The sequence below is a fragment of the Mustela lutreola genome, chromosome 9 (genome assembly GCF_030435805.1).
Source record: "Mustela lutreola isolate mMusLut2 chromosome 9, mMusLut2.pri, whole genome shotgun sequence".
Lineage (NCBI taxonomy): Eukaryota > Metazoa > Chordata > Mammalia > Carnivora > Mustelidae > Mustela > Mustela lutreola.
In genome coordinates, this window is record NC_081298.1 from 30987343 (window position 1) to 31130513 (window position 143171).

The 143171-nt window shown below is 44.6% G+C and overlaps 3 protein-coding genes and 1 pseudogene across 3 annotated transcripts; 2 read left to right on the forward strand and 2 right to left on the reverse strand.

Annotated features, from left to right (window-relative positions):
- Window positions 1-13353: 13353 nt before the first annotated feature.
- TMEM230 (transmembrane protein 230) lies at window positions 13354-25923 on the reverse strand. Its single transcript, XM_059133884.1, has 4 exons — window positions 25764-25923; window positions 23473-23593; window positions 22035-22157; window positions 13354-14403 (listed from the first exon to the last, which is right to left on the reverse strand). Exons 2-4 carry the CDS (start codon window positions 23569-23571, stop codon window positions 14263-14265), a joined length of 363 nt encoding a protein of 120 aa, XP_058989867.1. The 5' UTR covers window positions 23572-23593; window positions 25764-25923; the 3' UTR covers window positions 13354-14262.
- A 481-nt stretch (window positions 25924-26404) lies between these two features.
- PCNA (proliferating cell nuclear antigen) lies at window positions 26405-33452 on the reverse strand. The gene is made up of 6 exons (XM_059133883.1): window positions 33019-33452; window positions 32065-32162; window positions 31836-31903; window positions 30916-31110; window positions 27770-27893; window positions 26405-27686 (listed from the first exon to the last, which is right to left on the reverse strand). Exons 1-6 carry the CDS (start codon window positions 33237-33239, stop codon window positions 27607-27609), a joined length of 786 nt encoding a protein of 261 aa, XP_058989866.1. The 5' UTR covers window positions 33240-33452; the 3' UTR covers window positions 26405-27606.
- Window positions 33453-44965: 11513 nt separating this feature from the next.
- CDS2 (CDP-diacylglycerol synthase 2) lies at window positions 44966-113237 on the forward strand. Its single transcript, XM_059133885.1, has 13 exons — window positions 44966-45304; window positions 91068-91204; window positions 92450-92546; window positions 93302-93399; window positions 95322-95461; window positions 97242-97300; window positions 98157-98239; window positions 100150-100237; window positions 100782-100850; window positions 101753-101905; window positions 104051-104170; window positions 105133-105236; window positions 105497-113237. The coding sequence occupies exons 1-13, from the start codon at window positions 45248-45250 to the stop codon at window positions 105627-105629; spliced, it is 1338 nt and encodes a 445-aa protein (XP_058989868.1). The 5' UTR covers window positions 44966-45247; the 3' UTR covers window positions 105630-113237.
- Window positions 58089-66079, forward strand: LOC131808020 (ATP synthase F(0) complex subunit C2, mitochondrial-like; annotated as a pseudogene).
- Window positions 113238-143171: the final 29934 nt, after the last annotated feature.

Sequence of the window (143171 nt, forward strand, 5' to 3'; positions counted from 1 at the left end):
ACGTAGCTGGTCCTACACACAATACTTTACTCTTTTGGATAGCCTATGCCTTTTCTCCAACACTCCCTTTGAAAACGCAGATGCTTCCAGAAAACATGGATGGTTTGCAATTCTAATACATTGGTGTGAATTGCTTTTCCTCAGAGAGTTGTGAGTAGGAGACAGCAGCTGTACCAGTCAGGGTAGCTGTGTAACAGAAATCCCCAGATCCAGTGGCTTAAAACAGCAAAGGTTTATTTCCCTCTCACTCTAGATGTTCATCATGGGTCAGCTGGGGCCTCTGCTGTGAGTCACGCTCACTCCCGGACTGAGGCTGAGGGTGAGTGAAAATATGGGAAATTGTGTAATGGTCCTAAAAGCTTCTTCTCAGAAGTGACACCCATCTTGTGAGATGGAGCCCATTGTATCCCACTGGGCTCACGATGGGTGTGGAGCCTGCTTAAGATTCTCTCCATGTCCCTCTGCCCCTCCCCACCAAAAGAAGTGACACCTATCACTCCAACACACATCTCATTGGCCAGGGCCGATCACGTGATGGCACCCAGCCCTAAAGGAGGAACTCTAATCCAAACAGGCCCAGGAGAATTGGGCAGATTTGTTAACCAGTTGTTTTAACAACGGATTTATTAAATAATAATAATTTATTTTATTTATTTATTAAATAACCCATCCTTTCTCTCTTTTCATTGTCCACTTATCGTATACTAAATGTTTATTGATCCTCAGGCATCTTTCTGGATCATCTTTCTGCTGCACTGATTCCCCCGTCGATGCCTGGGCATAGTTACTGTTTTAATTTCCATAGCTTTGTAATGCTATTGAATATCAAAGAAGATAAGTACTTCAGGGTTCTCCTTTGACACTTTTTTCCTGGTTATTGTCATCCTTTAATTTCTAGACTGAGTTGAGAATCAACTTGAAGTCCTCTTAGCCCCTGTGTGACTTTGATTAGACAGGGATTGCACTGGAGACAAACTGACACCTCTTCACAATATATAAGTTACTACTAATACAGTCTAGATATCTCAGTAAGGTCTTCTGATGTTTTCCAAGTATATTCAGTAACTTCCTACTCATTTGACCTCCAAATATTTAGTTTCATAGTCATTGTGAATGACACCCTTGCTGTATTGTTTTCTAATAGTTATTCTAGCCCAGCAGAAACACTCTTGATCTTGACCTTCTTTGTAACTGTTTCATCAAGGAAGTTCACTACTGAACTTCCTTAATAAAACCATTCTATAGTTTGTAATCTGCTTACTTCCAAATTATCATTAATTTTCCACTTTCCTCATTAAAAACAACAACAACCCAATCTTATAACTTCTCATTTCTGCAGCAAGAGGGAAACTGGCTGTGTGGACTGATGCAATTTTCATTTCCACTATTTTCTGTGATCTCATGACCACTTCTCTCCAGCCTGGCAAGCAGCTAGGGTACTCTGTGCCCACTGGCTTTGGGAAGGGGTGACATAGCAGAATGCACAGGAAAGGGAAGTCATGTTCTTGGAGTCTTTTTAAGACTTTATTTATTTGGGGGGCGTCTGGGTGGCTCAGTGGGTTAAAGCCTCTGCCTTTGGCTCAGGTCATGATCCCAGGGTCTTGGGATCGAGCCCTGCATCGGGCTCTCTGCTCAGCAGGGAGCCTGCTTCCTCCTCTCTCTCTCTCTGCCTCTCTGCCTACTTGTGATCTCTGTCTGTCAAATAAATAAATAAAATCTTTTAAAAAAAAGACTTTATTTATTTGGGAGAGTGAGTATGTGAGTGGGGGGAGAAGCAGAGGGAGAGGGACAAGCTGACTTCACACTGAGCCCCGCGCCTGACATAGGGTTCCAGCCCACGACCCTAAGCTCACGACTTGAGCCCAATCCAAGAGTCAGACCCTGAACTAACTGAGTCACCCAGGTGCCCCACGTTCTATGAACTTTTAGTTTTGGAGGTCTTTACCAGATTTAAAAGAACAGTGGAGGAGGTGACAGCCTTCATACCAGGTTCCTCAATGTGGCCTCTGACCTCTGCTGGCCCTTGAGCTGTTTAATCGTGGCCCATGATGAAGTAAGTACAGGTATGGAGAGGAATCATTTAGAAACTTTTATAGCAATTTGCTGTCACCACAGGATCCAAATATTTGCATGATAAGCAGACTGGCCTCACTGTACGGTGTACGGACCAAAATATTGCTGCGCGACAACTGGAAGTGAAATGGAAGCTGTTTCATCACAGCTTGTTTGATCTCCAGATTCACTTCTTTAGTTGATGTGCTTTAGTGGAGTGCTTCTTTACAGTAACCAGAAGGCTCCGGATTGAGAGAAAGGAGGAGAGTTAGAAGGAAGCCAGTGGGTCTAGACCATCACCCCCACCCCCAGGAGCCCAGCCATAAATGCAGGGCGGGGGCTGGGCGAGGAGAGCTACCAGCCAGAGAACAACAGATACCCTTGACCAACTGGGAAACTGCAATCGGAGGGGGCCCATGCCCTTTTCTAAGTAGAGCCTGGAAGCAGCATGATTCTATCATTTCTTTGAGAAATGAAAGGGCTCTGGGCAGAGCTGGATGGCTGGGTTGGAGATGGCCCACACAGTTCCCACGCACCCCGGCATGCAGCGAGGAGCAGGGGAATGATTTGCTGTGTGTTCAGAAGGAACCCTGAGGCAGCAAAGAACCACTTGGGCCACCTGATGTTCTCACGGACCCAGAGGAGCTGCAGAAGGAGTTGAGCAACAGAGACCTAGGAAAATGTGCAGCTGAGAACACGGGACACCACAGCTACACAGATGGACCAACACCTAACCTCTAGACCAAAGTTTATCTCGGCAAACACTAGTGAAGAAACACAAGGGCCAGCTGCTTCCTCTCTCTGGAGGCCTTGGCACCACTGGAAGCCCCCTCCTGCAACTGAGATGGCAAACTGGGCAGTGAGGGGACATTCCCATCCTAAGTAAGTACGTTTCAGTCTCCTGGTGGCATGATGACTCGTGGTTGGAATTCAGTGGAATTATTTAAAAAGCAGAAAAGATGAACACCTTCCCTATTGCAAACTTCAATCAATGAACTGAGATTCAAGCCCACTTTTGCTTTGTTTAACCAGAATGACAGGTGTTAGTGGATACCTTTCCCCTGCTTCTGATTTTAAAGGTAATGCATCTGGGATTATACTGTATGGCATTTGATATTGATTCCTCATGTTGTTGTTGTTTTTTTAAAGATTTTATTTATTTATTTGACAGACAGAGATCACAAGTAGGCAGAGAAGCAGGCAGAGAGAGAGAGGAGGAAGCAGGCTCCCCACTGAGCAGAGGGCCCGATGCAGGGCTCGATCCCAAGACCCTGGGATCATGACCTGAGCTGAAGGCAGAGGCTTTAACCCACTGAGCCACCCAGGCGCCCCGCTTCCTCATGTTTTTATTTTTTTTTTTTATTTTTTTTTTTTTTAAAGATTTTATTTATTTATTTGACAGAGAGAAATTATAAGTACACTGAGAGGCAGGCAGAGAGAGAGAGAGAGAGGGAAGCAGGCTCCCCGCTGAGCAGAGAGCCCGACGCGGGACTCGATCCCAGGACCCTGAGATCATGACCTGAGCCGAAGGCAGCGGCTTAACCCACTGAGCCATCCAGGCGCCCCATTCCTCATGTTTTTAAAGATGCCTTCTCTGAGTGTCTACTCCTGAGTCCTGAGTTCATCTGAAAGGAGTATTCGTGGACTCCGAGTGACCACTCTGATGTCCTCTCCAATCTCGCTACAAACATGAATCTCCTCTTGGCACCCATATCCCATTACTGAAGCAACACTCTCCTCATTTGCCTGCTCCATTTTCTTTTGTGTTCTCGAATCTCTTCATGTGCCTCTTTTCATCTTTACCCAAAAGAGTCTGTTTTTATCCAGTGTCAGGAGTTTTGTGGGCTTGATCAAAGGCTGGAATTTTCTGTTCTGATCTTGTAGCCTCAGAGGAGGAAAGTTATACTTTCTGTGGGTTATTTAGCAGAAGTAGAGGATGAGCTGAGAGTGAAGAGAAGAACCGGAACCCCAGCTAGGGTGGGGGACAGGAGGCTGGCCTCTTTCCCCTGCCACAAAGGGCTCTCCAAGATCTCACCAGCCTGCCTCTTCTCTCAGGATCCTCCTGTCACAATGTACTGGCCAGAACCGAGTCAGGCTGCTCTGAGGCGACATCTGCTTTGTCGCCGCTCACCTGACTGTCTGCGTCGCCCCATCTGCCCAGGATGCCCATCTGGTGATCCCTGACTTGACAGGTGCTTCCCTGAGTTTTCACTTTCTAATTATCTAAGCCATACATGTATGTTTTGTGTGCTTTTCTGTATATGTATATTATTTGACAATGAAAAGAGCTGAAAAACAATCCGCATATGGCTTTATATACGCACTTTTTTTTTCCTGAAAGAATACAACGGCAAACTCATAATGGAGGGCGTTTAATTTTTTTTACTTGATACAGTTCTGTATTTAAATAAATTACTGATTTTCGAAGCCTGGGAAATGACCAGGTAGCAGGGAAACCCCAGATTGACCCCAGATGACCAGAGATGCTCTCCCAGGTCTGGCTTTGTCCAGACAGATTTCAACATGCAGCTGTCTCCTTCCTGGACCACAGACAACCACACCTTTGACCTGCTGCCTTTTACCCTCATTGCAGACCTTCAATTACTCACTGTGTTTTGAACTTCAGGACCTACTCTTTGCCAGGTCTCGTTCTATGGGGCTTTCTAAGGATCTCAAAGAGCAACAGGATGGTCTTTAAAAACAAAACCAATTTGTTCTAATCTGATTTCCCTTAAAAAAGGGTAGAGATTTGAAAAGGAAGAAGCCGTTCTGGGGACTGTCAGAACATGTATTTCTTGAGCAGTTTTGGTTAAACAAGTCAGTGAGTGAAGCAGTGCTTGGGTCTCCTGACTCAGCGAGGTCAGCCGAAGTGTGAGCAAAGGCTGAGCAACTGGGTCTAATAACAGAGAATGCGTAGGTGACCGGAGTCCAAGCAGCAGGCAGATGACACTGCGGATGACACCAGCTTATCTGGATGCGGGGTGGTGGGAAGAAGGCAGAATTCAGGCCTTGAGGGATTTTGGGGGAAAGAAGGAAACAGGCGTATAGCAAAGCCCCTGAGGTATGAATCCATGCATAAAAAGTAAAAAATAAAATGAGTTACACTCTATCTCTTCTCAGCTCTAAGCAAAGATCACTCCAGCATCCTGGCAGGAATCTGGAAGTCTGATCTTTGGAGAAAGTTGTGAAATCAGGCTTTTGACTGAGAAGCTGGGCAATACCAGCCGAGGTGGGAGGAGCCAACTGAGAGCAGGGGGCTAAGCAGAAATCGAGACTCCCAGCCTAGGTTGCCAGCTTGGTTCCCAGGCACTGGTGGCTAGCCCTGTCTGGGAAAGATAAGCCTCAGGGAAAGATCTAAAGTTACTGACCATGAGTACTCCCTTGTGAGTGGCCCAGGCAGACTATTGTGCAGAGGATCCATCCCATGGTCAACAAGGCATGGAGCTGTGCTGGGTTTTGTGTCCTCACTCTTTTGCATGAGCTGAAAGCCATGGATCACCTGGAAGGTCAAGACTGAAGCAAAGAAATAGAAAAAGCAACCTAGAGAAAAGACCAGTATGCAGGGAGATGGAAAGTTCACAAACCAACCATGAAAATCCTCCATAAGATTCATCCATTCACATATTCTTTCACTCAGCGAAGACTACTGGTGTCCCACGTGCCAAGCATGGTTCTAATGTGCTGGGAACACCAGTGAACAAAGCAGAGAGGTCTGCCCTTCTAAGTGGGGGTGGGGTGAGGGAGTGAAATGGAACAATGAAGAACACGCGGAGTAAGTAAGTAAAATTAGCGAGTTAGAATGTGACATTTACCATGGGAAAGAAGAGTTGAGTGGGAAAAGGAGGCCAGGCGTGGGGGTGCTCTAGGCATGGATGGGATGAGAGTGTGGCAGGTTGCAGCATTACTCATGGAGGCCATGGCCTTACTGAGAAGATGCAATCTGAGCAAAATTTTGAAGAAGTGAGGGATTCTGGGCAGAAGGAACAGTCAGTGCCAAGGTGCTAAGGTGGGAGTGGGTCTGGAGAAGTCAAGGAACACAGAGGAGGCCAGTGTGACTGCAGTCGGTGAACAGAGGTAGAAGAGCCAATGACAGGGGTCCAATGACATTGGGGCACATCAGTCCCTGCAGGGACCCGGGCTTTCCCTGTGAGTCAGATACAGACTCACTGTGGTGTGTTGAGAGGAATGACATGATGTGATATATATATATTTTTTAAGATTTTATTTATTTATTTGACAGACAGAGATCACAGGTAGGCAGAGAGAGAGAGAAAGAGGAGGAAGCAGGCTCTCCGTTGAGCAGAGAGCCCCATGTGGGGCTCGATCCCAGAATCCTGAGATCATGACCTGAGCCAAAGGCAGCGGCTTTAACCCACTGAGCCACCCAGGCGCCCCTATGTGATGTATTTTTAAAGGACCATTCTGCCTGTTATGCTGATAAATGAGTGTTTATGTCTTTTAAAAATATATTTTTTAAAGATTTTATTTATTTGACAGGGAGAGAGAGCACAAACAGAGGGAGCAGGAGAGGGAAAAGCAGGCTCCCCACTGAGCAGTGAGCCCAATGCAGGACTCGATCCCAGGACCCTGGGATCATGACATGAGCTGAAGTCAGAGGGTTAACTGACTGAGCCACCCAGACGTCCCTGTTTCTTTCCTTTTTTTTTTTTTTTAATAAGCTCTACACCCAAGGTAGTGCTTGAACTCAAGACTCAAGGTCAAGGGGCGCTTGGGTGGCGCAGTAAGTTAAGTCGCTGCCTTCGGCTCAGGTCATGATCTCAGGATCCTGGGATCAAGCCCCACATCGGGCTCTCTGCTCAGCGGGGAGCCTGCTTCCCCCTCTCTCTTTGCCTGCCTCTCTGCCTACTTGTGATCTCTATCAAATAAATAAATAAAATCTTTAAAAAAAAAAAAAGACTCAATGTCAAGAGTCACATGCTCTACCAACTGAGCGAAACAAGTGCCCTGATTAATATGTACACTGATAATATATTGACATAAGAAAAGATGTTAGGCCACAAAATAAAACTTTATTGCCATAAAAAGAACACTTTGAACATTAAAGAGATTCTTTGGACATTGAAACCACGATAGCAAAAAACCAAAAAGCCTGACAGAAGCATTGGAAGACAGAGGCAAGTAAGCCTTCCATAAAGAAGATAAAAAACACAAAATATGGAAAAATAACAAAAATACGAAAAATCGGAGAGAAAAGGTAAGGGCCAACCCCTAAAGAAACAATTCCAGAAACAGAAAACAGAGACTTCAGAGTGAAGGAAATTATCAATGAAATTCATTTCAGAAAATTCCCTAACACTAAAAGATATGAGTTACCAGAGCACCTATGCTGAAGAAAAAGGGGCCAACAACAAGATGTGTCCCTGTGAAACGTCAGAACACTGAATGCAACAGTAGCCAACCGAAGAACCTGAAATCTGAGTGGCACCAGACATCTCCACAGAAGTCACATGGGATGGTTGAGGGCTCCGCAGTCACATCCTCATCTCTGGAGGACAATAAGCAGGTAAAGAAAGGGCAACGGGCTCTAGAGGGAGTTCCTGATGACAAGGACAGAACACCAGGAGTACATATAGAAATGGCAGAGTCTGAATTAGTGACAGTACATAGAAGATCACATAAACAAATGAAACAAGATTGTCAGCTCCAGGGAAAGCTAAAAGTTGAGCCAGAAGGGAGATTTAAGTCAAAATGTATGTCACATCACATCACAGTGTTGAATATGGATTCATCTAAAATGACACAGTTACAAGGAGAAAATGGAGGGCTTGCAAGTATGTGAGGATAGGAGACAGTGAGGGAACGGAGCAAAATCTCCACTTAAAGTCAACTGGTTAGGCCTAGTACTGAAAATTTGTGAAGTGGTAATGTATCATGTAGAGAGCTCAAAGTCAATACAAGGAGATTCAGCTGGAAGAAACAAAGGTGGGTAAGGTGGGTGGTTTGTCCCTTGGGGAATGAAGGAGCAGGGATTGCTAAGAACAAATGGTTTTCATAATAAGCCTGGTTTAACTGCTTATGAAAAATAAAGTTTAAAAAGAAAACTACCATAGTTTCTCATTCTTTAGCTGGTCACAGCCTAGTCCCATGTAACCTAGGCAACCTTTATCTCCAACTCTCCCAATGCCCTGCCTGAACACGACACCCATTACCAGTGTATGTGTTATGTGGGTGTGGGGAAGGAGAACAAGTTCATCCAAGTTCCCTCCCATCTGCCCTTGGTCCAGCTCAAGTCCTGTCTCCACCAGTCCTGCTCGGAGCCTGCTGAGCCTCCTTTCCTCTCCAATCCACCTAGCAGAGCAACAATTGTCTAAATTATTAGTGGATAAATATTACTTATTACATTGGTTAGCTAGGTCAGATATGGAGCTCTCCTCCCTAAGTAAGTTGTAAACTTCTGGAGGAAGTGCAAGATTCCTTTTTGATATCTGGCAAATGTCCATAGTAGGTACCCAAAAAGCATTTCATGAATAAACTCAAAAGTAGAATTCAAGGTGAATTAACAGACAGATCTAAAACAAAGTCTGGAGATAAAACTAAGGTTAGATTAAAGCTGTGACTGTTAATGGTTAAGGCATCTAGAGGACCTAACTGTATCAAGATACAGTGGCCTTCAAAGCTCTGTAGTCTACTTTTTCAGTTAATGTTTAAGTTGAGTTGTTTTAATAAAGAGATATCTTGCCCTCAAAGTACTCTCAAGTTCCAAGTTTTGGTGACCCAGGCCTTGGAAAGTAAATAGTAAATGTACTCTACCCTGCCAGCAGCCCTGGGAGAGGAATACAGTGGAAGACAATCTTGAGTCAATGTTCAGAATGAGCAGGAGTCCTTGATCTTGGGCCCATTCATTCCAAGTTCTTCTGGTCCCACTGTGGTTTCACTTCCATTAAATGGAGAAGATACCTGGCATTTGCTGACATCATTCATTCCATGCTCTTTTGGCCCACTGTGGTTTCACTTTCATTAAATGGAGAAGATACCCGGCATTTGCTGATGTCCCCGAGAAGGGGAAACCTGGTGCTCTTGGCAAATACCCTGGCAATATGCTCTGAAGTCTTCAAATGTTCAGATCCTGGCTAACGGGACAGGAGCCTGCAGCTATATCCAGAGATCTGTCTCAGTCCCAGCCCCTGTTGGTGACAACTCTTGCTTGGTGCCTGTCATCTCCACTCCGCCAGGCCACAAACCCTCCTAGCTGTGTCGGTGATTCAGCTGCTGTCACCTTTTCAGTTGTAGGAGCATACTGGTTCTGAGGGTGGTGGTCTCAGAGCAAACTCTATGGATATTAATCCCAGAGAAAACCCTCCTGAAGGATCAACGCCTTAGCCAAGACTGGAGCATTTTCTAGTTGGCTCTTCTCCTGTTAGTAAGAGGGATGAAAGCATGGAGGTAATAAAGACCCACAGAGCTAGGGAGGAACGACAGCACCTCCAGGGTTCAGGGGAAACTCCTGAGTCACAAAGCCTCCCTCTCACATATGCAGGAAAATACATCCTCCCTCTCACTGCATCTTAAATCACACAGCTCCCTTCCCCTGGACTTCAGAGCACTCGAATGTGCTCCAGCTCCTGCCACAGACCTTCCCCACCTGTGGAACTTGTTTCGGTTTCTCAATGCTCATGCGAAGCATCTTCACAAAGCCTCCCTGTGTTGTGTCTGTGCCATTTCTGTGAAGCTTCCTCAAGACACTGGGTGTTACCGGCTGGAGAATCATGGTGGACCAAGGAGGGTGGGCTCTAAATTTTGGTCCCCCCAACTCAGCCATTGGTGCTGCCAGAGGAGGTCCAGGCCCAAAGGGAAGAAACGGATTAAGAGGCACAGGGAGCCCCAAACAGTGCTCTTCAGGCACCAACACAGTACAGGTCTCGTCGAAACGCAGGCTTGGATTTAACAGGGCTCGGGCAGGCCCAAGATTCTGCATTTGTAACAAACTCCTGGTTGCAGGCCATGCATCGAGTAGCAAGGGCCAAGACTAAGGAGGAAAAAGTGGAGAAAGAGGTGAGAACAGGGCCCACGGAAGATGAAGGGGGGAAGAACAAGCTCCAGGCAAGCTGGTCTGCTAGAGCGACCACTACACCACCTTGCGTCTCCGAGGACCTCCCCGCAGGGCCTTCTGGGGCACAGGCCTCTGTGGCCCACATGATGGCTACAACGGGGTGCTCTGGTACTCTCCCTTCCCCTTGCATTCAGGACTGGAGCACACAGTGTGCCCACCAGCTGCATGCTAATGGAGGGCCAGAGGCTGGAGACTGTCTCATTCCCTCCATTCTGTCAGGTCAGGGAGGCCTGCCTTGGCTGGGGACAGCTGCCATGCTAGCTCGGGCCCCTAACTCCAGGGCGGTCCACCATGGAACAGCAGATTCTACAGGCTGGGCCCAGGGATAGCAGATGGGCTCTCTCCCCTCCTGAGTTTCACCTGAGAAACTACTCCCCGAAGCCAAAGGAGTGACTGCCTTCACTTCCTCCAACAGCAGCTTCCATTAACCCCGCTTACCGTGCGAAAGGCTGTATGTGCAGAGCCCTCCCCCATGGTTTTATTGAGTCCTCACATTTACCCTCACAGGTAGGAACTGGCTTATCCCCACTGTATAAGGCAAGTGAAGCTCCAGATTAATTTGCCCAAAGCCTCACAGCTAATAAGACTCAACCCTCCCCACCCTGGCACTAAACCCTAACCAAACTCGTGAGGCCAGGAGCCTAAGGGATTATGTCTAAGAGAGAAACCTCAAGATAGTTTAGAGGACACAAGTCAACCAAGGCAAGTTAATCTGGTTTATAACCCTTTGAAGGTCCCTCCACCAGCTTCCACTGAACCAGTAACAGAAGGCTCTTTGGTGCCAGCTGGCAGGGACACCCCAGGACCCCAAAGGCAGGAACATGCAGGTGGCTGTGAACTGGGCTCAACGGCTGAGCAGAGTATTAGGTGGAGTGGACTCAAATCAATCTGAGGAGCTGGCCTGCTCGGCAGCCAACAGGAGGGTCATCTAGGACCATCGGAATCAAATAGCACCAGCCCAACTATCCACACCTCGAAGGAACCTAACACAGCATCCTGGGATGGAAATGAAGAACTTTGGTTCTTCATTTAAGAAACTTAAGTGCCCACAAACACTGTGCTAGACTTTGTGAGACTCTGAGACACTCTTGCCCTTAATGAAAACAACTAGTGGGTCGGGCACACAAGCAAGCAGTGGTGAGGACTGTGGTGACCTGGAGAATTCTGCTTAAAGCTGCTTTACTACCTTGTTTCAGTTGGTTGTAGCCTCTCAGGAAGGAAGAAAAATCTAGAGATTTTTCAAGAAAATCCCCAAATCAAAACGTGAACCTTTCCATTTTGAAAAACAAAATGCAGGCCAACATGTGTCCACTAGTTTGCAACCTCTGCTCCTCACTGACCATGCTCAGTTTTTCCTGTTATGTCCTTAGCACCTCACAAAACCTGGCAGGAAGGAACATACACACTGACCAGGCGAAGCTTATCCAGGGGGAACGAGTCTGAATCTCCATCACAGTAGAACAGCTGATGCAACCGGGGAGGATTTTTAGCCTTGGAAATGACAAGAGGCCCGAGAGTTGTTGCACAAGTAAGAAAATCTTTATGGGCGCCTGAGTGGCTCAGTCATTAAGCATCTGCCTTCTGCTCAGGTCATGACCCCAGCGTCCTGGAATCGATCCTGGGATGGAGGCCCACACTGGGCTCCCTACTTGGTAGGAAGTCTGCTTCTCTCTCCCCCACTCCCCCTGCTTGTGTTCTCTCTTTCTCTGTGTCTGTCAAATAAATAAGATCTTAAAAAAAAAAAAAACTCTTTATAAAGCTAGAGCATATGGTTCAGCCAACATCATGGGGGACAGGGGTAGGGAGGAGGCTGCTTTTAGGTAAAATATACATTTGACAATTGACTTGGGTCCCCACTACTGTCTTTGGCTCTCTCCACCTATACCCCTTCTTCACTTGCCTGGCCCTTAAAGGCATTCGGGCTTTCATACTTGGTAAGGGGAATTCAGGCTTTACCTTGAGTCCCAAATGTCCAACCTATTACCTATGAATACTATCCAACTTGGTGTTTTTTTCTAAGGATTAAAATTTAACAGTAAGGAATAAAAGTGCTTGTCACATTTGGCAAAGGTTCAAGAAACACTCACCATTGTTATTTACACTTAGATGTTTTCTAAAAAGGACCAAGATACACACTTACTGTCAATGCAAAGTTACAGGGAGTCTGTAAACAACACTTGAGGGGTACCCGGGTGATTGAGTTGGTTAAACATCTGACTCCTGATTTTGACTCAGGTTGTTGTCTTGGGGTCATGGGATTGAGCCCTGCTCAAGCTCCGCAAGTCTGCTTCCCCTCTCCCCCATCCTTGCTCGTTCTCTTTCAAATAAATGAAATCTTAAAAAAAAGGACCAAATAATTTGGTTTGGCCAAAACCTTCTGGTCTGATCTTTGCTTTACAAACAGTCCCCACGATGGGAGCCTGGGTGGCTCAGCTGGTTATGCCACTGCCTTTGGCTCAGGTCATGATCATGGAGTCCCAGGATCAACAAGACCCAGGATGGAGTCCAGCATCAGGCTCCCCGCTCAGCAGGGAGTCTGCTTCTCCCTCTGACCCTCCCCTCTCTTGTGCTTTCTCACTCTCTCAAATAAATAAAAAAAAATTAATCTTTAAAAACAAAAGAAAACAGTTCCCAGTATAAAGCTTTATCGATCTCTTTACAACTCCAGTGTCAAGGTCCAGGAGCTTCAATTGAGTACTGGCCTCCCCACACTCCTCTCCCGTTACCAAATGCACCTAACTTCAGAGGTTGCTTCACATCACACCCCTCTGTCCTTCATTTCCCGAGTGCTAGTTTTTTCCCCATATGCACTCACTCTGTGAGTAATGTCATCCAGCTTTTAGATATTATCCCAACAATGACTCCCTAATTTCTATCCCTGGCCTAAATTATCTCCTGAACTCCAGATCCACAGTTTGCAATTGCCTACTAAACAGTTTCATATGGATGCAGAGTATGCATCTACAATTTAACACATCCAAAAGTAAACTCACCTCCCCCAATAAACTTGCTCTACCCACAGCCCTCCAAATCTCAGTTGATGGCCCTTCCAGGCTTCTAGTTGCCCATGTCCATAAGCTCAAAATAAGAGGATGACTGAAAAGCAGTCTGACCCACAAGGCCCATTATCTAAAAAGGAAGGTGGTCCTGGGTACTGGGATCAAAGGTATCATATAATCATTAAAATGTTTTCTGAAATATACTTGAAATTAACTCACTGGAAGTCTAGGTTTAGATTTTGACATTTTAATTTCTTTTGAATATGTCACTTTGTGCAAGCTAGGAACCAGAATCAAACTAAGGCAGTCTAGTCCATTTAGGGATCCAGGCTGAGTCTTGCAATCTTCAGCAGAATGACATCATAATGCAAGATGCTAACAACAGGTTTATAATCTCTAAATAACAACCACTTATCTACATTTTTTTCCTTGGGAAACAGCCAAATTCCAGTCCTTAAAGGCATGATATACAGAACATCTTGATCTACAAAGAACAGAATAACCCATATTTTATGATGGCCAGCTTACTGGTGGCTGACCAAGGACTGGTGAACAGAGGGGTGTTTACCTTCTAGGAACTTGCTCTGAGACTTAAAAAAGTCCTGGCTGCTGTTAATAAGAAAGCAAGTAAAAAATATTACAGATGCACCTACACTGACATTTGATTTGCCAAGGTCTTCCACTAGAACACAAAGTGAGAGATGAGTGTAGGGGTAAGCTACTTAGATGTTTTCAAAATAAATTACTAGTAACATGAAATTTGACATATTAAATTCTTCCATTTGCTACCAGAACTGACAATGAGGACTATTTAAAAGAAATGCTGAACTCTAACATTCTGCACTACACAAGAACCTCCTGCTTTCCCACATCATTAACATTGCTACTCTTCCAAGATACACATTTGTGTGGAAAAACTTATCAGCTTTTGCCAGAGCCAGGAGATGAAAAATAGAGCATGTCCTAATTAGTTATTTTGTAATTGTAAGCTCCGTTGACATCTTGAGGATGGACCCATTCTTTTGTTTAACATCTGCAAACTGCAGAATGCCTTAGCCCTTTGCCAGTATCTGCTCAGTATCTTAAAGCTGGTCTTAGTCCCATCTGTGACTCTTCTCCTCAGGGTTGAGGGTGGGTTAGCTAGTCATCAAAATCTGGAATGTCATCGTAGGAGTAACCCCGGTAGCCTTTGGATGCATAGTAGGCGATGCGCAGGTGGTAAAATCCTGGCAGGAACACCAGGATGCCAATGATCAGGACAGGAACGGCCCGGTCTGCCCCCTAGTGGCAGAAGGAGGCAAACACATTAGTACCATACAAACGATCACTTAAAGCCATAGGTTCAACCCATACATCAGTATTTTACACTCTTCAGAGTATTTTCCTTTGGGTAGTATGCTACCAATGAAACAGGTATACATCTCTTTTCCTCCTTATTATAAAATTCAGAAAAACTACAAAGCACTAAGTATTATAAATAAATTGTCCATCTGCATCCACAGATAGTTCCCTTATTTCCTTCTGTTCTCCATTCTAGTTTCTAGTTGTGAACACACCATACTCTGTGCCTTGTTTTAGTCTCTTAATATAACAAGCAATTGCCAAAGTCTTATGAAAAGTTCTGCACTGGGGGTGGGAGACAGGCAAAATGGGTGAAGATAGTCAGAAGGTACAAATTTCCATTCACAAAGTAAGTTCTGGAGATGCAGTGTACAACATGGTGATTCTAGCTAAAAACACTGTATTGTGTATTATTAGCAAGTTGCTGAGAGTAGATCTTAAAAATTCTTGTCACAAGGAAAAAAACTAACTATGTGTGGTGATGGATGCTAACTAGACTTATTGTGATCATTTCCCAATATATACTATATTGAATCATGTTGTACACCTGAAACTAACACATTATGTCAACTAATGGTGTCTACCATTCCACTGTAATGAATGCACCACAATTTTACTTAACCATGCCCCACCAACTGTTGGATACTTTGGTTGTCTCTCACTTTTTGTAACTGTACAGGATAACACAATAAACTTCTTTTTCTTAGCCTTTCAGATTCTTTCTTTAGCGTATATTCCCATAATCACAATTCACAGGTCAAAGAGGAAGAAATGGTGTTTAGTGTAGGGCTTCAACTATTTGGGGAGTTCCAGGAGGGCAGGGACTTTTGTTCATTTCTAGATCACCACCTGCCCCCAACATATAAATAAATATATTAAATGAATGAATCCACTCTTATAAAATTGCTCTGCCTTATTTTTAGGTATAGTTTTAAATGTTTATACAGTTAAGCTTATCCTCCTTTTTCTCTGTGATCTTTTTCCAATTAATTTTTTTTCTTTTTCTTAAAGATTTTATTTATTTATTTGTCAGAGAGAGAGAGCGAGTGAGAACGAGCACAGGCAGACAGAGTGGAAGGCAGAGGAGCAAGGAGCCCGATGTGGGACTCGATCCCAGGACGCTGGGATCATGACCTGAGCCGAAGGCAGCTGCCTAACCAACTGAGCCACCCAGGCGTCCCTAATTTTTTTTCTTTTTATTAACATATAATGTGTTACTTGCTTCAGAGGTACAGATCTGTGAATCATCAGGCTTACACATTTCACAGCATTCACCATAGCACATACCCTCCCTCCCCAATGTCCATAATCCAGTCACACTATCCCTTCCCCTAACTACCCAGCAACCCTCAGTTTGCTTCCTGAGTTTAAGAGTCTCTTATGGTTTGTCTCCCTCCCTGGTCCCTTTTTGTTTCATTTTTTTCCCCTCCCTAACCCCCAAGAACTCCCCCACTCTCCCTTTCAAATTCCTTGTATCAGAAAGATCATATGGTAATTGTTTTTCTCTGACTGATTTCACTTAACATAATAACCTCTAGTTCCATCCACGTTGTTGCAAATGGCAGGATTTCATGATTTTTTAAAAATAATTTATTTTTTAAATTAACATATAATGTATTATTAGCCCCAGGGGGATTTTGCAGTTTTTGATCGCTGCATAGTATTCCATTGTATATCTATACCATATCTTCTTTACCCATTTATCTGTTGGTGGACATCTAGGTTCTTTCCAGTTTGGCTATTGTGGACGTTGCTGCTATAAACATTTGGGTGCATGTGCCCTTCAGATCACTACATTTGTATCTTTAGGGCAAATACCCAGTAGTGTGATTGCTGAGTCATAGGGTAGCTCTATTTTCAACTTTTTGAGGAAGCTCTATACTGTTTCCCAGAGTGGCTGCACCAGCTACCAACAGTGTAGGAGGGTTCCCCTTTTTCCACATCCTCGCCAACATATGTCATTTCCTGATTTGTGAATTTTAGCCATTCTGACTGGTGTGAGGTGGTATCTCACTGTGGTTCTGATTTGTATTTCCTTGATGCCAAGTGATGTTGACCACTTTTTCATGTCTCTGTTGGCCAGTTGGATGTCTTCTTTGCAGAAATGTCTGTTCATGCTTCTGCCCATTTCTTGACTGGAGTATCTGTTCTTTGGGTGTTGAGTTTGATAGTTCTTTATAGATTTTGGATACTAGCCCTTTATCTGATAGGTCATTTTTTCCCATTAATTTTAAGTCTTCCCTCAGCTAAGGATTTAAATCCAGTCTAAAAATCTTTAAAAAAAAAAAAAATTATTTATTTGTCAGAGAGAGCAGGCACTCGCACACAACCAGGGGGAGTGACAGGCAGAGGGAGAAGCAGGCTCCCTGGTGAGCAAGGAGCCCAATGTGGGACTCAATTACAGGACCCTGGGATCATGACCTGAGCCGAAGACAGATACTTAACTGAGCCACCCAAGTGTCTCTAAAAATCTCCTTTTAACATGGCTAGTTACACAATGTATACTGGTAGATTATCTACTCAATATAATTTTGACTGTGTCGTTCAAATAGAAATAGAAGTATTTACCTCATATAAGACAATAAAAACTCAGTGAGGTAATATGTGTAAAGCAAGCAGCCTCAGCTGACACAATGACTCAATAAATCCCAGCTTAAAACCAAGGAAATAAATAAAACAAAACAAGGAAAGAGAATTTGAAGGGGCTCTCTCAGCCTAAAGATGGGACTATGTGAACATCAGAAACAATAACAGTCTACAACTCTCACAACTGACATAGTTGGTGCTATTTCTGTTATCTTATTTTTCATTTTCTGCTTTCCTTCTTCTTTTTTTCTTTTGCAAGATATTGACTGTACATCCTTAGTGGGATTGAAGAACTGCAAAGGAAATTTATAGTGCATTTAGCCTTCCTTTACTTAGCATTAACACTCACGCTGGTATTTTTTTTTTAAAAGACGTTATTTATTTTGATTTGTCAGAAAGACAGAGAGAGACAGAGAGTGAGCACAAGGAGCAGCAGGCAAAGGGAGCTGAGCCAGGAGCCCCATGTGGGACTCAATCCCAGGACCCTGGGATCACAACCTGAGTCAAAGGGAGCTGCTTAACTGACTGAGCCATGCAGGCATCCCTGTTATCTTATTTTTTTCAAGATTTATTTATTTGAGGGGCGCCTGGGTGGCTCAGTGGGTTAAGCCGCTGCCTTCGGCTCAGGTCATGATCTCAGAGTCCTGGGATGGAGCCCCGCATCGGGCTCTCTGCTCAGCAGGGAGCCTGCTTCCTCCTCTCTCTCTGCTTGCCTCTGCCTGCTTGTGATCTCCGTCTGTCAAATAAATAAATAAAATCTTAAAAAAAAAAAAAAAAAGATTTATTTATTTGAGAGAGAGAGAGAAAAAGAGAGCGTGCATGTGCACACACATGAGCAAGCTGGGGGTGGGGTAGAGCACAGAGGGACAAGTAGACTCCACACTGAGCATGGAGCCCAACATGGGGCTCAATCTCACAACTTTGAGATCATGACCTAAGCTGAAACCAAGAGTCAGAGGCTCAATGGACTGAGCCACCCACATGCTACCCACAATATTATTTTAAAGCTACTATACGTATAACATAGAATAAGGCAAATAAGTAATGACATCATTATCATAGGATAGATATACCCATACAATATCAAAGAAATTAAGCTCTAATTAAATTAACTCTAATCTTAAATTTGCACTGAAAACTGTTTTCTAAAAAATACCTATTTCTTGGGGTGCCTCGGTGGCTCAGTGGGTTAAAGTCTCTGCTTTCGGCTCAGGGCATGATCTCAGAGTCCTGGGATTGAGCCCCACATCAGGCTCTCTGCTCAGCAGGGAGCCTGCTTCCCTTCCCCTCTCTCAGCCTGCCTCTTTGCCTACTTGTGATCTCTGTCAAATAAATAAATAAAATCTTAAAAAAAAAAAAAGATACCTATTTCTTTTTTTTTTTTTTTTTAAGATTTTATTTATTTATTTGACAGAGAGAGATCACAAGCAGGCAGAGAGGCAGGAAGAGAGATAGAGAAGGAAGCAGACTCCCTGCTGAGCAGAGAGCCCGATGCGGGGCTCGATCCCAGGACCCTGAGATCATGACCTGAGCCGAAGGCAGCGGCTTAACCCACTGAGCCACCCAGGTGCCCCAAAGATACCTATTTCTTGATTCCATTGCTGAAAAGCTCTAGAAACAATCAAAACCGAAGCATGAGCACCACTAATGCCCAGTCTGTGATCTCTACTTCCTATACAGAAACCAAGGCTCAGGCGCCTGAGTGGCTCAGCTGGTTGGGCGACTGCCTTCAGCTTGGGTTATGATCCCGGGGTCCTGGGATCGAGTCCCGCATCGGGCTCCCTGCTCCGTGAGGAGTCTGCTCCCTCTGACCTTCTCCCCTTTCATGCTTTCTCACTGTCTCTCTCTCTCAAATAAATAAATAAAATCTTAAAACAAAACAAAATAAAACGGAACACCAAGGCTCTCTGGAGAAATGGTTGTTTACAAGTTAGGAGACAGGAAATATATAGCTGGGCCTGGGATAACTTTCTGTGCCAGAAAGCAAGAAAGCTATCAAAGGCTACATAGGCCATGTTTAAAAGACAAAGAAGTAACATGAAGGAGTCCTACTGACCAAACATGGAACAGTTTAATACTAAAAAGAATATGGGGGACACTTGTGCGGCTCAGTTAGGCTAAGCATCCGACTCTTGATCTCAGGGTTTTAGGGTTTTGAGCTCAAGCCCCGCACTGGGTTCCACACTGAGTGGGGAGTCTACTCAAAAAAAAAAAAAAGAATATGGACTGTGATTGATTGAAACACAAATATGTAAAAGAAAAAATAGGAGTTTATACTGATACCATTCTCTGACTACCTTTTGCGGTTTTGAGGTTACTAGGTGTATTTTTATAAAAGTTGTGAAGCAGAAAAACATTTTTCCTACCTTCACTATACACATTATATTTTGGGGTAAACAGATGGTAGATTTGAGAAAGACCTTTACAGCAGAATTTCAGCTAATGAACGCAGAAAATGACAGAACTGCATTCACTAGTATAAATGGTAATGGGGAAATTTATAATAAATTAATTAGGCTGAAGGCACTTAAACCCAGCAATCTACCTTAATATCAACTAAAAGCAGGATAACCATTACATGCCTCCTAATGTAATACCACAATTTGGTTCTCAAATTGTGGTTTATGGACCACCAGCATTACCTGGGAACTTGTTAGAAATGCAGATTCTCACAACCCACCTACAGAACTGGAATCTCTGAGAATGGAACTAAGGAATCTGTGTGTTAACAAGTCTGCCAGATGATTCTGATGAACATTGAAGTTTCAGAACCAACCTGCCATAGCAAATACACAGCACCTCCCATGAAATATACTTTCTAAAAAAAAACTATTCTGAATCTAAGCAAGTCTCTAAAACTAACAAAAATATGAAGATCAAAGATATTAATACAGGGGCGCCTGGGTGGCTCAGTGAGTTAAGCCGCTGCCTTCGGCTCAGGTCATGATCCCAGGGTCCTGGGATCGAGCCCCGCATCGGGCTCTCTGCTCGGCGGGGAGCCTGCTTCCTCCCCTCTCTCTGCCTGCCTCTCTGCCTGCTTGTCATCTCTCTCTGTCAAATAAATAAATAAATAAATCTTTAAAAAAAAAAAAAAAGATATTAATACAGCACCTGTAAACTTATATAAAAACTATTACAGATGCATACTGAAGATGCACACTTGAGAATACCAGCAAAATAGAGGTGCCTGGGTGACTCAGTCAGTAAAGCATCAGTCTCTTGATTTCATCAGCTCAGGGCTGTGATATTGGGCTCCACGCTGGCTGTGAAGCCCGCTTAGGATTCTCATTCTCTCTCTCTCCCTCTGTCCTCCACCCCACCACCGCTCCTATGCGCCCTCTCTCTCTCTCAAAAAAGAATACCAGCAAAATATAAATCTGGTATTTGGTTTCCTACACAGGAAAAAAAAAAGTTGGGGGGAATACATGAAGCAAAATGTTTATAACTGTTGATGAATGGGAGACATGCAGGGGTTTAATACATTATTTCATTTACTTCTGTTTTTGAAGTATCTGTAATAAAAAGTGAAAAAAAAAACTCCAAACCAAACTTATTAGTGATTCTCTTAATTAACATCTTTATCCTTATTTATAAAGCAGTCTTTTATAAACCATACAAGGTAAAACGATATTTGCTGCATGTGGATCTCACCTCCACTCTCAATATTTGTAATTAACAGAGTCCTTTGGGACTGATACCTCATACTGCAATGAAAGTTAACTGAATGGGGCATCTCGGTGGCTCAGTGGGTTAAAGCCTCTGCTTTCAGCTCAGGTTGTGATCCCAGTGTCCTAGGATCGGGTCCCGCATCGGGCTCTCTGCTCATCAGGGAGCCTGCTTCCACCACCTCTCTCTGCCTGCCTCTCTGCCTACTTGTGATCTCTGTCAAATAAATAAATAAAATCTTAAAAAAAAAAAAAAAAAGAAGAAAGTAAGAAAGTTAACTGAAGGCACAGTCCTGAAGTTAGATGTTCAAACAAAGACTGCACCAAGTAAGCATCTGGTGACCACACAGTGATTTTAAGTAGTTAAGACCAATGGCAGGGCGCCTGGGTGGCTCAGTGGGTTAAGCCGCTGTCTTCGGCTCAGGTCATGATCTCAGGGTCTTGGGATCGAGTCCCGCATTGGGCTCTCTGCTCAGCGGGGAGCCTGCTTCCTCCTCTCTCTCTGCCTTCCTCTCTGCCTACTTGTGATCTCTCTCTGTCGAATAAATAAATAAAATATTTGAAAAAAAAAAAAAAAAGACCAATGGCAAATCAGATTCACTTCTTAAAAACCATATGCAGCGATTTTATTGCTACAGTGCTACTATTCTCAATTTCTATAATGTCCACAGTTTTTCAGATGTTGGCTATGTTCCCTCTGCAGGACCATATGACCATGACTTGTGATCATTATTAGTTCAGATCAACTTGGGCACTATTAGCACATGTATATAGCCCAAGAAAAAGAACCACCAAACACTCCTTTAGGTAATAAAGATAACATTCTGAAGCTCAACAAGAACTCCAACCAAACCCAATGTAGTAAGGATCAGAGTCAAGAGTCACAAGTCCTGGCATGGTCAGTGGCCCCAGACCTATACAAGCCTCACTGCTTCTCCCCACACATGGAACATCTATGGCACTGCAAAATTATAACAACACATTCTACTCTGGCTACAGCCTTTATCAATCAGAAATCCTCAATGCTAGGCTCACCTTTGCTGTTCCAAACTGTGACAGTAGGAAGACTGCTTGACATCTCAGAAGGAAAATGTCACACACACACACACACACACACACACACACACCTCATAGAAACTGGGACAAGCATGTTGTTGCTCAAAAAAAAAAACGTATGTTTTGTTACCAGAGAACAAAATCTAAAAGAAAACTCTCTTCTTCTTTCTGCTGGAAACTCCTGTACTAGATATGAATATAAAACAGAGCCCAGACTCACACTTTAAGGATTTCATGCACACCCCCACAAACTCTTCAGCTTACCCCTTTGCTGATATAGCCAGCCAGCAGGAGGGAACCTATGATTATGAGAAAGGCCCCAATCAAAAACAGAACTGTCGCAAGCGCAATGGCCTTATACGGGATCTTCGGAGGACTCTTCTTAAACTGGAAGAAAAACAAACAAAAGACATAGCATTATGAAAATACCAGGACTGAAACACTTTAAAGCAAGGAGGATAATAAGAACCAATGTGGTTAGTTTGTGCGTCTTGAAGGAAGTCCTACTACCCACTAGAGCTCTGGGAAAGAAAGGCAAGGGACAAACAGGAGGTGAAGCTCTAATTACTGCTCTAACAGCCACTCGGAGGAGTCCCAGCAGAATGTTACTCTTTCTACTTCTAATTTAATTCCATATACCACTCACCATAAGAAAATATTTTCTCACAAAAACAGAAGATACTTTATGGTCATTCACTGATTAGATATTAGATACTTATTAAGTGCCTGGCACTTGGAAGGCTGTACTAATCTCTAGGGATTCAAGATGAACATCGTGATCTGGAGAAGTAAAGAAAACAAGTGACTTCTGGCATTCAAAGTTAAGTGAGCATACAAAGGTTTTAGAAACAGCTTTTTCTCAAGCATTAGTTGCCCACCCCAGGGATCAAGTAGCCTGACTTGTTAATAAGTTCTATTCAAAGTTAAGATTCAGACACAAGCTTTCTAAGGTTTGCCTCATTTCTGTATCTGACCTAATGGACTAGAAGATTCTCAGATGTGCTTTTAAAAAACAAAACTCCTCTCCTTCAAGTATGGGTCCAAAGAGTACAAAGAGTCATTGATTTGTTTATATTTAAAGGGATGGGTTCCTGCCTCTTCCTCCTTGGCCCTGGTTCCACCTAAACCATTCCAAGGGAAAGTGGGCAGAAGGAGATATGCTACATCATTAAGTATTTTATAAATAACGAATCAGGGTAGGATACAAACTTAACAAATATTAAATATTCTGTTTTACTTACTGTTTGCCAAAAGAATACCTTTAATAAATTGGATCTCATGACATCAGGAAAGAAGGAAGATTCCCACAATCTGTTGGCTTTAGCAGTTAGTTTCTCCCTTAAAAGATGAACTGGCTTTGACTAAAGTGTAAATGAACCAATGACACAGTCCTTAAAAAAAATTCTACTTAACAAAACACAATCTGAGCATTTTCCAGAAAAACTAAATAAAATTTGTAACTACTGGGTTTTGGTGTTACAACTAAAAATTCTTAGAAATGAACAGTGTTTATATTGGTTTGAAACTGCTCTACCAAGGCCTCTCCTTCTGCAAACTACGGCTGAAAGGGTCTCAGAGATAACTGTCCTTCTTGCTGCTGCTTCTAATCCCCAGAGACAGCAAAACCTCCACCTAGAAGGTCTTCCTGCTAACTCAACAGAAACGGAGCCAGCCAGTCTCATTAATTCCCTTCCGCATTTACCTGAAGGTCAATGTAGCCATCGTCTGTGCTGGAGAGCCTTGAGTATTTCACTTTACTACTGGGGATTCCAGTAGCCAGGTTGGTACGAGACGGCATCATAACACACTGACACAGCTACAGTCTGAAGACAAAGAAAACTGTCATTATATGCCACTGACCACAGTGTGTTACATATATTAGAATTTGGGCTAAGATGTCATACTAAGCAACTGGCAATTCACGCCCCACTGCACTTAAAATCTGATATTTCCTTTGACAAAGTGAAAACATTCTCCTATGTACCTTCTCTGCCTTGTCCTGGTAGAATGAAAGTCAAGACACTGACCAAGAAACAGACCTCATGTTTATCTTCTCACCAATATTCCTGTGCCTCCTAATTTTTCCAAACCCTCCACACAGAGCAGGTGGAAGAGTGGTGACTTAAATACAAGTCTGACACCGAAGTCCACATTTTCAGTCATTCTGCTATAGTACTGCCTGGCCCCTGTCCCTGCTTCAGGAAATAGCAAGAGGAGCATAAGCTCAAATGATTCTTACCTGCCAGGGACGGAGAATGGGTGGGATATGGAATACACTCACATTAAGCATTTTGTTGATCCCCCCTAATGGGTATCATTCTTTTATTTATTTTTATTTTTAAATTTAATTTAATTTAATTTTGAAAAGATTTTATTTACTTATTTGTTAGAAGGAGAGGGCACAAGCAGGGGAAGCAGCAGGCAGAGGAAGAAGCAGGCTCCCCACTGAGCAAGGAGCCCCATATGGGATTTGATCCTAAGATCCTGAGATCACCACCAAAGCCCAGCAGAAGGCCAACACTTAACGGACTGAGGCACCCAGGCATCCGGTATCATTCTTTTAATGCAAAAAAATCTGCAGTCTCCAGTAAATTTGGCTATCAGCACTATCACTACTGGTAATCAGCACTGTACCAGTGCCAATTTGTCTGCCTCTCTGCCCCACCCCAAGCACTGAAAGTAGTGATTTCATTTTCCAGATTACTTCTATAGCCTCCTAAAAAAATTAAAAATAAAAATAAAACTTGTTTTTTGCGCAAAATATTCAAAACCAACTTCAGTAATGAAATTATGGCTATTTTGTCACTAGTTTAAGAGGTAGTAGATAAGATAAAAAAAACAATGACATTTAAGTCGGAAAACATTCGTAATTTGATACAATAGACAAATCTATTTTGACTGTGAAGCTATTTCTAAAGGTGACATGGATTTGTAAAGAGAAAATTAAGTATCTCACAATAAGGGCACCATTAAAAAAAAAAAATCCAGAAACCATAAAGACTTTGTCTTCCTCTGGTATGACACTTTGTAAACAATCTTCATTATAATAATGTTGGTTAATAATAACCCACACTTAGATACCAGGTCCTAGTCAAAGTGCTTTCTATATACTTTATCCCAATTATTAATGAGCTGTTTTAAGTGGCCAAGAGTCAACCTAATATACTATGTATAATAAAAATGCTAAAATAATTAGCAATATGATGGAATTGGTGCTAAATGTGAATGTCCCTTTATAGCAATTATATAACAGTGCAGAAATCAAGTACTGGATCCAGTATGTTAATTTATATGCTCTTCTGAAGTTAGTGCAAACTGCATCGAATACCAGGTTTTTAAGTGTTGCGATCCCGATTACATGGTAATCTAAATTAATTCTACAAAATTTAAAGGACAAACTACCGGTATGTGGGGGTTTGAGGGCATTTAATCACTTGTGATTTCTATCGTCTTTATAAAATAAAGTTTACGGACTCTGCTTTACCTATTCACACACCCGCATCAAAATAAAAAAGCGAAGGGTGTGAGGGAGAGGGGCGACGAAGGCTTACTGGTAGCAAAGAGTAAGAATTCTGCAAGAGGAAGGAAAAACGTAAACCGAGGTTTTCAGAGTACCATTTAAGTTCCCCAAAGAATTACTTTTTTTTAAAAACCGGTTCCACCGCAACTCTCAAACTCTCCGAGCCCGCCGGGGCTGCGAGGCTTTAAAAGCATCAGTAAAACACTCAGCGCAGTGCCTAGCATTATGCGCCTCCACACACACTATCTTCCTGCCCGTCTCCAGACCTAGCCAGGAAGACAAATAAAAACCGACGCGAATTTAGACGGAAACAAACAAAACCAGTTTCTGGGAAGAGGCCAGCGGTGGCCCAGGCTGGTGAACGCTCCACACCCAGGACGCGAAGCTAGATTTCGGCAGGGACCGCAGTCTCGGCCCCGCCGGGCGCCTGAGGGGGGCGCTTCTGTTCCCGCCCCGCCGAACACACGCCTTACCGGAGCGCCGCGCCAGGCCGCCCGCGTGCCGACAGCTCGCTCACGGTTGGCAGCAGAAGCGCCTGAGGCCTCATGGCCCGCCTCACCTAACTGCCACCCCTCAGCCGCCCCCTTGACGCCGGAAGTGGCCCGCTGAACGGCGGCGTACCGGAAGTGGCGTCACCGGGAGCGACCTCTATCAGTCCCCTTTCCGGAACTTGTTTTCGCCTTGCGCTAGTAGTAGCTAGTGGTAGTGTACTGCGGAAGGTATCGGCGGCGGGAGTCGCTGTGGCCTGGATATGTTGCCAGGCACCTCCACTGGGTTGTGAAGCTGTCAAGGGTGACGGCTCCCGGAGTCCCAGTCAGACTCTGGGTGAACCGGCTACTTGTTTCTTTCCCTGATCCCTCGGGCAGTGTTGGAAGCTGAGTGGTACCCACAGGAGACAGAAGCTGACAGTGAAGCTAAGGATGACTGGAGCTGGCAGGACTCCTAGTCAGTGTCCACGGCTGTAGCCCTTCTCCTGGGCACGCCACGGTCTCAGCATCAATACCCCACCACTACTTTCGCGTGGCCCCACATTCTTGTGTTTGTTTCCTGCTCCTCGACATCAGGCCTGGACCAAGTAAGAAGCCCGCCCACAAGGGACATTTTGCAGCACATGAAGCTTTGTAAATGTCAAATTTATTAAAGTATAATTTACATACAATAAAGTACAATTGGATGAGTTTGACAAGTGCATACAGTCTTGGAACCATCACGGTCTATATTAAAGTTACACCATTCCCAAAACTTCCATCAGGCCCCTTTGCCCCCAATATCCTTCCCTGCCCCCAGGCACACAGAATGTAATTATTAGTTACCTACTGGGTATAGTGGGTTATACCTCCAGTAACCAGAACTCAGTCCAGGTACTACAACAAAGGAACCAGTCGTTTAAAACACCAAGCACAGAACATACCAGGAATAAAGGACTTTAATAAAGCGATTCTCAGTATGTGCTATGCCAGTTTGGCACAATTAGTAGGAACATTTAAACAGTCTGTTTCACAACTGCTAGGATTAAGTCACAAAAAAGGCTACTTATACTAGAAAAATTATTTTTGCACCAACATATTGCTTGGCCCCTATCACAGATGTACTAAATCTTTCAAGATTCTTTTAAAAGGCTCCCTAGGCTAAAGAAACACTGCGCTATAACAGTGCTAGTCTTCTCAAGCTCACACAGCTTTGGGTACATAAAGCTGGAAAAAAAAGTGTTAGTTTTTGCTAACAAAATTAACAAAATAACAAAATATATAGGTCTACTCTCCTGTTTATTTCCTGAACTCAAGTTAGAAGAATACCAAAATAAGTTTGAAAATGAATCCCCAAAAATATTTTGTCACCTACTGTAGTTGGAATACTTTTTATTGCTGTATCAAATGTATTTTTATCAGGCTGCTCTAGACTGGAAAAATAAGCACATTTACATGAAATGGTAGCTTGAACTGAATTCCCCAGGATACTTGCAACAGTCATGGTCCAAATGAAGGCACTGTCTTGTTATGTTTGAAATTCAAAAAACTTTTATTTAAATTGAAAAAAATTCTCAAAACTGCATTTAGAATCAAAACCCTTTTGTTATGAATACACAAGTATTTTTAGGTAAGGCAGAAATATTTCTAGGTTAACAAGACCAAATTTGACTTTGGATTTTATTCTTTAAACAAATTGTAAAGAATGAAGGAAAAAATAGGTTATTTACAGAAAATATCTACATATGTACTCAAGAGGTACAAATTTGGTGACGAACTTAGTACATGCCGGCATCTCAGAAGCAGTTCTTAAAGAGCTTAGCTTTATTTTCTTGGATTTTAATAACACCTAAGATCCTTCTTCATCCTCGATCTTGGGAGCCAAATAGTACTTTAAATGTCCCATGTCGGCAATTTTATACTCTACAACTGAAAGAAGACAGGAACACAATTATTGAGAAGTACCACATAGACCATCTACAAAACAAGATTCAACAAACCAATTATCTTACCAAGGGGTACATCTGCAGACATACTGAGTGTTACTGTAGGAGAGAGTGGAGTGGCTTTTGTAAAGAAGTTCAGGTATCTCAGTGCAAAAGTTAGCTGAACTGGCTCATTCATCTCTATAGTAACCTGAGAGAAAACAGAAAGAGTAACCATATTGAAAAACATCAATAAATTGCAGTCCATTAGTTTAGAATATATTTCTAAAGATTTATTTATTATTGGGGCACCTGGGTGGCTCAGTGGGTTAAGCCTCTGCCTTCAGCTCAGGTCATGATCTCAGGGTCCCGAGATCAAGTCCCCCATCCGGCTCTCTGCTCAGCGGGGAGCCTGCTTCCCCCTCCCTCTCAGCCTGACTCTCTGCCTACTTGTGATCTCTGTCAAATAAATAAATAAAATAAAATAAAATAAAAAGGGTTTATTTATTAGAGACAGCGTGGGTGCAAGCAAGACCTTGAGTGCGGGGAGAGGCAGAGGCAGAGATTCCACGCTGAGTGCTGAGCCCAAGCAGGGCTTGTTCCATGAGATCATGATCTGAGCTGAAACCAAGAGTTGGATGTTTAACTGACTGAGCCACCACCACCCAGGCACCCCTAGAATATATCTTTAAAAACAAAACTAAAAATCCCTTATTGGTTTACTTTGGAGAGTGATATGAAACTAATTTTAAGGACTGGTAAATAAAGCAAAAGAATCAAGTATTTAGTCTGTCCCATATAAACTGTAGCTCAGGTAAACAAAATTATGTGGTAAGAGAAAACTTCTTATGGGAATGTTTCTAATAAATAAATCAGCTAATAAAAGGAGGAATGAAATGTATTAATACAACTCTAAGGACCTAATATTCTAAACAATTATTATGGCTGCTAAGAAAATGCAGACACCTCATACCTACAAGGGGTATACGTACAAGCATCTGTAAAGTATTCTTATTCTCTCACTCCCCAAACAAAGAAAACACTGAATATCAAGCCTCTAGCACTGTAGCTACCAGTTTATAGGAAATACAGGTTAGAGAAGAATATTAATTGACATAAGGGATAGAATAGGCAAAATCCAGATTTCAGGAAAACTCAATGACAAAGGACTTGCCTCAACAAACTGTAATGGAGAGGGGGGATAAAGAAATTGAATGGAAAACCAATGGACTAAAAGAATTTGAGGGCCTATCAATGAACTACAGTGTACAGAGCTTATTAAAATTTTGATTCAAACAACTTCTGAAATAACCAAGGAAATAGGAAAACACTGAAAAATTCCTTAATACCAAATAATGTCAGGGGCGCCTAGGTGGCACAGTGGGTTAAAGCCTCTGCCTTCAGCTCAGGTCATGATCCCAGGGTCCTGGGATAGAGCCCCACATCAGGCTCTCTGCTCCATGGGAGGCCTGCTTCCTCCTCTCTCTCTGCCTGCCTCTCTGCCTACTTGTGATCTGTCAAATAAATAAATATTTTTTTTTAAAAAAATACCAAATAATGTCATAAACACTCACATTTCAGATACAAAAATACTTAGAGAAAAACTAATCTGAGGGAGGCCTGGGTGGCTCCGTTGGTTGGACGACTGCCTTCGGCTCAGGTCATGATCCTGGAGTCCCGGGATCAGGTCCTGCATCGGGCTCCCAGCTCCATGGGGAGTCTGCTTCTCTCTCTGACCTTCTCCTCGTTCATGCTCTCTCTCACTGTCTCTCTCTCAAGTAAATAAATAAAATCTTTTTAAAAAAAAAAAAAAAAAAGAAAGAAAAAAGAAAAACTAATCTGAGATTTAAAAAAAAAAAAAAAATCCAGAATGGCAGGGAAGTTACCATGTAATTTAGCAGAGATAATACAGAATTAGACCCTGAACTTTTGTTAGTAATATTTTTAAGTCTTCATTTAAACTGAGGGTTGAGGGCGCCTGGGTGGCTCAGTGGGTTAAGCCTCTGCCTTCAGCTCAGTCATGATCCCGGGGTCCTGGGATGGAGCCCCACCTTGGGCTTCCCCTTCTCTCTCTACCTGCCTCTCTGCCTACTTGTGATCTCTGTCAAATAAATAAATAAAGTATTTAAAAAATAAATAAATAAAATAAACTGAGGGCTGTCTACTCATGCAAGGAACTAGAATATTGAATAATTACTATAAACATAAAATGTCACACACTAAGGTAGGCACTTTGAATGTTACCCCATTTAAGCCTAATAATCCTAAGAAGTTAGAACCTTAAATTGTCCTTCATTTACAGAATTAACTGGTGTTTTTTCAAAGGCTAGTAAGGCTATAAAAAATAAAATACAATTACAAAGTATTTGTTTATAAATACTCTTCTTAAAAAAAAAAAAAGGACGTGAGGGGTGCCTGGGTGGCTCAGTGGGCTAAGCCTCTGCCTTCGGCTCAGGTCATGATCTTAGGGTTCTGGGATAGAGCCCCGCATCAGGTCTCTGCATCAGGCTCTCTGCTCAGCGGGGAGCCTGCTTCCTCTCTCTGCCTGCCTCTCTGCCTACTTGTGATCTCTGTCTGTCAAATAAATAAATAAAATCTTTAAAAAAAAAAAAAAACAACAAAAAAAAACACACTTGATTTTCTAGGAAAACCTTAATTTAAGGTTGTTTAGTAATTAGTGTTCTTTGTCCCTAAATGGAGGTTCTCTAGGCCCCCTACTGGGCCTACTTTGTTGAAACTTAAATATAAAGATTACATAAGAGCTCCTAACAGGTTAATTTTTACCTCTAACTAGATCCTCTGTTGAGTTGCAATTACCTTGCTATGGACTGAATGTCTGTGTTCCCAAAAAGTTCATGTTAAAACCAAATCCCCAAGTGATGGTACCTAGAGGTAGGGCCTTTGGTACCTAGAGGTAGGGCCTTTGGGAGGTGCTTAGTGCTAGTACCCTTCTAAAAGAGACCTGAGAGCTCCTCTGACCCTTCTATCGGGCGAGAAGCCCACTGTCTGAACCAAGAAGCAGGTCCTCACCAGACACTGAATCTGCCAGCTTTCCAGCCTCTACAACTGTCAGAAATAAATTTCAGTTGTTTATAAGTCATTGTCTACAGTATTTTGCTATAGTAGCCTGAAGAGACTAAGGCACTATCTACTGTTAAGAAGGATTACCATTCTCAAAAGAAGAAGGGTTACCATACTCTTCACAGTATTTTGTTAGTTAAGAAACTACTTACAGCTTCCTCCTCCTTATCGACATTACTTGTTTGTGACAACTTAATATTTCCATTTCCTAGTTCTCCACTTGCAGAAAATTTCACTCCATCTTTTGCACAGGAAATTACAACAGCATCTCCAATATGACTGAGATCTCGGCATATACGTGCAAATTCACCAGAAGGCATCTTTACTACACAGCTATACTCTTGTTCCTAATAAAAGAAAATAAAAGTTCATCTGCTGGAAATTAAAAATTCTCCTTTTCTGAAAACTCTGCATCTAGACAAAAATTCAGAATTTAAGACTTCCTGATTATTTTGAAATATCTCATTGTGTAATTTCATAACATACTCTAAACCTCGAAAAGCAAATGTAGATATAAAACAAGTATGTCATAATAATTATACTTAGAAAACTAAAATAAGAGTTTAAACCTTTAATGACAAATGCACAATTCAAGGAAAAGAGCCTTCCCCAATCACCCTCCAGGGCTAAATCAAGACATTAGGGCATGGCATACAAATGATGATGTGTATGCAAACAGGCCCAACTGCTTACTAAAACAAAATAAGAAAACAAGACACTAAGGATTTAAAAAACCTTAACTCTCCTTTTATGTTGATAAACCCAACCTTAATGAATTTCTGCTAACACAGCCTTAAAGTCTAAGGCTTTTTCCTCTGGGAGGAAAAAAAAGCAAGGAGGTTAACGCTAATATATATTTGGAAGCAATCAATTCAACCAGATTCCATTTAGAGTACTGTAGTTTAATGAAAAAATTACAAATGTCAGTCTAAATACTAAATCCCTACTTTGGAACATGTACAGCAAATATACATAAGTTCCATCAGGAATTGGGCTTTAAACTGTATTAACACTCTTATGTAACTATCATGCCCTGTGTGTGTACAGTACATTCAGAAACTTTGATACTCACTGGAATTCCAAGTTGTTCAACATCTAAATCCATTAATTTCATTTCATAGTCTGAAACCTTTTCTTGATCTACCAAAAGAAAGTAGATTGAAGAAAAGCATTTAAGTTTATAACTATGATGTTAAGTTCTACAATCATCACAAACATTTTCTTAAAATTTCTCACAACTCTGAGAGACACATTGCATTTAAATTTCCCCTAGTATAACTTAGTTGAAGGGTATGACTTACTTGGAGCTTCAAATACTAGGGCCAGGGTGTCTGCATTATCTTCAGCCCTTAGTGTAATGATGTCCTCATTGCCAGCGCATTTCAGTATTTTGGACATGCTAGAATACAGAAGACACAGGATTTAAAATCCACACAATGTTCTCAAGATTGATTTCTGACTCTAAAGAAGGAGTTGCTATTTTTACCAGGGTTGTCAGAGCAACTGGGTATGTTAGGTAAACTGATATGGCCATTTTGTAATGCAATATAGCAGTATTTATATTTTAGCAAGCACACACCCTATCACGAGCAGTTTCACGTCTGGAATATCAACAAAAGAGCAGTATTTTACGACCTGCACGTCCCTTTGGTGGGTGAAGCCAATTATTCGGTTGTGACGATCACGAAAAATGATGGAGGATCCCCATTTAAACTAACACTCCATGTAGTCGGGTAAAGTATTTCTCACAAACCTTAAGATTTAAACATGTTTATGTACTAGACAAGTAGCGATCAAAACTTTGGAAGCCCCTGCCGTGGATAAATTTTAAGTCATGACCTCGGGGTGCTCACTGCAACTTTATAATAATAAAAGACCAGAATCGACCGACTCTCCGTCCCCAGGTAGGGTGACAGAACTGGTCAATCAGGCCAAAGGTCTCTCGCCCAAGGCCGCCGGCACATAATGCCCCAAGAGCTGTGCAACTCTCTTCCTGGCATTTCGAAGAAGCCCGTCATTTTCCCGCCACCACCCGCTTTGTGACTTTGGCGCGGAAAGTGCCGGTGCGCGCGGCTGCCAGCGCGGGCTTTCCGAACCGCGCGCTCCGCTAGGTCCCGCCCCTCGGCGTCGCAGGCCAATGAGATGGGGCGTGTCGCCTGTGCCGGCCAATGAGGGCCTAGCTCGCCGGCGCTCCCGCCAAGAGCCGGAGGTGGGGGTGCACCGAGAGCCCGGCTCTCCGCCACCCTGGGGCTCACCTGGTGAGGTTCACACCCATGGCCAAGTTGCGGTCGCAGCGGTACGTGTCGAAGCCCTCGGAGCGCAGGGTGAGCTGCACCAGGGAGACGTGGGAGGAATCCATGCTCTGCAGGTTGACGCCGCTCGAGCTTATGTCCCAGCAGGCCTCATTGATGAGATCCTTCAGCGCCTCCAGCACCTTCTTCAGGATGGAGCCCTGGACCAGGCGCGCCTCGAACATGGTGGCAGAGTCACAACGACGCAGCTACAGGCGGAGATAAAGAGGAAGTTGTTCCCGGCTTGGGCGTCACTGGGTAAGAGCGAGCCGGCGAAAGGAGGAGCTCACGTCGGAGAGCCCGGACGATCACGACCAGCTCGAGGAGCCTGCGACGGTTTAATAGCGCCGCGTCTGCGAGCGCGCGCTCTCCGCCTCTGCGCCGCGTGTGGATACGTCACCACGCTGCCCCGCCCATTGCCTGTCGGCGAGACTCCAGGGCCAATAGTGGCCCTGATCTGCATGTAGCCCGCCCTCTCTGAACATCCATTGGAGGGTTGGACGCAGGGGCGGGGCAGGAGCGTGGCGCCTCCGCCTTCTTTTTTACCTAGTTCTGCGAACCCCGAAGCTAAACAAGTCTAGGCATGTGAAGGCCTGACAGGGGTTCTGGGTCTTAGAGTTTTGTGCTGCCTGCTCAACCTCCCTCTTCAGGAATACCAAAAAAGTGAAAATGAAACGCAAATCCAACCTAGCAGGAGGAAGACGCCTTGCAGCTTGAGTACAGCTGTTTTAAATGTGCGTTTTACTTTTGCTGTTAACGGAAGTGATGTGCTCCTAAAAGTCAAAGGGTACAGAGGTGTGCAGTGACGATTAGAGAATTACCATGCCCCTTCCTCGTCCGCACGCACCCCAAGCTCTTGTTACTTACTGTAGACAACTTTCTAAGCATTTTTTTCTCTACAAATACACTTAAAAGAAAAACAAATTGAGTTCATACCAGAAACACTTCTACAATGTATACTTAATAAGCTTATGTTTAATTTTATGTCACATACCACCCCAATATCATCACTTCTTAAAACGATGGAATAGTATCCTATGCATGTAGCCAAACTTGTCAATTTCTTGTAATTACAAACACCTTCGGGGACTTAGTTGATTTTTGTGAGATCGACTCCTTGCAGTGGCATACCCATTAAAGTTTTGACAAATATTACTAAATTGACCGCTGAAAGATTGCAGTTTGCCTAAGCCTGTGGACATGCTCATTTCTCCATGTTTTCCTAGCTATAGATACTAGCAATTAAAAAAATTTTTTTTATTAACATAGAATGTATTATTAGTTTCAGGAGTACAGGTCTGTGATTCTTCAATCTTACACAATTCACAGTTCTCGTCATAGCATATATCCTCCCCAGTGTCCATCACCCTGGCACCCAATCCCTCCTATGCCTCTCCCCTCCAACAACCCTCAGTTTGTTATTTGCTGAGACCAAGAGTCCCTTAAGGTTTTTTTCTTGTCTGGTTTTGTCTTGTTTCATTTTTCCGTCCTTTCCCCTATGCAATCTTGTTTTAAAATCTATGCTTATTTGTGTGAAAATTCCAATTTACACATTAAAATATTGTTACAGGGGGCACCTGGGTTGTTGGTTAAACATCTGCCTTCCCCTGGGGTCCTGGAATGGAGCTCCACAGGCAGGCTTTATTTAGCTCAGCAGGGAGTCTGCTTCTATCTCTCCTCCCTCTTCGCCTCCCCCTGCTCATGATCTCTCTCTAAAATAAATAAATAAAATCTTTTAAAAAAAGGATTACAGGGGTATGAGTGGCTGCCTTCAGCTCAGGTCATGATCTCAGGGTCCTAGGATGGAGTCTAGCATCCGCTCCCAGCTCCCTCTGCGTCTCACTTGTGCTCTCTCTGTCACATAAATAAAAATTGTTACAGGTTGGATATCTTTTATATATATATATTTTTTTTTTAAAAGATTATTTATTTATTTATTCAACAGACAGAGATCACAAGTAGGCAGAGAAGCAGGCAGAGAGAGAGGAGGAAGCAGGTTCCCTGCTGAACAGAGAGCCCAATGTGGGGCTTGATCCCAGGACCCTGGGATCATGACCTGAGCTGAAGGCAGAGGCTTTAACCCACTGAGCCACCCAGGTGCCCCCTTTCATATATATATGAAATATATATATATATATATATATTTTAGATTTTAAAAATATATATATATATTTTAGATTCTTGACCATTGTATATTTTTATCTTTTCCCTTAAACTCTTTTTCCTATTGATTGCAAGGAGCACTTTATATATTAAGCATTTGTCTATTACATTTATTCCCCCACCCCATTTTGCTATTTTTCTTTTACTTTGGTTATAGCATTTCCCTTTAATTGTGTTTGCTATATTATCTTGGTCTGTAGAATTAGTTTTTCTACGGTGTATCTTCATATAGATTTAGTTTTATTTATGCTATCCAGAGAGTTTAGTTTCCCAAATCAGAAGATTTATGTATTGTATCAAGTCTAGAATATTCTCAATTATTAGTTTCAAATATTACCTTTCCCTACTCTAGTCTCTCCCTCTGGCAATTCAAATGGATGAATGTATTTAACTGAAAGTAAGATAACTTTACTGTAAGATACACCATTGTTTTATGTAGCACAAGAAAAGAAAGGTTGAACCATCACACAATGCTATATCATTTAGAATTTCTACTTTTTTTTTAAAGATTTTATTTATTTATTTGAGAGAGGTGAGAGAGAGAGAGAGCACGTGCACAAGTGGATAAAGGGCAGAGGGAGAAACAGACTCCATGTGGAGCAGGGAGCCGGATATGGGGCTTGATACTAGAACTCCAAGATCATGACCTGAGCTGAAGGCAGAGGCTTAACCAACTGAACGACCCAGATGCCCCTAGAATTTCCACTTTGTAATTATTGAAAGAACTTTTAGATTAGGGCCCCTGGGTGGCTCAGTGGGTTAAAACCTCTGCCTTCAGCTCAGGTCATGATCCCTGGGTCTGGGATCGATTCCTGCATCAGGCTCTGTGCTCGAGCCTGCTTCTTCCTCTCTCTCTGCCTGCCTCTCTGCCTACTTGTGATCTCTGTCAAATAAACAAAATCTTTTTTTTTTAACGCATTTCTTTTTCTTTTTCTTTTTTTTTTTTTAAGATTTTATTTATTTATTTGACAGAGAGAAATCACAAGTAGATGGAGAGGCAGGCAGAGAGAGAGGGAAGCAGGCTTCCCGCTGAGCAGAGAGCCCGATGCGGGACTCGATCCCAGGATCCTGAGATCATGACCTGAGCCGAAGGCAGCGGCTTAACCCACTGAGCCACCCAGGCGCCCCAAATAAACAAAATCTTAAAAAAAAAAAAAAAAGAACTTTTAGATCATTTAAAATATTTGTATCATATATTATTCTTCTGCATACAAAAGCATATAATCAAGATGAATTAAGGTATTCTTAATATTTCTCCACATTCAGTCTTTCACAGTTGCTGATACTGCTGTTTCCATATGCTAGCATACCCTTATCACAGGTGTTGATGCAGCATTCTCAAAAGTGCTACACTCTTGTCCCTGGAATCTTTTCCAAGTCTGTGCCACCCATTTGTAAATTAAAAAATATATATATTTTTTAAGTTTTTAAAGTCAATTTAAACAAAACAAGAAAGCAGTACACCTATTTCTCCCACTCCCACCCCTCACCCCTGGTAACCACCTATCTGTTCTCAAGTTTTTTTGTTTTTGTTTCATTTAGAGGTTCCACACAAAGATCTTGTGCTATTTGTCTTTGTGTGATTTACTCATTTAGGGTAATGCCCTCAAGATGCAGCCATATTGTTGCAAATGGCAAAATTCCATCCTTTTTTGTGGATAAATAATATGCTGGTGTATATATGTGTGTATTACATTTCTGTATCCATTAATTCATCAGTGGATACTTAAGGTTGTCTATACCTTGACTAGTGTAAATAAAGCTGCAGTGAATGTGCGGATATATATCTATATCTATATATAGATATAGATATATATCTTTTCAAGTTAGTGTTTTCATTTTCTTTGGATTAATATCCAGAAGTAGAACTGCTGGATTACATGGTAGTTCTATTTTTAATATTTTGAGGAACTTCCATAGTTTTACATTGTTGTTATACCCATTTACATTCCCACCAATAGCGCACAAGTGTTCCCTTTATTCATTTCCTTGCCAACACTTGTTTTTTTTCTTTTTTTGATAGTAGGTGTGAGATGATATTTCATTGTGGTTTGATTTGCATCTCCCTGATGGTTAATGATGTTGAGCATATTTTTATATGCCTGTTGGCCATCTGCGTGTCTTCTTTGGAAAAATGTCTATTCAAACTTTTTGCCCAATTTTAAAATTGAATTGTTTGATTTTGTTATTGTGTAAGATTAGCCCCTTATCCTTTACATGCTTTGTATTTATTTCCTCCCACTCAGTAGGTTGCCTTTTAATTTTGTTGATGGTTTCCCATTGGTAAATTTTGATGCGGGTACTTTCTTGCCTTATGTATGATCAACTATCCTTTGCATACATTTTAATATCAAAACATAATAGGTTTATCCATTAGTGAGTATTTTCCTTTCTTAGTTCTCTTAGAGTCTTCATTCGTTTGCAAAAATGTGGAATTTGTTCACTCCAGAGAGGAACATTTGCTTCACTAACAACAAATATACACTCGGCTACTCTGTTTCTTTACTTTTTGCTTACATAATTACATTTTGGTCTAATGCCAGATCTAAGTGTAATTACTTTTTTTTTAAAAGATTTTATTTATTTATTTGACAGAGATCATAAGTAGACAGAGAGGCAGTCAGAGAGAGAGAGAGAGAGAGAGAAGCAGGCCCCTGCTGAGCAGAGAGGCCCATGCGGGACTCGATTCCAGGATCCCGAGATCATGATCTGAGCCAAAGGCAGCGGCTTAACCCACTGAGCCACCCAGGCACCCTAAGTGTAATTACTTTGAAGGCCATTTTAAATGGCAATTAAACTCCACCAATGTGGCACCCAATCAGTTGAAATAAGGGCATATGAATGGCAATGACCTGTCAGAAAAGGCCTTCCAAGGTAGTAGAATTTTATCAGAAAAGCTAGCTGTTTGGAGAGTGGAAGAAAGCCTGAAAAGAATAGTATGTTGAAAAATGATGCCAGATGTTCCAGTAATAGTTTGTTTTACAATTCAAAGACTTTTTTTTAGCAGATGTTCCGGTAGTGGTTTGTTTTACAAGTCGAAGATTTTTTTTTTTTTTTAAGAATTTATTTACTTATTTGACAGACAGATTACAAGTAGGCAAGAGAGGCAGGCAGGGAGAGAGAGGAGGAAGCAGGCTCTCTGTCGAGCCGAGAGCCAGATGTGGGGCTCGATCCCAGGACCCTGGGATCATGACCTGAGCCGAAGGGGCTTTAACCCACTGAGCCACCCAGGCGCCCCTCGAAGATTTTTTTAATGGGTACTCTCCCCCAGTTTTATTGAGATATAATTGACTTATAATAATAGAACTCAAAGATGATATGTTTGGGACACATTGATAAAAAGGGAGACTGGTGCAAGGTGATGTTGCAAAGGAAAGCAGGAGTGACAGCTCATAGGACTTTGCAAGTGCAAGGGGAAATTATCAGAAGATCTTTGACATGATCTAATGTGTGTGTGTGTTTTAAGCTTTTATTTGACAGAGAGAGAGATCACAAGTAGGCTGGGGGTGGGTAGGGGAGGGGGAAACAGGCTCCCTGCTGAGCAGAGAGCCTGATGCAGATGCTAGGCTCAATCCCAGGACCCTGAGATCATGATCGGAGCAGAAGGCAGAGGCTTAACCCATTGAACTATCCAGGTGGCCCTCTAATTTGTGTTTTAAGAGGATCACTTTAACATTTGGTAAAGGTACTGTTCCAATCAGTGAGAGAAACAATGTATTAAGTAAACTATTAAACTTGACTAAATGTCTAGGAAATAATAAAGCTATAGACTCTTCCTAACAACTGTTCACCAAAATAAATTCCAGATAGATTAAAGAGTTAAAATTCAAATAAATAAATTCAAAATTCAAGTCAATATTGGCTCAGTCAATAGAGCATGGGACTCTTGACCTTGGGGTTGATCCCCTTTTTAAAACTAAAATCTTTAAAAAATTTTTTCAAATAAATATAAATCCAATAAGATGTGTAAAAGTCTTTTGGTAAATATGTATGAGATCTTGCTACAGGCTTCTTTTTTTTTTTTTAAGATTTTATTTATTTATTTTACAGAGATTCCAAGTAGGCAGAGAGGCAGGCAGAGAGAGAGGGGAGGAAGCAGGCTTCCTGCTGAGCAGAGAGCCTGATGTGGGGCTCCATCCCAGGACCCTGAGTACATGAAGGCAGAAGCTTAAACTCACTGAGCCACCCAGGCACCCCTTGCTACAGGCTTCTAAACATAAAAGGATAATTCCCATGAAACTAAGGAATGACTACTTAATGACTAAGTTTTAAAATTTCAGTATGGCTAAGAGCATTGTATTGGTTAGTACATTTTATGTTTCCATGACAGAGAATCAGTTCAAAGTGATCAAGAGAAAAGGAGACTTTATGCATTGAAACAAAAGCCAGAAGTAGCTAGCTTGCAGTGTCCAAGGCTCTATCTTAGTAAGTGTATGAACAAAATGGTTAGCCACATTACAAAACAAAGAAGAGTAAATTAAAGGGTGACAGAATTTTAATCTACCAAATTAGTGAAAATTATGTCAATATTAATTGTTAGGAAGAAATCAAGGAATTGGGCACTTTTATGCATTGAAGATTAGAGTATAAATTGCATAATTTCTCTGGTAATAATTTGGTAATGTGTACGAAAGTCTTCAAATTTTATTTATTCATTGACACCCAAATTCAATCTCTAGGGTTTTTTTTTCTAAAGAAATAATCAGAGGTACTTAGCAAGATGAAGCACATTTAAGAATATATCTTATAGAGGGGCATCTGGGTGACTCAGTTGGTTAAGCACCCAACTTTTAATCTTAGCTCAGGTCTTGATCTCTGGGTTGTGAGTTTAAGCCCTGTGTTGGACTCCATACCAAGCCCGGAGTCTATCACATTAAAAAAACAAAAACAAACAAAAAAAAACTTCTAGAATTATTAAAAATTCCTCTAAAATTGGACTTAACCTTGAGATCTAACAAATGTCATTTGGTAAGTTATGGTAAATCACAAAATGGAATACCAAACAGCATTTCAAATACCATATTTTAAAAATATTTTATTTATTTATTTGACAGAGATCACAACTAGGCATAAAGGCAGGCAGAGAGAGAGAGAGGGGGAAGCGGGTTCCCGGCTGAGCAGAGAGCCCAATGCAGGGCTTGATCCCAGGACCCTGAGATCATGACCTGAGCAGAAGGCAGAAGCTTAACCCACTGAGCCACCCAGGCACCCCTCAAATACCATTTTTTTTTTAAGATTTTATTTTTTTATCAGAGAGAGAGGGCGAGAGAGCAAGCACAGGCAGACAGAATGGCAGGCAGAGGCAGAGGGAGAAGCAGGCTCCCTGCTGAGCAAGGAGCCTGATGCGGGACTCCATCTTAGGACGCTGGGATCATGACCTGAGCCGAAGGCAGCAGCTTAACCAACTGAGCCACCCAGGCGTCCCTCAAATACCATTCTTTTTTTTTTTTTTTTTAAGATTTTATTTATTTATTTGACAGACAGAGATCACAAGTAGGCAGAGAGGCAGGCAGAGAAAGAGGAGGAAGCAGGCTCTCCACTGAGCAGAGAGCCCAACGCGGGGCTCGATCCCAGGGCCTGAGATCATGACCTGAGCCAAAGGCAGAGGCTCAACCCACTGAGCCACCCAGGTGCCCCCCTCAAATACCATTCTTAAAGAACATTTAATGATAAAAAGAAAAGTCAGGTTAAGAAATGGTATAAATAGGGGCGCCTGGGTGGCTCAGTGGATTAAAGGCTCTGCTTTCCGCTCGGGTCATGATCCCAGGGTCCTGGGATCTAGCCCCACATTGGGCTCTCTGCTCAGCAGGGAGCCTGCTTCCTCCTCTCTCTCTGCCTGCCTCTCTGCCTACTTGTGATTTCTGTCTGTCAAATAAATAAATAAAATCTTAAAAAAAAAAAAAAAGAAATGGTATAAATAGAGACACCTGGGTGGCTCAGTTGGTTAAGCAGCTGCTTTCAGCTCAGGTCATGATCCTAGCGTCCTGCGATCGAGTCCTGCTTCAGGCTCTTTGCTTAGCAGGAAGCCTGCTTCTCCCTCTGCCTCTGCCTGCCACTCTTGTCTGCCTGTGCTCACTCTCTCTGACAAATAAATAAATAAAATCTTAAAAAAAAAAAAAAAGAAATGGTATAAATAGTAGCATTCCAATTTTCTAAAATTGTTACATCTGGAAAATAGAATGAAAATTCAGTAATATAAATAACAACAGTAGTTCCCCATGGCTGATAGTACCACTAATGATTTTAATGTTTTCTATTATACATTTATGCATTTTCCACACTTTATCAGACATGTATTATTGATTGGAAAATGTTAATGAATGCTGGGAGAGAAAATGCTGTAAACTATTTTATATAATTTCTGGCAACTTTCTTTATAAGGTGATATCATTTATTACAGTGGGTCTCAAGTCTAGCTGCCCCTTAGAAACACTTGGAGGAGCACCCGGGGGGCTCAGTCAGCTAAGAGTCTGCATTTGGCTCAGGTCATGATCCTAAGGTCCCTTGGTTGGAGCCCGGCATCAGGCTCCCTGCTCAGCAGAGAGCCTGCTTCTCTTTCTCCCTCTGCCCCTCCCCACTGCTCGTGCTCTCTCTCAAATAAATAAAATCTTTATAAAAATAATGGGAACTAATCAAGGAATGTAATGAAAAGAAGTCTCTGTAAACAAGATATGCCATAAGACTGAAAGAAATGAGCCTAGAAGAAAGAGATAATATGAGGAAAAGAAGAGAAAAATCAGAGATAGAGGAGGAAGTATAAGGTAACGTAAGGATCTGGGGCAGCTGGGTGGTTCAGTTAGCCAAGCATCTTCCTTCAGCTCAGGCCATGATCCTGGGATGGAGCCCTCAATTCAGGCTCCCTGCTCCGTGGGGAGCCTGCTTCTCCCTCTGCTGCTCCCGCAGCTTGTCTGTTTTTTTTTTTCTTTCTCAAATAAATAAGAAAAATCTTTATTTTTTAAAAAGATTTTATTTATTTATTTATTTGTCAGAGAGAGAGAGAGTGCGAGTGCACAAGCAGGCCGAGGCAGAGGGAGAAGCAGGCTCCCTGCCAAGCAAGGAGCCCAATGTGGGACTCGGACCCAGGACCCTGGGATCACGACCTGAGCCTAACGCAGCAGCTTAACTGACTGAGCCACCCAGTTGTCCCTAAATAAGTAAAATCTTAAAAAAAAAATAGTAAAGGATCAAAATTTTTCTTTGGGTCGGAGGTAGGGGGAGATTTTTACTTTTCATTTCTTTCTACAGTTTATAAATAGAGAAACCCTAAAGCTTGCCTAAAGACCCATTAGTATGACTTTCCCGGGTCTGAATACTGCTTCCTATTATCTACAGCACTGACTTCAGAAATGTTCTTGGTTTAAGCTCAGCCTGGGAGGGCTGAGGGCAATGGCTGAGAAGTTTGTTCTGGCCAAACTGTAGGTTTATTCAACCTAGTAATCATACTGTTCATTCTGAAACTGATTTATATGTAGTGCTCTACCAGCCTCTTTTATATTAGGCTAGGTTTGAAAGGCAACAGTTGATTTCGAAGGATTGATGCATCTTTAGTTGTGAGCTTCCACAATTACATACCCTAAGGGGTGAGGATTTGGATTCATCTCTTTCTATCTCTATCTCAGAGGATGACCTTGTGGCGTTCTCTGTGTTTACATCCTTCCTACATCTTTTAGATAATAAACCTGGGGTAATTTACTCAAGAGGTGTCTGGTTTTTAGATGAAGAAGTAACCACTGACGTTGGTCAAAATGGTGGTCAGAGTCCTCCAGAGATTAAAAGAGCTTTAAGAGGGGCGCCTGGGTGGCTCAGTGGGTTAAGCCGCTGCCTTCGGCTCGGGTCATGATCTCAGAGTCCTGGGATCGAGTCCCACATTGGGCTCTCTGCTCAGCAGGGTGCCTGCTTCCTCCTCTCTCTCTGCCTGCCTCTCTGCCTACTTGTGATCTCTCTCTGTCAAATAAATAAATAAAATCTTAAAAAAAAAAAAAAGAGCTTTAAGATTACCATCACTGTGCTGTTTGCTTTTGTAAGGTCAAAACAAAAGACAAAATAAAATACAAAAGCAAAGCTTTCTATAAAAAAATTATGGACTGAAAGGAATGGTCTGTCATGTATGTGGAGTCCCACCCGTCCAAAACCCACTAAGTATTTGTGCAATGTTGTTCGTAGGGAACAAAGCACACCAGGAGTTCAGAATTCCTCCACACCTAGTTTACCATCACTGTGAAGCAGTTACAGGAACTTTGGAATATATTTACAGAAATCAAGAAAATAGAATGCTTTTCCCAGAATTCTCGCTACTGTACCCAGAAACCACAGCTAAGGTCAAAACTGGTAACATAAAATTGGAAAATTGCAACTCCTACCTGCGCAGGTTTCTCTCCTTGTTAAATTACAGTATGCTTATGGGAAGGGACCCCATTTCATACTTGTCTTACATTACTCACAAAGCAGAGAATAGGGACCGCTGAAGGCAATGTTTGACAACACAGGTATTTACAACGAAATTAGGAAGCCAGAAGTATGTGCAATGGTTATCACGGGCTTTGGTAACAAACGTATCTGTGTTCTAATTCCTAGTGGGTACTTTGTAGGTATGAGACCTTGGTTAACTAATTTTCCTTTTCCTTAGGATATATATATATATATATTTAATGATTTTATTTGAGGGAGAATGAGCAAGAGAACGTGAGAACACGAGTGGAGGGAGGGGCAGAGGGAGAGGGAGAAGTAGACTTCCCAATGAGCAGGGAGTCCGGGGGCGGGGGGGGGGGGCTCAATTCTATGGCCCTGGGATCCTTACTTGAGCTGACGGCAGACGCTTAAGCGACTAGGCCACCCAAATGCCCTTCCTTTAGGAGAACTTTTTTTTTTTTAAAGATTTTATTTATTTATCAGAGAGTGAGGGGGGGAGAGAGCGAGCACAGGCAGACAGAATGGCAGGCAGAGGCAGAGGGAGAAGCAGGCTCCCTGCTGAGCAAGGAGCCCGATGTGGGACTCGATCCCAGGACGATGGGATCATGACCTGAGCCGAAGGCAGCTGCTTAACCAACTGAGCCACCCAGGCGTCCCACCTTTAGGAGAATTTTTAAATCCATTCAACTACTAAGTATATTTCAGGTACACAGGGGATGGACTGCAAACGAAGTAGGCAGCATTCTTGTCCAAGAAAAGGTCTTTCAACAGTCCAGAAGACGGAAATTTGAAAAACCGTGGAAGATCTTATCTGTAAAATAAAAATCATATCTGCTTCCCGGCAGCTTCAATGAGATAAAGCGATTGCTTAGTTCAGTGGCTAGCATAATTAACCATAAGTACTAGAGACAGCTTGGCAAAGCAAAGCCGACTGAAGTTTGGGTTTCACTTCCTTATCACGTGGGCGTCTTCTCTTACAGTGGGGGCTCCTCGGGCTTTTCCACTTCAGGGCCTAACAAGTGTCTACCTGTATGCGTGAGGGACGAGCCCTGGCCTCGGAGAACGCGAAGCCTAGAGCAAACACTATCCTCCAGGCTGCAGCTTGAAGGATGCCGCTTCTCGACCCGGCTACTCATTTTGCCTCTGGGAATCAGAGCGCCAGCGCCCGCCTTCCGCGGTCAGGCAGGAGCTCCCATTGGCTAGTCTCCTTAGGAAACACATGCCTTTTCCCGCCTCCTCTCGCAGCTAGCCCAATGCACGCTTCTCCGTTCCACTCCTCCCCGCCCCCATAACTCCGCCTCCCTGATGCATTCGCGCCATTCGTGGATCTCTGCGGCCGTGATGGCGGCGGTGCGCGTGCGCGCTCGCTCCGGAGGCCCTCCTCCCTAGCGGAGTGAGCGGGCCGGTGCTGGAGCAGGCTGTGTTCCGCCGGGGTGAAAGGGCGGCGGCGGCGCTGGGCGGGGCAGAGTTCCACGGCCAGCGGCCGGGCTGTGGGGGGTCCTGAGAGCTTCTCAGGTGGGGCGGGGCCGGCCGAGCGGAGTCCGCGCGCGCCCGCACTGAGCTGCCCGCTCCGGCGGCTGCGCTGCTCGCCTGCCGCGACGTCGCGCCGGGGTCTCCAACCATGACCGAGCTGAGGCAGAGGGCGGCCCGCGAGCCGGACGCGGCGTCCGAGGACAAGGTAGCGGCGGCGTCGGTGTTGGCGCGGCCGGGCAGCGGCGCCCCCCGGAGGTCCGCGGGGCCGCGCGCAGAGGGGTCGTCTCGCTCTCTGACCCTTTTGTCGCGGCCGACGGCGGCCCCGGGCAGCACCGGGGTCTTTGGGTGAGGGGCTTGGCGGAGCGCGTGAAGGGGGAGGTAGGTCGGAACCCCGGCTCCGGGGACTGGTTGGGGATGGCATCTCCGGGGCGCAGGAAGGAGCGCGCGGGAGGTTGCGCGGGGCCACCTGCCTCGCAGCGTTGGTTGGGGTCCTGTTCTAGTCCCCCACCTCCGCGAGGCCTTCCTGGTGTGGAGACATCGGGACCACCGCAAAGCCTTCTTTGGTAGGAGACTCATCTGAGCCGGTCTAAGGCTTTCTGCTTCCCTTTACAATGTTATTTGGGCGAGGAGGCGGCTATCAGGACAAGGCCATGGGATTTGCCTCTTAGATTTCATTTCTTTCTTGAAAGTGAGATCTATTGGCTTTAAATTAAGCCGAGAGGTCTCTTGACTCACGTCGTCAGCAGGTCTTGGAAGGTATACTCCCTGCGTAGGTTTCCTGCTTCAAGTGTGGGCATTGATGGGGTAGAGCAGGAGGGTAAAAAAGAGACCATCTTGGCGGGGACGCAGCTGGTTGGGGGGTGAGGGATGAGGGGAGTAGACAGAGACCTTTCACAGAAGTCAAAGATTTGTGTGGGGGAGTTGAGGAAGGTGAGAGTGGTTGGTTCTGGGGACGTTGAATGACAGCGTAAGGGTTGAGACTTGGTAATAGTTTGAGCTTCAGGAGCATTGTATTTGGTGGCAGTGATGTGGGGAATGGACCGACGGAGCCTGGGTCAGAATGGAAGACCCTAATTAACTTGGGGGTTGCCAGTGGGTGTCCTGCACATGTTCTCTTTGGTTCACATGCTATTTTAAAGACCAGAAGGTTTCTCCTAACAGTGTGAATTTCAGGCCTATGTGAATAATTGGGAGATCTGCCATCATAGTCTGACCTGGTTAACATGGGGCTGGATCTGAGGAACAGCTGTTGCCACCAATCCCTGTTGTCCTACACCAGGACTACCCCAGACCTACAGCACCCACTTATGTATGTAGCTTGCAGATTTTGATAACTAGAGGAAAGGGACGTTGGGAAAAACACCAGGAAGGAAGAAAGCACAAACTTTGGGGATAGGGTGTCAACAGAGCAGTTATACTAGGATGCATGTTTGGGGTGAAAGATAATAGGGTGTTGAACAAACTTTTTGTTACTGCTGTTGACAGTAGATGATTCAAGGGGCACTCTTCATATTAATTTTTAGAATACATTTTGGAGGAAATTTAGGGTTTCAGCCCAAGTTTAGGGGTCAGTTTCAGAGAAACGGTACTTTGAAATCTCTTATCTTCCCATTAAATATTCTGGTTGGGCCTGAAAGAACTCTTCCCTATCCTGCATATATTGGTTGATGAATATTTAGATGTTTAGAGCTTGGGTAACTCTATTTAAGATTTAATGTTAATGGGACTTTGTGGCCTAAAAGCTATGAAGACAGGGAGACAAAAGAAGGTAAAATAGCCAGCGGGCTATAAAAAAGCCATTTGTAATAGACATACTTACTGGTGAAAACACTCCCCTCCATGGATTGTGAGGTGAAAGTTTTTACCTTTCCCACTCCTTGGATCCATCTCCCAGATAAAAAGTTGCAGTTGAGTCTTAATAATTTTCTCATTCCATGTTTTAGGTAGGGAGAACTTGAGGAGCTGTCCAGCTAAAGGTACCTTAAATTTTTACAACTGCCCTTGAACTGCTTGTACAATGACAGAATGCCTGGGGTTGTGAGCTCCACTAAGTGCTTGTTCCCTAAAACACAGTAGCTATGCATTCAGTTAAAAACCTGATTGATGTAGTCCATTAGCCCAGAACAAGGTACTCAGCTCCTCCCCTGCCCTGTTATTCAGTATTTCTGAACTACCAAGTATGGTATTTTTAATAATAAAGATACATTTTAAGAACTGTGAAATGCTTTATGTACCTTTGATGAATGTATAGAATCTTTAAAAATACTCTATTTCATAGTTTGAAAAACCTATTTCCATGATTCTGGCTTTGCTGATATTCTTATGTTAAAACTTAAGAAAATTAGAATAAAACAAGACTGTTTCTTTAAAGAAATGAATTGTGAAATGAGAATTTTCTTATTTCATAGTAGAAGAATTCAGAAAATAATACCAGGTCAGTTCATTAAAAGAACTGGAACAAATTTGAAAGAGTCTTTAAAATGTTCCATTTGCTTAATGGTCGTGGCAAAATTGTTTTGTAAATAAGCAGGCAACCATTAGTTTCAAAATAATGTGGAGAATGTGTTTATTAGAAGTCAGAGGTATTTTGTTATATTTAGCATCCTAGAATGGAATTCTCAAAGCCAACTGCTAATAAAGGAAATGTTTTCCTCTGAGAACCGTGCTTATAATTTTAAAGTCCCAAAGCACAGTATTGTTGCCAAATTTAAGAAACTTGGAATTTAAGCTTTGAGAATGATCCTCTTTCCGCCCAACCGTGTTTTTCCAATGGAGGTTAGGAAAGAAAAGGATGAAACATGGGCCAAAAGATTGGCATCTTAAAATTTATGTTTGGGTTCGCATTACAGGAGACTTTGTTTTAGAGGTTATAGTGAAGGCTCTGCTGTATTTAGGTGCTGGGGTGCTACTTAAATTAGAGGTTTACTTGTTTCAAGGCTTCCTTTGTAGATGGATGAAGGCAGCATGGGGAGGAAATAGTGACATCATTTAGAAAGGGGAGTTTAAAGTTTAAATGAAGACACTCGTTAGGGGCAGAGACGGTGCCACTTACCAACTGTGTAACTTTGAGCAAGGCACTTATAAAAGCCTCTTTGTCCATCCCTAAAATGGAGGTGATAAAGTAGCATGTGTTTCAGAGGATATTCCTATGGATTAAATGAATATGTGTGTTTCAGAGGTAGGGCAGGAATTGTCACATTGTGATTGTCTATTAGCTAAGGTTGTTTCTGGCTGAAATATAGTGTTATAGAAAAAAATAATATTCACCTTCCACTTTTGTTAGATGATTAAAACATCAAGTTATGAGTGTTTGGAGTAGTTTTTCGCTATTCATCACTTTTTAAGGAAGGTGTTATAGACAGGGCTTGGCCTTCTATGACCTGTGTTTTTAATTCATTTTCTTGCTAAATTTTTCAATGCTCAGAATTAGTTTAGTTATAGAAGCAGCATTGCTGTATGCAGTTATCTTCCCTTCCCTTCACTAGCTATAATGTGTTTGAGGACAATTGTGACTAATTAAAAGTGTTTTTGTGATTTTAAGAATGAATTACTGAAATAATGAAATCTTATTTTAAAAGCTGTGAAACTACAGATGTAGGAGAAATGCTCTATTTCAACTTCTTTTTTTATTGAGAAATATTTCAGGTATTGAAAAATCAGTAAACCTTGACCATGGTTCTTTTTAAAATTCTAAAAATTTTATTTATTTATTTATTTTTAAAAAGATTTTATTTATTTATTTGACAGACAAATCACAAGCAGGCAGAGAGGCAGGCAGAGAGAGAGGAAGTGAAGCAGGCTCCCTGCTGAGTAGAGAGCCCGTTATGGGACTGGATCCCAGGACCCTGGGATCATGACCTGAGCCTAAGGCAGAGGCTTTAACCCACTGAGCCACCCAGGTGCCCTAGTTTATTTATTTTTAAGAGAACACGTGCACAAGCTCCCATTGAGCAGGGTGCCTGATGCAGGACTAGATCCCAGGACATTGGGATCATGACCTGAGCCAAAGGCAGATGCTTAAGCGACTTAGCCACCCAGATGCCCTTGACTATGGTTCTTTTTTTTTTCTTTAAAGATTTTATTTATTTATTTGACACAGAGAAAGAGATCACAAGTAGGCAGAGAGGCAGGCAGAGAGAGAGGGAGCCTGCTGAACAGAGAGAGCCTGATGTGGAGCTCAATCCCAGATCATGACCTGAGCCGAAGGCAGAGGCTTAACCCACTGAGCCACCCAGGTGCCCCAATGACTGTGGTTCTTAAACAGGAAGAGAAGGTACAAGATTTGTCACATAACCCACCATTAAAATTTTTTTTTTAAAGATTTTATTTATTTATTTGACAGAGAGCGAGAGATCACAAGTAGGCAGAATCAGGCAGAGAGAGAGGGGGGAGCAGGCTCCCCGCCGAGCAGAGAACCTGACACAGGGCTCAACCCCAGGACCCTGAGATCATGACCTGAGCCGAAGGCAGCGGCTTAATCCACTGGGTCACCCAGGCGCTCCTTAAATTTCTTATTTATGTTGATCCAAGTGTGTAAGTTTAAAAACTCAATTAGCTCCCATTTTGTGACTACTTAAAATTCTTTTTTTTTTAATTAGTTTTTTTTTTTAAAGCTAATTTTGGGGTTGCCTGGCTGGCTCAGTTGGTAGAGCATGCAACTCTTGATCTCAGGATTCCAAGTTTGAACCCCACGTTGTTGTGTAGAGATTACTTAAAAATAAAATCTTTTTTAAAAAAGCTGATTTTGGGGGCGCCTGGGTGGCTCAGTGGGTTGGGCCGCTGCCTTCGGCTCAGGTCATGATCTCAGGGTCCTGGGATCGAGTCCCGCATCGGGCTCTCTGCTCAGCGGGGAGCCTGCTCCCTCCTCTCTCTCTCTCTCTCTGCCTGCCTCTCTGCCTGCTTGTGATCTCTGTCTGTCAAATAAATAAATAAAATCTTTAAAAAAAAAAAAAAAAAAAGCTGATTTTGTTTGTTTTGTGTTTGGACACATTTGTGATATTTCATTAGAAGAATTTATATCTTTTTTTTTTAAGATTTTATTTATTTATTTGACAGATCACAAGTTGGCAGAGAGGCAGGCAGAGAGAGAGAGGAGGAAGCAGGCTCCCCGCTGAGCAGAGAGCCCGAAGTGGGGCTCGATCCCAGGAGCCTGGGATCATGACCTGAGCCGAAGGCAGAGGCTTTAACCCACTGAGCCACCCAGGAGCCCCAGAAGAATTTGTATCTTATTAAAATGTTAAATTGTTCTCATTGGTTATTAGAACTAGAAAGATCTTAGAGGTTTATTTGATAGAAGAGGATACCATATCCCAGAGAGTTTACTTGCTCAAGGTCACACAGCTTGTTAGTGGCAGAAAGGGTCATATGAAGGTTTTCTTCATTCTTATGAAGCTTTTCTTATTTCTCTTTCTTTCATTATGTTGCATAATGCTGCCTGCAAGGGTATAGAATTAATTTACAGACTTTATTTTCTTTTAAAGATTTTATTTATTTATTTGACAGACAGAGATCCCAAGTAGGCAGAGAGGGGGGGAAAGCAGGCTCCCTACTGAGCAGAGAGCCCGATGCGGGGCTCGATCCCAGGACTCTGAGATCATGACCTGAGCCAAAGGCAGTGGCTTAACCCACTGAGCCACCCAGGTGCCCCTAATTTACAGACTTTAAAAGCATGCCCAAAGAGCTTCTATTTTTCTTATGTGGCTATAAAAATCAGAAAAATAGCAAAATAGCTATTATCAGTAGCAAAATGAGTCTTTCAAAGTATATGTGTGTGTATATTTTCATATATATATCAGTAATGTGGAGATCCTGAGGGGAAAAAATGGGCAGAAAAAGTTGATTAGGTCCAGTTTTCCCAGTTCCTGGTGGTTTATATATTTTGAAGTCCATCCCTGGGAGCAGCCGTTCAGATATCTTTGGAAGAAACTCCTGGTGTGGGGTGGGCTCCTCATACTGAGCTGTACATGAGGCTGCTTTCTGGATGATGACTTTTAGTATCAGAACTGTTTGTTCCAGCAATAATCAGTCACTCAGTATTACACACACCTTCTCCTCAGAACATTCACTGAATCCTGTGTCTGCTGTATTCAGTCTCTGTTAGCTCTGAGGGTGGGCTGGTGTCTGTTCATGAAGAAAATGTTCAGGATTTTTTTTTTTTTTTATACCACTTTTGGCTCCAAATCTCCAAATATTTCATTCTTTCTCCATTGATCTCAAGAAATACAACTGCACAAAAAATGAATCTTGTAACTAATTTCCCAGTTGCAAAAGGATGCAAATAATCATCCTTTAAACTGAAAGAATGTGGGCGTCCATACAGTACCCCCCCCATCTGCAGGTGATATGTTCCCAGACCCCAGAGGATGCCTGCAACTGCAGATAGTACCGAATCCTATATCTACTGTGTTTTTTCCTAGACTTAAATACCTACGATAAAGCTTAATTTGCACATTAGCACAGTGAGAGATGAACAACAATATTGAAATAGAATAATTACAACCATATACTCTAATAAAAGTTATGTGAATGTGTTCTCTCTCTCAAAATGTTGTTCTGTACTCGCCCTTCCTGTAATGATGTGAAATGATAAAATGCCCATGTGATGAGATGAAGTGTGGTCAGTGACTTAGGCATAGTAACTTAGAGGTTGGCTACTGTTGACCTCCTGACAGTACCTCAGGAGGATCACCTGCTTCCAGGCCCTGGCCGACTCCTGGTAACAGCCCTGGGAGAGCAAAACTGCAGACATGGGGGGCTACTGTGTTTCTGGTTTGCACGCTCTTCCCTCTGCTCTAGGAACCATGCAGGTGGACTGTATTGAACTCATTTGCGTTTTCACTAGGCTTGCAGAGTACCTGTCCTGCACACGGCTTCGTGTTCCCCATGCTGTGACAGCCTCCCTGACTCTCTTGACCCGTGCTGGAGGCTGCTCGGCATGAGAAAGCACAACCTTTCATGTGCTGTACTGCCTCTGGTTTGTGAAGAAGACGTAGAGACCCTGACTCTTGATTAGTATTTTTCCAGGGCCATCTTGGAAAAATACAAATTTGCTCCCGGGCTTTGGGCAGAGCTCTTGCCTTCCAAGCCTTGTGCATGGTGGTGCAGTGCCAGTGATGGTAGTCTGGATCCGTTAGGCAGCTCCCCGCCAGTCCCCGGTCTTTGTTCTCACGCCATTTGCCCCAACAGTGGGGGTGGCAATAAGGCCCACTAAGTTGAGTGACCTTTTTAAGGAAGTTAAACTTCATTGTGTCCTTTTGACTGGGCAGTGCATGGTTCCAAATTAGAGAGGTGCAAAGGGTACACTGTGAATTGCACCTTCTCTCTTCCCCAGAGTGCCGCAGAGGCAGCGTTTTGAGCCAAGTTTCATTGCTCGTGAGTGCCCACTGTTGGTGCAGGATGCAATATCTCCTTCCAAAGTCAGATGTCCTTTTGTTACTTTTTGTCAGCAAGTCCTTTGTATTAGGGTCACCGCAGGGCCAGCCTGGGGCTTCTCCATGAAGACTCTGCTGAAAGATCTGGTGAGACTTGGGATTTACTGACAATACTCTCTGCTCCTGGGTCCCTAATGTTGAGAGGATTTCTGTCATTGACCCCAGATTCCTCAGCAGGTGATTCTCAGAGCCTTCACCCCACAATCTGTTTTCTGCTGGTCCTGGTGGTTTCAGTGACATCCAGAACATTCCTTGGTGCATATCCCTCAATCAGCGACTATCTCAAATCTGACTTCCTTTTTTCTAGACATTGACCCTCTTTCTGTCTCCTCTGCAGGTAGAATCAGATTTCTAAGTTGCTGTAGGTTAAGTCCATTGGTTCCTGTGTCTTCTGCTCTCTCACCCCATCCAGGTTCTAACCAGGGGTTAACCTGGATTCCTTACCTGTTGCTCTAGTATATTACTTCTAATTCTAGTCCATCTATCCTTTCTATCCTCTGACAGCTCTGAAACCACCCTATAATTAGAGGGGAAAAAAGGAGTCCTGGCTGTCGAAGACTATAAAGTCTTCTCTCTTACCCAGTCCCTCCACTTGCTTGGTGCCCTGTGATATCAGTCTAGGCTCTTGCTGTTTCCACTTCCTGAATTGTGCTTTTTCTCTGTCACCCCTCTCCCTACCTCTACCTATTTAAATCTTATTTTCTCAAAATCTGTTTTAGCTCTTCTCTGTCTCATTACTTCATCAGCATATATTGTAGAAATCACAGAGATGTGTACATATGAGTATGAAACCCATCTGCAGTCCCATAATGCAGGGAGACAACCATTGTTCAAATGCATGTGGTTGCACACGGTCATAATAGCAGTTACCATGTCTGATCTGATAGCTTGCCTCTTTATGCTGCCAGAAGCATTTTCCCACACCGTTAAGGTTCGTTAAGTTCTTTATAAGCATTATTTCAAACTTTTTCTTACCGTGAAAGAAACGATGAAAATAAATGATATTCATTGTAGAAGCACCAAAAAAGAAAATAAGTCACCTCAAACCTGCCATTGAGAGAGAACCATTGTTGTTGACATTTTGGTGCATAGCCTTTCTTTGTATTGAATACTACTGTTTTATAACTCATTTTTTAACTTAAGAATATGCCCCGAACATTGTTCAAGTCTATAAACATTTAACCAGCATCGTTTTTAATGTCTATATGTCATTTCATTGTGTGTCTGTACTTGAACTTATTGAACCAATCAGGCTTTTAAGTTGTTTAATTTTTTTGCTATTATAAGCAAGCTGCAGGAAGTACCCTTGTTGAAATAAAACAAAACACAAAAAGCCCTTTATGCACATGCATATCCTTAGATAAGTACTATGTTTAGAACTGCTGATTTAAAAAGGGATGTACATTGTCTAAGCTTTTGATACAATTAATATATTTCCTTCCTGCAGTAAATTTGTAGCCACCCTAACTGTATGAGAGTGTCTATCTTTGTGGTCTCTCCTTCCCCACAAAGACATACTGAGTATTCGCATGTTTCCTGTTCTTAGAAGAGGCATTAGAGCCTAGTAGTTACAAGCCCAGAGTTCTTCTTGGATTGCTTGGTTTATAACCTGAGTTCCCCCCAATAATTTGCTTCCGTTTTCTCCTCTGAATAATGGGGCTTAGAATGAGGTTGTTCTGAGGCACTATCATGCTTTTCCCATAGGAACTATACCTTAGAGTAACAAAATAGTTGATTATTTTACTAGAACAAATGGAAAAAGAGTGATAGAATATTAATATATTCAACTCCCCACTGAATTGATAAACAAGACCATAACCATCAATGCTGCTACCATCAGACAACCAGATATTGGATATCTCCTGATGGAAGTACAAATCAGAGGAGGAATCTTGTCCAAAAATCATACCAGAGCCTAATCAATACTTTAGTTCTAAGGGCTAGTTTACAGGAAATTCAAGGGACAGAACACATTGAAAAACACCATTGGACAAATGACCTGGTTACTTTAGAAAATACATGGCAAGGAGATATTGTGCCTCATTTTAAGAGAAGGGGGGAGCAATAGATATGATAAGCCTATGCATTAAAATAATAAGGCATATTAATGACTTCTGGACCTTATTTGGGTCCTGATTCAACCAAATTGCTATGAAGAAGAAAAATATGTGAAAATTTTGGGTAAATTTGAATATTGGAGGTTTAATATAAATGAATTGTTAATTTTTATAGGTGTGATAATGGTATAGTGATATTTAAAAGCCCCTAATTAGAAAAAATAAACACCAATTATAAAAGAAATGGTAAATAGAGCTACATTAAAATTAAGAACTAAATGAAAAGGAAGTCTAGAGATGGAAAGGAGGTCTAGAGATGAAAAGGAAGTCTACAAATGAGAAGATAAAAAATACATTTGACATTAGACTCATATCCAGAATCTATGTAAAGAAGTCCTACAAAATGAATATATAAAAAAGACAACTCAATTAAATGGGGCTCTTCATGGGGTGCCTGGGTAGCTCTGTCGTTAAGCATATGCCTTCAGCTCAGGTCATGATCCCAGCGTCCTGGGATCGAGTCCCACATCGGGCTCCTTGCTCCACGGGGAGCCTGCTTCTCCCTCTGACTCTGCCTTCCACTCTGTCTGCCTGTGCTCGCTCTCGCTCGCTCTCTCTCTGACAAATAAATAAATAAAATCTTAAAAAAAAATATATACGAAAGTGTGACCAACATCATTAGTTGTTAGGGAAGTGCAAATTAACAACATTTTTAAAAAATATTTTAAAAGATTTTTATTTATTTATTTATTTGAGAGAGAGACAGTAAGAGAGAGCATGAGTGAGGAGAAGGTCAGAGGGAGAAGCAGACTTCCCATGGAGCTGGGAGCCCGATGTGGGACTCGATCCCAGGACTCTGGGATCATGATCTGAGCCGAAGGCAGTCGTCCAACCAACTGAGCCACCCAGGTGTCCTGGGAAGTGCAAATTAAAACAGCAATGAGATTCTACTGCACACCCATCAGCATGGCTAAGATTAAGAGGACTGAAGATACTAAGGGATGACAAGTATGTGGAGTTCATGTACTGTTTGTGGGAGTATAAATTGGTAAAACCACTCTGGAAAACTGTTTGGCAAATATTTACTGACACCTATGTATAGGGGCATCTGGGTGTCTCAGTCGGTTGGGTGTCCAACTCTTGGTTTCGGTTCAGGTCATGATTTCAGGGTTGTGAGATCGAGCCCCATGTTGGCCTGGGTTCCGTGCTAAGCTTGGAGTCTGCTTGAGATTCTTTCCCTCTCCATCTGCTCTCCCCCACCTGACTCATGTGTATGCTTTCTCTCTCAAATAAGTAAAATCTTAAAAAAAATAAAACCCATGTATACACAAATCCTATGAACATTCACAGGTGATTACTTGATAGAAATTTGTACATAATGTTCATAATGTTCACTAAAAGACAAGTTCTAGAATATTGAAAGCAGTGTTCTCTGCAGTAGCCCCAACGTGCGAACAACCCAAATTGTGAATAATGCTGCTGTGAACATGGGTGTACAAATATCTGTTGGGATCTCTGCTTTCAGTTCTTTTGGACATAGACCCCAAAATGGAATTGCTGGGTTATGTGGTAATTCTTTGTTTAATTTCTTGAGGAAATGCCACACTGTTTTTCTGTATTTTGGGAATTTCTGTTTTAATATCTAATAATGGCAGTTATTGATTGATATAAATCACATAGGCAACTACTGAGGTCCTCAATAATTATGAGTGTAGAGAGGGAGGTGCCTGAGTGGCTCAGTCAGTTAGGTGTCTGCCTTCCACTCAGGTCATGATCCCAGGGTCCTGCAGCCAGATTTCGTCCTGCAGCCAGCTCCCTGCTGGAAGAGGAGTCTGCTTCTTCTTCCTCTACTTGCTGCTCCACCTGCTTGTGCATGCACTCTCTCTGTCAAATAAATAAATAAAATCTTGAAAAAAAAGGCAAGAACTGCAGCTTTAATGAACTATATTACTCACCAAGGAAGAGAAGGGTTGAAGCAGTCTTTGCTCATGGATGTGGATGAGGTGGGTGGTACTCTCCTTTGCAGTGTCTCAGTTTGGAGGACACCTTATATGGTCGCACTAATAATGGGATCCATTATCGGGTGGATCGTCAGACTGGGTGTTGTTTGGGGTTGTAGTAGAGCTTCCTAAACTGGCAAGCTTTCATCTTCTTGTAGACCATGCTTTAGGATGAAGAAACTACAGAGTATAGCTTTATTTCACCCTGGTTGCTACACTAAAAATTTCTTTATATGGTACTATAAGACATCAGGTCATTTTCTTTCTTTTTTTTTTCTAAAAGAAAGCCTCTTATTGTTTATTCGCAAAGCATATGTTGTCAGTGTGACCACTCTCAAAATACCAGTAATCTGAAGACCATACATTCCTTTTGAATTTTGATTAATGTTTTGAAATCTATTAATTCTGACCTCCTGCTACTGTTATTTGGAATGTAACTAAAATTTCCCAATGTACTGTTTTGTTAAAAGTCTAAAATGCGAGTGCCTGTGTGGGTCAGTCAGTTAAGTGTCTCACTCTTGATTTTGGCTCAGATTGTAATCTGAGTCTGTAGTCTGCTTGAGATTCTGCCTCTCCCTCTCCCCTGCCTTCCCCCCACCCTGTGCTCTTTTTCACTTTCTTTCTCCCTAAAAATAAAGAAGTCTGTAAAAAAAAAATGTCAAATGGTAAAGATTTTACTTATTTATTTGACAGAGAGACAGCGAGAGAGGGAACACAAGCAGGGGGAGTGGGAGAGGGAGAAGCCGACTTCCCACTGAGCAGGGAGCTGTATGCAGGGCTCCATCCCAAGACCCTGGGATCATGACCTGAGCTGAAGGCAGATGCTTAATGACTGAGTCACCCAGGCACCCTTCAGATGGGTTTTTGAGACACAAATATTTGTTTCTAAATAAATGTTGACTGAAAACATCACGTTGAGGGTCATGTGCACTGTATGAAGTTTGCATATTAACAATCTCTATGTGTCTTCTCAGGAAAATACTAACTGGGGGGGGGGGCTGTTGCAGGGTGTACTGGCTTGAGTCAGTCTTTTCTTCTGGTCTGCAGGACACAACTGCTTCCTCCCAAGGCAGGCGGCACCGAGCCCATCCAGTTGCTAGTCCTTGTATGCAGCCTAGAGTCTGTATCGCAGTTTGATGTCCAGTAGTCTCATTGGGTCTGGTTACCATGCACTAAAGGTTATCTTCCATCCCTCTCCCCTTCAAGGACAGTTGTGGAAGAGGGTCTGGATGAACGGGGCAGGATAACCCAAATAAGTAAAATCTTATTTTACTTGTCCAAATTCTTTCCATTTGGATAAGGAGAGAATGAGCAGCAATGTCTGGGCTCACCTCTCTCCTGACTGGGACTTTGTCTGAGACCTCTGTGTGCTTAGATGGGGCCTGTTGCTTGATAGGCTTCATTTTAGGTTGAACGGATGGGGAGCCACACCTCCTAAATCTCATCTATCATCCCATATGTCAGATCTCAGTCCGGAACTCCTCCAGGGTAGCAGAGGGCTGCTACTTTCTCAGCCTTTTTTTTTTTTTTTTTTTTTTAAAGATTTTATTTATTTATTTATTTGACAGAAAGAGAGATTACAAGTAGACAGAGAGGCAGGCAGAGAGAGAGAGAGAGAGAGGCAAGCAGGCTCCCTGCTGAGCAGAGAGCCCGATGCGGGACTCGATCCCAGGATGCTGAGATCATGACCTGAGCCGAAGACAGTGGCTTAACCCACTGAGCCACCCAGGCGCCCTTTCTCAGCCTTTTTGAAGTATATCTTTTTCAGCCTTTCTGAAGTATATCCTCTTGGCTACGCTTTGTTTTATATCCTCCATCTTAGTTCTTCAATCTACACTATTATCCAGAAATTTCTCAATCTCATATATGTGGTTGGTCCCTGTCCCTTACTATTTCTGCCTAAAAGGACATGGTTTTATTCCTTACTATGCTTATGGACATTCATTTAAGTGGGATATTGAGGTCAAAAGGCATGCGCCCTATCTGCTTTCATCAACAAGAAGTTTTCAGTTTTGAGAGACCGAGCTCATCTTACATTAGAAGCAGTCACTTGCAACACTTTTGTTGTTCCGTGTTTGGGGTGAAGGATAAACTGGTTCCTCTTGATTGATAGCACCTGTGAATTCTGGGCTTCTGCTGTTGACATTAAGAAGGGCAAGAGCTGACAACTGATCATGGAAAGTGCCTGTGTTCCACTGGAGTTGACTGATGGAGGAGAGGATGCTGGGTAGGAGATCAGGGAAGAGTCAGAAGAGGGTGGTGTAGGTCCTGGCCGCGCTCCTACCTGAAGGACCTAACAAAGATGCCGTGGTTAGATTCTTAGTGTGATGGGGCACTTCTCTTTGGAATGAATCAGTTACTGATACATTCAGTCTTCAAAATAATAATAGTCTTCTAAATAAGAGGTTATTGGTGGAAAAATAATCAGTTGAGAAGCGGCTCAGAGGGATTGACCAGCCAGCATGCATTCTGATTCCCTTGAGCTAGTTTTTCCAGGGGCTTCCCTCTGAAGGCATAAATCATAAATCCTCTGTATTCCCCTCAACTGTCGGTGTGTAGTGTCCCACCCTACTTTTTGAGTAGGAGGGGCGTTAGTAGAAGCCCGAAGACCTCCTTCACTGGCTACTTTAAGTAGAATCTCCTACTGCAGTCTGGTCTGTTCTGTGTTAGAGGTGACGTCTATCACCCCCTATAGATTTGGGAGAACAAGGGCCACATGGGCTTTGTTTTCTCACAGGGATGCCAGCCAGACTCTCAGTTTTCTCTTGAACAGCTGCCATTTCTATCTTCTGTCTGCTCCACAGAATTCTCTGTACAGAGAATTTTTAATTTTCACATAGTGGTCTGTTGAAAACATACTACATTGAGCACTTCTGACCAAGAACCATTTCTTCCAGAGATATCAGCCTTTCCTAGAGGCTTATCAGACAAGTGATATCTTAACATTCTAGAGGGTCCTGCTTGAATCCTAGGAGCTGTGGTTAGATCCTCTTTCCTAGATTTCAGGAAGAATTATCTGCATTACGAGGTTTGGTGTTCTAACACACAATTCTTAACATTTCTCATTGGTCTTAAAATATCCAGTATACGAGCTCCCTGTCTTCTGTGCATTGGGAGCAGCTCTCCTGCCACAGCCCCTCATTCCCTGGACACGTAGGTCTGTGCGAAGTTCATCTCTGCCCCCTTCTTGGTCAGGGGCACTTCTCAGCCCTTGAACGGATTAATGTCTACAGCAGTGCTAAAAGCACCGGAAACACTGACGGATAAGAGCCTCAGCAGCTTGGCAGCCCTGTGTCCCCTGACTTCACTTATTCCCAGTCGCAGCTGAATCAGAGCCATTTCAAGGGACATTGGCACAGCTGCCAAGTGCATGGGGGCTGGGGCTGCAGTGGTAGGCGTGGCTGGCTCTGGGGCTGGAACTGGGACTGTGTTAGGGAATTTCATCATTGGTCATGTCAGGAACCTGTCTCTGAAGCAACAGCTCTTCCCCTGTGCCATTCTGGGCTTTGCCCTCTCGGAGGGCATGGGGCTCTTTGGCCTGATGGTGGCCTTTCTCATCCTCTTCACTATGTGAAGGACCTGTGCCTCCATCTTTTTCCTGTTTCTCCTCTACCCTGTATGTTCCTTTTCTTACGCCTCCCCAGGCAGCCAGAGGAAAGTGGTTAGCTCAGAGTTTGACAGAGGGAAGGCAAATAAATCCTGTATTAATAAGATAAAAGAAAATCCAAAGTATAAGAATGAGCCATTATTTGAAGTTGGAAAACCAAAGACTTTTAGTGTCCAGGGGATCAAAGGGGGGGTGGAAAACCAAGATGAGCTGAGATTTTTCAGGGCCCCTTTTTTTTTCCAGGGAAATTTTCCACGAAAAAATTTTTCCTGGAAATTTCCTGAAGATTTTCATCTTCATTCATCACAAATGTCTCTTAGCTTTGATGAGTTTAGATAGATAGTGTGGTTGGGGAAGCTGACCTCAGGGGCTGGTTGTTTTGGTTGCTTTGCAGAATCTCCTGTTGCCTCCCTCCATGTGGGACTGGAGCTTGCTCATCATTCTGACCTATTTAGCATGGCTTGGGGGCAAGGACAGAGGAAGTGCCTGTGGGGTGGTGACATCTGAGCTGAAGGAGCAGGAATGTGTCTGGAAAGATGGACCAAGAATAAGTCAGGGGTCCCAGTGGAAAGGCCTGAGGGCCAGGCCAGAAAGTTTTAGGATGAAGCCAGCACAGAGGAGTTGAGAAGCTTAGATATATCCATTTGGCACTTTTTCAAAGTATAGAAACAATACTTGTTTGGTGGAAAATGTGGGGCTGATTGGAAAATATTTAAAAATTTAAATTACCTTTAATTTTACTACTTAGAATATAACTGCTGATAACATTTTTATTGTGCCCTGCTTATCTTTTTTTCTATGGCTGCTTGGTGTTTTTCCCTATCTTTGTTAAGTAGATCATATAAGTTGCTGCTGCTGCTGCTGCTGCTTCTTCTTCTTCTTCTTTTTTTTTTGTTAAAGATTGTATTTATTTGAGAGAAAGATAGAGCGAGAACACACATGAGCAAGGGTAGAAGCAGGGGGGAGGGAGAAGCCTACTCCCCGCTGAGCAGGGAGCCCAACATGGGGTTCCATCCCAGGACCCTGGGATCAAGACCCGAGTCAAAAGCAGATGCTTAACCATCTGAGCCACACAGGCGCCCCAGTTGTTTCTTCTTATAAGGACATGATGAACATCCTCATGTAAATGAAGTATTTCTATAGATATTCACTTTGGGTATATTTCTTGCCAAGGAATGACTAGATCAGAGGAGATGTGAACCATTTAAAGGTTCTTAATACATATTTCCAAACTGCCTTTCAGAAAGGTGGTACTAATTTACATTTGTGTGAGTACTGTATGAGTTTATGGGTTTTCTCCAAGCCTGGTCCAACATGAATGTTGTTTTGATCTGTTCAGTCTGATGTAAGAAAATGGCTTCTATGGCCGTTTTATTTTTTATGACACGGATTACTAGTGAGGTTAAATAAGTGTACAGGTTATTGTATTTGGCAAATTGTCTCTTGCTGATTTTTTTTCATGTGGACGTGGGTACATCTCATTGATTTGTAAGAGTTTTGTTTTGTTTTGTTTCTCATAGTTAAGGAAGCTGAAAGATCTGATTTTTCACAGACATGTTGCAGTGATCCCTGCAGGTGTGTGAGGGCCAGGGGGCGCTGTTGAGCAGGGCTGTGATGTGATTACAATTCCCAGTCATAAGGTCATGGTCATACCATGACCAGCTGGTGACTTGTATATGCATCCAGAGGCAGGCTTCCTGGATGATCAGAAGTATTGGCTCTTGTTTTACAGGGATGAGCAAAAAGGCCTGAACTTCAAGTCAGAATTTGAACCCAGGTAGGCTGAACCTGAGTTCCATGCTCTTTGCTTTAGCCATTCTGTTTTCCTGACCTCTTGGTCTCCCTAGTCATTTCCTTCCATGGGTTGGTCAAAGAGCCTGTAACAGAGGAAGACCTGTGAGCATCTCACGGTTAGTCAACAGGGCAGCGGGGCGGTGAGGGGGCGGGGAGCACTTGCCTTACTCTGCACCTGTCTTGGAGAGAGGAGGTGGGTGGCCCTCCCACAGAGGAGGTGGCCCCAGAGTTCTTTGGGGCCTGCATGCTGGAAGCAGGGACATCTTAGCATAGGCCCTGGAGCCCTCACCAACGTGAGGCCTGTGTGGCCTGGAGCCCTTACATTCTTATGTTCGCTTCAGCCCCAGCTTCTCGTGGAACCCTCTCTGCTCCTGCACTCCATTTCTTCATCATCCTTCCTTTTCCAGTCTTCTGTGGGACTTGACTATTCAAATTCTGGTTAGGTGCTTTCTCATCAGCAAATAAAGTCTCTGGGGTTGGGCTCCTGGTCTTGGAGTTCTATATCTCCCACAAGATTCATTAAAGGATGTGTGTCGGATTGGTCATGATGATTTCTGGGAGGGAGGCAAAACCGACTGTCCCTGGGACAAGAAAGCGGGAAAGCACAACCCTCCTGCCGACTTGGTCAGAAGCTCTTGGTTACTGTCACACTTGGCTTGTCCCTAGCACATATGGTTGTCAGACGGTGGAGTAGTGCTAAGTCAGCTGTGAAGATTAGCAACTGGTTGGGCAGTGAGAACCAGGCTTCTGGTTTCAGGAGGAATTTGTTGAGTGTAGTGATTAGTGTTGGAGAGCAAAAAGAAAATATTGGCATGTCAGTATTTATTTCTAGTACTGAAGTACCACATTATGTTAGCATGATGTTTACCCCTTTCAGAATTAGCCTGACTCCTGGCACCATATTTTATTTTTTGCTAGTTGTGATCCACTGAACTGATTTTTAAGACCCAGTAGGTTTCAATCCACAGCTCAAAAAACACCAATACCCCTGAGATAGGAATTGTTTCTGTCTTACGGATGAAAAAGGCTCAGAGGTGACATGATCTCTTCTAAGATCACACAGCTAGTACTGCTTTCCCCCTTTCCCCATTCTTCTGGGGGTACTCTTCTTTTTGAGATAGACTTGCTTCTTTGGAAAGTCAGTTGCAGCCCTTTTTTTTTTTTTTTTTTTTTGGTTTGTTTTTGTCTAGTTTTGTCTAGTTCACCACTCCCTCTTACTTGTGTTTGCAAGATTGATGTTCATTATTAATGAATGTAGCGTTAGTGAATTCTAGGATTACAGTTCTTAAGTACTGAGAATGTATTTGTGACGATGAGTAGTATACATTTGCTCATTATTTTGGAAGTTGTGTGATTTGGAGCCTTTCATGGTATTCATCCTCTGCATCCCCCTAATAGAATGAAACTCTACAGGTGCATAGTTGGCATGCAGGTGTGAAGGTGAATTGGACTAGGTATAGACAGTTCCCCACTGTCACCAGCTGCAAAGCATGATGACTCACATTTCTTTCTCTGTGTGTAGATACCTGTAGATAGATTTCTTCTCACCTGATGGCTCCTCAGGCCTCAGAATACCTGCCTACGGAGGCTATGTGTCTTGTTGGTCCTGCTGATCTCAAGCCTTTCTGGTTGACAGCTTATTGCTCCAAGCCAGGACCTCTTGGAGTAAATGGCTCTGGAACATCAGGGACTGATGTTTAACTGTGCATTTCTAGAAGCCCTTGAGTGGGCACCGAGTCTGAGGACCCTCTCGGACAGTGAATTGCTCACTCGCTGTATCCATTATTAGGTCAGGCCTAGTTCTAAGAGCCTGGGCCATCTGCATTCTCCATCCTTGATAGAGTTATCTGGGAGAGAGGCAGCTTGGAAACACTCTGAAGACAGGGCTGCAGTGGCCTGAGAATGAGGGAGGATCTTCTGGAATTCACATTTGAGCACTGAAGCAACAGTCTATATTATTGGGGCAGATAGCATCTTCATTCATTAGTGCCTGAGTCCTGCCCAGGCAGAACAATTGAGATTTCAGGCACTGAAAACAAGATAGCAGGCCTGTAATGGAGTCCCTCATGCTGAGCCTTACATCACCAAACTGAGACTTAATTAGTTTCAGCTGTCCCAGAAATGGAATCTAATCAAAAGTTATCTGACAGCACTAGTTAGTAATCTGCCTGATAGACCCTTGTCATCCCCTAAAGGAAAATGACTTCAAAGTAGCCAGTCTGCTTTGGCTTAGCATGACTTCCTTATTCCTACTCACTTCTGTCTATAAAAGTCTTTCATTTTGTACAGCATCTCAGAGCTCCTTTCTGTCTGCTAAATGGGATGCTGCTGTGTTCATGCAACATTGGATACGGCCAATAAAATCTTTATTTAAGATTTATTTAAATTTATTTATTTAAATTTTACTCAGCTTAATTTTTTTTTTTTTAACAAAGAAAACCTAGGATGATGTCGTTAAATAAGTGTCCTCATTGCAGAGGTGCATAATAATCTTTTGATAGAAGATTTGCAACCCCGAACATTTATAAGAAATCTTTTTTTTTTTTTTTAATTGATGAAGCAGGTACATTTTGGTTATCTAGAAATTTCACTGTGGATTAGTGGAGTTTTTCTTAATACTAGATGACTGAGGTGTTAGAGCTTATTCTATTCATCAAACCTCAACTTCTCAGCTGAGATGGAGTTGGGTGGGGACAACAGCCAGCCTGTCCACAGTGCGATGACTAGAGGGGCCGCTACAGTTGTGCTTGATACACAGATGGTGAGTAAGTTTTTTGGTTGATGCATCTGTCTGTCTTTGCATAGAGTGACAACCAGTTTGGCAGGGGCTTAGCTTCTGGAAGTCCAAGCTGAAGGAAGCAGGTATTTCCCTTTTGCAAGATTGCTGGACAGAAAAGCAGCCAGCAGCTGCTGGAGATTATTTTCTTATTCTACTACCCACCTTCATCCTGGAGGTTTGATGTCTCATCCTTAGAATGTTCTTGGGAATTTCTCATTCTTTCCACTTACGGAATTAGCAAATCTGTGTGAATGCCGTGAGCTGGTGCTGTTTTGTGCAGAGTGGCTGGCTATGTGAGAAATTATGCTTGCCATTTTAACCTACAGACTCAGAAGGGGAAAACTCCTTAGTTGTTCCTTAACCTGCCATCTTCTCTCTCTTCCTCCTTTTGTGAAGAAACCTGCATTGGGGACCTTGTATATATCAGTCAGTGTTGTAGGCAAAGGGGGATATAGCAGTGAATAACTGAAGTCCCTTCCACGTGGACTTTGTGTTCCAGTGGGGGAGTCAAATGTGTAATAATTTCAGGTGGTAGTGATGTTATGAAGAACAAAGCAGGTTTTTTGTTTGTTTGTTTGTTTTAATATGGGGGTAGCATTTTGAATTGTTTGAAGCCCTTCCACTAATGAATCTGATTGGCTCAAAGGACAGATGTGTTCTTAATCTTTCTGGAGCATTTTTCATTACTCAAGGGAAATATGCAGAGACTTCTACCTTTTTGTAGGGCAGGACTGAACCATTTAGGGCTCTGAAAGGTTTTACTCTGCCCACTTATTCATTATTCCTGGCAACATAAGTTACTGTTTGCAGGTAGAGCTCTTGACCACTCTGGGTTTTATGGGTGCCCCGGGGGATCTCCCTCACCAGCCTCCCTGGCCCCAGTCATTTTAACCTTTGGGAAAGGCTGAAAATGCAGCCCTTTTAGTCATTAGTTGGATTTGTATAGCTGTAGCTCTAGGGGTGGTCTTCCCCACACAAATGCTGGCACACCATTATTCTAGGCTTTGTGGATAAAACATTAATGACTTTGATTAAAATTTAGTGAATTTGGGGGCACCTGGGTGGCTCAGTCAGTTAAGTGTCAGAGTCTTGATTTCAGCCCTGGTTTTGACCTCAGGGTCATGAAATTGAGCCCCATCTGGTTGGTTCTGCACTGAGTGTGGAGCCTACTTAAGATTCTCTTTCCCGGGGCGCCTGGGTGGCTCAGTGGTTTAAGCCTCTGCCTTCAGCTCAGGCCATGATCTCAGGGTCCTGGGATCGAGCCCCACATCGGGCTCTCTGCTCAGCGGGGAGCCTGCTTCCCCCTCTCTCTGCCTGCCTTCTGCCTACTTGTGATCTTTCTCTATCAAATAAATAAATAAATAAAAATCTTTAAAAAAAAAAAAAAAGGGCGCCTGGGTGGCTCAGTTAGTTGGACGACTGCCTTCAGCTCAGGTCGTGATCCTGGAGTCCCGGGATCGAGTCCCACATCGGGCTCCCGGCTCCATGGGGAGTCTGCTTCTCCCTCTTACCTCCTTGCTCATGTTCTCTCTCACTGTCTCTCTCTCAAATAAAAAAAAAAAAAAAAAAAAAAAAAAAGATTCTCTTTCCCTGCCTCTGCCCTTCCCCACTACTCCTGTGCGTGCTCGCCCTCTCTTTCTCTCTCAAAAAAACAAAAAAACAATGAGTTTTAAAAAGACAGTTATTTAGCTTTTACCAGATTCAAGGCAAGGAACATTCAAGATAAACAAAGATGAATAATGCAGTCCCTACTTTTGATGAGCTTGAAATCAAATCAGCTTACAGGAAGTTCTATCTGAATATAAATACAGATGGGCAACAAATGGTGTGAGAGAGGTATAAGTTACATCCTGTGGGAACTTTATTTGTAGGAGATAAAGCTGGTGGGAAGAATGGTCTGTTAGATTCCTGGGGCTCTTCTAACAAATTACCAGGAACTGGGTGGTTTGAAACAATAGAAATTTATTCTCTCACTTCTGGAGGCTGGAAGGCTGAAATGAAAGTGTTGGCAGGCTTGCATTCCTTTCAGAGTCTCTAGGGCAGAATCCATGCCTCGCCTCTTCCCGGTTTCTGGTGACTATTGGCATTCCTTGGCATATGGCCACATCTCTGCCTATGCTGTCCTCACATTGCCTCTCCTCTGTGTGTCCAAAATTTCTGTGCCTCACTCTTAGAAGGATACAGGTGATTGCATTTAGGGGCTAACTGGATAATCCAGGATACGCCTTCTTTCAGGACTCTTAATTCAATCACTCTGCCTTATGAGGGAATATTTACCCTTTTGCCATGTAAGGTAATTATTCACAGATTCTTGGATCAATTTATTTTCAGGGAGGCCCATTTTTTATTCCCGCCTGCTACAGATGAGAATCAGGAAGGACCTTCCTTCCTTGAGTCTTGGTGGCTTCTAAGATGGGGCTTGAAGCATGAGCAGGGAGGTGAAAAGGCAAGGATCAAAGGGGGAGAAGAAGGAAGGGTGGGATGTAATCAGGGCCAACGGGTAGTTAATTGTGCTTGGATGGAGCATGTGGTGTGTGCAGGGTGTAAAGGGCCTGGAGTGGAGGTAGTTTGTCTAAAGACATTTCACTAGGCAGAAATGAGTGGAGGAGGGGGATGCTAGAGCTGTGCTTTATGAAGATTAATCTGGGAGTATGTGCAGAATAAATTAGAAAAGGGAGGAATTGGTGGAGAACCAATTGGGAGGCCGTTGTGGTAGAGAAAGGTTGACATGCAGACGTCAGCAAGGGTACTAGCAGTGGGAATGAGAATAAGGAAAGACCCTGTCATAAGAGGATCACACAGTTTGAGAATTGATGAGGGGATCCTGTGTGTGTGTAGGGGGGTTGTTAACCACAGTTCAACTAAGTAAATTTTAAACAAGATCTAATTGGTTTTTATTAAATGATTCATGAATTGGGCAGCAAGTAGAGGGGAGCTCTGAGGAGTTGTATGGAATGGAAGGTTTTTATGGGGGCAGGGGGTGGAAGAAGTTACTAGCAAAACATTCCAGGCAAGGGGAGAGAAGCTGGAGGTCTTCTCATGTAGATAACCTTATCTTCCTTTGGGGGATAGAGAGGGCCCACGTGGCAGACCGACAGGCACTGATCAAAAATTCCTGACCAACCAGTTAAGACTACATTTCTGGGGGAGGTTGAAATTGCAGTTAGATTCAGTGTTAAGCTTCAGTTTGGGAAGTTAGTGTAAGTGATGCCATTTGGGGCCTGTGGCTTCCAACAGGGGCTTGGAGACAGTGGTGAAGATCAGTGTTTCCCATGGAGTGTGTCTCAGGTACATTAGCGTCTTGAAGGAGAACAGAAGGAAGAGCTTGTGTGGTTGGAAAGGAGGTGATGAGTTTGGACCTATCAAGTTTAAGGTGCTGGTTGGACATCAAAGTGTCTTACTGGCAGGTTGAAATTTAGAGCTTGGGAGAGAGGACATAACTAGTGTCCTGGAGGATGAGCCCACAGAAGAGACGCTGATGACAGTGGATTGCTCACTAAGGATACGGTGAACAAACTCCCTAACCTGCACTTAGGGAGTGTGGGGAAGAAGAACAGAAAAGATGTAATCGGGGGCACTTGGGTGGCTCATCATTAGGCATTTATTTGCCTTTGGCATGGGTCGTGATCCCAGGGTCCTGGGATCAAGCCCCACATCGGGCTTCCTGCTTGGCGGGAAGCCTGCTTCTCCCTCTCCCACTCTGCCTGCTTGTGTTCCCTCTCTTGCTGTGTCTTTCTCTGTCAAATAAATAAATAAAATCTTAAACAAAAAAAAAGATGTTAATTGGAAAAAGAAGAAAACTAAGACTGTTTTAGTTATAAACACAGCAAGCTGCTCAAATTTTATGAAAAAGGAATTCATTGGCTCATGTAACTTAAAGACCAAGGGAATTCCAGCTTCAGGCCTAATTTAATCTAGGGGCTCAAAAAAAAAAAAGAAAAAAAATCTAGGGGGCGCCTGGGTGGCTCAGTGGGTTAAGCCGCTGCCTTCAGCTCGGGTCATGATCTCAGGGTCCTGGGATCGAGTCCCGCATCGGGCTCTCTGCTCAGCAGGGAGCCTGCTTCCTCCTCTCTCTCTGCCTGCCTCTCTGCCTCCTTGTGATCTCTCTCTGTCAAATAAATAAATAAAATCTTTAAAAAAAAAAAAAAAAAAAAAAATCTAGGGACTCAGATGTCACCAAGCCTCGGTCACTCTCTTTCACATTGCTTTTGTTTTTAGGCTTCACATGGTTGCAAGATTTTCCAGCAGGTTAAAGCCCCATGGCCAAGGTCATGCCTTCTTCCTGGGGCCCCCACAAGAAGTACAGGGAATCGCTGTGATTAGTTTGTGTGTCCAGTGAAAACATGCCAACTGTTACCCAAACATATTTATCAATATTATCAAAACTTACTGGTTGTTGAATGCTATCATTTTGTCAATAGACTCATGGTTTAAGGTACGTACAGTTGTTAAGCAGGGATTTTAGAAGTTTTGTTAGGGCTTGATTGTAATGTCCAAACCAGTGTTCTCTTTGTATTGAACCAACGATGCTTAGATTTCCTATTGTTTTTCCCTCTCTGGGGTCAATTGTTGGGTATCTCTGGTCAGTTTTTCCAAATTATCATTTGGCAGAACATTCTTTTGAAACATGGCAGAAGTTAGGCTGTTGGTTTCCTTGAGAACAGTGTTTTTGGCAGAAATTTCAGCAAGGTGTTCAATTGGCATCCAGGGAGTTGAATCTGGGATTCCTAGGAACCTAAATAGTAGCCAGAGCAACCAACAAAAGTATGGCATCTAATAAATTTTGGACATAGGAGCTATATTTAATTTTGTCCCACTGTAGGTAGGGATACCTGGTTGTTTCCGTAACATTCCAAATCATGAGATACCCCAAAGGCATAGCCCCTATCAGTATAAATATGTACTGTTTTGCCCTGGGCTAAGCTCAAGTAACTCTTTTGGGCTGAAGTAGCTAAAGGTAAAGGTGCTGCCTCAATGACTTCAAAGGAGTCACACTAGCATACCCAGCATGATATTTACCATTTTCATCCTATAAATAAAAATAGCCAACCATGGGGGCGCCTGGGTGGCTCAGTGGGTTAAGCCGCTGCCTTCGGCTCGGGTCGTGATCCCGGGGTCCTGGGATCGAGCCCCGCATCGGGCTCTCTGCTCGGCAGGGAGCCTGCTTCCTCCTCTCTCTCTGCCTGCCTCTCTGCCTGCTTGTGATCTCTCTCTGTCAAATAAATAAATAAAATCTTAAAAAAAAAAAAAAAAAAAAAATAGCCAACCATGAAAAATTTGCTTTGGTTATAGGAGTTTCCTATAAAAGTCATTGAAATCCAGAAGGTAATCTGTCTGTATTAAGCAGTCATGAAGAGTTCTGTCTGGATGCAAAAGTAGTTCTTGTTTCCAGATCAGATGCCCTAAATATGGAACCTGAGTTTGAGCAAACTGGCGGGGGAGGGGGGAACATATATATGTAGAGAGAGAGAGGGAGGGAGAGAGGGAGACTTTATGTCCCTTTAAACCCCAAAGTGGTTGTTGTTTTTCCTTGTTTGTTTGTTTTTAAAGATTTTTAAGTAATTTCTATACCCAGTATGGGGCTTGAACTCACAACCCCAAAATCAAGAGTCATGTGCTCCATCCATTGAGCCAGCCAGGCTCCCCTAAGGCCAAAAGTTTTAGCAGATGAGTGTTGTCTCCTGTGAAGAGATTTGAGAAAGGGAGCGGAGAAGCAAATCATATACATATTATAACCAACTAGAGCCTGCAGAAAACTTTATATCCTCCAAATCAGCTTTTAAGGTTTATAAGGAGTTAAGAAGGTCTGCCTATATAACCCGGAGCATTACTGTCCAGGTTTATTACTGTTCTTCCCAGGTGAAAGCAAGAAGATACTGTCCTTATGAACTGGAACACTAAAAGTGCACTATATAGAACAATTACAGGGAAGGAGGATTTGCTTTTAGTGGGAAAGGACATCAGTGTGTGGGGGTTGAGAACAACAGGGCACCCAGGGATAATGTTATTTATTGCTCTGAGGTCCTGGACTAGCCTCCATCCTGGCCAGGGGTCTTCTCACAGGTAAAGTAGGGGCTCCCAGGGCCTAGTACAGGGGATGATAAGGCCCTGAGTCTGTGGTCTCCTACTCCGGGCTTGATTCCTTAAAGGGCTTCTTTATTTATAGGGCATTTGTTCTGGGGAGAGGTGGCGAGGGATCTGTATGAATCTTGGTGGGAGGCGTGCTGTGAATCCTGCCAGTATCAGTTGAGGAATCTGACCATAAAGAGGGTGGCAGCTGACCCGATGGGGACAAATGCGCCGTGTCCCCAGACTCCTCTATCATGCCATCAGAGATAGAGCAAACAGAAGAGGCTGAAGGCTCATTTAATCCACCTGGTTGGCAATTTTTTTTTTTTTTAAGATTTTATTTATTTATTTGTCAGAGAGAGAGCGAGCGAGAGCGAGCACAGGCAGACTGAGTGGCAGGCAGAGTCAGAGGGAGAAGCAGGCTCCCTGCGGAACAAGGAGCCTGATGTGGGACTCGATCCCATGACGCTGGGATGATGACCTGAGCTGAAGGCTGCTGCTTAACCAACTGAGCCACCCAGGCGTCCCCCTGGTTGGCAATTTTGATTCTAAACTTATTTCTTTCTTTCGGGAGAAATTCTGGCATAATACTTTCCTAAGAAATCTTGTCCCATGAATGAATGGGATGCAGAAACTAAGGAGAAAAGGGTGGGAATCTCTCCAAGTGATGAGGGAGCAGGAGGCTGGCTGAGGACAAAGCAAGAGCTGGCGCCTTGCACCCCCCCCTCCATCCGCTCCCCTCCATAGGTGTAGCATTCCTCAGGCACCCCTGACTGCCATAAAATGATAAATAGTTAACTTACTAAGATCACAATTCTACAAGACAGGAGTCTCCCTTGGTTTGCAAATATCCTTGAGATTTACAAACAAAGAAGTTACCTTATCAATAGCCCAAATTCCAAAGACACAGAACTCAGTTTCTCAAGCCTAATGTCACCCTCCCCTCCATAAAAACCGAAGGAGGCGGAGGTAGAAGGAAAAGCAAATAAAGTTAAATTTCTTCTAAACCTAAATCTCATTAACAAGGATGTTTGATGGCAGGAATGTAACATTCCACCAGGAGACTCTCAATTGTCTTTACTTAATAGTAACTAAGCCTTCAATATCCTGATAGTATTCTTTGCCCCAATAACCCTTTGTCCTCACCTACCCAACTCCTGCGTATATAACCAACCACCCCTCACAACCCGGGGCAGCAGCAGCTCTTCCTGCCCACGGGTCCTGTCCCCGTGCTTTAATAAACCACCATTTTGCACCAAAGATGTCTCAAGAATTCTTTCTTGGTCATCGGCTCCGGACCTCAGCCCACCAAACCTCACCTAGGTTCTAGAACTTCATCATATGGCGCCCAATGTGGGGCTGTGAGTCTTTACATTTGGACTCTGAGCTTCGGTGCAAAATTGGTGAGTACTTTCTTTCCATTTACTCTGATTTCAGGGGCTTTTCAAGGAGTATGGTCTTATTGGAACACTTGCATGTCAATTGCTCAGGCTGTAATCCTCTAGCCCGTGGCTACTCTATGGGGAGGAGAGCGTCTGCCTTTTGGCTGTAAGCTAGTACCCTGGCCGGAATGGCAATAAGACCCAGAAACTTGATGGCCTCACTCTATTCCTGTTCTTATAGAAAGTTGTCTCTCTTGGGCACGGGACAGCCAACTAAGTCACCAGGACGGCTGCCAATCTTAAGACTCCGGACCTCAGCCCACCAAACCTCACCTAGGTTCTAGAACTTCATCACAAGGGTCTAACCAAGAAGGTAAGGTGCAGAGACAGGAACCTTTGAGGTTTATGAGAGACCCCCCCCCCCCCACACACACTCTATTTGGGCTGTTTTCATGTTCTGATGCCTGCAGGACCTGCTCTCCAGGACTGGCGTTGCATACGGAGAATGTAGCTATGGAGTCAGTAAGACAAAGATTTATTCTCAGTCTGAAGAGTGGTTTCTTCAGGCCAATTAAGAGTGGGGACTGGGAAGAGCCCCTGTAGGTCCTTGGAGCTTCGTCGCTGGGAATTAGGAGGACGTTGGAAAGGCTGGCAAGAGGGCTGAAGGCTCCTGCAATACTTAAGTTTGTAACAGTCTTTTTTCCCATTGCCCTGGCCCTTTGCACCTATAGCAGAAACCAAGGGGTTTTGGTCTGTTTAGAGGCCGTCATAGGCCGGGGTTGAAAATCAAGAGTTTTAGTGGTCTTTCAGGTGGCCCTTGTGGGTGTGAGTGAGCTGGTTTGCCAAGCTAGCTAAATGTGGAGTAGATGCAGTTTCCCATTCCATGCTGCTCCTTCAACTAAAAAATCCTGGTTCAACCTGTTAGTAAATGAGAGCTAAATGCTACCCAGGTGGATTCTCTAAAGGAAGACTAGAATCTTCCCCAGAGACACTGTGGCGTTGGTTATAGTAGTTACGACCAGGTCACCAGGCTATTGTGTGCAAATCTGAATTCTGTTTCAGTCAACAGGCTTAGGAAAAGCTACTGTAATTGCCTGATGGAGATTTCCGGTGAGCGTTCTAGGATCTTGCCAAAGTTAGGGGTTTGTTTCTCTAAATGTTTTAGGATGTTCTCATGGGGCTAATTTCATCCAGCGTTTGGTGTGGTCCTCCCCAACGAGCGCATGGCCTGGCTGATACAAATCTTAGAAACCGGGGTGGTAAGTTGGAAAACTATGTTAAATTCTTCAGCGAACATGGATCCTGAGTCACTTTAGGAAATTTTAACTCTGGCTCACAGTCTGACTTTGGTCCAGGGAACGTAAGAGATTTGGGATTTATTTGGATCCAAAGACTTAACTTTTTAAAAAAAATTTTTAAAAAGATTTATTTATTTATTTGACAGAGATGGTGAGAGAGGGAACACAAGCAGGGGGAGTGGGAGAAGGAGAAGCAGGCTTCCCACCAAGCAGAGAGCCCGATGTGGGGCTTGATCCCAGGACCCTGGAATCATGACCCATACTGACCAGGACCCTGGAATCATGACCCATACTGAAGGCAGAATATTAACGACTGAGCCACCCACGCATCCCAAGACTTAACTTTAAAGTGGCAGGTTTTATTACATTCAGGGAAGGAGGGAGTGGGAGTAGTTCAGAGGAAAAGGGAAGTTCTGTGAAAGGGTCAGTATACAAAGGGGGGGTGATGTAGCAAAGGTAGGAACTGAATACCAGATAAATTGGAGATAGAAAACAGGAAAGGAAAAAAGAGGCTTCAGAAGCCCCCTTTTCTCCTTTGCTTGCTTCCATTAGTCTAGAAGAGGCGTTTTTAGATTCTTGGTAACGTTTGGAAGCTTCAAAATCCCCAAATCCCAAAATCATACTCAGTTTTAACAATTTTAGAGCCATGGCTGCCCAATTCAGTTTTGAGAAAGTAAGTTTGGGGAGATTGAAAGTTCTTTATAATGGCCACTAAAGTTTTAAATTACTTTTGTTTAAGTTGGTCCATTTAGTTAGAAAAAGAAGACTTAGAAGCCGTTTAGTCTTCTTTCCATGATTTGCTTGGCTCAGTTAATTTAGAAATAGTGTTTTGCACAGAGGCAATCTTTGAATCCTGAAAACGTTTGGATCCCTCAAGGTATCAATTAAAATGGGCATCCCATTCAGGTCTCTCTCTGTCTCTCATTTAAGGAGCCACAGCTTTCTAATTTAATTTGAGAAAAACAAGTTTGGGGAGATCGAAAGTTCCCCATAATAGCTATTGGTGCTCTAAAGTACTTTTCACTAAATCTGTCTATTTGGTTATAAATGTGCATGTGGAGGGGCCATAGTTTTTTTTTTTTTTTTTTTTTAATTTTAATAAATTTTTTTAGTTTTTATAAACATATATTTTTATCCCCAGGGGTACAGGTCTGTGAATCACCAGGTTTACACACTTCACAGCACTCACCAAAACACATACCCTCCCCAATGTCCATAATACCACCCCCTTCTCCCAAACCCCCTCCCCCCAACAACCCTCAGTTTGTTTTGTGAGATTAAGAGTCACTTATGGTTTGTCTCCCTCCCAATCCCATCTTCTTTCATTTATTCTTCTCGTACCCACTTAAGCCCCCATGTTGCATCACCACTTCCTCATATCAGGGAGATCATATGATAGTTGTCTTTCTCCGCCTGACTTATTTCGCTAAGCATGATACGCTCTAGTTCCATCCATGTTGTCGCAAATGGCAAGATTTCATTTCTTTTGATGGCTGCATAGTATTCCATTGTGTATATATACCACATCTTCTTGATCCATTCATCTGTTGATGGACATCTAGGTTCTTTCCATAGTTTGGCTATTGAGGACATTGCTGCTATAAACATTCGAGTACACGTGCCCCTTTGGATCACTACGTTTGTATCTTTAGGGTAAATGCCCAATAGTGCAATTGCTGGGTCATAGGGCAGTTCTATTTTCAACATTTTGAGGGACCTCCATGCTGTTTTCCAGAGAGGTTGCACCAGCTTGCATTCCCACCAACAGTGTAGGAGGGTTCCCCTTTCTCCGCATCCTCGCCAGCATCTGTCATTTCCTGACTTGTTGATTTTAGCCATTCTGACTGGTGTGAGGTGATATCGCATTGTGGTTTTGACTTGTATTTCCCTGATGCCGAGTGATATGGAGCACTTTTTCATGTGTCTGTTGGCCATCCGGATGTCTTCTTTGCAGAAATGTCTGCTCATGTCCTCTGCCCATTTCTTGATTGGATTATTTGTTCTTTGGGTGTTGAGTTTCCTAAGTTCTTTATAGATTCTGGACACTAGTCCTTTATCTGATATGTCGTTTGCAAATATCTTCTCCCATTCTGTCAGTTGTCTTTTGATTTTGTGAACTGTTTCCTTTGCTGTGCAAAAGCTTTTGATCTTGATGAAATCCCAATAGTTCATTTTTGCCCTTGCTTCCCTTGCCTTTGGCGTTGTTCCTAGGAAAATGTTGCTGCGGCTGAGGTCAAAGAGGTTGCTGCCTGTGTTCTCCTCAAGGATTTTGATGGATTTCTTTCTCACATTGAGGTCCTTCATCCATTTTGAGTCTATTTTTGTGTGTGGTGTAAGGAAATGGTCCAATTTCATTTTTCTGCATGTGGCTGTCCAATTTTCCCAGCACCATTTATTGAAGAGGCTGTCTTTTTTCCACTGGACATTCTTTCCTGCTTTGTCGAAGATTAGTTGACCATAGAGTTGAGAGTCTATTTCTGGGCTCTCTATTCTGTTCCATTGATCTATGGGTCTGTTTTTGTGCCAGTACCATACTGTTTTGATGATGACAGCTTTGTAATAGAGCTTGAGGTCCGGGATTGTGATGCCACCAACGTTGGCTTTCTTTTTCAATATCCCTTTAGCTATTCGAGGTCTTTTCTGGTTCCATATAAATTTTAGAATTATTTGTTCCATTTCTTTGAAAAAGATGGATGGTACTTTGATAGGAATTGCATTAAATGTGTAGATTGCTTTAGGTAGCATAGACATTTTCACAATATTTATTCTTCCAATCCAGGAGCATGGAACATTTTTCCATTTCTTTGTGTCTTCCTCAATTTCTTTCATGAGTACTTTATAGTTTTCTGAGTATAGATTCTGTGTCTCTTTGGTTAGGTTTATTCCTAGGTATCTTATGGTTTTGGGTGCAATTGTAAATGGGATTGACTCCTTAATTTCCCTTTCTTCTGTCTTGCTGTTGGTGTAGAGAAATGCAACTGATTTCTGTGCATTGATTTTATATCCTGACACTTTACTGAATTCCTGTATAAGTTCTAGCAGTTTTGGAGTGGAGTCTTTTGGGTTTTCCACATATAGTATCATATCATCTGCGAAGAGTGATAATTTGACTTCTTCTTTGCCGATTTGGATGCCTTTAATTTCCTTTTGTTGTCTGATTGCTGAGGCTAGGACCTCTAGTACTATGTTGAATAGCAGTGGTGATAATGGACATCCCTGCCGTGTTCCTGACCTTAGTGGAAAAGCTTTCAGTTTTTCTCCATTGAGAATGATATTTGCAGTGGGTTTTTCATAGATGGCTTTGATGATATTGAGGTATGTGCCCTCTATCCCTACACTTTGAAGAGTTTTGATCAGGAAGGGATGCTGTACTTTGTCAAATGCTTTTTCAGCATCTATTGAGAGTATCATATGGTTCTTGTTCTTACTTTTATTGATGTGTTGTATCACATTGACTGATTTGCGGATGTTGAACCAACCTTGCAGCCCTGGAATAAATCCCACTTGGTCGTGGTGAATAATCTTTTTAATGTACTGTTGAATCCTATTGGCTAGTATTTTGTTGAGTATTTTCGCATCTGTGTTCATCAAGGATATTGGTCTATAGCTCTCTTTTTTGGTGGGATCCTTGTCTGGTTTTGGGATCAAGGTGATGCTGGCCTCATAAAATGAGTTTGGAAGTTTTCCTTCCATTTCTATTTTTTGGAACAGTTTCAGGAGAATAGGAATTAGTTCTTCTTTAAATGTTTGGTAGAATTCCCCCGGGAAGCCGTCTGGCCCTGGGCTTTTGTTTGTTTGGAGATTTTTAATGACTGTTTCAATCTCCTTACTGGTTATGGGTCTGTTCAGGCTTTCTATTTCTTCCTGGTTCAGTTGTGGTAGTTTATATGTTTCTTGGAATGCATCCATTTCTTCCAGATTGTCAAATTTATTGCCGTAGAGTTGCTCATAGTATGTTCTTATAATAGTTTGTATTTCTTTGGTGTTAGTTGTGATCTCTCCTCTTTCATTCATGATTTTATTTATTTGGGTCCTTTCTCTTTTCTTTTTGATAAGTCTGGCCAGGGGTTTATCAATTTTATTAATTCTTTCAAAGAACCAGCTCCTACTTTCGTTGATTTGTTCTATTGTTTTTTTGGTTTCTATTTCATTGATTTCTGCTCTGATCTTTATGATTTCTCTTCTCCTGCTAGGCTTAGGGTTTCTTTCTTGTTTTTTCTCCAGCTCCTTTAGGTGTAGGGTTAGATTGTGTACCTGAGACCTTTCTTGTTTCTTGAGAAAGGCTTGTACCGCTATATATTTTCCTCTCAGGACTGCCTTTGTTGTGTCCCACAGGTTTTGAACCGTTGTATTTTTATTATCATTTGTTTCCATGATTTTTTTCAATTCTTCTTTAATTTCCCAGTTGACCCATTCATTCTTTAGAAGGATACTGTTTAGTCTCCATGTATTTTGGTTCTTTTCAAACTTCCTTTTGTGGTTGAGTTCTAGCTTTAGAGCATTGTGGTCTGAAAATATGCAGGGAATGATCCCAATCTTTTGATACCGGTTGAGTCCTGATTTAGGACCCAGGATGTGATCTATTCTGGAGAATGTTCCATGTGCACTAGAAAAGAATGTGTATTCTGTTGCTTTGGGATGAAATGTTCTGAATATATCTGTAATGTCCATCTGGTCCAGTGTGTCGTTTAAGGCCTTTATTTCCTTGCTGATCTTTTGCTTGGATGATCTGTCCATTTCAGTGAGGGGAGTGTTAAAGTCCCCTACTATTATTGTATTATTGTTGATGTGTTTCTTTGATTTTATTATTAATTGGTTTATATAGTTGGCTGCTCTCACGTTGGGGGCATAGATATTTAAAATTGTTAAATCTTCTTGTTGGACAGAACCTTTGAGTATGATATAGTGTCCTTCCTCATCTCTTATTATAGTCTTTGGCTTAAAATCTAATTGATCTGATATAAGGATTGCCACTCCTGCTTTCTTCTGATGTCCATTAGCATGGTAAATTCTTTTCCACCCCCTCACTTTAAATCTGGAGGTGTCTTCGGGTTTAAAATGAGTTTCTTGGAGGCAACATATGGATGGGTTTTGTTTTTTTATCCATTCTGATACCCTGTGTCTTTTGACAGGGGCATTTAGCCCATTAACATTCAGGGTAACTATTGAGAGATATGAATTTAGTGCCATTGTTTTGCCTGTAAGGTGACTGTTACTGTATATAGTCTCTGTTCCTTTCTGATCTACCACTTGTAGGCTCTCTCTTTGCTTAGAGGACCCCTTTCAATATTTCCTGTGAGGGGCCATAGTTTTTAAACATAAAACCAGTGAGGGTCCCAGAAAGGGGGGCACTTTCAAAGCATTCTGATGACTGGGATCCCATACCTTAGAGGTTTTTCTCTAAAGCAAGGAGAAAATGCCTGAAAGCACAATTTAAACAGGAAGAGCCTGGTTCGAGAAGGAATCAGGCCGAAGGCCAGGACAGTTCCAATAGGAAGTCTGTCTCTGAAACGGAGTCAGACTGAAGGGCAAAAGAGTACTCTCATAAGAAACAAGACCTTAAGATAGATTTCAAATAAAGAGCTTGGACACAAAGTAGAGCTTAAAATCCAGGAAAAAACTTAACCTTCACACTCCAGGGTCGTCGAGAAAGCAGTGAACCCATTTGGCTCTATGGGTACTGGCACCTGTTTGCTCACCAGCCTTGGAGTTTTGAGGGATCTTTCCTGGGTCCCACTTCCTACCACAACTAATGTTAACATTAAAGATAAAAGTCATGTTACCAGCAAAAGTGGGTTTGCTGGGAAATGACAGAGACTTGTAATCTGAAACAAGAAAACTGCTTCCAAAACCATGGGCAAGTTAACAGAACAAAGAAGAATGGTCTACCATGGAGGAGAATGGGGGAAGGTGGCAAGGCTATTTCAAACAAAAAGTCCAAGGGAGTAAACTGGAATGGTAGCTTTTCATTGGCTGGGTTGGGACTGTCTCTCATTGGCTGGGCTGTTACCAGGGAAGAAAAAGAACCTTTCTTCCTCCTGCTGAGATAGTAAAGTAGTAGTGACTTGACCTACTGACTTGAAAGATAGTGTCTTCCTGTTGGGTCTGCACTTGACTAGGAGAGGTAGGGCATGAGAGCTTCCCCTGCTGGCCTCCTGACTTCATTGTGAACAAGGCGTCCTTTCTTTAATTTTCACAAAGTGATACGAGTTTTAGAAAGACTACTGGCTCTGAGGAGAAGGGAGGCTGGGAGGGAGCAATTAGGAATCCATTGTAGATGAGACATGATGGGGGCTGGGATGAGCCTAGTCACTGCTGAGATAAAAAAGGATAGATTTGATATATTTTGGCTGTGGATTCAACAGGACTTGCGTTTACAAATAATTTGCAAATCTAGTTGCAAATAAGCATGAAATTGATTGGCTTAAACCATTCTCTGTCCTTGCCTTTCAGGTGTTGGTCATCCTTAGGCTGTTGTGGAGGTGCATGCCAGTGCTAGTAGCACCTGATTTCCTTTTTCCTCATGCTAGTGAGGGAGAGCTCAAGTGTCTCCCCCATGGCCTTTTTATCAGATTCTAGAGCTATATTTTGATTGTACCATCTTAGGCTAAGTGCCTACTCTAAAACAATCATGGCTTCGGCTGGGGATAAAAATGCCTCTTCAGGAAACTGTTGCTGTGAAAAAGGAGATGGAATTAAAATAATTAGTTTGCACAGACTACTGTGTGCCCTCTAGGAAGAGTGAAATGGATTTTTGGAGGGAGACACCTATAGTGTCTGGTACCTGGGGGAAGATGAGGGGAGAGGAATTAAGCATCACTCCCAAGTTTCTGGCTTATACAGGATACAGATTGTGGTGTCAATTACTTTTGACACTTTTGTTAAATTACAATTACAATTACAATTACATGTGGGCATGGTGAGCCCTCAGGATTACCAGTTTTGTGGGCAACATCTGTAGTTTTGTTTAGATAGTTAGGTTTGAGATGCCTATGAGACCTTTCTGGTGGAGGTGTCGTTAAGTATTTGGAAACAGTAGTTGTGTCTGCCACTGGAGGAGGGATTGAGGTTGGTGGAACTGGTAATTAAAACCGAAGGGCTGGATGATGATAATTAGGGAGAGAGTGTAGGGGGTTTAGAATCTGACCAGAACAGTCCAGCATTTAGAGGTCTTGGAGAGGGAAAATAGTACAGATACTGAGACAGAGCAGTCAGATAAGATGAGAACCTGGAAAGTGTGTATCATGGAAGCTGAGAGAGGAATGTTTCAAGGAGGAAGCCGTAAACCAGATCTAACATTGCCAAGAGGTACAAGATGAAGACTGGAAAGTCCATCCAGTTTGGCAGCACTGAGGCTGTTTTATTTCTAAACGTGTTAGAAATTTCATGTTTGTTTTAGTTCTGAGAGCCTGGGACATCACACTGAGGCCATGTTGGTTTTTCTCTGTTGAGGAATCTCATAATCACTTGCCCTTCAGCAGACCAGGCAGCTCCTGCCCCTGCACCTTTTTTCCCTTCTAAACTTTTTTATTAAAGGAGCTTTTCAAACACAAAAGAGAATAGTTTAATCAATTTCCTCATACCCATTATGTGGTAAGGGCACGCTAAGGACTCTTTCCTTTTAATTATTGATTTTCAAAAGATGATCTAGTGTCCCAGCAGCCTTCAAAGGTAGCCAGTGTGGCTTCTTACAGTTATCATTATGAACTCACAGATTTTCATATACTTGTGTTTAAGTCACATTTAGTCTTTTAACACTCAAATTATCCCATCTTTGGGGATCAGGAGTCTTTTATTTCTTAAATGGCTTTCTTGTTTTCCCGTGCATCCTTAATGATTTATCAAAAAAGCCATTTCACTTTGTTGCTTTCATAATTTCATCTACAGTCAATACGACAATTCTGAGATTGAGAACACTGTTAAATTTTTTTTCCCCCAATGGAGAGGAAATCTATTTGATTAGCATGTATTTCCATGACTGTTGGTTATGAATCAGGAGTACCAAAAAAGTGACAATATTCCAATGCTATAAAACAGCTTAGGGCGCTTGCCCACTTACAGGGGCAGGGGAGGTTGGGGCACAAACCATGGGGACATCAGCTCTCATGTCCACTTACCTTGTCACCTTTGTAGTAAGCACTGTTGGAGATGAGGGAAACTGAGGCAGGTACCAGATGGCAATTTATGATTTAGGGGCTTGTCAGATATAGACCTCAGCAGCTGGTCTTGGTTTCACTTTCTGGCAGAGGTCTAAGGAGCACACTTGAGCCCATTTTTGGGATTGCAAATATATCTTTCTTTTTCATTTTACTATATTTTTGGGTAGTATTTTTTTTTAAAGATTTTATTTATTTATTTGACAGAGATCACAAGTAAGCAGAGCAGCAGGCAGAGAGAAGGGGCAGGCTCCCCGCTGAGCAGAGAGCTCAATGTGGGGCTGGCTCCCAGGACCCTGGGATCATGACCTTAGCCAAAGGCAGAGGCTTTAACCCACTGAGCCACCCAGGGGCCCCTTTTGAATAGTATTTGATATATTCTCTTTGAAAGAGTCTTTCTCTAATAAAGAGGAAACTTTTTTTTTTTTTAAGTTGCTTTCTCCCTCAGCAAGGCTGAACACTCGTTTTTCCTTAAATGTTCAATAAAGATCCATGACTAGGGAACAGAAAGTAAGAGGACCTATTGGATTCCAGCAGGGCTTCTAGTATTTTGTGCTCTGACTCTGTAAGACAGTGGAAAAACAAGTGATCTCCTCAGGACAGAACCTTGGGCAGAGCCTCCTGGGAGACAGAGGCCATTTTTCCACCTTTGGTCATCTCTGACCTGAATGAAATAATGTCTTGCGATGATGGATACCAGTTAAGAGTTGTATGATTCTTCTGTTAGTAATGGATGCATTTACTCCAGAGGGAGGTTGAGTGGGAAAGGTGGGAGAGGGTGTTGGGAGAAAGGAGAATTCCTGTTCATTCTCTGTCATCCACACTCTTGGTTTTATGTATGAGACTGGCATTTTTGAGGAGGTTGGGACCCAGTCCTGTGTGTGAATTTGAAAGCCTTACATTCAGACAGCTTCTTCTTCTGTTATTGAACTGTTCTCAGAAATACCTCTATTGCAAATCCTGGGCTTTTTTCATCCCCGATAGCATTTAGGATGTGTTTGGCCACAAATGACTGAAACCCCAGAATAGAAGTGCTCTTCTCTCTCATGTAATAAGCAGCGCAGGCCCTTTTACTGTGTTTGCCCTATTAAACAGTCATCCTCCATAGCTGTTCTTTCCTCGTTGTCAGCTCATTCCATCTTAGTCATTCATAAGAGGTGGATTTCACCTCCTCATTTGTTGCTGGAGCCCCAGCGAGGCAGTCTGCATTCTAGTCAGCATGAAAGAAGAAGGGTAGGATTGTACACAGCATCTGTGCTAATAACTCACTGGCCAGAGTTGGAAAACGTAGTCTTGGTTCTAAGCCCAGCTAAAAATCAGGGCTTTTATGACAAAGAAAGAAGATAGATAGTGAGACCATGGGCTTCAGCCCTGTGATGCTTCATGTAGTACTTGTTTTGTTTTAAAGATTTATTTAGGGGTACCGAATGGCTAGTTACTTAAGCATCTCCTTTGGCTCAGGTCTTGAAGAAGCCATGGTCCTGTAATCGACCCTTGCATGGATTTTTTCCCTCTGTCCCTCCTCTCACTGGAGCTCTTTCTCTCACTCACTCTCTTTCTTAAGTAAGTAAATAAAGTCTTAAAAAAAATATTTACCTGAGAGAGAGTGAGCAGGTACACAGTTGGCCACATGCACACAACTTGGGGGAGGGACAAAGGGAGAGAATCTTCAAGTAGACTCTCCACTGAGCATGGAGCCCTACATGGGCTTGGATCCCCCGACCCTGTGATCATGACCCCAGCCAAAATCAAGAGTCAGACGCTCAACCGACTAAGCCACCCAGCCGCCCCCCTCAAGTACAATAGTACTTGTTAAGAGCACAGAAAATGAGTTGCTAAGTCACTCAGCTCTCCGCCAATTCAGGACACCCTGGATCCTCTTAGAGTGATTGGCTGAGTCCCCTTAAGCATATGTGGTAAGACCTGCTTAACTGTCTTCTCTGTTGTGGGCCCCATGCCAGATGCTGGATGTACTGTGAGGCAGTCAATAGCAGGAGTCCGTGCAGTGTGGTGTGTCCTCTTAAGAAATGTTAGGGGGCCACTGGGGCACACAGGGAGTTGGGAAAGCTTTGGAGAGAAAGGGATCTTTTAGCCAAGATTCAAAGGGTAAATTAAAATTGGCCAGAAAGAAGAGAGATGGGTGTCCGTAGAAGTGATGTGCAAAGACTGTTCTAGGTAGGAACAGAATGAACAAAAGCCCTGAAGGTGACAAAGTACGGCCTGTTCTAGGAACTGACTGTACTTCAGAATGGCTGTGAGGAATGAAGCTGGGAAGGTAAACAAGACCCTTATCTCAGAGTGCCTGGAACATCATTGAAACAAGTGTGGACCTATCCTGTAGCTATCTATCCTTCAGATCACTAGAGGCAAATTGCCTCCATTTAGACTGGGCTGCTCCAGAGGGAGTTCAGGACAGGGAGTGACAGGATCAGATTTTTCTTTCTGAGTCAGGTTTTTAAAAGCTGAGTCTCGCACACCTGCATCTTTCATGTCCTTTCTCTGGAACCCTTTGGTGTGGAGTGCAGTCACCTGTGGACATAGGTGAAGCAGTCCATCTGAAGTAGCTGAGCACATTTTCTGTGGGTCATATTGATGGGAGGCTTTCAGAGGACAGGGGCATGGCCATATTGCAGATGACTGTGAACTTTCAGAGTAGGACTCCTCTTCCTTGATCTTTTGTCTAAAGAAGTGAACTTGGCAAATGGGATTAACATTAGAAAAAGCTAGAAATATTTGCTATTCCTAACACTACATACACACACACCCCACCCATACTTGACTTTCTTAGTAGGAGGGACACTTAGGTCTCTGATGCTCTTATTAAAGATAAGCCTGTTTCTGGCGATTTCTCTCCTGGGGATGTGTCTATAAGTGGGGGAGTGGATTGCCCTGGCAGCTCCCACAGGGTTTAAGAAGATGGCAAGCCCAATATTTAGCAGAAGGGTTAGGCTCAGCCTGATGACTTTCTTCCAGGATAAGGTTTGTGATTTGCATCTAAAGCGGCGCAAAACATAGTTTGTATGAATTCCATAATTCACCGAGTAAATGAAACTTATGAATTTGAATGCACTGCCAGTGGAAAGGGCCGAGTTGTTGGAAGCAGAACCAGCCAGTGCCCTGAGCATACCTCTTAATGAAATTTCCCTGAAAGTGAAAAAGAGAGGGAAGAGCCTAGTGGTTGCTATCACTTATTTTTTTCCCCTAGTTTTTTGCCCCTTTTGGGCAAACAGGAACAGAATATTAATATGTTTTCTTTAGGAAGGTAGAAAACTGAGTTGGCATCTGGTAAGGAAATGGGGTATGGGATAGGGTGAGTACCTTCTGCCCAGAGTCTGGTAGATACAATGCCAAGGGCTCCTGTGTAGCCTGGCCACAGCCACACTTTTTTTTGCTCAAGTTCTGACCGTCAACCACTTGGGGGTGTCACTGTGGAGTCTTGAGAAACAATAAGGTCAGAGGGTGTACCCTGACACCAATGATGACCAGAAGGGAGCCCCAAAAGGATGCTGCCTTGTAAGCTTTCATAAGCTCAAGGCAGTCCTTCAGGAAGCACTGGGAATTAGGAAGGAGTGGGAAGAGGGTAGGGTTTTCTACCCAGAAAATAACAGTGAAAATGAGCTCTGTGAGTGCAGGTCCATCCCCAGGCCAGGAAAAGCCAGGCCTCAATTGCAGGGAGCTTCCCTTCCCACCTGCTGTGTTCTCTGGCCCTCTCTCATTGCCTTCTCTTGCTTCCACTGAAGGAAAGTTTCTGTGCTGTGCTGTTCTGACCCTCGGTCAGGGCTAGGGTTGCCTTCTGGGCAGGGGCCCTGGAAGGCTGGTAGGGGAAGCCTTTCCTAGAAAGAGTTCCTCCAAAAATGTCAGCAGGCCTCAGGCCTCTTGTGAGCCTTGGTACCCATGATATTCCCTCTGTCCCTTATCAGTCAGACTTTCTGCTTTCCCTTCAGGGTCTAAGTGGACAAGGAAGGCCCAGAAGGGAGCTTTTTTCTTTATTTTGAAATTTCTTTTGTTTCCTGTTTACACCAGCTCCAGGCCCCTTGGGGAATGACTAAGGGACTGTGGAGGATGGTTGTTGATGGAGATAGAATTTCAGAGCCTCTGATCTGGGCCTTTGGGTTGAAAGGGAGGGGCTGCCTGGAAGCTGGGCTGAGACAGTTTAAAGCAGCAAAGCAGTTTTTCCTTGCTACCCTCCCGACAGGGAGGGGGATGGAGTGGGACTGGACTAGTCTGGTCCCGCTGTGAGGGCCACTGGGGAGGCAGGGGCATGGGTGGTGGCATGTGAGCTAGAGATCACAGTGGGTTCTGTCACTCTCTCCATGCAGTCTGATGCTTTGGTCTGTGGTAGGTCAAGTAGAATTCTCATTAACTCATTAGGTCACCAAGTCCTTGGGTGCCTGCTCTGTTCCAGGCACTGCTCAGCACACTGGGAAGCAGGGAGCCCATGGCCACTGAGATACTGCCGAGTCTGACGTGTATGTGATGCTTTAGCCCTGTGCCCAGCTTGCACAGACTTACGGAGTTATGTACGTGTACTGGTAGGCCCATTATAAAGCATGCACAGGAAAGAAAATACAAAGGAGAAAAATAGAAGTTAGTTGTAACATTTCTTCCCACACTTCAGTGGATTGTGTTGCACACATCCCACTCCAGAGAGCACTAGTATGGGCCGCTGCCTTTATGTGTCAGTAGCTTTGGGAAGTGGGTTACTTTTGAGTTGGGGGGCTGCGTACTGGATGAATGGAAGCCATGGAAGAGGAAGCGGGACAGGGCGATGCTGAGCTCACGTAACTGGTGAGCACATGGGCCCCAGCAGGTCCTGCCGGCCACCATTCTTCCCATGCCACCCTCCTTGGGAAGGGTGCCCAGGTTGCCTGGTGGCAGGGGGTGGGGGGATTAAGGCTCTATGTTGCTGTCCTATGTGCCCTGGTCAGGATACTGAGGGCTGTGGGTGGCGGTGTTGCTCTTCCGCCTCCCTCTTTATCGGTTTCACAGACTTCCATTGCTGTGGCATTTGATCATTCCAGATAAGATAAGGGATCCTTTCTTCCCTGGGAACACCAAGAGATCTGAGGCCTCCGGGGAGTATAGTGAGCATCAGAGCTGGGGCCTGGGCCCTGCTCTCCCAGACTGGCCACTGCTTCCTCCTGCTGGAGGTCATCCTCTGCATCTGCCGATCTTGTCATCCCCTGGAGGAGCGCACCAGTGTACCTCTAGCACCTCCGACTCTTGGTCTGGCATGTGCCACCTTGCTGCTGGGCAAGAACTTGGGCCAGGTCCCTGGCCCCTCGGCATCCCTGCCTATGATGGAAGTTGCCGCTTGGACTTGGCTGCTTTCACTCAGGCATAAGCAGCCAAAGAGGAAGTCCCTGAGGTCTGAGCGAAAGGCCTTTTCCCACGGGGTGGAAAGGAGCCCCGAACACCGTAAGCCTCCAAGTTCTCTTCGCTTTTTATTCCCTTGGCCTGTTCTCTTGTGACATCTACACCAAGGGGTTGAGGTGGTGAACTGGGGGTCAGGAGCCCAGAGAGCTGGCTGTCTTGCCTGCTCCCCATCCATGTTTTTTGGGCTATGCCCTTGCCCCTTGCACAGGGATTTGCCCTTCCTCCTTGCTGGGTCCTATTGTAGCTTGTGAGGGAGTGGTTGTCTGGGTGGGTGCTGGTCTCCTGCTCAGAGGGTGCCTCCAGTAAGGGTTCTGGAGATGCTGATTCAGTGACCTGCATCACGCATGGGTCCTGGGGTTACTTGCTTATGAGGCAGGTAAAACTTAGAAAGTTACCCTCTTTCAGGCTTGTTCCTTTAGGGTGTTAACTTCATTTCTTAGCTTTATTTCTTAACTTCATTTCTTAGCCCCTGCATCAGGCAAGGCTGGATCCCAGGACTTTGAGATCATGACCTGAGCCAAAATCAAGAGTCGGCTGCTTATCTGACTGCGCCCCCCAAGCACCCCTTATAGCATCTAGAACTATAGATAGAGCACTAGCTCTTGTACTGCTTTCTGCCCCGGATACCCCACTACCCCTCACCCCTTCTCGCAAGGAAGGACAGGAGTCAGGGTGATCTTGCAGGACACAGTGCTGGGCGAATGCTCATCAAAGGATGTGGAAGGACCAGAGAGGCTCAGCACTGAGCTGGAGCTCACTGCCCCTCCCCTGTGGGCACTCTGCCTGGGCTCCTTCCTGCCCTTCCTCGCCTAGGGAAACCAGCAGCCTTTGTGAATCTCCTTGACGACGGATGGATAAGTTAAAAATAACCTTGTGCTGGGGCATGCATGCGTGCGTGTGTGTGTGTGTGTGTGCACGCGCACATGCGCTTGTGGCTGGATACAGGCTCTCTCCTGTGCTGGACTCCAGCTAAGCCCCTGTGGCTTCCTGATGCTCCTGGTGAACAAATGTGGGAGGCCTTGGTGGGGCCCAGGAGGTCACATGCTGAAGCTCCTCGGGTTAGGGGTCAGATCTAGATAATCTGCAGCATCATTCCTGTGCTGATGGTTGCCACTGGGGTGTGGGTGTTTATGTTAATATAAGGAAGGGAAAGCTTTTCTGAATGCCTCAGTCTTCGTTCACTCTAACTGGAGAGGGATGATTCCAGAGGCATTGCTGTGGTTCAGAACCTTCAGTGCCGGATTAGGACAGAGCCATGCGGTGGGGGTGGGGGGAGGGGCGGTGGGAGTTTGGCGGTATCTCTTTAGGAAGGAAGATCTTTCTGGGCCTGTTTGATAAGGTGAGGACACTGCAATATGGAGGCACTTGCGTGGACTTGTCCAGAGCCCCCTCGCTGTGCTGTGGCAGCCTAAGGAACAGTGACCATGTCATTAGAAGCTAAGGCTCTTGCCTCACATCCTGCTGATGAGGTCATCTGGATAGGTCCCTCACCAAAGCCAGCTGCCTCTTATTAGCAGTCTTACACTAGTTAAAGCCCTCGGTTTTAGTGTAGTTTAGAAGGAGCTATTTCCCTGAGGGCAGGGGCTGGGTAGCTCTTTACCATACCTGGAATTAATTCCTGGCTTCCTCTCTCCATTATTTTCCCATCCATTTGTAAGCATTTTGCTCTGTACCAGGCATGGGTACGTGAAGAGGAAAAGGTGGTCCTTGTCTTGAGGGAACAACAGACAAGTACAAAAATATCCCCATCAGTCTGCATTGTGGCCAGCACCCAGAATGAGAAGGTTAAGAGAAGGAGTGATTGGGTTAGAGAAGGCTGGGAGAACACAGTGACATAGGGTACATGGTACAGTAACCATGAAACGGTGCTCGATTTCATGTACTTCTTGGGGAAATTCAAATTATTCAACTTAAGAAAAAGTGACTGTTTTCTTTTTTCACAAACATATATAACAAAATCTTTGAAGATGTGGTGAAATACCCGTTTGCCATTTCTAGTTTACTTCATAGTGAACTTCTTGCCGAAAAGTAAAATGGGGTCCCCAGCCTGACCTCCACAATCCCATCTTCGCGGCTGTCGGCCCCACACCTCCATACTCAGGGTGCGCTGGCCCCTGGCGAGCCCGGAAGCCTGGGTGCCCTGCGGCTCCCTGTGGGCTAAGGTCTGCTCATCTGGAACGTGCCATTCCTCCGAGGCAGTGGTCCACACCCTACCCGGGTGAACACACTGTAGCAGCTTCTTGTACTAGCTGTCTAGCCGTCAGGAGGATATCAGGAATGAAGACATCCTGAATTCCCTCAAGGACCTCTGACCCAGTGGCGGGTTCGAGCCCACCCTCATCCTTTTTTGAGAAGTGCGAGGTGAAGTGTGTGCAGGTGCACCTCCTCTTCACCTTCCTGCTCTGCCTGGCCCCAATGACTACACCACTGCCTTCATGACTGACCCCCACTTCATCACACGGTCTCTAGTCTGCCGCAACGATGTCGCCTGGAACTTCCTGGTGGGCCCAGATGGCATGTCTGTGTGCAGTCTAGCCATCGACGTCCAGCCTGATTTCGAAGACCTGCTGTCCCAGGGGCCCAGCTGTGCTAGGGTGCCCCTCCCCTCTCTGCTGCCTGGCAGTCACAGTGCTGTCCTCTGGGGAATTCATTCACGATGGTATTTCCTCAAACTCTGTGTAGAGGAATGCCTGTGGTCCAGGAAAATCCCCTGAGATGGGCACTTCTTGTCCATCCCAGCCCCACCCCCTCACGAAACCAAGTTTCCTTACTAATAAAGTGTCAGGTGTCAAAAAAAAACAGTAGATTCCAAGATGCTTAAATAAAAGGAAATGTAGTGGGATGAACATGGAGAAGTCAGAAGACATGGGTTAATAGGAGATTTGGGGCCCACCATTGAACTTGCTCAGATAAGGATCTTCCTGTCTCCTTTCCCTTCCTTCCAGAATGACTCTGTGGCTCCCAACAGGTATGGGAAACAATCTTACAGCTATTGAGAACTCTGCAAATCGAAGCAATATTGTTCGACTCTAATTTGAAATGATTTGACTTCTTTTCCATCTCTTCCCAACAGCAGTGGTTCTAAATTCTTCTAAGAGATAAATGCTCCGAGTAGTAAGGTCCCTAGGATTCAGAGCAGCCTGCCCTTGGTACTTTGGATAGAGAACCAATTGCTGGCATGACTCTGCTCCCCTCGTGGGGGGGTTGACAAGCAGGGTGAGTTTCTGACATGGCCGGAGCCCAGATGGCAACTCTGTGGGTGACATGGCAGGGTCCTCTGGTGCCTGGGGCTGTGTGGCTGGAAAGGACAGCAGCACCCCAGTCTTGGTGAAGCCAAGACTCTAGTAAGCAGTATGGTGTGTTTTCCACACTGCCTAGGGCTGGCCTCCTCATGGGGTGCTCCTGTGGAGTCTGGAAGTAACACAGCAGACTTTGGGGCATTTAGTTGGGAGGACAACAGCCTGCATACCCGGCTCTTCTCTGAGAGCCTGGCCAGAGCCACTGGCCACTCTGGGGGTACTAAGGTTCCACAGCATGTTGTGGGAGAGCAGGGACTTTGCTGCATGATTTAGGTGTTGGTGGAGAGGTTTTAGAGGTGGATTTGTCTTTCTGGGTCCCCGCGGCCAAACCCTCCTTGGCAGTAAGCCTGGCAGCAAGGGCAGGGTCAGGAATGAGGTCCTGCTGAAATTCAGGCCTACCTCCCCTTTTGGATACAAAAGAGTCCCTTTCCCCCTCCTCCAGACTGTTCCCTCCCCTGCCTCTGGGAGGGCAGGGGGGATTGAGCAGATAGTGGCTGTTCCTCAGTCCCCCATGGCAGATGTGTGCTTCCCTTCCAGCAGAGTCGGCCCCCTCGGCACATGTCAGAAGAGTGTCAGGATCGCTGTGAGTCCCATCTGCTCTGTCACCTGGCTGTGCTAGGTCCTCGAGCCTTGTTGGGGGGTCTTTTCCCACAGATCTCTTATGACGGGCATGTACTTCTCATTTTTGACCTTCTCCTCATCCTGTTTTTCTGCTGTGTAGGAATTGGAGTCAGAAGTGAAGATAGATGGAGAGACTGCGTCAGACAGTGAGAGCCGAGCGGAGACTGCTCCTTTATCAACGTCTGTAGATGATACCCCAGAGGTCCTCAACAGGGCCCTTTCCAATTTGTCTTCAAGGTATAACCTGGCTTCATGATGCAGATGCTTGCAGGGGCCTCACCTCAGGTCCGAGTGCTATGGAAAACCCAGGGTCCTCAGGCAGCCTGTGGTCATGGGACGTGAGCCCATGGCTATCAAAGTGTACAGGCTTGGCCTGCCCAGAGGCAGTGGCCACAGTCTCCCTGCTTCTGCTCAGGCCTTCTCTGAATGAAACCTTGTGCTTGATGGCAGCTATGAGCACAGCCTAGAAGGATCTGGCCTTTGAAGGGTGCTTCGGTGGGGCCGGGAGGGACAGTAGTCTGAGGAGGAGGAAAGTGTGGACAAAGGGGTGGTGGCAGGCAAGGTTGCTGACAACTTGTGAAGGGTTTGTGACTAATCAACAGGCTGCTTTTCACAGAGGAGCCCAAGTTTCTAGGTCAAAGTTTAGTTTTCCCTCTCCCACACACATCCATTGTGGACATTCCTTAAATTCACCCAGAAGAATTGAGAAATCTCAACTTGGGTGAATCCAGAGCTAAAATATTAGTCCCTTGAGACTCTGGTCCTCCAACACTGGCTATGTGGGCAGATTAAAAAACGCAAACTTTAAGACCTCAAAACATTATCTGAAGGTGTTGCTATGTGTGTCTTGCACACATATGTCTCTTTGAAAGGTAGTGTCGTGCAATGGTCAAGGGCTTGGGTTCTGGAGCCAGACTTTTAGGATTCAAATCTCGGTTGGACCACGTCACAGCTATATGATTTGTGTATATCCATTTCCTATCTGGAAGGGTTAGTAGTGTTGAGGCTTAAATGCATTAATATATGCTGAGTCCTTATAAAAGTGCCAGATGCATCTTTGTGATTGTTATTACTGTTGTTGAATGTTGTTCTTACTATAAAGATACAGGAGCAGAGTGATTCAGGATTTTGCTGCTGGAAAAATGTGCAGTGTTTTTCTTTGGATAGAGAGCCCTAGAAGCCATCCAAGTAAATACAGAAGTGGGCACCACATTTCCCTTGGGACTTTTGCCAGATTCGTTTGTTAAAATAGTAAGCTGGGAGTATTTTTCTGTACACCTTGGAGCACCTGCTGAGTTTGGTGTGGGTGAGGTGATGGCTGTTGGCCCTGCTTTTGCCCGCATGTGGCTAGTACCTCTGTCAACGGGAAGGAGGTACGCTGCAGGAAGGGATTGATCTCTCCTTCTGGAAAGAGCAATCCCCCTTGACTTTGTGCTTTGCTTCTTTCCCGGCTCCTAACATGTTTTCTCCTTCTCCTCTTAGATGGAAGAACTGGTGGGTGAGAGGCATCCTGACTTTGGCCATGATTGCATTTTTCTTCATCATCATTTACCTGGGACCAATGGTTTTAATGATCATTGTAAGTGCCACTTTGCATGCTTTTTGGTTTTGCCTTCAGTTTTTCCTACGGCTCCATCATCTTAAGTGTAGGGTATTGGGTTGGTTCTGGGAATCAGTGGGAGTCCTGGGTCCTCAGACCACATCTGCCTTAGAACTGTCACTGCTCCCCTTCCAGGAGCCAACCGGAGGGCTGTTGGCATCAGCCAGTTGTGTGTAGTTAAAGATATCTCTTCATTTTAAAAGTTGATACTATTATTTCAGCCGTTTGATTAGCCAGTGACCCTGGCTGTGACTCTATGTGACTCTCCGTTTTGTTTCTTGTTTCCCTGGGGCCTCACTGTGGGGCTTAGGACTTTGATTTAAAAAATCCCAGTCCACAGCACTGCTCTCTTAGTCTTCCTGCTGGCACGGACAGGGTCAGATGACTAGTGGCTGACTGCTGAGCAAAGCAGTTGGGGATTTTCAGGTATTTCCATTCAAAGTCAAAAGGGGGAAGAGATTGATGGAGTCCAGGGAAGTACAAAAGTAAAAGGTTAATTGAAGCTTCAGAGGGGCCTATTTCTTGGATCTAGTCTGTGTGACACAAAGGACTGCACTGCCAAGGGGGTGCGGAGTAAGTGGGAAAGGAGGAGGAGAGCAGAGTCACTGTAGGACTGACATCCTTAAATATGATCGTTTTTCTTCAAGGCCCATGACCTCTGTGTGGGTTTCTGTTTCCAAAAATGGTAAGAACTGGGGAATTAGCAAATACTCTGATTATTTTCTATCTTGTAGGTGATGTGTGTTCAGATTAAGTGTTTCCATGAGATTATCACTATTGGCTACAACGTCTACCACTCCTATGACCTGCCCTGGTTCAGAACCCTCAGCTGGTAAGCCCTCTAGCCCCACAGGGGCCCTGAACGGATTTGGATGACGAGCGTTTTGTTATAGGTATTTACAGTCATGGTGGATAGAGGGGAGTGATGGCCTCCCACTCAGATAGCCCCTTTAAGACCCAAGTATTTTATGTGGCTGGCCTGTGGGGAGTGTTTTGTAGTTGCCTGGGGTCTGGAGTCTTCTACATGACTGCGTCTGTGAGCACGTTTGCATTGGTATTTGGATTTATCAGATGTTGCACAGCAGCCCCCACCTCTAGACCAGCATATTTTTTATGCTCTGATGTCCCGGCATCCCATGAGAGTCCTCTGTAGGTTGTCTGTGCTGGTGTTGCTGTCTCTGGAACTTGGTTTCCTTGTCCTTGAGACAGATGGTTGAGACTGAGTCCGTTGGCTTTGGAACCCTCATTCCTTGGACAGAGGTACCTTAGGGGCCAGGTGGGCAGGAGTGACCGTGAATACAGAGGATCTGGGCTCCTCAGAGAAGCTCTGGTCCCTCTCTCATAGGAAAGGGCTCAGCTGCCTTCAAGCAGAAACAGAATCAAAACCTATAGCCCAGGTGATGTCTGAGGTCCCTTTCTGATCTGAAACTCTGCTGTATTGGCCACACTGTCCTTGTGAGACACGTGAGCAGAGCTCTGCGTGGTGCCGAGAGGACTTGGGGCAAATATGGACCCTTCTCACCTTCTGTGCTGGGATGCAAGGGTTGGTTCCATGACTTAGCAGCCTGAAAGGAATGTTTCATGCCTCAGCAACGTGGTCATGACCAAGGGAGCTGACGTGCACAGACTTGGGCTGGACACATCCTTCCTAGAGATGCTTCCCCACCAGCCAGCCATGCAGGCTGCCTCATGGTCTCCACACAGGCCTATGCCTGCCACCCAGGTTCAAGTGTAGGTCTCTTCATGGCTCTTCTAGAGCTGGCAAGTGGTATTTTAAATTTTGATCACACACTCAGGGTGTCTGACTTTCGATTGTGGTCACTGACCAAAGGGAGTGTTTTTCATGTAACAGAAGACAAATCCAATATGAGAGTTCTTGAACTTTTACAATTAAAAAAAAAAAGAAAAAGAAAAAGAAAGAAAGAACATGGCAGAGAGAAGTCCTCCACTCTCTTTCCTACCTCAGGAACCTGGCTGAGTATTTGGAGTAGGCCTGCTTGCTCCCATACTCTGAAGAACCGCCGAGGCTCTAAAGGTATATGAGCCATGGCTGCCCCCTGCCCAGAGCTCCAGTAGAGGAAGCAGGTTATACACACATGAAGAGTTAATGCTGGTGAAAGGCTGATGTGTCAGAGATAGGCTTCAGGGAGGCAGATACTTTGAGACCGAGAATAATTAATTGCTTAGTGAAATGACCAAATACTACATACTATAGAAATAAACATGGGGGAGCCAGAGACCATGTTAGGTTGTACAGGCTTTTATGAAGAGAATGGTATTTGAGCAACGAGTGACAAAACGGGGTGAGTGAAGTGGATGTCCCAGGCTGTGGGAGACAGGAGGGAAGCGAATGGTGGCAAAGCCAGAGTAAACCACTGTGATAGGTGTGCGGGGGTCCTAGAAGAGAGGAAATAGGATGGGGAAGCAGGATGAGCCACGCTCTGGAAGGTCCTCCTGTGGTGGGAGTGTTCTTAGATTAGGCATGGTAACTTTGCAAAAGGGGCAAAAGCTGAGTCCCAAGTTTGTGACAAATGGAGAGTGAGTGAAAGCTGCCACAGATTTCCAGATGGACTTCCCAGCCACAGGGTTCCCAGTGAACAGGGAACCATGGTTGGCTTGTTCTCAGCAAGCTGCCGTGGGTGGTGCAGGGTGTGGGGGTCGCGCGGGCTGCTGCTCTGAGTTTTTGCTGGCAGCCTCACCGGAAAGGAGAGGCCACAGGTGCTCCCCACAGCAGTTACCTGTCTTCTTTTACAGGTACTTTCTACTGTGTGTAAATTACTTCTTCTATGGTGAGACAGTGACGGATTACTTTTTCACTCTGGTCCAGAGAGAGGAGCCTTTGCGGATTCTCAGTAAATACCACCGGTTCATTTCCTTTACTCTCTACCTAATAGGTAGGCATTCAGCAGTTCACCAGTTCTTGGGTTTGTCTTGTTTGTGTTTGCTGAGTAGAGGTTGGGGCACTTCTTGGTGCCTGCACAGTCTTGATGATGTTAAGCTTGACGGTGCAAGGCTGCAGAGCTGAGGACCCTGCCTTAAATCTGAGTCATAGCAGCTCTTGACTAAGAAGTGGGACTGAGGGCCTTGTGTGGCTGTGGGGACTGCAGTCATTGCCTTCTGTCCTTGTGTCCCAACCTCTGTGGGAGGGCAGCATAGCACGGTCCAGTCTTGACTCCCCTGTTGGCAGAGATTCTGCGGTGAGATCAAAACAAAAACCACCCAGGAATTTGGGTATAAAACCCAGCAGCTGTCTTTAGGGGAGTCACCTGAGAAGCTGCGTGAGGGACACTGCAGTGTGGTGGAGATTTTACCCAACTGGGTTTAAAAAGACTTTGTGACTTCGGAGGAGCTGGGGCTTAGTCTTTGGGTCTCTTGTTCTCTGGAGCTAAAACAGCAGACGCACTGTGAGGATTTGATCAGATGCATTAAAAGTTCACAAACAGAAGGGTGCTGTGTCAATCTAAACTCAGTACTACTTGAGAGTTAAGTGTTAATGCTCGTGTTTCTCATAGTTGCCCTCAAAGCCAGTTTGAGGCACAGGAGAAATTTGTTCTGACCTAAATTTCAGTCTGACCTATTTTTGATGAGCTTGATAGCAATACTTGGCTCCATGAATGGCCCCTGGCCATTAAAATAGAAAATCCACCGCCAAGGGGGTCTGTTGCTGATGAGCATAGTCTGAGAGTGTGCCTCAGGCCCTGAGAGTAGCCCCCCATAGCGGAAGGCCAGGGGTCTGGAATAGCCATGTGTCGTCTTCTGGGCAGGGCTGTGTTTAAGGTGCCCAGCCACTCTTCTGGGTAAGCGTTTCTCTCTTTCCTGAAGGAGTGTAGGGGCCTTAAGGTCTATATTTATTTTTATTTTTATTTTGCCACCATGTGGGTCAGTGTAGAGATGCAAGGCTCTGACTCCATGCTAGGGAGATCTGCCCCCCTTAGCCAAACCTATAATTTAGGACAGGGGTCAGCCACCTTTTTCTTTAAAAAAAAAATATATTTTTAAAGATTTTTATTTATTATTTATTTGATAGAGAGAGAGATCACAAATAGGCAGAGATGCAGATGGGGGTGGGGAAACAGGCTCCCTGCTGAGCATAGAGCCCAATGCGGGGCTCGATCCTAGGACCCTGAGATCATGACCCGAGTTGAAGGAAGAGCCACCCAGCAAACCCCACTGAGCCACCCAGGTGCCCCCAGCAAACTTTTTCTTAAAGGTCTAGATAATATTTTAGGCTTTGGGGCCCAGAGGCTCTTTGTTGCAACTCTTCTGTTCTGCCCTGGAGCATGAAAGGAGAACCCCAGATAATATGTAAACAGGTATGGCTGTGTTTCAGTAAAATTTTATTTGTGAAAACTGGTGTCTGGTCTAACCTTTGTTGTTTGACCCCTGCTCCAGGATCAAAATGTTCCTCTCTGGTGAACAGTCTTTTAAATTGAGTGTAGTCTGCAAGATTTAAAAAAAATATTGCCTTCCTTTGATTGTCTTGAAGGAGTCTGTTTTTGCTTCTGACACTTACTGGAATAGCTAGGTTTATTCCCCCTGGGCTTTGGAATTGTGCATTGCTTAACTGCTGCAAAGAAATTGGCCAGAAGACCGTTTAACACATCTAAAGGAAATGATTAGGACAAACATAATGCAGAGTGTGATTCATTTTGCCCTTTCTCCTTCTCAAACTAGGGTTCTGCATGTTTGTACTGAGTCTGGTCAAGAAGCATTATCGACTGCAGTTCTACATGGTAAGCGAGATGTGTGTGTGTGTGCATGTGTGTGTGTGAATTCTTGGCTTAAGTGAAGTTCTACAGAAACTCACAAGGCCTCTATGCTTTCTGTGACAGATCAAAACTCTGGAACACAGTCTGTTTTGTGTGCATAGAACCTAGAGCATGAAGGGATATCTCCCATTTAAGTTACCCTGCTCTACATCCACCTAGACCCAATCACTGTTAACTTACACCCCCAGCAGCCTCTCCACTAGGACCTGTAGGTGGCGTCCAAGTGTGGCTCAAGGTGAAGCTTTAGGCAATGCCCACAGATACTCTACCTGCTACATCACTCCCCCAACTTGGAAGCAGCCCCTCACTGAGGGGCCTAAGCAAGGGTCCTAAGTAACATTTTCTTAAGATTTTATTTGTTTACTTGAGAGAGCGAAAGAGAGGCAGCAGAGGGAGAAGGACAAGTAGAGTCCCCACCCACTGAGCAGGGAGCCCGACCTGGGGCTCCATCCCAGGACCCTGAAATCATGACCTGAGCCAAAGGCAGGTACTTAACTGACTTAGCCACCCAGGCATCCCAGCACTCAACATATATGGAGAAAATGAGACGTACCCAGGCTTTCAGAGCATAGAAGGACTTGTTCACTGGCGGGCCCTGTGGTCCCTACTTTTGGTAGTAATTGTAGCTGGGGGCAACGTTAATCCCAAATGCCTGTTCTGTACCTTTTTACTTCCAATAAGACAGGTAGAGAAGCAGACATATTTTCTACCTGTTCTGTTGTTGTTGTAGTTTAGCAATTTCTATTTGTTATTGACTGTTATTTGAAGTTCCTTTCAAGGTAACAGGTAGGTCAAATGTATTCTTGATTTTCTTTTGCAGTTTGGCTGGACCCATGTAACATTACTGATTGTTGTAACTCAGTCACATCTTGTTATCCACAACCTATTCGAAGGAATGATCTGGTGAGTGATGTCAGGGAGGGAGATTTCCCTTTTATTTTGTGAATTTTTCTCATGTCCAGGTAGACTGAGAATCCCTGCTTACCTTCTAAGCCAGGGGTTCTCACCTTGAGCTACGTCAAAATCCCATTCAGGGGCTGGTTATAACAGATCCCTGGGCCTCACTCCTGAGGCCTCAGCAGATTCAGTAATGAGAATTTGAATCACTAGTACATTCCCAGGTGATGCTGCTGGTCAGGACCTATGCTTTAAGAACTGATATTCTAGACTAACAAGTACATGGATAATTAAAGAATCAAAGACAATGCAACCCTATAACAACAGATTTAAAAAACTAAAGGAAAATGTCGTGATCTGGTAAAATGTAAACTACCAACAGTCATGAAGAAGAAAACTTGAAAGATCACTAACTGTTAAAGATCTTTGAAAATTATCTAAGAATCCATACCTGGGAAGAAAACAACCAATGATAATAGCAGAGTTTTATCTACCCCTTCATACTAAAGCTGATAAGCTTGGGGAGGCAGAAAGAAGAATGTTAAACTGATTTCTCTAATGATTACAGATAAACCATTGTACATATTGGTAAATAGAATCCGGCAATGTGTCAAAAGCACCATGTACTCATTACTTAGTAGATTTTATTCCAGAAATGCAATGGTTTCAGTAGGAAATCTGTCAACATTTATGGAAATCAGCAGGCTGAGAAAGCCGGATGATTTTGGTGAAAGGCAAAGGCATATCCTCGTTTATATAAGAGGTACTGAAGTGTTGTGCTTAAGACCCCAAACTGTGCTCTGTTTCCAGATCTCAGAATGAGGGTATAGTAATATTCACCTCCTGAGGAATAAATTAGTAAATATATGTAAAGTGCTTGGAACAGAGACTAGCTCATATAAATGCTGGTCTTACCATGTTTAAAACAATGGTAATAATGATCTGGGGAGGCTCGCGATTTTCCCCTTTCAGTTTTTGTTAGGTAATTCTAAAGAATGGCTTCTGATAAGTCCTTATCTTTAGGGCCAAACATGCCATTTGTTTCTACAGTGAATCATATTAAAATCTCTGGTTATTGGTTTTCAGCTTTACCTACAGGATTTAACTGTAGGTATAGAAAATATGAAGAGCAGAGGATATGTGCAAGAAGCCTGGACGAAGTAAATACTGGGCGGAGTTGTGAGGATACAGATGCTCCCTTAACAAACAGAAGATATTGCCTCTAGTTGATGGGCTAGGAAGTCAGAGATTTACGTATATTATGTTAAATACAGAACTTTAAATAGAGGACATTTGAAAAACATGATGGTCAGGGAGTGGAGAGGGGGGGAGAGCAGAAGGATACAAATGTGGAAATGGCCTCCTTTGTCATAGTGGGGATCAGCAGGTGAGGAGGGGGGCGCGGGAGCTCGAAAAGATAGCTAGATCTGTGAGTTGTGGTTCTGTGCTCAGCGTAGCCCTAGGGAGAGGGAGTGCTCCTGAGAGCTAGTCATAAACCGTTCACCTAGATAAATTATGAAATAGACACGAAGTAGTCAGGAATGAGTAAAAGTAGTTATTTGGGGGGAATGGAGATAGGGATGGGGAAACAAGGAAAACTTTCTCTTCTTTACAGTTCAAATTTGTATTACCACGTGCATATATTACTTCATAACAAAAAAGGAACACATGACATTTTATAGAATCCCACCTCCATTTACTCGGGAGCCATTTGGTAAAGATTGGAATGTCTGCTGTGTGCCAGGTACTAGGTATAGCTTGTCTGGTATTTTCTTTCTTTCTAGCTTATTCCTTCATGGATGACAAGTACTTAACGGGTTATTTTTTTCCTGGAGTTGATGAATGGCATTGTTTTGTAGACCTCTGAGGTACTGTCATCTGGGGAGAGTTGGTTTTCACTTTGGTTTATTCTCTAGGTTCATTGTCCCCATCTCTTGTGTGATCTGTAATGACATTATGGCCTATATGTTTGGCTTCTTCTTCGGTCGGACCCCACTCATCAAGGTAAATGGGTCACCCTAACATGAAATACCACTGTGAGGGAAGGGTGGTCCTTTTTGTAGAGTAGATCAGCTTGGGGCAGAAGAAGTCTAGCTTGTATGAATGTCTTCATGTCGTCCTGGAGAAAGGCTGGCAAAAACTTAGTTTCAGGAGAAAAGCCAAAGGAAGATGACTATTCATAGAGAAAAAAAGAGCTAACAGAGAAAATATCTTCTAGATTATATAGACACATTTTTGGGACTTTGATCGGAATTTGCGTGTTGTCATTTAATTATATTTATATATAATATAAAATATATTTTAAAAATATATTAAAAAATATATATATATATAAACTGGGACAGACAGAAACTGAGGGGTATCAGGCCAGGAACAAGGAGAGCAGGCAGGGGTTGTTTTAGAAGGGAAGGAGGTTAACAGAATGAGGTGGGGTTTTTGTTTTGTTTTGTTTTGTTTCTTATAGTAGGAAGGTTTTAAATAAGTAATCATTGTTCTCAAAGCCAGTTATCAAAATGCCCTTTGTTAAGAGTTTGCTTTCTGTCTGTAGCTGTCCCCGAAGAAGACCTGGGAAGGCTTCATTGGGGGCTTCTTTGCTACTGTGGTGTTTGGCCTTCTGGTAGGTGGTGGTCTGCTGCTGGGTGGGGGAGTGGACAGAGACCTCCCACCCTCCCTCAGAGCTTGTCCAGGGCTAGAGAGCTTGTTTCCTGAGGCCCAGGACTCTGTCCTGCTGCACGGTAACCTTGCCCCTGAGGGGCGTGAGTATGGCACTCTCTGTAACTAGCCCCATGCCAGTTCTCAAACAGGGTCTTGGTAGCTGAGGGGCGGGGCCATGTGTGCCTGCACTCCCCTCGGGCCGAGGCATGCGATGCCCAGCAGGTAGTGTTCTTGTCCACCCTTTTGATATTTCAAGGTTGAGTGACTGGCAGCTGAGAGTAAGGGAGGAGGCGGGCTCTGCCGCTTTGGCCGAGGTTCTCTCCCATGTGCATCCTGTGGGAGGAGGATGATCTTCCCGCCCTAACCCTGCTTCTGACCATCAGCCCAGCCTCTCTCCTTTTTCAGGGGTGTCTAGCTGTCCTCCAGTACTGATTCCCTTTCTTCATTGCTCCTCCACCTTCTTCCTCCAGGCTGGCTGTTTCTCACTGTACCACTCCCTGACATCCTGCCTCCAGTTCAAATGAAATTAAGGGATCCTGAGGAAAAGGGACCATAGCTCCCCTAACTGGGGAGAATCTTCTTGTAGTTCTTTGCCCAAATTCCTTCAGGTCTTTCATGGATTTTGACCTAGGTGTTCAGGCAATTCTGTGTAAAGCCTCAGCAGGCCATGTACCTGTTTTCAAATCCTTTTCCAAATTCAGGCAGAATACACCTGTGGGGAAGCATGAACCTCTGATTTAGTACCCAGCTCACAGTTAGCAGGGTCCTAGGCACTGTGAGGGGGACAGCCAAGCCCCATGTGTGGGGCCTAGGTGGGCTGGCTGGGCCTCGTCTCTTCTGCCCGACTCTGCTTTTCATCCTCAGCTGTCCTATGTGATGTCCGGGTACAGATGCTTTGTCTGCCCCGTGGAATACAACAATGACACCAACAGCTTCACTGTGGACTGTGAGCCCTCTGACCTCTTCCGTCTGCAGGAGTACAGCATTCCTGAGGTGATCCAGTCGGTCATTGGCTTGGTATGTGCCACTCACATCGGGCAAGCTATCCTTGGTTAGGTAGTGACTACAGAGAGAGAGAGCCCTCTCTCCACCACTGCCACTCCCTCAGAAAAAGCTTAGCTTCCTCCCTCCACAATGCCAGGGCCCAGGATAGAGGAGACTCGTTCAAGTCAGGTAAGGGCGAGAGCAGAAGGAGACCTTTAGTCTCACCTCAGTTCATGTAGACCAGTGGTTCTCAAACTGTGCTCTGTGGATCCCTAAGGAACCCTGAGATCCTTTCAGGGGGCCTGTGAGGTCAGTTATTTTCATAATAATAATATGACATTGGGGCGCCTGGGTGGCTCAGTGGGTTAAGCCGCTGCCTTCGGCTCAGGTCATGATCTCGGGGTCCTGGGATCAAGTCCCGCATCGGGCTCTCTGCTCAGCGGGGAGCCTGCTTCCCTCTCTCTCTCTCTGCCTGCCTCTCCAACTACTTGTGATTTCTCTCTGTCAAATAAATAAATAAAATCTTAAAAAAAAAAAAAAAGATTATAAAAAATAATATGACATTATTTGCCTGTTTTTACTTTGTTGACATTTGCTGTGAATGGTGCAAAAGCAGTGGTGGGTAAGCTCACTAATGCTCTAGCACAAGTGAAGGCAGTGGCAGGAAACTGGACTAAGTCATGGGATTCTTCATGCCACACACTCGCAGTTAGAATAAGCCAGCTCTTCTCAAGAATGTCTTTGATGAAAACGTAATGTGGTTCATTTTATTATATTCTGACCCTTGAATACATACCTGTCTATACTCTTGTGTACCCAAATGGAAACTATGCCTAGAACATTTCTGCTAAATATGGCAGTCCGGTGCTTACCTAAAGGAAAGTGCGCATGTACCTGTTTGAGCTGAGCTAGCTGCTTTTTTTTAATAGGGACATACTTTTTACTTGAAAAGAACTGACAAACTCTAGTGTTTCAGCCTTGTGTATTTGATAACATTTTTCTTGAAAATGAATCAAGTGAGCCTGTCACTTCAAGGAAAACCCCTGACAGTGATTGTTACTGATGATAGAATTTGGATTCCAAGTGAAAATTAATATTTTGGAAAGCATGTACCTGTCCTCGGAGTTTGACAGCTTCCTGATACTTCAAAGCTTTGTGGATGAGAGCTGCAGTGATTTTTGGGTGTGTGTGATTTTTATAGTGATTTTAACATAACGATGTTTTGACATTGCATATAGCAAACTGTCTACACTTGGAAGACTTACATAATTCGGTGAACTTTCGTTTTCTTTTTTTTTTTTCTTTTTTTTTTTTTAAAGATTTTATTTATTTATTTGACAGAGAGAAATCACAAGTAGATGGAGAGGCAGGCAGAGAGAGAGAGAGGGAAGCAGGCTCCCTGCTGAGCAGAGAGCCCGATGCGGGCCTCGATCCCAGGACCCTGAGATCATGACCTGAGCCGAAGGCAGCGGCCCAACCCACTGAGCCACCCAGGCGCCCGAACTTTCGTTTTCTAAATGGCCAGTGCGTGGTGTTAGAACTGTCAGGTGTGGGTCAAAGATCCATTCAAAGTGCAAAACAGGTTAATGGATTTTAATGTTAAGAGCACAGAAAGTTCATTTGTAGGATTTCAAATTCCACACTGCACCAAATTCTTAAGAAACTACCACTTGTCAAGTTCTGGTGTAGTGTCAGAGAAGAATACCCATAATTATCTAAAATACTCTTCCTTGGGGCGCCTCGGTGGCTCAGTGAGCTAAAGCCTCTGCCTTGGGCTCAGGTCACGATCCCAGGGTCCTGGGATCGAGCCCCGAATCGGGCTCTCTGCTCAGCAGGGAGCCTGCTTCCTCCTCTCTCTCTGCCTGCTTCTCTGCCAAGTTGTGATCTCTGTCAAATAAATAAATAAAATCTTTAAAAAAAATAAAGTACTCTTCCTTTTTTCAGCCACTTAATTTGTATGAGGCTGAATTTTCTTCACATAGTTCAATTAAAACATCATACTGCAACAGACTGAATGCATGATACTGAATGTCCTCTATTAGGCTGAGCACTAGAGAGTTACAGACAAAATCCAGTTTTCTTACTAATTTTTGTATTTGGAGGGAAAATAGAGTTCATTTCATAAAGACTCACTTGTGTTAACAAGGCATCTTGACTGATTTCATTTATCCTTCTTAGACAACAGTCTGGATGTACCCCTTCCAGATCCACAGCATTGCCCTCTCCACGTTCGCCTCGCTCATTGGCCCCTTCGGAGGGTTCTTTGCAAGTGGATTCAAACGAGCCTTTAAAATCAAAGTAGGAAAACCCTCTTTTTTGTTTCTCTCATTGTCTCCCAGCCTGGTCTCCTCCTGTCCCACCCCATCCACTACCCTCTCCTTCAAAATTCTGAGCTGTAAATACCAAGCTATAAACCAGACTGTTAATGTGTGCTCCTCTTCACCCATGGGTGGGATTTAGGCTGGTAAATTTAAAGTACATTGTTTCCGGGGCACCTGGGTGACTCATTTGGTTAAGTGTCTAACTCTTGATTTCAGCTCAGGTCATGATCTCAAGGTCCTGAGATCAAGCCCCACATCAGTCTTGGCACTGGGCATGGAGTCCTTTTAAGATTCTTTCTCTGCTCTTTGGCCACCCCCTCCCCACATGCGCTCTCTCTCTCTCTCTCTCTCCAAAAAACAATAATAACAACATTGTTTCCAAGAAAATTCATCATAGTTGGCCCTTGAACAACACAGGGGTTAGAGGCACTGATCCCTCCCTCTTGTCCCCATCCTCCCACGCAGCAGAAAATTCACATATAACTGCTGACCAGAAGAATTACTGATAACAGTTGATTAACACTTATTTTGTATATCATACATATTATAGACTGTATTCTTACAATAAAGTAAGCTAGAGGGAAAAAAATGTGATTAAGAAAATTTGAAAGAAGAGAAAATGCATTCACATCAATGTACTGTATTTACTGAAAAAAATTCATGTATAGGTGGACCCGTGTAGTTCAAACCCCTGTTGTTCAAGGGTCAGCTGTAGTTTGATTTTCAGTGTATTTGTTCATATATCTTGTATCTTTCTTCATAAGAAACATTATATCATAAGACTCTGTCCTATTATACCCTCAGCATTTGAACCAATACTTCTTACTTTCTGTTGCCCTTAGCTACTCAGGACAGTAGCTGGGCTCAGAGGTGGGACAGTAGGCCAGGGTTTGGGGTTGGCCTCCCCAGGTTCACCAGTCTTGCCCCTTCCTTTAACAGGACTTCGCCAACACCATTCCTGGCCACGGAGGCATCATGGATCGCTTTGACTGCCAGTACCTGATGGCCACCTTTGTTAATGTGTACATTGCCAGTTTTATCAGGTACAGTGCCTTTCCATCTGGACCAAGTTGGTGGGATTCTGAATGTGGTGAAATTCTAGAAGTGTAGCTACAAATCAGTGGGAGGGAAATGCATCCCAAACATGAATGCGGTTTTCAGTTGCTACTCTCTCTGGGTTCTCTGAGGGTCCCCCTGCCCTCCACAAATAGGGAATCCAGCGGGAATAGCAGCTGTTTGAATAATCAGGCCCCAGAAACTGCTGGACCTCCGCTCAGCGCTGTTTCCTCACATTCTCTTCCAGGGGCCCCAACCCAAGCAAGCTGATTCAGCAGTTCCTGACCCTGCGTCCGGACCAGCAGCTACATATCTTCAACACCCTCAGATCTCACCTGGCCGACAAGGGGGTGCTGACAGCTGCCGTGGAGGATGAGTAGCAGCCCCAGGCCCAAGACGGCAGGAGCAAGTGAGCGAGGGGCTAGGGGAAGGCAAAGCCTCCCTGGTGTGACTCAGTCGATGACAAGGCTTCAACTCACTGTCTTTTTTTTTTTTTGTAGAGCATTTTTTATTTGTGGGTTTTCAGAACAATCTGTATATACAGTCTATGTGCTTATGATTTGGGTCGTGGGTAAACTACAGCTCTGAGTTGGAAAGAAATCACCGGGGTCAGACCTTTCAGGCTTTTTAAACAGAAGTTTTAACCTGGAAGACAGTGTTGCCCACCTGGGCTGCATCTGCTTGGTGCTTCTTGCTCCCAAGCTAGAGTTTCTGTTGCCGGGCTCCTTCAGGGAGGGAGCGGATGTTTATCTGTGGCTGACCAGTTCAGGGCCCCTCCCCTGCCCCCGGCCTGCCCTTGTAGCTGCCCCCCAGCTGCAAAGAGGCGCACGGCTTGGATGTCTTTGGGGATGTCTTTGCTGCGGAGAGCTTTCACCTGGGCCTCTCGAGAATCCCTGCCCTGAAGCGACGGGACAATTGCCTTCTGTCTGGAGGGACAAAGACTGTTTAATTAGATAAACATTCTACCCGCAAGATCCTGTAGGGCGTGAGCTCTGCTTTATGACCTGGGTTAACCTTACTTCATCGCAGACTGAAAGAAGGCTTCAATATTTTTTTTCAGGAAGCACGAGAAATTATTTATAATAGTCCGAAAAAGTACACTGTAATATTTTGAGTGTATGGGGTAGAACGTGCGGTCACGAGCCCTTCCCAGGTGGTCGGCTCACGTGGCTCCTCTTGGGCATTTCGGCTAACTGTGTCTTTTCAGGGCCGATGCCTTTCATCTTTGTGCTGTAGACTTGTTGCTGCTGAATCCCTCCTGGGGGCTCTCCTGTTAGGCAGGGAGCAGGGGGTTTCTCGTTCACGTGCCCTTTGCCTGACAGACCACCCTTGTAGCTGCTGTGTTGTGTATATACTACTCTAAAGGCAAGTGTGTACCTGTGTGTGTGTTTAAAAAAATCACTTACTTCTTACAGTGATTTCAGTTGTACCATGACTTCTTCACTGCAACCACAAAATCCTGCTTACAACTCTGGAAACCTAACCTGATTAGAGGTATAGAGGTGTGACTGTTCTGAAGATTACATGCACACTTTATATATATATATATATAAATATATATATATATATATATATGAAATGTGACCAGTTTAAATGTGGTTCGTATTTTATTGAGGGACCTTTTTTTCTTTTAAACTGTGATTCCCCCCCACCCCACCCCCGCCTTCTGATAGGAGTGATGTTGACTTTAGGGAGACAAGTTCTTTGTTAGGTCAACAAGCAGGGGAGGATAGGAAAGAGAACTGGTGCCCATCTGTGTTCAGTTATTCCGTGCCATGCTGGTTCTCCTTGCCAATTGAGGGTGCGGTGACTTGCTTCAGCACCTTAGTCTGCTACTGTTTCATTCTGTTTCTATTTTCGTTAGTCGTCCTTGAAAGCTCACTCAGCTTTGAGTGAGTCAGCTCAGCTCACTGCCATGTGCGGGCACAGGGCGGCAGGCCCTTGTTGACATGGCAGCTCAAGGTCACTGCCTGGGTCTCCCCACGAGTGCAACATTGAAGCAGCTTTCCCCGTCTGAGCTTGTACTTCCGTTTCAACATGTGGCTTTCCTGGTTCAGGGCTGAGGGCCCCTTAAAAACAAAGTGTGTTTTTGTGTGGGGTTTCCATTCTGCCCGGGTGACCCTGGGCAGGACACATCCCTCTCTGGGTCCTCGTGTTCTGAGCACTCCCTTAATTCAGTATTCCGTGATTCTGACTGAGCAAGTTCGTGTCACCAGAGGCTACTTGTGGGTATCAAGTTGTGTCCTGGGCACACAAACAGCAAGAGCTTTCTGGCCGTTTCTAAATGCTTGTCTTTGAGATGAATCAGTATCTTACCAACCAATCTTAAACAGTGGAGGTCATTAGTAACAAATGTAGTTTTCACATTGAAGAATGGACTTGGTTCCTAAAACCAGAGACAGAAGGGGTTGTCTCTGTCACCTTATTGTGGGCCTGCAGTGGGCGCCTTGGTGCCTGGGGCCCAGCAGCCCTTGAATAGGGGCATCGTTGGGATCGGCGTGCCTGGCACAATCCTTTGTGGAAGGCGGTGGTTGCTGAGGGGGCCTCTGGCGTCCTGGGAAACTGAAGCTGGATGCTCACAAGAGCTCTTCGCAGGAAGTCCAGAAGGTCAGCTTCGGTTTTATCTTCTATTTTCCGCACATGCTTTCTGGTCAAGGAAGAGGAATTTCCTAGCCTAGTAGCCAGGCAAGCAAAGCCACCTGTGTCTGTCTCTGTCTATACACAGTGTTTTTCTTTCTCCCATTTATTGAGGTATTTCACCATATAAACAAGATTGCTAGAGACTATTTTAACATACCCCTGTGCAGGTCTTCATGAATGGCATAACTTGCTTCAGATCCACTTGTTTGTGTGTGAGAAATAAAATGTGACAGAAACTGTGTGCTCTCCCTTGTGACTTCCGCGTCTCCCTCCCATGTGTGGTGTGATGTTTCCCACTTGTTATTGCATCATAAATATCCTGCAGTCCTGGTTTAGAGACTTTTGTTTTCTGCTCTGAATCTTCCACTTTCTCACAGCGGCCCCCTAAGGCGCCTCAGGTGGGAGTCCCAAGCACCTTGTGGCTGAGGACGTAGAGGCCCAGAGCAGAGGGAGCCTTCCCCAGGGTCACGTGGCAGAGGCAAGCCTCACTCTACCTTGCACTCTGCTCACAGGGACTGGGTTCATCCCTAGCCCCACTTGCTTTTGTGAAAGTGGTGGTCAGTGTGCCAGGAATTCAGCATCTGGTGGACCTGTGCCCCAGGATGGAGCTTAGGGAGGGAGCTGAGGAGCAAGGTTGTCATGGAAACCAGGGAGCATCTACAGAGTGTCCTCCCTGGGGACTGCTCAGGGGATACCCGAGTCTTTTCCCCTTATGAGCACTTGCCACCCCTTTCACTGCATTGCCTCAGCATTGAGAAAGTCACATATATGTTTTGCTTCTGAGAGTGAAACCCCCTAAGGCAGCTTGGGTCTTGTTTGTGTTTATTATTTTTTGCCTATTTCATATTCTGAGCATATTAGTAGCTATAGTATAATTATATTTAAAATGTATTTACTCTTAGTATTTTCTATATTCTGTATTTCTAAGTCGATAATGTATGTCTGAAGTTAGTATCTCTTTCACTTTTAGAAGGGGTGAAATGTATTTCATCATACACAGGTGGACTTAGGAGCCATTTTTGTGGTATTTATTTATTTTTCCCCACTGTGCTTCTTCTCCTGTAACTTGACATATTTTTGGAATCTTTCTGTATACCCTATTTTAAAGGAGATTAAACAGACCCTGATTTGAGTAAGCTAGTTGCTGAGTTGGCTAGAGGCTGATACGAATGGATCCTTGAGTTCAGATCTTCCAAGTGTCCGTGAGTCCGCAGCTGGCCCAGAGCACCCCTGATGTTGATGGGAGACGGCGGGGGCGGGATGTGAATGACTCAGGGCAAAGTGCGTCACTGCTCAGAAAACTCAGCAATGGCCTTGCTCTGTAAGGAGCCTGCCCAGGTCCATTTCTAAGCAAGTAGCTTTTCATTTCTCTACCAGATGTTGTCTATCTTTGCCAGAACCTCTTCTTGTGTCTGAAGTGTCTTTGGCACCGTGGTGATCTTTCAGACTAACTCTGTGCTCACCTTCCTTTCCCATTGCAGTGATGTGCTGAGTAGCAGGTAGAGTGGGGAGGGGGTTGGTTTCACTTGGACCCACCAAAGTGGGTGGGAAGAGCTAAGAGGAGGATGTCCAGGTGGCTGTGTAGACATCACAGGACGGTAAACCATTTGCAGACTCACTGTGCTTGTCTGCAGCAGGGACCCCAAAGGAACAGCTGGAAAAAACCATTGGCTTCCCGCAGACCGGCTAACTCTTGGGCAGAGTCTCATTCTGTCCTTGTCATGGTCAAAATGAATTTCTCTTTCCCTCGATTGCTGTCCACACAGTTGCCCAGTTTCTAGTTTTTGAAAACATTTGCTACTCCCACTACCTGACTTGGTTTCCCTTGTTGGGTGAGGATCTGATGGCTTGACCTGCAGAGGGTGCTGCCCTTTGGGCCAAGTGATAATGAGTGAAAGGTCTCTTCCAGGCCCACCTCCTCTTAGTCCCAGACTCTGCTCACCCACATCCTTGCAGAAGGCGGCCCTCTTCTCAGTAACGAATGGAGTCCCAGCTGCTGACTGCTTGTACCACTGGATGGTGGCCCTGTCTTTCTGTTCCTCCTGGCTCTGCCCTGCCACCCTCCCCTTTTCAGGCTGACCAGCAGTGACCTTACTTATCTGGGCTCTCAGAAGGGTAGAGGCTATTCTTCCCTGGGGCTGTCTCCTGACTGAGTCGCTGGTTTGTATGTAAACTGTTTTCGAGGGCAAAGAGATCATAGCTGTGAAGGCCGTTTGGGAGGTATACTTTGGATGCTGAAATGTTAGGGTTTGTAGAACATGTGGGTGATTTATGAGACTGGGGGCAGAATAGGTGACATCTAGGACCTTATGGCCAGTGGGTTTCAAATCTGTTGGCCATTTGAAGACTCTGTCCCGTTCCGTCCCTCTCTCCACCAAATACCTTTCTGCTGAAGCTCCTTTTTATTCTTGAGCCAGTAAGATGCCAACAGTGTGTTTGTTAATAATAACTGCAATAATAGTCATAGTGCTTAATATGTGCCAGGTATAGTGCTAAGGGCTTATCCCTTTTAATCCAGAAAACAACCTTTAATTAGGTATTATCCCCATTTTATAGGTAAGGAAACTGAGGCACCATGACAGGCTGATCTCAGTGGCTGAGGAGATAGACTTCTGGCTCCAATAGCCCTAGGTCTGGGCAGGTTACTGGGTATAACTCCAACTGGTGGGGTCTGAGAGTTGCACCTCCCTCGTGGGAATGTTGTGAGGGTTTTTAGGAGATAACGCATGTAAGCATTTAGCATAGTGTCTGGCACATAGTAAGCCTTCAATAAATGGTAGTTATTTTTGTTGAACTCAGCGAGTAAATTGAACCTAGTTGATGTAATGCCAGAGACTAGATTCTTAGTCACTGCACTGTTACTGCCCAGCACGCATCCTGGGTGTTCACAGTCTAAAAGATTTTGAGAGAAGTTATCCAACCTTCACACCCACCTCCAGTGTCTGGGTGCATCACACTTCTCTTTCCTTTTATCAGGCTGGCCTTCTAAATGGCCATAAGGATGGTCAGAAATTGTCCACTCTTAGTTGGAATGGTTTCCTTGAGGTCTTGCCCACTTCCTGTTGCCCCTGGTGTGGACTTTCCTTGGAGAAGGAGGCCCTTACTTCCTCCCTGTTGGTGCCTCTGCTCCATGAGAGGGGAGGGCCTGTGAGTCACCATGGACCCTGTTTTCTTCTGCCCAAGGACTATGCCCTTTGCACACAGCTCAGGGGCCTGCAGTTGTTCCCTGTGTGGGGGGACCTCTCAGTGGGGGAAAAGAGAAGCCTTCTGTGTGGCAGATTATAGCAGTGACAGAAAGCCTAAAAGCTCTGCCCGCACCCTCACATCGCCAGACAGGGGCCTTGTGTTTCGAGCTTCCTTACAAGTACTAACGGGCTAGAAGCAGGTGACCTCTTGAGGACAGATGGTGTGGGGTGTTTCTCTTGGAGTCTGGGTTAGCTAGAATCGAGCTAGTTTAAAGGATCAGATGGGTGTGTGGTGAATGAAGGGGAATAGGCACTAGATTGTGCAAAAAATCTTTTCACTTGGTTTTCTGAGTAGAGATGGGGACTTGGGGAGGGCATGGGTGTGAGGTGGAGGCTTCTTTGCTTTGGAGGAATCTTGTTGACAGAATCCACGAAATTCTCAAACCAATGGACTAGTGATAACAGAACTACCGATTGAACATGGACTGTTTCCTGGGTGTTGGTGGGGAAAGAAGACCAGACTCAAAGGCCCATTGTATTTAAAGAATGGTTTCTCCCCTTCAGTTGAATAATGAAGTACTGGCTATGACAGGAATCAGGAGAAGGTTGTGGAAGAGTTCAGTAAGCAGCTGCTGCGACAGGCTGATCTTGGCCTGCTCTCATGCCCTTCTGGACCAGCATTTGCCAGGCCTGGCACTTCTTCCCTTACTGTTGAGTCTGATGGACGCAGGCTGCTTTCTGTCTGTAGAGAAGTTGTCCTCTCAACTGGGGATGAGGACCCAGTTGGGCTGTCGATGGCCCTGTGTTGGTCTCCCAGGCATTAGGCAGGGCCTGGCTCCTTGCAGCCTTTTCCTGTGTATAGTGCTCTAGGGGTTTACGTGGTTTGGCCACCTGTGATTCTGTTCCAAGTGAAATTGTGTCTCTGATCTCATCCCCGTTGCTGTTTTTGTCCTTGGCTCCTGGAACACGTCTGCTTCTCACCTCCATTCGGTTCCTAGACTGGGCTTGCTGCCTTGGTGCCTGGAAACGCCAGAATCGGAAGGGAGTTAAGAATATTTTCTAGTGGACAGAATGTACATACATGTTTTTCTGAGAGTGTCCTCGGTGTGCTGCTTCGTTTTCATACACAGAGCATTGTGTTGCTACCTTATGTCCCACTGGCTGGGTGTCTGGGACCTGGCTAGAAAGAGAAAGGGCTGAGCAGACATCAGGGCCGATAAAACTAAAGGACTTGGACCCAAGAGAACAAGTCAGGACAGGATGCAGAGAGGGGAGGTTTCCAGCCAGAAGACCGCTGAGGAGCTGTGGGGGCAAAGGAGAGGCCAGGAGCCCCACAGCTGAGGACAGACGGACAGAGGCCAGCACTGTGTTTTATAGGTGTGGGGACCAGAAACAGGGCTCAGAAGCCCATCCAGGAAGATTCAAAGCTCGTGGATTATGGATTATCTTCTGGAGCTGATGCTGATACCAAATTTTAATTTTTATTGATGTTTAATATTTTCCAAAAGAGGGAGGGAAAACCAAAGTGGGCGAGGTAAGAGGCTCCCTCTTGGAGCCCTGGGAGCTCTGTGTTGTTGGGTGAGTCGGGCGCAGCTGTGGACCTGCTCAGGTCTGTGTGCTCCGAGTATCTGTTTAATGGGAAAGATGCCCCACACAGAAATGGCCTCCCCACCCGCACTGGGGAGTGTGAGGCAGTCACCTAGGGCCCATCACCGCCTGTGTCTGCCACCCAGAGCTTAGCCTGGATGGACCCTGCCCCCTCGAGGTCAGTTTCTCTGCCCCTTCTCTGGGGGGTGCGATTCAGTGGACCCACACGGATAAGCCGGGTACTGACATTCGGTTTCTGGCCCTCAGGTGTGGGGGACCTTGGAGCCACTCTTGGGTGTGTGTGGAGCCCACCAGACAGCCGCTAAGGCCTCCACAGTTGTGTGTGTGTGTGTGTGTGTGTGTGTGCTGTGCCCTTTAGTCGACGTGGGGGTTCACAGAGTCTGCGTGTATTCGCCACAGCTGACCTTTGTGTGCTATCTGATCTGTGTTGAACAATACATGTAGATGCTTTTTCAGCGCAGTTCCAGAACATCCTATATTGTAGATTGGGAAATATTTACCTTATTTATATACCTGAATGTTCCTGTTACACAAATAAACATCTATTAAATTCTGTGTTGCTCGTGGTTTCTGCTGGGGGAGGAGTGCCTTTTGAAGGCGCACACGGGCTTGGCTTGAGAAGGGGGTGGTTTGTGTGGAGCCAGCATCCTTTCCCAGAATGCTGCCGACCCCTGCCTGCTTCTGGAGACACAGCCCTTGGCCTTCGCAACCTCCTCTCTTGGCTTTCCTTCTGCTTCCCTAACTCTTCCTCCTCTGCCACTTTTCTGAGTATCTCCTTCCACCTGTCAGTCCCTCAGACCGTGGCACTCTGCCCAAGGCTCTCTTGTCCCCAACACCGAACTCTGTCCTGTGTTCTGACCCACTCCCAGGGCTCCAATGACCACACTCACCTCCACGATTCCCAAGTGCACATCCCTAACCCACATAGGCTGTGAAGTCTCTTCATATGGACTTTGCACAACCAAACCCAGACCTTGGCCCTTGACCCACACGTGCCCCAGTCCAGTGTTGTGTCCCACAGAGTTGTGTTCCACGGCTGGTACCTGGGGGCCATCTCGTCCGTGAGCACAGCCTGCCCGTCCTACCTTCATCCTGCCTGCCTGCGGGCTCTCCACAGCCTGGCTCCCTCTGCCGTCCCAACCCTTCCTGTTCGTCTGGGGCAAGAGTTCTCCGCTGAAGCCCTCCTGCGGCCTGAGGGCCAAGTCCAGGCTTGTTTATGAGTTCCCCAGTCTGTAACCTCTGACCCCACACCTGGGCCCTATTCTCTTACAACCATGCATGTCCCTGCTTTGTCCCAACTCCCTGCCTCCGTGCTGGTTTCCCTGCCAGATTTCTCTTCTCTCCCCTGGTTTCCCCCACCTGCCTAACTCCTACTCACCTTACGGTCCTACCCCAAGACTCTGCTTTCCCAGCAAGACTGTGGGCCTGGTGGAGGTGGTGGTGGAGGACACCCTGAGTCTGTAGTCCCAGGACCCAGTGGGCCAGCCCCACCTGGGCTAGTACTTTGGGCCAGTGGGACCTCCACTGTTTGCCTTTTGCAAGGGGCCTCTGCCTTTTTTGCCCACAGGGACCCTAAAGGGGGGGGACTTCTGGGATGAACTGCTTCCCAACAGTCAAGGTGCAAAAAATTCTGCATTTACTTCTTTAAATCCCACAAAATCTCTCTCCAAACCTTGGGTTTCCAAGGTTAAGGAGAAGCTGAGCATTGGTTGTTTGCCCTGGCTGCCTGCCCCTCTGTTGTACTGGGAGCCACGGGCTCGTGTGGTGCTGTCCATGTGCTAAAGGCTCTTGTCGTCCTGGCCTGTGAGGTCCATCTGCTCACTCGGAGGAGGCCCCAGTCCCCCGTGGGCAACGGTGCAGTCTGCTGCTAATGTCCTTCCACCTCAGAGCCCCCGTGCTCGGATCTGGATGGTCTCCATGCACACAGCACAAGCTCCTGGAGCGCCCGCTCCGTGCTTGGCCCGTCTGGACACTGGGATGCAACAACCAAGTCTCTGTGCTCATGGAGTTCATTTCAGGAGAGCGTGGCAGACACTTGAAAAAGGCAGTAGCTAGTTAGCTGGAGAAAAGGTAGCCAGGAGAGGAGAACGCGGTGGGGAGTGATTATTTTAAATAGGGTGATCAAGGAAGACCTTGCTACCAAGGTGACGTTTGGGCAACTGGGCACACTGAAGGGTGTGGGGAGGGTGTTTGTGCAGATGCGCAGCAAAATGCGACACGTCCTCGAGGAGCTGCAGTGGTGGATGGAGTGGGGTGAATGGGGAGCAGCAGGGGTTGGAAACGAGGTCCCAGAGATGCGGGGGTTATCATGCAGGGCAAGACCACTGGCTTTTACTTTGTGCAAGATGAGAGCTGTTGGAGAGTTTGGAGCCCAGGAGTGATTTGATCTGATGTTTGTTCTCAACGTGACTCGACTGCTGTGCTAAGAGCAGATTTCAGCGCGGTGAAAGGAGGAGGACCAGAGAGGGGGACGCAGCAGCAGCCGAGGCAGCAGGGGCCAGTGGCTCGGTGTGGTTGGTACAAGGAGAAATAGCAACAGCATTCAGAATTTGCTGGAAGATTCTACTTGGCATGGGAGAGGGGTGAAGGATGGCTGTGGCTCTACTGGTCTGGGCTACTGGCATCCCCATTGTTTGGGGATGAAGAAGGCTAGGGGAGAACAGGTTTGGGGTGGGAGGTGGAGCGGGGGAGAAGATCAGGAGTTTGGTTTTGGACACAGTAAGTCTGATGTGCCTGTGAAATACCCACGTGGGGATGTCCAAACCAGGGGGGTGGCCAAGATACGGAGATTATTCTGGACCAGAAGACTAGATGAGACCATTGATGGGGAAGAGTTCAGATCCAAGGCCAAGGTCTCTGTTCATTGTTCTGCACTTAGGAATCTGCTTCTTTTCAGCTAGGGCCCTTGCTTTCAGTGAGATGGTCTCGTTTCTCAGGGATTCTCAGACAGTCCAGCTCTTGGGCCAGGACAAAGACTTGGATGAAGTTTGTCTTTGGGTGGCTCCACCCCCACCGGACAGCAGAAGCAGCTGCTAACTTCCTCCTGGGTAGGGGGCCAGAATTTTAGAGGCTTGAGTGCCTTTTCCTTGAGAAGGAGGGGAGCCATGAACTTTTTGGTCTTTGGGGGGAAGGTGGCAGAGGGAAACAATAGAAGAAGGACTTCTGTATTCGGATATTCAGAGGACAGGCCATTGCGGTAGAAAGCTCCAGAGAATGGACTGATGGCCTGACCATGACATCATCACAAGCCATTTCCTCCCCATAAAAGACACGGCTAGGGACGCCTGGGTGGCTGAGTTGGTTGAACAGCTGCCTTTGGCTCAGGTCATGATCCCAGCCTCCTGGGATCGAGTCCCACATCGGGCTCCTTGCTCGGCAGGGAGCCTGCTTCTCCCTCTGCCTCTGCCTGCCACTCTGTCTGCCTGTACTCACTCGCGCTCCCTCTCTCTCTCTGATAAATAAATAAAAATCTTAAAAAAAAAAAAAAAAAAGACACGGCTAGTTCCAAAATCCATCAAAGCCCCAGTAGCCGTCAAATGGAATAAAATAATGTTGCCATTCCCTTCATGCCTCTTCTCAATTTTAACAAGAAAGCTCAGTACATTTTCAGGGTCAAATGCGTGTCCATCCGAGACTAGGTTCAGGGTTAATTCAGATTTCTTTTTTTTTTTTTTTTTTTTTTTTTTTTTTTTTTTTAAAAAAGATTTTATTTATTTATTTGACAGAGAGAGATCACAAGTAGACGGAGAGGCAGGCAGAGAGAGAGAGAGAGGGAAGCAGGCCCCCTGCCGAGCAGAGAGCCCGATGCGGGACTCGATCCCAGGACCCTGAGATCATGACCTGAGCTGAAGGCAGCGGCTTAACCCACTGAGCCACCCAGGCGCCCTAATTCAGATTTCTATTTGAGGTGACTGAAGCTGTTATTCCTACAGCAAAAATGGGCCCCTCTGATCTCGTTCATGTGGTCTTGATTTCTCTGAGATTCGAAGAGCCTTGGAGGTAGTACTTTCTAAGTCAGTGGTTCTCAAGCTTGGCTGCACATTGGAATCACCTGAGCAACTGGAAAGAGAACATCAGTGCCCAGGCAGCACCTCGGACCAATGACATCAGAATCCGGGTGTTTTAAAGAAATTCCCAGGTGAGTCCAATGTGCAGCCAAGGTTGAGAACCAGTGGTTGAAACGCCCTCCCGGGAGTCTGTCCCCTGTCAGACACCCCCTCTCCCCCTGAAGGTGGTCAGTGCCCTCGTGGGCAGCATCTCCAATGGAGAGTCGCAGGTGCCCGGAGGTGAGCCTTCTGGATTAATCGCTGGAATGGTGTTGTGCACCACAGCCACAGTGTAGAATGATGTGCCTTCCAGCCCCTACACCCAGAGCTCATTCCGTCATCTCGCATCTCGCAGATGGGTCTGCTTCTATTTTGCTTCACAGATACCCTCAGTGTTCACTATGTGCCCCCAGGTAGCTCCGGTCCTTGCCACCAGCCTTGTCTTCCCAAGCTCCCCATTTTCTGCCCTTCCTTCTTCCTTATGAGAAATGCCTCTGCCCCTTCCCTCTGCCAACCAGTGTCTGGACACACACAGGCTTATCCCTTTTGAGGGTGCCCTCTCGTTCCCTGTAGTTGTGAATACGTGTGTGCAATGGTGGGGCTGCACATGGGGTCCTTGGGAACTGAAGACCTATAGCCCAAGAGGTAGCTTCTGCTTCCTCTCATCTCAAGCTTGGTCCGCGTACTCCGGACCGGCTGCAGTGCTTGTGATTATCGTCATGAACACGAGCCCTGAGGGTCATCGTTTTGTGGTCTCCTGCAGACTCCATCAGTTGCCAGCTACTGTCTCAGGAGAGCTGTGGTTGGTGGCTTCCTGTAGGTACAATTATTTACATTTTTATTTGAAATAATTTTTAAAAGCATTTAAAAAAACATTTATTTGACAGAGATGGGGAGAGAGAGGGAGAGAGCAAACAAGCCGGGGCAAGGGCAGGCAGGAGAGAAGCAGGCTCCCCAGTGAGCAGGGAGCCCAGTGTGGGGCTCGATCCCTGGACCCTGGGATCATGACCTGAGTGATCAGTGGCTTAACCGACTAAGCCTCCCAGGCGCCCTTGAAATAATTTCAGACATATAAAAAATAGTGTGAAGAATTCCCTCCAGACTTCACCCAAATTTCTCAAATGTGAACGTTTTATCAATTGAGTTATTCCCTCTCTCTCTCTCTACACACACACACACACACACTTTTTCAAATTGTTTGAAATTATAGACATGAGGCCCCTTAACTGTTATGTAACCTTATTCAAATTCCACCAATGACTGTAATAACGTTCTTCATAACAAAACAATACATAGAGTTTGGACTGAGGAAATTCGGCATTGCCAGTGGCTCTGCCACTCTGAGAATGAGAAATACCATCCCCGCTCTCTTCCCACCCTGTCTCCCCATGGCTGCCACCACTTCGGGGTCGGATGGAATCACTCCAGAGGCCTAGGGGACACAGGGCCCAGCACAGCGGGGCAGTGCTCTCATGAGCCCAGCAGAGGGCAGCCGTGAGTCACAAGTGAGGCCCAGGGCTTTGCTGTGAGAGGACTCCGGGTGGAAGCCTCCACCAGTGGCTACCAGCTTTGTTGTCTTGAAGGAAATACTCAACCACTCAGCTTCCTCCTCTATCGAATGGAGATAGAGCAAATCTGCAAAGCACTTGTCCAGCACCTAGTACCTACTACGCACCCATCAGAAACTTATTTGTGGTACTACCCCCGTGGTCTGAGAAGAGAATTTCTGGGGGATGCAGGCAGGGGAAGGAGCTGGCACCCACGCTCCAGCAAAGACAGGAGCAGAGCCGGACACAGAGGCTGGTGCACCCACCAGGCAGGAGGCTCTCGGGAAGGAAGGCAGGGGGAACTGAAGTTATCAATAGCAGCTAAATTATTGACCTTGGGCATCCCAAGGTCAGTTAGATCTGAAATTCTCCCTGGGATGCTGCCTGAGCATGTCAGGGCATTGCACAGATTCCCACGTGGTGCTGCAACCCCCGGCCCCCCGCTCCGCCATGGAGGCCCTCACAAACCCACAAAGGAGGCGTGGCTGGCCTTTTCTTTTATGGCTGGGAGAATGACCCACCTTGTCTCCTGAATCCATCATTTCCCGGTGTGGCCTGATGTGACCTGGGAGCTTCGGGCAAGTTCTTTAACCTTTCTGTGCTTGTTTCCCCGGCTGTGAAGCAGGGGTAATGGGAGCCCCCGCCCCACGGCATTGTTGTGAGGGTGACATGAGTTAGGTCTTGGGAAGACCTTAGACTAGCTTCTGGCACATGATATGTTTTCATAAATATTAGTTCTTATCATTACAGTGTTTCCCTCCTCCCTTCTCTTCCTGATCTGTGTCCTTGGCCTTTGCATATCGCCCTGGAGACAGCCCCATGGGGGTGAAGGAGTTAGTTGGGAGGGCAGCCGTCCCTCGCTTGAACATTTCTGTTGTCCACAATGGCTGCTCACACTGAATTCCCCGGAGTCACCAGGGATTTTAAGCCATGTGGGATTTTAAGCTGACCAAGGGCTCCCTACACGCCCATTAGCTATTGCCGCAAACATACCAGAGAGCAAGGGAGCTATAAAAATCAATAGGGCCATATTGGGGCGCCTGGGTGGCTCAGTGGGTTAAGCCGCTGCCTTCGGCTCAGGTCATGATCTCAGAGTCCTGGGATCGAGTCCCGCATTGGGCTCTCTGCTTAGCAGAGAGCCTGCTTTCCTCTCTCTCTCTGCCTGCCTCTCCATCTACTTGTGATTTCTCTCTGTCAAATAAATAAATAAAATCTTAAAAAAAAAAATCAATAGGGCCATATCAATAAGAAGAGGCTGCCGAAGATGGGACACTCCAAACATCAGTAAGAGTAAGAAGTGCAGTTGATTGAACCCTATCAATTGTGTTTAAAAACATGAGTTCTGGAGGATATTTACGCTCCGTGGATCACCACCAAAGGATGCTAGAAAAAGAGATCTCTTTCTAGAATGTGTAAACAAAGGGGCAGAATCAAGCATGGACCCTGCCTTGTCTAAATAAACTGTACCCAGAGAATCCAATACCTGCTGCATGAAGATGAACGTACTAGCCGCCTAGGTAGCGATTTTGAATTTGGTAAATAAAGTGAAGAATTAAGAGCAAGGAGACAGACTGCACATCTATGATCACTTGGTGTATGACCAAGGTTAGTACTGCCGGCAAAGGTGGGTCTTTCCCGTAATTGCGGACCGGGCGCCACTGTTTCCTGGTAAGAGGCTCGCTGCTTAGCCTAGGACAGAGGTGGTCGTGGGGAGGGGGAGAGAGCCAAGGGAGCAGGCACTAACTGCATGAAGGATGTTTCAGAGGAGGAACATCTGGACATCTCCCGCTTTGCCTGTCCCCACGCTGCAAATCAGAACTTCTTATGGTAAAGTCGCGCTCATCTGGGAGCTGAGAGCCCCATCCAGGGCTGGCTGCTTTGGTGCTTTTGTTTCTGCTATCTCTGTTTTGACAGCCTCTCTCTTTCTGGCATTTCGTGGGCGTCAGCATAATTAGGTTTGCAGAAGTAACAGTGCTGCTTCTTCTGCCCGCTGAGTGTGATTGATGTGACTGTCCTTTGCGTGTGTTCAGTTACTCTGTGAAAATGATACCCCATCTACACTGGAGCTTGCAGAACCGGAAGGGCTGAAGGGAGAATCCACGTGGTCAGTCCTTTAAGCACCTGCTTTAGGTTGGGCTTCTCCGGGAGCAGACCCCAAGACAGGAAGGTTATTGAGAAGTACGTTCAGGGCAAACCTGCAGTGGTGTGGGAAGCAGACCGAGAAGGGGTTATTAACCAGCAGGTCCTGCCAGGGGCAGCTGGGCTCCATTCCCCTGCAGGAACCCGTGAGGCTGGGAAGAGCACGTTCTTTGGCGTTGGCACCACCAGGAAGCGCCGAAGTTCCTCCAACCTGCTTTGTCCCCGGTTGAGGGGAACTTCTGGTGGCATCAAATCCTCTAGCACCCTGAACCCCCTGTTCAGTGCGCTAAGAACTTTTCCACAGTCCAAGGCAGCCCCGCAGGCGACGGGTGGCAAGCACTTGCGTAGGAAGCCGTGGCACATTGGGAACCTTGAGGGCACAGGGGGTTTTGGTGGGGCCCTCATGTCCTCAGCCACAACAGCTTTCCAGGAAGACCTGGGCTGCAGGACCTCAGGACAGGACTGGGAGGGCAGGCAGATAGTCTTTCCAAGCATGACACAAAGGAGACCTTTGGAGTCTGTGGCAGTGAGATCCTCATGACCGATTGTGAATAATAGCTAAATAATGGACCATGACCGCTCCATCTCAAAATAGCCCATGCATTTTTGATATTTCATCCAACTATTTTGTTCTTTAAAATAGCCAGCTTAGGGGTGCCTGGGTGGCTCAGTGGGTTGGGGTCTGCCTTCGGCTCAGGTGGTGATCTCAGGATCTTGGGATTGAGCCCCGCATTGGGCTCTCTGCTCGGCGGGGAGCCGGCTTCCTCCTCTCTCTCTCTGCCGGCCTCTCTGCCTACTTGTGATCTCTCTCCCTCCCTGTCAAATAAATAAAATAAAATCTTAATAAATAAATAATAAAAAATAAAAAAATAAAAATAAATAAAATAGCCAGCTTGGATGTAGCCCACGCAACTTTTGGAGAAAGGATGGGCTGGGTGTGGCCAATCTTTTCCAGAAATGCCTGCAGGCACTATTGAGATAATTAGCTGGCTTTAATTTATTGATACCTGACCCCTGGGAGCTCAATCTATTGGATTCTGGAAGGCACACAGCATACTGCATAAGGATGCTGGCTGATGGGGGTCAAGGGCAGAACAGCTACGCTCACTAGCCTCCAATGTCCGACAAGGAGTTATATCCAATCTGGATACATCTGGACACAAGGAATCTACAACCTGTCTGGAGGGTGAATCTGTTTCTAATTGGTACCAAGTTAGCATATGGGTTAATGGGAGCCCTACATAGGAAAAGTGAGTTTATTTTATTTATTTATTTATTTTTTAAAAGCTTTTATTTATTAATTTGACAGAGAGAAATCACAAGTAGACGGAGAGGCAGCCAGAGAGAGAGAGAGAGATAGGGAAGCAGGCTCCCTGCTGAGCAGAGAGCCCGATGCGGGACTCGATCCCAGGACCCTGAGATCATGACCTGAGCCGAAGGCTGCGGCTTAACCCACTGAGCCACCCAGGCGCCCCGGAAAAGTGAGTTTAGAAGAGAATGGTTTATAACCGCAATATGTCATTGGTCAGCCGTTGGGCATCATGAAGGCACTGTACTGGTTGGTGTTCAGTGCCGACAGGAAGAGGAGTCCTAATTGTTCTGGGAGGTGCCATGTTTCTTCCCACCTCAGTCCAAATGACACTAACCCTTCTGAGGACATTTAACCATTAACTCGAGAAAGAGTGGAAAGGAGTGGAAAGTCACGTCAGCTGTCTTTAAAAACACCCTTTACTCCAAAACAACTGTGATAACAAATACCAAATAACCATACATTCCTACTTCACACAAAGGGAGAGAAAAACAGGAGCCTACCAGTGGGGGCCTCGGAGAGTCCACAGCCTTAACCAGCTTCTGGAGCCATGTGGATGTCACAAGCCCATGTAGACTTCAGAGTCCCCTGCGACTAAAGATCCAGTGAGAAGAGTGAGTTAGTCACCTTGAATAATGTAACAGGAAGGTTGCAGTCTGCACTCCTGCTTTGGGCAACGTATGGAACGGACCTTCCATGGGGAAGATGGTAAAAGTTCAGAGATGGTCTTTGCATGAGGAAAGGAATGAGGAGGAAGGAGTGGGGAGCTAGCTGAGTGATTGGACACCGCCCCTCATGTCTCCGAGCCCACACCTTACACAGGCAGTGTCCACGTCTGGCTCTCTTCTTGCCGTGTAGGTTTTATGGCATGGGTATCCAGGGTGTCACTTCTGGTACAAATGACATTCTACTTACACTTTCTCTTGAAAATGATGTACTTTGCTTCCGATCACTTCTTGCCCCTTGCTATCACTTTGAAATGAGCCACTCTCCTAACTGATCTCCTATCTCTTTCTTCATTCTAGTAGCAACACAGCTGCCAGAGTGACTCAGCCCACTCAGATCCTATCCCTCCTCTCCCAGAACCCTACAGGAGATTTCCTCTCACTCTGCAAAAGCCAGGGTCCTTACAATGTCTGTACAATCTGGCTTCATTTCCTCCTCATGTACTCTGTACCAATCACACTGGCCCCCTGGAATAGTACGTCCCGCCTCAGGGCCTTTGCACTTGCTGTTCCCTCAGTTTAGATTGCCCTTATCCCAGATATCCATATGGCTCCTTCAGATCTTTATACCAATGTCTCCTCTATAGTGGGCTTTCTCAGCCCACCTGTCAGACCTCCCCTGTCCTCTTGCCTGATATTTCTTTTTCCATAGTGCTCACCACAATCTAACATACTACATATTTTACTTATTCTCTCTCCCTCTTAAGGATGAGATTCCCAAGGGCAAAGATTTTGCCCACTTTGTTCACTGTTGCATCATAACCTCCTGAAACCGGGCTGGGCCATAGTCAGTGCCCTACAATACAGATTAAGTATGAACGGTGGGAACCGAGTGCTGCTCATTCCATGAATTTATCAGCAACCATCCCAAATGGCCCCTGGGATCACTTCCCTTCTGGATTCCCAGGTATGTGAAAGGTTAGATGTTTTGGCCTCTCCTTCCTAATCCCCTATTTCTGTCTAGCTGTATGGACAAAATGACATGAAGTCCTCTGGTCTATGGTTTCCCATAAAATAATGGTTTTGAACTGGATGATCCTGGGGCTCTTAACTTCTAAATTTAGTCTCCTAAGCTTTAGACCTCCCCCCCCCCCATTTCTACTTTCATGTGGTCAACCTTCAACAAAACTGAACTACCAGGGTAATTTCTGATTCCTTCTGGGGAGTCTCAGCTGCCTACTGTAGACCCCCCTCCCCCGCAGTGACTGGCCCAGGTTTTGGCTCTCACCAGTCCAGGGCACACTGACTACAGTCCATTGTGAGCCCCTGCACCTTTCTGCATAAGACTTTTCTCTCCACAGGGAGGAGGTGGAAAGTTCTGGGGAGTAGGCATCCTTCAGCTGCTGGTGTATGAGTTGGCAGATAAATGATCCAGTCCCTTTGCCCTGCTGGTGGGCTAACTCTGAGGTGTGTTTTATGCTCTGTCCTGGAGCTGCCTGAAGACTGAGCCCCAGTTTCCCAGGGGGGTGTTCTGCTTGTTGCCACTTCCTGCCATCTCTCTATCTCTCACCCTATTCCCCTTACCAGTGTTTCAGGGGATCACCTCCCTAATCATCTACTAGCACTCAAATCCTGTCTCGGGTCACTTTCTGGGGAACCCCCTAAGACACTGTTCCCTAACTTCTGCTGTCTCTCAGTGTGCCTGCCTCCATGAGTCCTCCTTTCTCTGGGATTGGGGGCAGTACTGGCCTCATCATCCTTTCTTTCTTTCTTTTTTTTTTTCCCAAAGATTTTATTTATTTGACAGAGAGAGAGATTACAAGTAGGCAGAAAGGCAGGCAGAGACAGAGCGGGAAGCAGGCTCCCCGCTGAGCAGAGAGCCCGACGTGGGGCTCCTCGATCCTAGGACCCTGGGATCATGACCTGAGCTGAAGACAGAGGCTTAACCCACTGAGCCACCCAGGTGCCCCCTCATCATCCCTCTATGGTCCCTTTCTTCCACCATATTGCTAGGACACCTTTGGTCCCAATTCCCCTTCCCCTTTCTCCACACTAACTCCAGGCTTCAGCAAGCAAATCCCAAATCATTATGCAGAGTGATTTAACTGTTCTTTATCCTTATGTCTCTCACCTAGGCAATGCCCACAGGGATCTTTACTTCCCTACCAACCCTACCTATCAAGATGCTTGGCTAAGCGAAACAGTAAGTCTCACCCTGCACATTTTGCTTACTTCGCTGAGTGTTAGCTGATGCTCAAGCTGCAAACAGTTTAAAAACTGTATTTTCCTCATCGCATCTGGCATCCTGAGGACAAGTTAGCTTAAGGTCCACCAAGGAGCCTTAAAGCCACAGCTGGAAAGTTCTTTTGGTTCGCAGTGTTCACAGTAAGGCATGCTCTCTGTTACTCACAGGAATGACAAGCAGAGATACAAACTGTACAAGAAGATAATGTTCCTTCTTCCTGGAATCTCTCTTAAAGAGGAACGATGAGGACTCTGGGTATTATTATTTGAAATATTAGCATATAGCCTCAAATTGCCAATCAGCCTCAAGCACACACTTGAGCCTATAATTTTTCCTGAATGTCGAGCATACAGACGTTAGCCTCCATGTCCTTCACTAGACTAGCAGCACGGACACACTGGAAATAGTGAATTGCCTGCCTGGAGGCCAGGTGGATTGGAAAATAAATAATGCATTCCACAACCCCATGCGACATCATGCTCCGTGGAGCCTTAGAGATGTAATGCGCTACTGTCACTCTGTGCTCCCCCAAGCACTTCTAATTAACTCAAGGACCGTGGGCCCCTGTGTGGGATTTCGGGAGAAGGAGACGTCGGGGAGAGAATGCAGATCAGAGAGGTTTTTTCCCTTCCTTCTCATCTTCATCTCCATTTGGCCACCTCAGATCTCTTTGCCTCAATGGTAAGGGGCAAAACAAAACAAAACAAAACAACTTCCCAAACTCCATTAATTGTAAATCTGTCCATCTAAACACCCAACCCCGAGATCCAGCTAGATGATCAAGGTGTGACCAGATGCCATAGCCCTTACAGTCATGTTTGGAAGAATATTGGTACACAGGGATAAATGTTCACAACAGATTGCAAGGTGCAAGGCAGAATGTACAGAAAGCCTTCATTTTGACAAACTATATAGGCAAATAAAAATCATAGACACGTTGGTAAATTCCTCCCATATGTATGATACATGCTAGTATTATACCTTTAAGTTACTTACACACATCAGCTACATATACAAAAATTCGGGGAAAGTGGATATGACTGTATTCATAATGGGTACATTGGAAGGAGGAGTGGTTTGGAATTTTGGGGAAGATACTACTGGTGCGTTTTCACAGGGTTTTTATTGACCGTATTCTTTTTGTAAATCGAAAAACATATCAACAAAAAGAATATTTTCTTTCTCCTCTTGATGCAGATAGTTTGAGCAAAACTACTCCTTTTTTTTTAAGAGTTTTTATTGATTTATTTGACAGAGAGAGATGACAAGCAGGCAGAGAGGCAGGCAGAGAGAGAGGAGGAAGCAGGCTCCCTGCTGAGCAGAGAGCAGATGCAGGGCTCGATCCCAAGACCCTGGGATCATGACCTGAGCCTAAGGCAGCGGCTTAACATACTAAGCCACCCAGGCGCCCCCAAAATACTCCTTCTTTCAGTGGCTTCTCTTCCAACCCTAGCTGTGGCTCCGTCATTCATACTAAAACAGTTTACCTAGGCTGAGGTGCTAGTCAAGGTCAGCAGACCTGAGGGCAGGCTCCTCACCCATGGGGCCTCTATCCCCATGAAGAAACAGCTGTGTGTCCTCCAAGTCTTGTCAGAACATGCCACTGGCCGTGGTTATATGCTCTTCATTGTCCTCCGTATCAGCTTAGACAGCAGGGGAATTGCTTTTAGTGCAGGGATGACTCCAGCTAATGACAGCATTGCCCTGCCCACCGCAGAGATGAACCTACCTGCTGCTTCAACAAGGGCTCAGCGTGTTTTTATAATGATGCTGTTACACTGAGATATAACTTGCCTTGACACCAGAAAAATCTGGCATTAACTCGTAGGTCAGAATTCCAACCCTACGTGCTGTGTGACTTGGGACACGTTACTTAACTTCTCTAAGCTTCCCTTTACCCATCTGTAAAACAGGATCCATGAGAGGGTTATTGTGGGGATTAAGAAAGTTCATCACCCAGTGCCAGTGCTGGTGGCCTAGTCAACATGTGACGGCCATTATTATGGTCTATTTTGTCACTTTCTAGCTTTTGACCTTAGGTTAGAACTCTTTCTGAAACTCGAGTTTTGCGTTTATAAAGTAAAAACAGAAACAACAAAACCAAACTTGCCTGGCTAACCCCCAAGGGATTGGGGTGAGGATTAAGTAAGGTGAAAATGAGAAATGGTTCTTAACCAAAACCAATGGGAAGAACTCAGTAGTCTCTCATGGAGAGGAACCAGAGAGAAAGATTAAGGAGCCACTTTCACTGCAGAACTGATTGCAATTTTAGCTCTACTTCTTCCTCTCCTTGCACCTACCTTGGCACTGCGACTTTGTAGCTCCTCCCATCAAGAGAGGTAGTTCAGGGCGCCTGGGTGGCTCAGCTGGTTGAGCGACTGCCTTCAGCTCAGTTCATGATCCTGGAGTCCTGGGATCGAATCCCACATCGGGCTCCTTGCCCGGCAGGGAGTCTGCTTCTCTCGCTGACCTCTCTCCTCTCATGTTCTCTCTCTCTCTCTCTCTAATATATAAATAAAAAAATATTTTTTTTTTTTTTAAAAGAGAGAGAGACGGAGTTCATATCTTACTCCTGGAATGGGGCTGGGACATGTGAATTGCTCTGCATGGCAAATGGAAGCGTCAAAAGCCCTTGCCTGTGGAGCTTTCCGTTTCCGGGGGCTCTTGGGAACCCCAGTTCCACCACTATGCGACAGAACCCACTGCCAGATGAGCAACACATGCTCTGATGAGCAGACCTTTGCCACCCCTGCCGACAGTCAGACACTCGGTGAATGTGGGAGTGAGCTCATCCGCCAAGAGCTGACGGCAGTGCACAAGGGAACCCCGCCAACACCTTGGTGAGCAGCCATCCGTCTGGCCCAGCCCATCTATGGCGAAAGGCATCCCTCCCTGTCTATAAGGGAAAGGACTCTCTGAATTATTGCCCTTGTTAGTTATGAAGCTACAGTTTCAGACCTTATCCTTGTTCCATGTGGTACAATCCCAGGCTCAGACAAGACACGTGCTGAGCGTTTGTAGACCGACTGACAGCAGCAGAGATGGTGATGTAGGTCAAGGCAGGATACAAGGCTGGAGCAGGGGGTTCTGGTGAACAGTAGTTAGAGCAGGGTTTCTCAAACTTACTGCCGTTGATATTTTGGTCCAGATAATCCTTTGGGGTGTGTGTGTGTTGGGGGGAGGGACTGTCCTGTGTATGGTAGGGGCACCCCTGGCCTTTATCCACTAAATATGAGTAGCGACCCCCCTGTGACAGCGAGTGACAATCCATACATTGTCAGATGTCCCCTGGGGAGCAAAACCAACCCCCCCATCCTCACAGAGTCCAGGGAGAAGATTTTGATCAGCTGTTGGGGTTACATCTAAGCCGTGGTGAGCAGCTGCCTGAGATCGAGGGCTTCATCCATGGAGCCGTGAACAGCACGGAGCGGTCAGGAGGGCTGGCTGCAGCTTCTGGGGCTGAATGTCAGAGTTCCTGAGCCATGGGATGTAACGGAGCTCCGAAGCTCAGGTCCAGGGTCAAAGTGAGAAATGAATGGTCTAGTTTGTGATAGGCATCTCTCTCCCCTGCCTCCTCACTCTTCGTTGGTATCTCACCGGTCAGTGCACAGAGGAAATAAAGACCGAAGAAACTCCAGGGAACCAACATTGTTGTTCACTGTAAGGGTGGGGGGAAGGGAGAGGAAACAAACCCAAATGGCCTTTGTGGGAATTTCAGTTTCCGGGGTCTTCATCCCCATATAGAAAAGGTCATTAAGAAGTAGCTGTAGGGGCGCTTGGGTGGCTCAGTCAGTTAAATATTCGACTCTTGGTTTCGGCTCAGCTTGTGATCTTCAAATTGTGGGATCAAGTCCCACATTGGGCTCCACACACGGCGTGGAGTCTGCTTGAGATTCTCTGCCCCTCCCCCACTCTATGCTCCCTCTGTCTCCCTCTCTCTCTAAAATAAATGAATCTTTAAAAGAAAAGTAGCTTTATTTCTAAATAGCAACATACACCCAAACTGACAGCAATCCTTACCAAAAAGCAACTGATTGGCGATTGTTTAGGAGAAGATGGTGAAGTCAGAGCATTAAATATTTCTCCCCATACAACACAGCAGAGATCAATAGCTATTTGAGTACTTCTCCCTCATAATCCAACCATCCACAAGCCGCTGGGTAAGATGGTGCTGTTACAAAGCCTTGGTCCACCGATGACGTTTTAATGTTCCCTGACACCATTACAGAGCGAAGATGTTCTATAAACAGAAGGCAGCAAATATGCCTGGGCTAATAGCTTTTCTCTCCCACTGTTATTCAAACCACCCTAATGCAGAAGCTCTCACATTTATAATTCTCAGCAAAACAAAGCCTGCTTCCCGGCGTTATCAACCGCCGGTACAGGGGTGGGAAAGAAAATACACCAAGGAGATGCCTGAATGTCCATGTTTCCACAGAGGTAGAGTGTTAGATGGATGTGTTTTTATTGGCGGTCTCTGGGCACTGGGGATAAGGATGCACTACGGTCAGGGGTTTTCTAACAGGATTGGAAGATGAGATTTCCAAGTGAACCAAGCATCCTGGCCTTTTGGAGAGCTAATGAGTATCAGTGACTTTTTGCTATATTAGACTATTAGTTTGCCATGACAAAGTACCACAGACCTGGTGCATTTAGCACCAGAAACTTATTTATTTTTCACAGTTCTAGAGGCTAGAAGTCCAAGATCAAAGTGTCATTGGAGTTTCTTCTGAGGCCTCTGTCTCCGTGTCTTCACATGGCCTTCCCTCTGTGTGCATCTGTGTCCCAATTTCCTCTTATAAGGACGCCAGTCTTAATGGATTAAGGCCCACGCAGGCACCTCATTTGACCTTATTTACCTTTTTATTCATTTATTTTTATTTTTAAAAGAAGGTTTATTTATTTATTTGAGAGAGAGAGAAAGAGAGAGAGCATGCACAAGCAGGAGGAGCAGGGTGAGGGAATCTCAAGCAGACCCCACTGAGCTTGGAGGCCGACATGGGGCTTGATCTCATGACTCAGATCTTGACCTGAGCCGAAACCAAGAGTCGGATGCCTAACTGTCTGTGCCACCCAGGCACCCCTTAATTACTTTTTGAAAGACCCTATCTCCAAATACAGTTACATTCTGGATCCTAGGACCTCAATATACAAACTTGGCGGTGGTGATGATGGGAACAATTCAGCCCCAACAGTGACTATAGCCAGGCACATATCCTGTCTCTTCCCAATCCACATATCACCAAATGCACAGAAATGCCAGACCCCTTCACCAGCCAGTGTACCTGTCTAGGAACTTCCTTGGGAAAGGATCTGTCCCCTCTCTGGATGCCCACAGCTAATGAAGACTGATTTGGGGGTACAAATCAGTACAGAAGGGTACTGTACAGCCCCCTTGCCTTAAGGTGAGACTGACCATGTGGTGTAGATCACACTCTTGAGCTCCCTGTGGACCAGGCTGACACCACACTCCAGCTGAAGCCACAGCCTTGCTCAGCTCCTTCCCCTGCCCCCTCCTACTTCTCTCACCCACTTCTCTAGATAGTCCCCCTCTATAAATCGTGCACCTGAATCCTGTCTCAGCTTCTGCTTTTTTTTTTTTTTAAGATTTAATTTATTTATTTGAGACAAAGAGAGGGAGATTATAAGCAGGAGAAGGGGCAAAGGGAGAGGGAATAGCAGAATCCCCGCTGAATAGGGAGCCCGATGAGGGGTCCAATGCAAGGCTCGATCCTAGGACCCTGAGATCAAGACCTGAGCTGAAGGCAGATGCTTAACTAACTGAGCCATCCAGGCACCCCACCAGCCTCTGCTTTCAAGGGACTAACCTTGAGACTGAATTTCAAAGAAAGCACTCATATGCATTTAACAGGAATATTCTTCAGAAGATAATGTAGTTGTTCTTGGATGGCCCAGAAGAGACTCCCTTCCCGTGCAGTGTCACAGGGCTCTTACTATGATCGTCAGTTATGTATTTCTACAGGTGGGAGGAAATAGCCCTGCACAGAGCACACTTCTGGCTAGAGCATGCGAGGACACATTTTGATTTAACAGCAGCTAGAACGCAGTCTGGCTAGATGCAAATAAAGCCAAATCTGATGGCAGAGCCAGAGATCAGAATATCTCTGGTTGACATCCTCTGTACCAACGCCACAAAGCATAGTCATGGTGCTCTCTCCTGTGTATCTTCTTGCTCCAACAACACTTCCCATTGTTCATTTCATTTCTAGATACAAAGGATATTAGTGTGGGGAGAGTCGGTCATCATTCCTCTAACAACTATTTTGAGCTCTGTGATGGGCTGGCTGGCGTTTCCCCCCAAGATACGTTGAAGTCGTAAACCCTGGAACCTCAGGAGATGGTCTGTCTTACTTGGAAATAGGGTCATTGCAGATATAATTAGGGTGAAGTAATACTAGAGTGGGTGTGGAGGGAGAGTCTAATCCCAAACGCTCTACTTTCTCATTGTTTTGTTTTTTAAAATCATGGGAAATGGGTTTTAGAACTTGACAAAATTTTATGAAACGTCATGGCAAATAGCCACTTGTTATATTTCCTATTTAAGAGTTTAAAGATGGAAAGTTCCATGGCATTGTGTAAAATGTCTCATCCTACTGGAATAAAAAATGATTGAAAGAATATAGGAAAACAGTCTGGTAGCAAAATCAAAATGCTGTCCTTGGTCAGAAATTATGTAGAGGACTCCCGGAGATTTGGAAAATGTTAAGCGACACAGGTGGGAAGTTTGCAATGTGTTTGATGGAAGTCCAGAGAGCTGTTGCTTATGTGTGTGTCCCAGAGTATCATGCTTGTTAGATTCAATCAGTAATAAAGTGCAGAAGGTGTTTTTTTAAATGAAGCATGAAAGGAAAGACGAACTAGACGAATAGTCTCAGTGGTAATGACTTTTCAAATAAAGCCAGTGTTTGATGAAAGGGAAAGCCACCAAAACTTATAGCCACCCAGGATCATCTATTTTGATTTGGAGAGGGGAACAGAAAGGATTTTGGTGTAAGGATTTTGTACATCTCATAAAAAAACCCGCATTCACCATTGTTTCGGAGACCACGTGTTGCAGCAGAGCGGGGGAAATCAGAAGGGCTCTGTGGACATCGCTTGCTGAATAAGGACATGTTTAAGAGGATGACCATGGAAAGCATTTGATAACATGAGAATTCATGAGTGATCTGGTGGCCAAGTTTGTTAAAGAGCTTCTTACTTGAAGATAAATTACACAGTTTTCCTTGAAAACAAGACACGCGTTTCAAATTTGGGAGCCTATTCTGGGAAGACGAGTAACTATCAATCGAATTGACAAATGACATATGAGGGCTCAGCCTGGCAGAAAGCCAAGAAACACTCATGGTTGGGTAAATGAGCAAGGCTCACTCATTTCACCGATGGGAGTCGGTTATAGTCAGAATTCACTGCAAAGAGATCAGGAATGTTCACTGAGCCACACGGAGGTGCAAACGTGTGCACTAAATTTCCCTGAGCTTCACAAGGTCAGATGACAAAATCTGATCAGGTAAGGATTCCAACAGACCTTCTGGAAGTCTGTGTCTTTGGCTCCAGACTTACCCAGTAAATTCTGCACTAGAGCCAGAAGCACCTCATCACTCTTGGAGTTTATGATATGAAGTATTATTATAGGTCCTAGTACCCTCAGCCATGAACACAGCCTTCTGTGTCCCTTTGGTTCCCTGGGCTAAGAGCCTTGTCCAGACACATTCCTGAGCTTACTGCTGTCCAGCTGTCTTGGATTAAGAGGGACCTGAGAGACCTATCAACCAAATGCAATATGTGGTCCTTGTGTGGATCTTGGCTAAGACGGACCAACAGTAAAAGACGAGATGGCGCCAATTGGAGAAATCCGAATATGGATTGGGTACTAGGTGACATACAATAATTATTTGTTCATTTTGTTGGGTATTGTAGTATAGGTTTATGTAGGAAAGTCCTTATTTTTAGAGAAGTATATAGGAGTATTATGAGGTAAAATGTCACAGTCTGTAATTTATTGTAAACACTTTGGCAAAAATTATGAAGCTAATCTGACAAAAAGGTTAACAATGGTCAAGTTTAGGTAAGGTGTATATGGAAGATCATTACACTAGTTTTTCTATTTTTCCATATGTTTGAAAATGCTCATAATAAACATTTTTATAATAAGCAAAATTAATAAGAAACCATCTGTACCATCAAGTTGAAAACGATGGGGTTCAGCATTGAGAAAGAAAGCAAATATTTTTTGAGATAAAATATATGGAGAGGATATTTTAAAAGTTTATATTTTATTTTATTTTATTTTTTTAAGATTTTCTTTTTTTAAAGATTTTATTTGTTTATTTGACAGACAGAGATTACAAGCAGACAGAGAGGCAAGATCACAAGTAGGCAGAGAGGCAGGCAGAGAGAAAGGGGAAAGCAGGCTCCCTGCTGAGCAGAGAGCCCTATGCGGGGCTTGATCCCAGGATCCCAGGCTCATGACCTGAGCCAAAGGCAGAGGCTTTAACCCACTGAGCCACCCAGGTACCCCTAGATATCATTTTTTAAAGATGTATTTATTTATTTTTAGAGTGAGAGAGAACACGAGGGTGGGGGGCAGAGGGAGGAGGAGAGAGAATCCCAAGCAGTCTCTGAGCTGGGCACAGAGACCAACACAGGGCTTGATCTCACAACCTGAGCAGAAACCAAGGGTCGTGGGCGCCTGGGTGGCTCAGTGGGTTAAGCTGCTGCCTTCGGTTCAGGTCATGATCTCAGGGTCCTCGGCAGGGAGCCTGCTTCCTTCTCTCTCTCTCTCTGCCTGCCTCTCAGTGTACTTGTAATTTCTCTCTGTCAAATAAATAAATAAATAAATAAATAAATAAAATCTTTAAAAAAAAAAAAAAAAGAAACCAAGGGTCGTAAGCTTAACCAACTGCGCCACTCAGGCTCCCTAGAATTGATATCTTAATAATATTAAGTCTTCCTATCTGTGATATAAGATCTCTTTCCATTTATTTATCTCCTTTAATTTCTTTCAATAATGTTTTGTAGTTTTCAGGATAGGAGTCTTTCACCTCCTTGGTTAAGTTTATTCTTATGTATTTTCTTCTTCTTCTTGCTATTATAAATGTAATTATTTTCTTAATTTCCTTTTTGGGTTGTTTATTGTGTTTCCCAAAATTTTTTAAAGTAAGGCAGGAGGTCGATGACCCACTTTTTTTCTTTTATCAATAAAATATAGGGGCACCTGGGTGGCTCAGTGGGTTAAGCCGCTGCCTTCGGCTCAGGTCATGATCTCAGGATCCTGGGATCGAGTCCCGAGTCAGGCTCTCTGCTCAGCAGGGAGTCTGCTTCCTCCTCTCTCTCTCTCTGCCTGCCTCTCTGCCTACTTGTGATCTCTCTCTGTCAAATAAATAAATAAAATCTTAAAAAAAACACATTACAAAGCCACAATAATCAAGAATATGGCATTGGCATAAACACAAATAGAACAATGGGACAGAATAGAAAGCCCAGAAATAACCCTTGTGTATATGGTCAAATGATATTTGACAAAGATGCTAAGCCCACTCGATGGGGAAGGACAGTCCTCTCAACAAATGGCTATGGGAAAACTGGATATCCACATGCAAAAGAATGAAGTTGGACCTTTATCTTACACCATATTCAAAAATTAACTCAAAATTGACTAAAGATCTAAACTTAAGACTTAAAACTGTAAAACTCCGAGAAGAAAACTTAGGGGAAACGCTCTTGACTTTGGCAATGATTGCTTAGATATGAAACCAAAAGCGAAGACAACGAAAGCAAACAGACAAATGGGACTACATCAAACTTAAAAACTTGCACATCAAAGGACACAATCAATAGAGCAAAAAGGCGAGATACAGAATGGGAGGAAATACCTACAAATCATATATCCGACAAAGGGTTAATATCCAGAATATATAAAGACCTCTTCTAACTCAACAAAAAAATTCAACCCAATTTAAAAGTGGTCAAAGGACTTGAATAGATATTTCTCTAAAGATGATATTGAGATGGCCAATGGGCATTTTAAAAGGTGCTCAACATCATGAATCATTAGAGAAATGTGAATCAAAACCATGATGAAGGGGCACCTGGGTGGCTCATTCCATTGAGCATCTGACTCTTAGTTTCAGCTGAGGTCATGATCTCATGGGTTGTGGGATGGAGCCCCATGTTGGGCTCCACTCTCAGTGGGGAGTCTGCTTAAAGATTCTTTCCTTCTGCCCCTCCCCCACTTGCATGCACAGGCTCTCCCCCTCTCTCTCAAATAAATAGATACATAAATCTTTTTTTAAAAAAACCCATAATGAAATATCATCTCACACTTATAGTGGCTACTATAAAAAATAATGATAGAAAACAGTAAGTGTTAGGGAGGTTGTGGGGGAATTAGAACCCTAGTGCACATTTGGGATTGTAAACAGGTGCAATTGCTATGGAAAACAGTGTGGAGGTTCCTCAAAAAATTAAAAACTATCATATGCAGCAATCCCATTTCCTTTTTTTTTTTTTTTAAAGATTTTATTTATTTATTTGAGAGAGGATGAGAGGGAGAGAGAGCATGAGAAAAGGGAGGGTGAGAAGGAGAAGCAGACTCCCTGCTGAGCAGGGAGCTTCATGTGGGACTCGAACCCAGGACTCCAGGATCATGACCTGAGCTGAAGGCAGTCACTTAACCAATTGAGCCACCCAGGCGTCCAGCAATCCCATTTCTGAGTGTATATACAAAAAAAATGAAATCAGAATCTTGAAGAGGTGTTTGTACAATCATGTTCCAGAAGCACTGTTCACAATAGCCAAGAGACAGAAGCAACCCAAACACCTACTAACTGCTGAATGGATAAACAGAACATGGGGACATCTGGGTGGCTCAGTTGGTTAAGCGTCTGCTTTTGGCTTAGGTCATGATCCCATGGTTCTGGGATTGAGCCCCAAATCAGGCTGCTTGCTCAGCTAGGAATCTGCTTCTCCCTCTGCCTGCTGCTACCCCTGCTTGTGCTCTCTCTCTGTCTCTGACAAATGAATAAATAAAATCCTTTAAAAAAACCCAAAATAAACAAAAATGTGATACACACATGCAAAGACACACAGACAGATTATTCGGACTTAAAAAGGAAAGAAATCCTATCACAAGCTACAACATGAATAAATCTTGAGGACTTTAGGTGAAACAAGCAAGTCACGGAAAAACAAATATTCATGATTTCACTTACATAAGGCATCTCAAGGAGTCAAATTCAGAGACAAAGAGCAGAAAGGTGGTGCCCAAGAGCAGAGGAAAATGGGAAAGAGGAGTTAAAGGCTAGAAAATTTCATATTTATGGTATAAAAAAATTTTGAAGATCCATTTGCAACATTGTGAATATACTTAACGTTACTGAATTTTACATTTTAAAATGGTTAAAATGGTAAATTTTGTTATGTGTTTTTTACCACAATAAAAAGTGGGGGGGGGGGGGGAAACTTAGGAACAAAAGGGTTATTTAAAAGCTTCCAAATGAAGTATTTCAGTAGGTTTTAGGCTTTTTTTTTTTTTTTTTTTAAGATTTTATTTATTTATTTGTCAGAGAGAGAGCGAGAGAGAGCGCACAAGCAGGGCGAGAGGCAGGCTGGGGGAGAAGCAGACTGTCCACTGAGCAGGAAGCCCGATGACCATGGGATCATGATCTGAGCCGAAGGCAGACGTTTAACCCACTGAGCCACCCAGGCGGCCCTTCAGTAGGTTTTGAACTGAAACACATTGTTAATATATATAAGAACACTGGCACCTCCTCATTAGTCTGCAAGAACCTCAGGGAACAGAGTGATTTACTTGCCGTGTGTCAACAAGAGTCTTGCATAATTGATGGTGGAAGAGAGAAAAATGAGCATTGCAATTTCGGAGAGCACATCTGATGATGTCTTTACTACATTCACTTCTTGTGAGAAAACTTTTTTGGTTAGAACAGATGTCAAAAGCAAGTGTTGAAAGGAACAGACCTTCCTTCAAATTATAGTACACAAAATGTGAAGTCAATATTAAAAAAAATTAAGGTGAATCGAGTTGTGTTTAATTCAAAGTACTAATAAACATATTTTCATGAGAACTATTGACCTACTAATACATTTCTGAAAATATTTATTAAGTATTTATTTCCTGTTTAGTTTATTCTTTTAAAATTTCCTCTGGTTACAGCTCCAGTATTTTTACTGACCACTTTATAACCACTCCGGGGTCATTGCTGGAAAGTTTATTCATACTCACAAACCCTGTCCAATCTCTTCTAGAAATTCTGAACCCAGTGTAAGAAGAGGCCGTGGTAGAAAAGAAGGGAGGGACGAAAGAGGAGAGAAGTCTGGGAGGAAAGAGAAAGACCTCTATTTAATTTGATTTTCAAATTCTTTCACTTATCAAGAACAGCTCCACTGAGGAGCTTTCTGTGAGGAAGAGAATGTTCTCTTATCTGTGCTATCTGATCCCATAGCTACTGCTCACCTGGTGTGACTGAGCACTTAAAATATTGTTATTGTGACCGAGGACATGAATTTTCAGTTTTGTTTAATTTAAATTAATTAAGATGTAATGGGCACATGTGGCCAACAGCTACTGTGTAGGTCATGGCAGTGCTGGAAGGAACCCGCAGCCGAACACGCCTGAAGTGTTCAGGGATCGAAGGGAAACAAGAAATGCGTGAGCCTGGCTGTGGAGAGCTGCTCACGGGTCAGCCTGAAGGAGTGAGCGGCTGCCGCGACGTCGAAATGGGATGATTCGCACGATGTAGGTGGCTGAGTTATGCCAAGCTGCTGTTACATTTTCTAAATTAAGACTGAAAGATTTCTCATCTCTGTGCTGTTGCAGAACGGAAACATAACTCAGGTGTCACAACTTACCGCCTCTGAAAGGCGTATGCAATATACTTTCTGTCAGTTTAATCGTATTTCCTAGTTTCAAATAAGTTTTCCTTTGTGAAGTTGCAGGTAGGGGGATATGTACCCTCCCCCCTTGAAATCTCATACTCTGGGTCTATAATTTCATTGCTGTAAGCGGGGTAATTTCAGTCTTTCTCTCTTCAGGGTTATAGATGGCCTCCAGATTTCAAGTCCTCTCTTTGTCTTTGTGAAACCCCCCTCTTCAAAATATCTCCTTCCATTGCTGACATAAAATTCCTTTTACAAGTGCACCTGGGTGACTCAGTCGGTTAAGCGTCTGAATTCAACTCAGGTCATGATCTCGGGGTCCTGGGATTCAGACCTATGTGGGGCTCCCTGCTCAGTGGGGACTCTGTCCCTCTGCCCCCTAACCTGCCCTTTGCTTGTGTTATCTCTCTCTCTCTCTTTTGTTCTCAAATAAATATATAAAATCTAAAAAAAAAAAAAATCCTTTAACAGCACGCAAAGTCTTTTGTTTCCCAATTAGAGATAGAAGTTTATGATAGAGATACTACCTGACATCACACAAAAAAGATACATGTTAAGAAAATAATTCAATCAGTGAATTGAAGAGGCCATTGGCTTCTTCTCTATGAAGGAGAGGTAGATTAAAAAGGGGAACCAGTGGTTCCATTTTTTTAAAAATTGTATATTGTGGGGATAAAGATGAACCGTATTATCAGGCATTATCATCCCTTTGTCTTTGGCCAAAGGGGAAGAACAAACTAAAATCAGTGTTTGGGATGCTTGAAGCTCTGGGCTGTGGAGTTTAGAACAACTCCAAGGGGACTTGTCTCTATAGAGACATTGTAAATTCTGGGAGGACAGGGACCAACTACAGTAAATTTCCCACATGCATCCTGGTTGCTTCCAACATGGTGCCAAGCCCACCGAGCATAAGTGTCTGTTGGAAAAGTGAAAGGATATAACTTTTTTTTAAAAAAGATTTTCTTTTCTTTTTTTTTTTTAAGATTTTATTTATTTATTTGACAGGCAGAGATCACAAGCAGGCAGAGAGGCAGGCAGAGAGAGAGAGAGAGGGAAGCAAGCTTCCCGCTGAGCAGAGAGCCCAATGCGGGACTCGATCCTAGGACCCCGAGATCATGACCTGAGCCAAAGGCAGCAGCTTAACCCACTGAGCCACCCAGGAGCCCAAAAGATTTTATTTCTTTATTTGACAGAGAGACAGAGAGAGAGAGAGAGCGGGAGAGAGAGAGCGAGCACAAGTAAGCAGAGCAGCAGGCAGAGGGGAGAAAGAAGCAGACTCCCGCTGAACAGAGAGCCCGTTGCAGGGCTCGATCCCAAGGACCCTCGAATCATGACCTGAGCCGAAGGCAGCTGCTCAACCAACCCAGGTGCCCCATAACTTTTTAAAAACCTAGTTAAATCCTGGAACAGTGCCCAGGAAGGGAGCACTTTCTTTCCCCCTTGAACAAGTGGATGAGAAAACGACCTAACTAAAAACCTCCTGGGAATGACATTCCCTCCCAGCCTCTGCTTCTCACTGATGAGAACTTAGACTGAAGAGCTCTTCTGAAAGTTCTTCAGTAGCAGCCAATTTACTAATGAAAATCAGTGTTAAGTCTACGAGCATTTTGGAAATTAAGACAAGGAGGCTTTCCATATAAACTCAGATTTTTCATTTGTCAAAGCAAGATTTATTATGGGAAAGATGATATGATTTTATTGAAAGATGTTAAGGAATATTTAAATAGTTGCATAGAAATGCCGTGTTTATGACTAGAAAGATGCAGTGCCACACATGTATCAACTTCCCCAGAACTGATCTATAACTACAAAGTCATTCCCCACCCCCACCCCCCCAAAAAAAAGAAAGAAAAGAAAGTCAAGACGCTCCTGACAGAGCAAAACAAGGCAGTGTGGGGTCATGGTCTACTACATATCAAGACTTACTGAAGTTCAAGTTTAGTGTGATATTGTCACAGGAGGGGCAACTGGAGTAAGGAAGCCAATAGAAGAGCCAGACTGGAAACACAGGTCCCTGGAAACTGAAGATGCTCACTGGGGGCCATTGCAAGAGGAGGAAGGGGCACATTGATTGATACAAGGCTCTATGACCCCATAAAAGGCTTGGTGCTCTATGCTTTCAGTTCCCCTGTAACAGCACTCCAAACCCTTTTAAGGGTTAGCTTGCCTCAAGAATACACTCTCCTGGGACGCCTGGGTGGCTCAGTTGGTTAAGCAGCTGCCTTCAGCTCAGGTCATGATCCCAGCGTCCTGGGATCGAGACCCACATCGGGCTCCTTGCTCAGCAGGGAGCCTGCTTCTCCCTCTGCCTCTGCCTGCCATTCTGTCTGCCTGTGCTCGCTCTCTTCCCTCTCTCTCTGATAAATATATAAAATCTTAAAAAAAAAAAAAAAAAAAGAATACACTCTCCTTGGGGCGCCTGGGTGGCTCAGCAGGTTAAGCCTCTACCTTCAGCTCAGGTCATGGTCTTCGGGTCCTGGGTTTGGGGCTCGCATCAGGCTCTCTGCTCAGCAGGGAGCCTGCTCCCCCACCCCCCGCCTGCCTCTGCCTACTTGTGATCTCTCTCTCTCTGTGTCAAATAAATAAATAAAATCTTAAAAAAAAAAGAGTACACTGTCCTTCCTAGCTGACCCAAGTGCCTTGATCTGTAGCAGAACAGACTTACTTTGAGATTTGTAGACCACTGGCCTTGAGGAGTGAAGGACCAGACTTTCCCAGAAGATAAGGCCGGACCACTTTCGAGAACAGCTGTCCCAGAGGCCAGCAATGACTCTTGATCTCACCTCAGTTCTTGATCTCAGCATCGGGAGGTCAAGTTCCATATTGGGCTCCACACTGGGCCTGGAGCTTACTTAAAAAAGAAAAGGGAAAAAATGTAAATATGAAATTAGTATATGACCCAACAGTTGCACTCTTGGGCATTTATCTCAGAGAAATGAAAACATGCTCACCCAAGAGCCTGCACACAAATGTTCCTGGCAGCTCTTTTTGTAATACCCTGGAAATAGAACAACCCAGATTTCCTTCCATGGTTGAACAAACCACGGTGTCTCCGAGCCATAGAGTATTCCTCAGCACTAAAAAGGGACGCTGGGCACTGCGTACAACAAGCTGGATGAAGCTCCAGAGAACTGTCCCAAGTGAAAAATCCAAACATACAGTGTTACGTACTGTATAATTCCACTTACACCATATTCTTGAAAGGATGGAATTGTAGAAATGGAGAGGAGGTTAGTGGTTGCCAGGGGCCAACGAAGGGGTAAGGATGGGGGGAAGTGGGTGTGACTCTAAAGGTTAACATCCTGTGGTGTTGATAATATCCTGGGTCTTAACTGTATCCATGTCAATATCCTGGCTGTGATTTTTTTTTTAAAGATTTTATTTATTTATCTGACAGACAGAGATCACAAGTAGGCAGAGAGGCAGGCAGCGAGAGAGAGGAAGAGGCAGGCTCCCTGCTGAGCAGGGAGCCTGGATGAGGGGCTCGATCCCAGGATCCTGGGATCATGACCTGAGCCAAAGGCAGAGGCTTTAACCCACTGGGCTACCCAGGCACCCCTCTGGTTGTGATATTTTAGTACAGTTTTGCAAAATGGTAAACAGGATAAAAGGTATATGGAATCTCCGTATAATTTCTTGCATCTGCATGTGAATCTACAATGATCAGATAAAATGCTGAAGCAGGGGACACTTGCGTGGCTCAGTTGGTTGAGTGTCTGCCTTCGGCTCAGGTCATGATCCTGGGGTCTTGAGATAGAGTCCCACATCGGGCTCCCTGCTCAATGGGGAGTCTGCTTCATCTCCCTCTGCCCCCCTACCAGCTCCGCCCAGCTGATGTGTTCTCTTTCTCTATTTCAAATAAATAAATAAATAAATAAATAGTCTTCTAAAAAATTTGAAGCGGTGTCATTATGTCTTTCAAAAATATATTTTTACCCTTGTATTTAATTTCTTTAAACTTAGACATAATTTTATACAAATGTATTGGGTTTATTTCAGTCTTTTTGTTTTGTTTTGTTTTTGTTTTTACTTGTTCCTTCCCTCTTTTTCTCATGTCTTCATCTACCACCAGCTCCCCTCCCCCAACCCCTGCCCACTAAACTGTTGTTAACAGGCTTCTGCAGAAAAACAGAACCATAGAGAATGTTAGTGGATAAATGACAGGTCAGGGGGAAATATCAATAATGCAGATGATACAGTTAAAATCGTTAATATTCAAAGAGGTTTTACAAATTCACAAGAACAAGATCAAGCACCCAAAAAGAAAAGAAAATGGGCAATGATTGAAAGAAATGATTTATAGAACAGCAAATTCAAATGGTCAACTTGCCAGTGACAAGATGTTGAAACTCACCAGCAGGCAGGGAAATACCAGGTAGGGTAAAAAGTATCACTTTGTACCCATCAGTCTGGAGAAATCACCAGGAGGGATATGAGTGCCAAAGGCACATTCCCTCATTGCTGTAGCCATGTGAATTTAGACAGCAATCTGGCAACATCTCTGACAATTAAAAATATTGATCATTTAAAAATTCATTGAGTCATGCACTCAAGAATTGTGCACTTTACTGAAATATGTCTACTTCTGCCCAGGAACACTCTCCTAGAAGTCTGTCCCCTGCACTAAAACCACTGGTCCATAAAAAACGGAGATGCTTATCACAACATTGTTGTGCCAAAAGAAACTGGGAATAAAGAAAATGGGCACATGTGGAAGCATGCTTTCATATGGTGTAGTCGTGCTAGGAAATATCGCGCCGTCATTAAAAGGAGTCTATCAGAGTTACGCAGATGGCCTGGAGCAGTCTTCCCAAGATACTGTGGAATGAGAAAAACTAGGTTTAAAAAGCATGCGTAAGGTGATCCCATTTTAATAAAGAAATATCCAAGGAACCTTGTATGTATGTATCTGTATCAGCGTGTGTATGCACATCCTTGTGTATGTTCTTGAGTTTCCTCTCCCACACATTCTATTTTTAAAATTGAGAGGGTTACCAAGGTGCAAAGGTATCTGAACTTGCTCCCACTTCCCCTACTGTGGATATACACTTCTCGCTCCTGTTGTGGGAGCTGGTGATTTAGCTCCACTAACCTGCCTGTGAACTCTCCAGGCTTTTCGGATCACGAAGCAGGGAGATGTCCTTGGCAACCCATGAATGTCTGTGTTAACACTTCCCACTTCCTGGTGGATCGGATGTGGCACTTTCAACGACTTGATGTCACCCACACACGGCAGGGGACTCTGGAATGGAATCGTGTTGCTAAATTGTCTACCCGGCACTTTTCCCGATGGCGTCTCTTTTCACCGTCTCCTTATGGAGTCACTTAAAATACATTGAGGTTCTATTTAAAGATGTTTTCAAATGTTTTGGAATGTTCTGGGATAATAATATAATCGTGATACTTAACATCTGTTGAGTCTGGTGTAGGGTAACTGTTCTATAAATGTGAGCCTCTGAGTGGCAGTTGGAGGAGGAGGGAAGGACAGAAGAGAGGAAAGGGAGTGAGGCCAAAAGGTGGAACCAGCTGCTCTGAGGGGAGGGGATGCCTCCCCTGCTTGGCCAGAATCCCTCAGGCTTAAGGTGCCCTTCTAAGATTTAATTCTTATGTGGAGGACAGAGGC

Coding starts and splice junctions, on each gene's coding strand:
- CDS2 (XM_059133885.1), top strand. CDS start 45,248: ATGACCGAGCTGAGGCAGAGGGCGGCCCGCGAGCCGGACGCGGCGTCC. Junction 93,400..95,321: donor TGGTTCAGAACCCTCAGCTG/GTAAGCCCTCTA, acceptor CTTCTTTTACAG/GTACTTTCTACTGTGTGTAA. Junction 95,462..97,241: donor CTTTACTCTCTACCTAATAG/GTAGGCATTCAG, acceptor TTCTCAAACTAG/GGTTCTGCATGTTTGTACTG.
- TMEM230 (XM_059133884.1), bottom strand. CDS start 23,571: ATGATGCCGTCTCGTACCAACCTGGCTACTGGAATCCCCAGTAGTAAA. Junction 22,158..23,472: donor ATGGCTACATTGACCTTCAG/GTAAATGCGGAA, acceptor TTTTTCTTCCAG/TTTAAGAAGAGTCCTCCGAA. Junction 14,404..22,034: donor CTGGCTATATCAGCAAAGGG/GTAAGCTGAAGA, acceptor TTCTGCCACTAG/GGGGCAGACCGGGCCGTTCC.
- PCNA (XM_059133883.1), bottom strand. CDS start 33,239: ATGTTCGAGGCGCGCCTGGTCCAGGGCTCCATCCTGAAGAAGGTGCTG. Junction 27,894..30,915: donor TCGATAAGGAGGAGGAAGCT/GTAAGTAGTTTC, acceptor GTTTTCTCTCAG/GTTACTATAGAGATGAATGA. Junction 27,687..27,769: donor GTCTGCAGATGTACCCCTTG/GTAAGATAATTG, acceptor GTCTTCTTTCAG/TTGTAGAGTATAAAATTGCC.